Source organism: Cucumis melo, chromosome 3, assembly GCF_025177605.1.
Source record: "Cucumis melo cultivar AY chromosome 3, USDA_Cmelo_AY_1.0, whole genome shotgun sequence".
NCBI classification, from domain to species: Eukaryota; Viridiplantae; Streptophyta; class Magnoliopsida; order Cucurbitales; family Cucurbitaceae; genus Cucumis; species Cucumis melo.
In genome coordinates, this window is record NC_066859.1 from 21,863,269 (window position 1) to 22,007,447 (window position 144,179).

At 32.9% G+C, this 144,179-nt stretch overlaps 8 protein-coding genes across 65 annotated transcripts in view; 2 read left to right on the top strand and 6 right to left on the bottom strand.

Annotated features, from left to right (window-relative positions):
• The first annotated feature begins 1,955 nt into the window (after positions 1-1,955).
• On the top strand, positions 1,956-15,672 carry LOC103496546 (uncharacterized). 22 transcript variants are annotated; one of them, XM_008458440.3, is made up of 11 exons: positions 1,968-2,285; positions 3,568-3,614; positions 3,943-4,056; positions 4,135-5,860; positions 5,938-6,139; positions 7,391-7,614; positions 12,303-12,354; positions 13,093-13,302; positions 14,451-14,506; positions 14,614-15,073; positions 15,155-15,672. In XM_008458440.3, exons 4-9 carry the CDS (start codon positions 4,138-4,140, stop codon positions 14,494-14,496), a joined length of 2,457 nt encoding a protein of 818 aa, XP_008456662.2. In that variant the 5' UTR covers positions 1,968-2,285; positions 3,568-3,614; positions 3,943-4,056; positions 4,135-4,137; the 3' UTR covers positions 14,497-14,506; positions 14,614-15,073; positions 15,155-15,672. The 22 variants fall into 22 exon arrangements, with proteins under 22 accessions (XP_008456659.2, XP_050938908.1, XP_050938910.1 ...); XM_051082944.1 differs by having other exon boundaries at positions 3,943-5,860; XM_008458443.3 differs by lacking the exon at positions 3,568-3,614.
• LOC103496548 (calcium and calcium/calmodulin-dependent serine/threonine-protein kinase-like) lies at positions 13,617-15,365 on the bottom strand. The gene is made up of 4 exons (XM_017046492.2): positions 14,653-15,365; positions 14,460-14,514; positions 14,014-14,138; positions 13,617-13,725 (listed from the first exon to the last, which is right to left on the bottom strand). The coding sequence occupies exons 1-3, from the start codon at positions 15,363-15,365 to the stop codon at positions 14,022-14,024; spliced, it is 885 nt and encodes a 294-aa protein (XP_016901981.2). The 3' UTR covers positions 13,617-13,725; positions 14,014-14,021.
• An 8,290-nt stretch (positions 15,673-23,962) lies between the features above and the next one.
• Positions 23,963-28,441, bottom strand: LOC103496545 (ETHYLENE INSENSITIVE 3-like 1 protein). Of its 7 annotated transcripts, none has more exons than XR_007819233.1 (4): positions 28,255-28,433; positions 27,561-27,656; positions 24,927-27,093; positions 23,963-24,169 (listed from the first exon to the last, which is right to left on the bottom strand). XR_007819233.1 is itself a non-coding variant. In XM_051081836.1 (3 exons), exon 3 carries the CDS (start codon positions 26,881-26,883, stop codon positions 25,036-25,038), a length of 1,848 nt encoding a protein of 615 aa, XP_050937793.1. In that variant the 5' UTR covers positions 26,884-27,093; positions 27,561-27,656; positions 28,255-28,433; the 3' UTR covers positions 24,644-25,035.
• A 14,477-nt stretch (positions 28,442-42,918) lies between these two features.
• LOC103496543 (type I inositol polyphosphate 5-phosphatase 10) lies at positions 42,919-50,008 on the bottom strand. Of its 4 annotated transcripts, none has more exons than XM_008458427.3 (13): positions 49,697-50,008; positions 48,949-49,029; positions 48,673-48,751; positions 48,039-48,126; positions 47,825-47,929; positions 46,864-47,407; positions 46,561-46,754; positions 46,312-46,420; positions 45,927-46,075; positions 45,224-45,441; positions 43,560-45,133; positions 43,287-43,464; positions 42,919-43,185 (listed from the first exon to the last, which is right to left on the bottom strand). In XM_008458427.3, exons 2-10 carry the CDS (start codon positions 48,979-48,981, stop codon positions 45,231-45,233), a joined length of 1,512 nt encoding a protein of 503 aa, XP_008456649.1. In that variant the 5' UTR covers positions 48,982-49,029; positions 49,697-50,008; the 3' UTR covers positions 42,919-43,185; positions 43,287-43,464; positions 43,560-45,133; positions 45,224-45,230. The 4 variants fall into 4 exon arrangements, with proteins under 4 accessions (XP_008456649.1, XP_008456650.1, XP_050938919.1 ...); XM_008458428.3 differs by lacking the exon at positions 49,697-50,008 and adding an exon at positions 49,448-49,465; XM_051082962.1 differs by lacking the exon at positions 43,560-45,133.
• Positions 50,009-55,018: 5,010 nt separating this feature from the next.
• LOC103496542 (SUN domain-containing protein 1) lies at positions 55,019-61,135 on the bottom strand. Its single transcript, XM_008458426.3, has 2 exons — positions 59,760-61,135; positions 55,019-55,644 (listed from the first exon to the last, which is right to left on the bottom strand). The coding sequence occupies exons 1-2, from the start codon at positions 60,864-60,866 to the stop codon at positions 55,339-55,341; spliced, it is 1,413 nt and encodes a 470-aa protein (XP_008456648.2). The 5' UTR covers positions 60,867-61,135; the 3' UTR covers positions 55,019-55,338.
• Positions 61,136-74,207: 13,072 nt separating this feature from the next.
• LOC103496541 (uncharacterized) lies at positions 74,208-78,617 on the top strand. Of its 2 annotated transcripts, none has more exons than XM_008458425.3 (11): positions 74,208-74,436; positions 75,256-75,307; positions 75,507-75,636; positions 75,727-75,860; positions 75,950-76,016; positions 76,210-76,262; positions 76,440-76,494; positions 76,619-76,693; positions 76,966-77,083; positions 78,132-78,178; positions 78,283-78,617. In XM_008458425.3, the coding sequence occupies exons 3-11, from the start codon at positions 75,535-75,537 to the stop codon at positions 78,391-78,393; spliced, it is 762 nt and encodes a 253-aa protein (XP_008456647.1). In that variant the 5' UTR covers positions 74,208-74,436; positions 75,256-75,307; positions 75,507-75,534; the 3' UTR covers positions 78,394-78,617. The 2 variants fall into 2 exon arrangements, with proteins under 2 accessions (XP_008456647.1, XP_050938920.1); XM_051082963.1 differs by having other exon boundaries at positions 75,564-75,636.
• Positions 78,618-82,038: 3,421 nt separating this feature from the next.
• LOC103496540 (uncharacterized) lies at positions 82,039-87,221 on the bottom strand. Of its 23 annotated transcripts, XM_051082964.1 has the most exons (5): positions 85,909-87,204; positions 85,664-85,792; positions 82,787-82,956; positions 82,679-82,715; positions 82,039-82,416 (listed from the first exon to the last, which is right to left on the bottom strand). In XM_051082964.1, the coding sequence occupies exons 1-5, from the start codon at positions 85,909-85,911 to the stop codon at positions 82,201-82,203; spliced, it is 555 nt and encodes a 184-aa protein (XP_050938921.1). In that variant the 5' UTR covers positions 85,912-87,204; the 3' UTR covers positions 82,039-82,200. The 23 variants fall into 23 exon arrangements, 2 of the variants coding, with proteins under 2 accessions (XP_050938921.1, XP_050938922.1); XR_007819763.1 differs by having other exon boundaries at positions 82,039-82,367; positions 82,787-85,557; positions 85,664-87,204; XM_051082965.1 differs by lacking the exon at positions 82,039-82,416 and having other exon boundaries at positions 82,480-82,715.
• A 54,366-nt stretch (positions 87,222-141,587) lies between these two features.
• LOC103496537 (ABSCISIC ACID-INSENSITIVE 5-like protein 2) overlaps positions 141,588-144,179 on the bottom strand; it is a 6,075-nt gene continuing 3,483 nt past the window's right edge. For 3 of the 5 annotated variants that reach the window (XM_008458420.3, XM_008458421.3, XM_008458422.3), the window contains one exon: positions 141,588-141,966. In XM_008458420.3, the coding sequence (XP_008456642.1) occupies positions 141,886-141,966 (81 nt within the window). In that variant the 3' untranslated portion in view covers positions 141,588-141,885. Of the gene's footprint in view, positions 141,986-144,179 lie in introns of all 5 variants that reach the window. The other 2 variants (XM_051082967.1, XM_008458423.3) reach the window with 1 other exon arrangement.

Consider the following 144,179-nt stretch of genomic DNA (forward strand, 5'->3'; position numbering starts at 1 on the left):
GTGGCCCTCAATGCTGAATTTTTGTTGTTGTCCATTGGATTTTGAAGGAGTTGGTTAGGAGTGGAAAATTATTGTGTTCATCCCAGTTAGTTTGGAGTACTGATGAAATAGCTTATTGTGGAAGAATCAGGTGACATTGGTGAGTCTAAATAGCATAACCATAGTGAATGCCTTATATTGTCTTCCTATCAATTAACAACTACTCGATTTTGATTGATTTTTACTTGAAAAGAGAATCACTCTTTTAAGTCCATTCTTGACTTTAATAGTAGTTTGGAAATATGTGACAGGAGAGGTGATATTTGCCGTTGACTTAACATCCAAGTTTTGACATAATAAAGTTTATGGTAGTACTTTATTGGTGAGGATCCACAGTGTTGCTACAATTTCTCAAATTAATCTTGAATAATCAATAACATTCATCGAATTCTAAAGGAAAGTTACTTTGTTAAGATAGAAAAGTTTTATGTGATTCTGTTTGAGTAGTTTAAGCTCGAAGGTCTTACGTAAAAGTTTTTGAAGAGATATAATAGAACATATAAAGTAACGAATGATTATATCCACAATCGTAAAAGCAAAATATTTGTGTCTAAAACACATAACCTAACTAAAGATCTTATATTTCTCTATCTCCCTCTTAGGCAACAATTACTATTCATTGATTCTCAACCTATGGATTCTTTTAAACATGACTAGAGACATCTCATTTGCCCTTGCAAACACATGGAGTTAAAATAGTTTGAGAATTGTATGGGTAAGCATCAAATCTTCTATTCGTTTATTTGTTTGTTGTTAAAGAAGCTTGGGAACACATTATACAATGAAAGCTAGAAATTTATTGGACTCAGAACTCAAAACTAAAATTTGAGGCCAGTTAGAGGACGTAGGATCCAATGAACTTACAAGTTTTATATACTAAATTTGTCATTTAATTTAAAAGAATGGATTTTTTAAAGGAAAAAAATAAATAAAATTAAATAGGTTCAGTCACACAGTGATTATAAATTCTAAGAGGAAAATTTAATGTCTCCTTTTCCTATGAACTTGTCAGATTGTATCAATTTGAATTATGAACTTTACTTTTCATCAAATTAAAATTTAGATAATATTACAATTTTAATTTTAAAATTTTAAAAGTGATAATCTCAATTCAACTCGCACACTTGTAATCTAAATAATAAGCTCTTTAGCTAACGTAACATCAATAAGCTCATATGCCTTTCTAGTTTTTTTTTTTTTGTTATTTTTTAAATTTATAAATTTTGACATATTCAATGATTAGTTTGTAAATTGACTTAGGTTATTTTTGTGTGTAATTTTATTTTATTGAAATCAATGAACTTATTTTTCTCTTATACTATTTTCATCGGGTTAAAATCAGTCATTTAGTGAGTTTGAATGGAGAGTAAAAATTGCAACACTTATTTAAATTTGAGGTCTAATTTGATTAAATTAAAAGTTGAGGGTCTAACTTAATGCATCTAGATAAATACGTTTAGAATTATTTTTATTATTTTCATTTAAACTATCATGAACAATTATAAAAAATACACCTTAACCGAAAATTTTGGTCCATATAGTTTAAAAAAAGTTAGAATTTAATTTCTATATATTATAATTAGAACTTATTATATGGTTTGATCATTTTTTCCTACGAATAGTTCATAAAATAAAGTGGCATTTTTCAGATATAGTAAAATTAATCAAAATATAGATCTTTTGTCGATAGAATTTTATATCTGTTGGTATATATTATTGATATAATTTAAAATTTTGGTTTATCATTGGAAATATTTTGAAATTATTTTTTTTTTCGTTTTACTATATTTATAAATAAGTTAATTATCTTTCTACACATATGAAATATAGCCTAATAAATTATCTATAAAAATTTATCAAACTATAAGAGCATACTTGTAATTTTTAACCTAAAATAATAATAAGAAAGAAAAAGAGTAGGCGAAAGGAGACGATAGGTGTGACTTTGTGAAAAGTTAAACCGGAGCGTTATCTCGTGTTCTTCGGCTTCTACTTCAACCCGGAGAGACTTATCGTCTCATAATTTCCGAAACGGTTCTTTCACCATACCGATTTATCGGCGATATCTGAGCCTCGAGATTTCGGCAGTAAAGTGAGCCATTCTCATTCATCGTTTCATCTTTCACTTCAACTCCATCGATCTGTTTCTGTTCTCCGATGCTTGGCCGGATTCCGCTCCGACTCTGACAATTTCGTCCGATATCTCGGATTTAGTTTTGTTCCGGAGTTCGTTAGCCATCGAGTAGGTGAGTCTGAATTTTGATTTACTTATTCTCCGACATTGTTGAAAGTTGATGTTCTTTGCTGTAGTCTGTTTTTAGGTAGCTGGAAAATGAAGAACAGTGATTTTTCATTTGGGAAATTTTCTTTTGCGAATGTACTTTTGATCTTTGCTTAACTTGGTTTGAACTTAATCGTGCTAGCGTGCTGCTTGTTGTATAGCCATTAGTCTATTTGAATTTCTTCTGCACACGAACGTTCCTTCTCTATTTTTGTTTGTCATTCATTTGGTTATTGATTATGAACTTCTTTTTCCATCTTTTGCTTAATATAATTTTAATTTAGAAGTATGGCGATGCAATGAACACTTGTTTCATTTGTTCTTTTTTGGGAAAACTTGATCATATAGTTAGTATAATTTCAACTTTTAAGCTTATGTTTTATGTTCTTTTGAGTTTGGTTTCTCCTGGGTAAAGCATCAAACTAACAAATTTGCTCAGTTGTTCACTAGGTAACGATTTGGGTTTATTAATATTATTATTTTAGGAAAGCTAAATTTCTTTGTATGGTGAAATCTTACTCGAATTGCTTAATGGGATGAAGCAATTCCACAAGGTGAAGTGAAGTCATAATCCAACACAAGCCCGTAAACTTGTATAAGAAATAATGGCCAAAGGGGCCAACAAATCTTGAACGTAGACTGCTCAAACAAGTAAGCTCAATTTTATAAAAAATAACTTGCGCATTGGAGCCATGCTTCTAACGTACGTTTGCAGACACCTTCAGATATAAATTCAATCTACAAATTGGAATTTGGATGAACAGGATAAAATAATTGATTAAACCATGCAACAATCTGGTCCTATCGCATTATGTGTGCTATGTCATTTGCAATGCTAGAATACATGACACTACGACAGTACCTTTTCTTTTGGGGGGGGGGGGGGGGGGGGCGATGGATCTTGGAAATATACAGATCATGTCATATAATTGAGCTACGCTGTAATGGAGGCAGACATTATAAGAACTCACAAAGAAAACATGTTGAGTTCCTAAGTTTTTGAATTATTATTGTTGCAGTTGAATATGCCAATTCCTGGTTCCACTTTGTATATATTAATTATCCATTGTTTTTTTAGATGGAAATAATGTTGTTGTTTGGTGTAGAATGTCAGCTATATTTTCAGGTTTTTCTTCTTCAATTTGAAAGTAAACGTCTGCAAATATGATAATGGTCATGATAAGATTTAATACAATAAATTGGGAAATAATGGTCTCCTGAAAGCAATTTTTTTTCTTATATTTCAGACTGGTAGAGGATGCTTTCTCTCAATTCTTGGTCATCATCCACACTGGTTACACCAATCTTTTGATTTTTGATTTTTTAAAATATCCCTCTTTATTTGATTATTTTGGACAGGTCTGCTATCTGTAAATAGTTCATCAGGTGGGGGGGCTCTTCATCCCCAGCCCTTAGGCTGTTGGCATTTTGTCCCCTTTTTTCTTCTAATGATTGAATTTATTCCTTTGTTCTATATCTAAAAAAATTAACATCAATCATAGTTGATTCATATTATTTCAAGAATTCAATAAACCACACTAGCTCATTAGTATGATTAGACTTATCTTTTAGTTATTCAATTTAGAACTATTCCTTGCGTTTGATTCATCAAGATAAGTCAGGTTATAAACATCCAGAGGTGGAGTTTGAGGAGCTTCTCACCGATATGAAGTTCAAAGAAAAGCAAGTGTGGGAGCCTGTTTGCACTGGCAGGCACAACATGTTTCACTAAGAAGGTTTTAAAGTTCATTGAGTTTCCTCCAAATAAGAAGTTAGTCACATTACAGTTATGAGTAACTGAACATCTTAAACAGGGAATGGTACCTCCACGAGCTTCTGATCCAGGTTGGGCTCATGGAATTATGGTCAATGGAGGCCGCCAGAAGATTAAATGCAAATACTGTAATAAAGTTATGCTTGGGGGTGGCATATCCAGACTTAAGCAACATCTAGCTGGGGAAAGGGGAAATGTAGCTCCATGTGAGGAAGTTCCAGAAGAAGTTAAGGTGCAGATTCAACAACTTTTAGGTTTTAAAGTTTTGGAGAAGCTGAAACGGCAGAAGAACGGTAGCAAGAATGCAGTATCGTGCTTTCCAAGTAGGGAAGAAATAAATGATGGGACACATGGGGTTCAGAATTCACGACGACACTCTTTGCGGAGAAAGGCAAAGGAGGTACGGGAAGGAGTTACTAAGGAAGCAAAGAGGAAAAAGAAACATCTTCTTCCAACAACTTTTGTTACTCAATCCGTTAACCAGAATACTGCCCAGATAGAAAGCATAGAACAAGCTGATATGGCTGTTGCTAAATTTGTATACCAAGCGGGTATACCAATCACTGTTGTGAACTCACAATATTTCCAACAAATGGCTGATGCAATTGCTGCTGTAGGCCCTGGTTATAAGATGCCTACTTATTATTCTTTGATGGGCAAATTGCTTGACAGAAGTGTCCAGGATGTTGGAGAATATGTTGAAGAGTTGAGAAAATCATGGGAGGTTACTGGGTGCTCAGTCTTGGTTGATAGGTGGGTGGATAGAACTGGTTCTGTGGTCATAAACTTTTTTGTCTATTGTTCCAAGGGTACCATGTTCCTTAAATCTGTTGATTCATCTGAAATTTCAGAATCAGCTGAGGGCCTTCTAAATTTATTTGACACCATTGTTCAAGAAGTTGGACCGAAGAATATAGTCAATTTTGTGACAGATTCTTCTTCCTTGTTTAAAGCTGCAGGTATACTCTTGGTGGAAAAATACAAGACCTTTTTCTCAAGTGTTTGTGCTGCACATTGTGTGGAGTTGATCCTCGAGGAAATTGAGAAAACCGTAGAAGTAAAAGAGATTGTTGGGAAAGCGAAAAGGATAGTTCAGTTCATATACAACAATGTCTGGGTCCTAAACCAAATAAAGAAGAGAAGTGGTGGAAGAGAAATTATTCACCTTGCATCTACAAGATATTTCTCCATCTTCTTGACTCTGCAAAACATTTTGTCCTTGAAAGACCATCTTCATCAGACATTCACTAGTGATGCTTGGATGCAGTCAGATTTGTCACAGTATGGGGCTGGACTTGAGGTGACAAAGATCACTGCTGATCCACAATTCTGGTCGAAGTGTGATCATATTACAATGGGAACAAAACCATTACTTTCTGTGTTGCAATTTCTTGAGTCAGAGGAGAAGCCATCTGCTGGATTTATATTTGATGCATTTGAAAAAATGAAGAGTAGTGTCATGCTTGCTTTCAACCAGAAGGAATCTGTGTACTTGCCATATTTGAAAGCCATTGACCATGTTTTACTGAAGGAATTTCAGAGCTCCCTTCATGTGGCTGCATGCTACCTAAACCCGTCGATATTCTATAGTCCTACATTCTTATCCAGCAAAGTTATTCAAAAGGGTTTACTGGATTGTATCGAAGCCTTAGAGCCAGATATAACATCTCAGGTCATGATTACAAACAATATAAATTTCTATGAGGAAGCTGTTGGAGATTTTGGGCGGCCAGTTGCATTACATGGTCGGGATTCACTGGCCCCAGGTTATTTTCTACCTAATATGCTGTACTGAATTTCACTGTGCTACTAACCATTAATGTCTGTTTGTTTTGTATTTTAGCTACTTGGTGGTCATTGTATGGAACTGATTACCCAGATTTACAACGGTTGGCTGTTAGGATATTGAGTCAGACTTGCAGCGTTGTACAATGTCGTAAAAGATGTAGCATGTTCAATTATCTCTATTTAAAGAAGAACTGGCTGGAAAAGCAGAAGATGAATGACCTTGCATTTGCTCATTATAATTTGCAGCTCCAGGAGAGGTACTTGGACTATGTTTCAATTTAATTTCGATCATTCTCCTTACTAAACGTTGGTGAGAGTTGTGGGATATTTGGGGTAGTGGGTTCCTTAAGTCAGAAGCTCAAAAACAAACTGCAATTTATGAAACTCTGCAATTTCTAAATTTCTAAAGCATTTGGTTAAAGGACTTACAACCTTTTCACTTTTATTCAGATGAGGACTTCAAACGGAAATTTATTATTCTAACCAACTTCGTTTGAGCCAATGCACCCTTTTCTCATGATTGCTGACCATACTCCACAGTAAAAAGCTTGGACCATCAAGTGACCTTATATTACTGACTAATCCTCAAGATTGTAAATTGTAGCTTAGAACTTATCGCATGATCATCTTCTAGTCAGTCAAAAGTTCATAGGATTGGTCATCCATTATCATAACTGATTCGCCACCTAAGTGAGGTCAAAAGTAATTTAGCTGGTTGAAATGTCCCAAGAAAAAAAGGTGGATGAATGCTACCTTGATGCTCACGATATTCCTTCTATCTAATAAATCTCTCTCTCGCTCTCTCTCTCCCTCTTCTTCTCCCTCTCTCCATGTGTTGTTGCGTGTCGTCTTAGTCGTGCTCATCTTCATTTTTGGTGTTCATGCTAGCTTACATGTGCCACAACTAATCTTTTGGTACAGCTGCATGATCTTCCTAGTACTTTGGTTGTCAAAAAAACACCTAAGGTATAAAATCCTAGCCAGGTGACCACCATTTTTTGAATTTATTCCTTCTAAGCCCATTTCTTTTTTATTAGTTCTAATGCCCATTGGGAAGCCATGGTTGTTTCCTATTACCTAATCAATGCTTCTTCTCTTAATCTAGCAAGGACTTTTCCAATTAAAGGAAAACCTTGCTATTTGCTACCGTAAGAACTAGGATTTTTGTATTTTCTGTCAGTTTGATATGTCAATAGGGGAGAATTTTGACCAGCTGATATTACATTCATCTCGTTGAATTTCTCTTACTGCACTGTTGCTCTTCCATTTAAAAATTGGCGATACTGTATAGTATTATGGAGTAGGTGTAGAATCATTCTTCTTTGGATTGTATTGTATTGAAAAATTATAACATTTGCTAATTATATATCGCCATCCTGCTCTAGAACTAATTTATTGGAACCTATAAATTTCGATTTCTACAGAAGAATTAGGTTAAGGATTTATATGCTTTGAAAAAAATATAAGGATGAATTATCTTTATATTCTTCCACCTGTGCCACAAGCAGGAGACCGGAGACTTGTAAAGCAAGGTGCTCAATAGATGCAGTAGATCCTGTTCTTTTGGAAGCCATTGATGCGAACATGGAAGATTGGGTGGATGTGAAGGTCACTAATCAGGAGACCTTGGTCACTACTCAGGAGACCTTGGTGGAACATAAACTGTCAAATAGGGATAGTTGTATTGGCAGCACCGATGAGAGAAGCACTGAGGAGACTAGAGATACAGATGGTAATGATTTGTAGTCTTTGTTTTGTTGTTCAATTGCAGCTGATTACTTCATCTATAATAATGAGTTATTAGTGTTCTAATTCTGTTGTATAAATTGCTAACTGTGCGTTATATCCAATTTCCCTCGGTTATGGAAAGCTGATATGCATTGTACTGCATAAAGGAACTTGATAAGCTATATATGTATTTATTTATGTTCTCTTAGTCATTCTTAGTTGACCAATTTTTAATCATCACTATTTCTCTTGAAAACTTCACGCTCTGATGACAATGCCTAGGTAGTAAAGATCAGATAGTTTACTAGCTGGTAGTGTGGTAATAAAGGGTGTTGGTGATTTACTAGCGTGTTAACACTTGGTCCATAAAAAAGGCATCTTATAGGTCCTGTGCTTATATCTGACGTTTAAAAGCATACAGATGTATAACCTTATATATCTGCATGTTTGAGCGTGGTGTACTAATTAAATTACAAATAACCTATGCTGATTTCTAAATATTCCAAGTATCCTATATGCTTGACTTCCAAATAAAATGACATGGGCAAACTCTCATTTTTTCCCATAAAGAATCTCATCACTCCTCTATTCACCAAATATTGTCAATATAGTGTACAATCTTAGATGCCTTCTTCCGTTAATTTTTCCGCTAGAACTCAAAAGTCGGACTTGTTTAACGAAAATTGTCAGTAGTGAACAAGATAACATAACCATTCTTGAAATTCATGAATAGTTTATTATTTTACAACTTGATGCAAAATCTTGGGCCTTTTGGTGTTTTAATTCACCCCTCCCCTAACAAGAACTATTGTTTTATTTTTCTCACTAAAAAGAAAACTTCCTCTAACAAGAAACGAAACTTTTCATTGAAGAAATGAAAGGAAACTGATGCCACTAAAGAACAGTGGGGTGAGAAAAATAAAGCAATAATTCATAATTATAAAGAAACTATAAAAGAATTTCTATTCAAACCAATCGAGGCAATAAAAGTTCTGGTTTCCAAAGATCCTTTGATTTTGAATCCATAATTCTGAAATTAAGGCTTTGTTATCATTGACCCATAATAAATATGATCTAGACGTCAAAGAAAATCTATTAAGTAGAAGGAAATTGGTCTTGGATTTATTATTATTTAGTCGCTCAGGAATTGAAAAGATCCATAAGAAAAACCATCTTAGAAGGAGGATTCCAACTGAAGTGGCCCTTCTTACAACTGTAGAAGACAAAAAGGTTGCCAAATATTTTTCCCAATTTAGGTTTGGGTGTATGTGGGGAGGTTGACATAAAGAGTCCATGGTTTTCTACTTCCAAGTTCAAATGTTTAACGGAAGCAAATGATGATTATGATCCAATGGGTGGATGCTAGCTCTTCATACTTCTCTTCCCTAAGATTATGCACTGACAGACAGTGAGCACAAGAGTAGTTATCATTGTTGGAAGGGAAGTTGGGTTCTTGGGTCTTTAGAATAAAATGAGTTGCACTTTCAGTATGGGCTGACTAGTGAGGCATCCCTGTAGCATTTGGGTTTCAAATCTTGCCTTCAACATTTTAGTTCATGCAATAGGATGTTTGGTTTTTTTGAAGAGGAAACAAAAGAAAGAAAGAACTTTAAACTCAAATAAACCAAATGCTTTAAAGTTGAAGGAAACTGATGCAATAGGATGTTTGGTCTGAGTTGTATTTGAGTTTAAAGCTCTTTCTTTCTTTTGTTTTTATTTTTGTGAAAGAAACAATTTCATCGATGGTATGAAATTAGAAGAGAAAGGGAAGACCCATAGAGGAGTTACAAAAAACGTTTTCAAAAGACGCAACTCACAAGTGCACAAGCCATACCTTTAAATCAACAGTAATAAGATTAGGATAAATGAAAGAATAAGTTGTAAAGGTAGATTGGGATGAAAGGTCCATAGGAAAAATCTCTCGATTGAGATTGCTTCTAATATGAATGAGAAATGCCCTTGTTGCATGGTGTTGTCGACAAATTAAGAAAAGAAAATCTGGAGCAATCAAACAGAATATTTAGACTGCCTATGGTTAGAGCTCTCATTTAACGCAAGTCTTTAAAAAAAAAGCAATAATGCTTCAACCTGATTTTTCGGTGGCTAATGCTTGGTTGCTGAAACTAAGATTAGGCTCTTTGCCAGAATCTTAATGATTTAGAGACTATTGAGTGGACTTCTTCTTCTTATATTTTATCATTGATCCGCTTGCATCTCATATCTGATTCTTGGTCTTGGACTTTGAATTCTTCTTTGTCCTTCTCTATTAAACCTCTTTTTTTTCAGATGGGTTTAGTTGGGGTGGTTGAGCAACATGTCCAACACCTCTACTCCTTTATCTGGAAAGATTTTTATCCTAAGAAGATTATTCTTTTCCTCCGGGAGCTTAGTCTTGGTGTTGTCAATACTGTAGATCGTTTACAACGTTGTGTGCCATATATCTCTTTCGCTTTTTTGGTGTATTATTTGTCAGTGTGATGGGGAATCTCCAGTTTATCTTTTTTTGGAAGTTTTTGGTTGGTCTTTGACAGATCTAGTTTTATCTTTGATATTTAGCCATCTCTTATGGTGGGTCATCCTTTTGGTGGTGCTAAACGATTGATTTGGTTGGACTGTACACATGTAAATATTTTACTCTCTAGTGCGAGCTCAATGATTGTAATTTCAAGGATTCTTTCTCATCTTTTGATAGATTTCTCATTTCTGGATAGAGTTTTGTCTACTTATTTTTATTGGTGCAAAGGTAGCACCTTTTTTATCATTTCAGTTTATCTTGTGTAGTCCCCAATTGGAAAACTTTCTTGTAATTGCCTATTGGCCTTTGGGATTTCCCAGATTTAATTCAGTGAAATATTTCTTAGCTTTAACAAAAGCTTCAGAATTGGAGGCCTCTGGTTCATTGAGGGAGTAAAAATGGAAACAAATTAATATTTGTCAACAATTATGAAAATTAGACATTATGCACGTTGATTTCTATCATCTCACCTTTCTATGTGTGAAATGAAATCAATTAGCCATACCCACCATTTGCAGCAACATAACCACGATGCAATTACTGCCTTGATTGGCTCATTGTTGCTGACTGAGGTAATCATTTTTATTATCCCTCAATAAAGATAAAAGGAGTCTGTGCCAACATGACCTTAGTTCAATTAGCATAAAGTAAGTACTATCAACCAAAAATCTTTTTGCATTGTATATTGTTGAACCAAAAAAACAAAAAGAAAAAAAAAACAAAGATGAGTGGCTTTTGCAGCTGAATTGAGGTGAGATTGCAGGTTAGCATGTGAAAGGAAATCTAAGGAAGTTGTTGTTATTTGTTTTGGATGATCTGTGAAAAATAAATGATTGAATGGGTTCTCCTAATATGGTGGTAAAATGTGTCATCTTGAGCCAAAGCACTGGCTCATATGGTTATTTTAATGTTTGCTGAACTAAGTTTTTGAATTTACATTGAGGTAAACAAGTTTCTGGAGTTTTTCTGTATATCCAATATCCATAAAGAAAGTCAAAATGATTGAATTTCAGCCAAATAGTTGGACATATAATATTTCTGTTGCCTCTCGTCTCTGATAATATGCTTTCCCCAATGGACAACATAATATAGAAATTAAGTCCAGATCTGTTACTGAAATGTGGATGGTGCGTGACAAAAAGCTTTATTGGCGAAGTGAAGACAGGACAACATCTTGGAGGGAGCTGTCTCTTTGCATGGCAGCTTTGAACTCATCGAAGGTAACCTTTCCATCACTGTTGGAATCCATCAGATCAAATATTTCATCTAATTTCCCGGGTTCTGTGATGTCTACTGGAAGGCAATCATCAGGTAAAGCCTGCTCAAAATTAAGGTCATCATGCTTAAAGAGATAACTGAAAAAGCTTACTACCAGGTGCCAAGAATGGAATTAAAATCAAGGAAGGAGCAATATTATTACGCTAAACATCGATGCCACTTCTTCCTTTGTGATGCACCCGGATCGATCTGTATCATACATCTATCAACCAAATATAAGAAACATTAAAGCTTTTCAATTGCCTTGTGTTTGCAGAGTGATTTATTCAGTAACAATATTTTCCATGTGCAGAACATTCTTAGGAATGACGTCCTTGCTCATTCAGATATTGAATTGCATTGAAAATGGATACTTGAGTAAGGCGCTGAGAAGTAATTGTAAGTAGAGGATAATATATCACTAGAAGAATATATGTTACTGTAGAAGATTTTCTAACTTCATTCAACAAAGTTTTGTGGCCATTTCTTAAGAAAACTGGAGTATTATAATTTAACTGTGATTGAGCCATATTTATCTATTCAATTATTAGTTTCTGGTTTACGGCTTAAAAAAATAGTTTAACTTCTTATGGATCTTGTGTAATATTTAACCTCAAATTGGAGCTTTTTTTCTAGCCACTATGTAATTGATTTCTCAGCTTCTATTTCTACTTATTGGAACACACTTTATTAAGCTTCTGGGGTATCTGATACGTAAGAATTAAGAAATTGTATCCTTCAAATAAACATTTTCATTGTTGAAAGCTTGGGATTGTCTAGGAGGCAAGGATGGATGGTGGTTTTTATTTAGTTTTATTTATTATTATTTTAAATATTTTCCCCTCGTCATGGTAAATTGAGTGAGTGTCGATTTTAGATTCTTTTCAGTTTTTGACGTATCTTTAATGTGACTAGAGCAGTTGAATGTGGTGCTGTAGGGACTCACAAACTCTACGTGATATATTCAGCAAGGTATGAAATAGCTTCATCCCATTTTTCAAGATAAGGAACTACCTTATCATAGTTTTTTGAGAATATCGTCAGTTTGGTCGTTCTTTGGATAAGGGGAAGTTGGCACGTGAGATGTTAGTTAGAAATGTGGAGGGAAATATGGAAAGAGGAAACCATCGTGGTGGGCCCAGTAGTTAGTTGGAAATGGAGAGGGAATTTAGGCCGAGGAGATTGCAGAAGGAGTTGTGCAGAGTTTTTGTGAAGTCAAGAGGACTATCTCACTCCTTGAGAGACAGGAGGAGTAGTATCACTGGTTGCTGTTTGTTTTTCTTGTTATTTTTGTTCTGTCTTTTCATCTTGCTTAGAGATTGTTGCTTGTATCTTTGTTTCAGCTAGGGAAGGATTGAGATCCTTGTAGTGTTGTTTTGTTTTCGGTTTCTATCTTTCATTGTAAATACGTTTGAATATCAATAAAGTAGAATTACCACACTGGTGTTCTATCATAAACATGTTGTTGATATGTTGAGAATCCCACATTAGAAAGACCAAGGGGGACTCACACTCCTTATAAGATAGAGTCTCATACTATCAAACATGTGCCCTTATGAATAATGAATGTGTCTTTCTGGAATTTAGGTTTTCTTTTAGACATAATTCAAAAGAACAGTTAATAAACTAGACTCATTCTATGAATGTTGTTTATGTCTACCTTGGGGTCTCGTGTGTTTTTGTAATTGGAATACTCACCTGAAAACATAGGCGAAGAGCATCATCACCTCGTGAATTTCTAAGGCTGGAAAATCCACAGAGTATCTCACGCATGTCAATTGTTCCATCCCGATTATTGTCAAAGAGGTCAAAAATGCGAGGTGCAAGAGGGATAAGTGAAGACATATTCATTGCTTTCAGCACCTCTTCAAATTCAGGAAGAGTAGCATTGTCGCCTTTTGCACATCTGCATATTACAAGGTATGCAAATTAATCACATTCTTAAATATCAAATAACGGAAGTTAGCTTGTTCACCAAACCATTTCTCATGATTTGTTATCTAATGAGATTATAAGGTTAGTGTGACATTATAATCTCTTTCAGCATCCTTTATTTGTAAGCCATTGCATTTACAGTACTAAGGTTGAGATTTAGGCTATGGTGACGTACATTTTCTTGAAATGGAGTCTGAGATTTTCCACTTCCTCGGGTGTGAGATCATAAGTTCCTAACAAGGATTTCAGCTTTTTTGTCCTCAATAAAATTGTGCTGCTCCATACACTAGCGATTGCTGCAGCTCGAAGTTTCCGTCGGGCATTGAAGCTCTTTAGTCGTGATACAATCTCAGCATCCATTTGATCTTGTTTGGCTGAGTTGCCCATGACCCATGGATGCTCTAGAAGCTGTTTCATAGCATTTGTTAGACTTGAAGGCATTTCAGCAAACTACACTAGAGGAATTCTTTTAGCACCCTTTCTCAAGATTGATGTTAAGTGTGTTAGGGAAGTTTCCTCTATCTTGAACCTGTAGTGGTTTGGTTTTGTACTTCCCTTTTTGAGAAACATTAAGGACTTCATTTTTCACTGGGTGAATGACCAAAGATGGAAGATTCATTGGCTTTGTTTGTTTGGATTGAATGAGATAGTAGGTTGTTGCAAGGCTGTGTGTGTGTGTGTTGGGGGGAGGGTTACCTTTGATTTCATACCTCTTGGGCACTGGGTCTCTCCTGAGGGTTAACTGTCAGCAGACTTGAAATCAGTTGTCTAGCTGAAGAAGAAATGGTCTTCCAAGTTTTCTCATGGAAACTAAAGTCTCCCTGCATTCACACAAAAAGTCACAGAGAGAGAGAAGTTACATTACGGGGGTTGTTTGGCCACCGACTTTGTAAGTTGGTGTTAACCAACTCAACTTCAATAGTAAACACTTTTGAAGCTTACATGTTTATTCAAAAATTTCGTCGTCTTTTTTTTTTTTTTTTTTTTTTTACATTTATCGAAAAACTTTATCGTTCTCCCCCCAAATTCAAACTTCCTAACTCCAACATATTAACTCTAGACTTTACAATTCAACTCAATTCCCCAAACACCCTGTATATGTTTATGGATTCGATTTGACAATATAATTGCAGATCACTTACAGCCATTATCAGTTGCTGCTTTTGGCGATTGGATTGAGCAAGAAAAGGTGGGTACCTATATATGTAAAGAAACTTGTTTGAGTTCACTTTATGTTCCACATCAAGGCTACAGAGTAATGAAACTTAATCTTTCTTTTTGGTATTTTTCTTGCAGGTAATTATTGTACAAAATAAAGGAAACTTCATTACATACCCAGAGAGAAGGATATACAAGATCACACCCAGAGACCACATGTCACTTTTGGAGGTAATCGTTCCTTGGGAAAGAGCTTCTGGTGAGACATAATCAATGGAACCAAACAATCCAACAACTGGGTCAGTGAATTCCTCCACGGAACTTAATCCGAAGTCCATGATTTTCAAGGAAGAATCCTGGCTTTCGTCGAGAAACAAACAGTTTTCAGGTTTCAAGTCCCTATGTATGATATTAGCCTCATGAAGAGCCTTCAAACCACTGGCAATCTGTCTCACAACTTCAGCTGCTTTTGCTTCCGTGTGCCTTGTTTGAGCCACAATCCTATCGAAAAGCTCGCCTCCAGAACAAAGCTCCAACACCAAGTGAACCCCATTCGAATCTTCATACACGTCGTAAAGATCAATCACATTTTCATGAGGTGAGACATTCTCAACTATCTTCCTCATCACCAAAATCTCATTTGTAAGCAAGGCATCAGAAATCATGGATTTTCTTGTAGGAACCATGGAAGAAACGCTCTTGAGGGCATTGCGGTTTGGTGGAAATCCTGAGAAAGTTGATGGCCCAATCCTTCTTAGTGTTTTAATGGCTACTTCTTTTTTCTCCCTCCTTGACTTACTAATACCTTTTCTGACTACTGAGAATCCTCCTCTCCCTAAAACATCCAGTATCTCATACTCCTCAGAGAGTTTTCGAGCTTGCTGTATCATTGTTGTCGGAAAATCGATGAGGAAACTGCCCAGAAAGGGAGAAAGGAAAGGAATCTGAGAATATTTTATGGAAGAGAACAGTTTAGAAAGAAGACAAGAGGAGGTTGAATGATATAAGAAGGGAATTTGTGAAGAAACTTACATCACCTTGTAATTGAGCAGTTGTTGGGTTAGTTGTTTCTCGAATTTGCATTAAAAAAATTGAGTAATTTGAGGGAATAAACAAAGGAGAATAAGAGTTCAGCAAGTAAGACATAGACAAAGTCAATGTTTAAACACATTGTATGGAAGCTCTTTGTTCTCTCTCTCTCTCTCTCTCTCTCTCTCTCTCTCATAGAAACTTTCCATTTCTTCTCCTTTGCTAATACTTTATTGTTTTTGCATTATTGGTTGTGAAGAGGCTTTATTGATTGTGAAGAGGTTTCAGGTTATTTCATATGAAGTTATAAAATCTTCATGAATGAAAATAAAATTGAGATTCGAAATTGGAAGTAGTTGGTGAAGCTTTGAATTGTGTTTCTATTTTTATTTTAACATTCAACCAATTATTCTTTTTTCAGCTTATGCTTTGTTGGTATCCATCCGGGGCAAAACGCACAAGGAATCCATTTTTCCTCGGCTAGTCATGGTTTGAACCTCACCCGAACCAATTTTTTTTTTCTTTCTTTTTTTTTTTTTTTTTTTTGGTAAGGATCCATTTTCTATATTTTATTTCTTTTGTTTTTATTTATTACATACTTTCGATTATTTTTAGGGATTTTTAAAAAAATATAACCTGACAAAATATTTACACTTTATAGAACAATTTTGAAAACGAAAAAACCTCATAGGCCCACCATGGAAAATATAAAAAATATCTCGGTTAAAATGTGATTAATCGATTACATGCGTGCGTGTAATTATTTTTCTAAACGATCATCATATGCAATCGTGCAGGAAATGATACATGGTTGCACATGTGTGTGTAGTTCTTCTAAACGATCGTGTACAAAATCTAAACGATTATTTATCAAGATCTTTTATATCTTGTACCCATATCGTTTAGATTTTGTACACGATCGTGTACCAAGAGCTAAACGATAGTGTATCAAAATCTAAACGATTTTTGTTCAAGATCGTGTACCAAGATATTTTATATTTGGTATAAGATATTGAACCAAGATCGTTTAGATCTGGAAGAGGAAATATATGAGAGATGATGAAGATCGTTTACCAAGTGGAAATTTGAATAAATAAAAAAAAATATAAAATAAAGAATAATAATAATCGCAGAACAATGATCATTATTTAAAAATATATATATATAAAAGAAAAATTACAGAAGGATGAAGATGGAAAAGAAGAAAGAAATTAGAGTCGCATGAAATTCAAAAACGACAAGGGTAAATCTAAAGTTTTTTTTAATGATCGATTTCGTAGACTTTTCAATTTTATTAAATATATTTATATTTATGAAAATTAACCTAATCTTTATTTAATATAGAATTATCTATTTTCAATATTTAGATTATATATTATTTTAATTTTCAATTGGAAGTTTTCAGGAGGAAATTTTTAATATTTGGTTTATGTTTTTCTGAATAATATTTTTGCCAACTTTCCTTTATTTATATATTAGTTTAATACAGAATTATAAATTCATTTTTATATATTAGTTTATTATTTATATATTAGTTTCATTTTTTGTTCAACCTATGAGAATTCCACGATTGTATTAATTCTATAGCATTTAGATTTATATATTATTTTGATTTTCAAATTTTCATTAGGTAAATTTTGATCGTTTTGAAGAGTGGTATAGTTGAGTTAGATGTGAATTGAAATTATTTAAGACAATGACTCGAGTGATGACATAGTTATAAAACAAGCTTTTAATTCCATTTTTCTTTTCAAAAAATCAGAAACAAAAATAATTGTCAAACATAGAGATAGGAAATGGAAAACAAAAAAAAATGATCAAATAGGTCCTTTACAAGCCCGTCCTAGTTTTACCATGTGCATGTTTTCGAAAGAGTAATATATAGGTAGAAAGAGAGAAGGATTTCATCATAAGGTCAAGGCACAAACAAAATATAGCATGTGAAGGTGAAAAACCAGAGAAAAAACACAAATAAAACGCTCCCAGCTTGAGGAGAAATATCTCAAGGCGAAGAGTTCTTATGGGTCGTCTAAAAAAAAACTTAGTCCACTTAGAACAACAAATAGAAAGATCTCGGATTAAATAGACAAATTAATGATCTGGGGTGGATTCACAGTGGCATCATGAACTCTCAAATTGCCCTTATGTCAAATATGGTAAATAATTGCACACCAAGCAATTCTTCAGATATCACGTCTCAATGCTTTCCATATAGCTAAATTGACAAATTCCAAGTAATCTTTGTATCCCAGCTCGAGTTAAAATAAATGGTTTCTCAAATCTTACTTATTTCTTTCTTATTTATTTTCTCCAACATATGTGTGTGTATATATATTTTCTGCTCTTCGTTTTCATGAGGCTCGTCATAGGTCTTCTACTTTTGCTATCACCTTTGATATGGTCCAATAAATTAGTTTTATGATAAAGCTAATTATAGTTGATCATGAAGTAGTAGAGTGAATATAAACTATTTGATGAAATTTAAAGTTCGTTGATTCCCTCAAATGAATTCTCTACCCTTTTGTGGCTAAGAGAATGGGTATTTATTGATGAATTTTGATGGATAGTTACAATCAGTTATATGGGAGTTTGTTACAAGTGGTTAGGTAGTTAGGAGGTTGGGATAACTAATTAGTTACAGCTGATTAGTTTAAGTTATTAACAGTCTAATTAACTATCTTATTACATCATTTCACCCCCAAGATAGAACTCATCCTAAGTGAATCAGTTGCTAGCTTGAAGTCATCTGGTGCATAGTAATGCTTTAGGTCAGCCACATTGAATACTAGATGAATATGTAAGTCAGCTGGTAGTTCAATTTTGTAGGCGTTATCTTCAAACTTCTTTAGGACTCAGAATGGGCCAAATTGTTTTTCTTTGAGTTTGCTGTATGTTCTAGCTGGAAATTGATTTTTTTTAGATGAATCATTACTAAATCTCCTTGAGCAAAGGCAACTTGTCTTCTCTTCTTGTCTGCTGACCTTTTGTAGGATTGAGTTGTTTCTTTCAAATGATCATGGACTTCTTTATGTAGGCTTTCAATTTTCTCTATCATTTTTTCTACTTCTGTGTTGGTGTCCACAGTTATATGGAGTGATGCTAGGTAAAAAATAAGTCATGGTTGCTTAGTATATACAACCTCAAATGGGCTTTTGCCAGTAGATCTATTTTTCATGTTATTGAAAGTGAACTTTGCTTGAGCAAGGGCTAGATTCCATTGTTTCGGTTTAGATCCATTCAGACAATGAATCAAGTTGCCCAATGTTTTGTTGGTGACTTCTGTTTGGCCATCTATTTGGGGATGTGTTGTTGTGTTGTATTTTAAGGTTGTGTCAGACTTCTTCCATATGGTCCTCCAAAAGTGGCTTAAGAATTTCACATCCTGATCAGAAACAATGATTTTGGGCATTCCATGTAATCGAACTATCTCCCTGAAGAAGAGATTAGTTATGTAGATGGTGTCATTTGTCTTGCAGGCTATGAAGTGTGTCACCTTTCTAAACCTGTCTACCACAACCATGACTGAGTCATATTGTCTTTGAGTTTTGGACAGTCCAAGCACGAAATCAAATGACAAATCTTCCCAAATGGAAGTTAGGATAGGTAGTGAGTATAGGCCTGCATTCGTACTTGAGCCTTTAGCTTTTTGACAAATAGGGCTCCTCTTAACAAAGTTGGAGTCTCTTCTTAGTTGAGGCCAGTAGTACCTCTTGCAAATTATTTCAAAAGTCTTATCTTGTTTGAAGTGTCCAGTTAACCCTCTAGAATGAGATTATTTTAATAGCACTTCTCGTAGTGATGTGTGTGGGATGCACAATTGATCTCCCTTGAACAGGAAACCTTCCATTATATGAAAGTCTTCGGCCTTGATGTAGTTGTTGCATTTAAACCATATTTCTGAAAAATCAACATCTTCTTTATATAAGTCAAGGAGGTGTTTGAATGCTTCAATTTTCGTAGATAGGAGAGTGAATAAGGAACTCTTTCTGGATAAGGCATTTGCCACTTTATTTTCTTTTCCACTTTGATGCTTGATGACAAAATCAAATCTTTGTAGAAAAGAGATTCATCGTGCATGCATTCGATTGATGTTCTCTTGGGATTGGAGTACAAATTTCTTACATAGAAGGTAGTGCTCCTATTGTTTGAGTGCTCGAACAAGGACATATAGTTCTTGTTCATATGTGCTCCAGGACTGCCTTGATGAACTTAGCTTCTCACTGAAATACTCAATTGGGTGGCCTTGCTGGGATAATATAGCTCCAATTTCAGTTCTGCATGCATCAACAACCACTTCAAATGGTGATGTGAAATCTGGTAATTGTAGGATAGGACTGGAAGTTAGCCTTTTTTTAATATCTTCAAAACTCTCTTGTTTTGCTTGATCCCATTTGAATTTCCCTTTCTTTAAACAATCGGTTAAAGGGCCACTATTGAGCTGAAGTTTCTAATGAACCTTGTTAAAAGAGGCCAAGCTAAGAAAAGCTTGAACTTCTTTAATGGAGGTTGGTGTTGGCCAAGTATTTATGGCTTCTACCTTCATAGGTTCCATGCTCATCTTCCCTTCTTTGATCAAGAACCCAAGAACGACCATCTCCTTTGTTAGAAATGTACATTTCTTTGGATTAATATACAGCTCTGTTTCTATCAAGACTTGAAATAGTTTTCTTAGGTGCTGAATGTGTTCTTTATTGTTGTTGATGTATACAAGGATATCATCAAAATAAACCACTATGAACCGGTTTAAGAAGGGATGTAATACTTGGTTTATCAATCTCATAAAGGTACTTGGTGCATTGGACAAGCCGAAAGGCATTACCAACCACTCGAACAATCCTTCATTTGTCTTGAAGGTTGTCTTTCATTCATCTCTTGGTCTGATTCTTATTTGATGGTAGTCACTCTTTAGGTCAATTTGGTGCTGAATGTCATGGAGTGGTGGCAATCCTTGTGGCTCTTTCAAATGTGGGAATTCTTCAAATAACCTCTGTAGTTTCTGCTCCATGATTTCATGTTCCTCTTCTTGGGATTTATCAACAATTATAGTCTCAAGAGGTCTTGCTCCCTTACTTTTAATAATTTCTTCCCACTTACAGTAATAAAAAGCTACCCTTTATTCTTTTGCTGCCTTATGCATTCGTTATTTTTCTTTGTCGATAGGAGTAGGATTACTTTCTTTCTCATCAATTGGAATTCATATGTATTTTCTCTCCCCCTATGTAGGATTCGAGTGTCATGTTGTCATGGTCTTCCTAGAAGTAAGTGGCATACATCCATATCCTTATATCCACTTCCAATAGAGAGGGGAATCATGCAAATCTCATTGATTGAAGCCTCTTCTCCTTTCCTTACCCATCATATCTTATATGGATTTGGGTGAGGATCAGTTTTCAAGTTTAGGATGGTTACAAGCTTCCTTGCCACAAAGTTTTCACTGCTTCCACTATCAATTATTACATCACAAACTCTCCCATTGATAGTATATCTCGTCTTGAATAGGTTGTGGCATTGAGGATTTGTTTCTTCTTTAGGAGCAATAAGGATTCTTTGTATAACATAAGAAATTCAATCCCCATCATCAGCTTCTATGAATTCTGCTTCCTCTTGCTCACAGTTGTCCCCCACGACTGGGATTGTTCCTCTCCGGCCAACCATTCAGTTCCCACGACCGAGGCAGTTCTTATACCAATTTGATGTAATTCAAAGTTGAGTAATTTCCTCTTCTTCTTCTTTATCATCTTCACTTATAGAATTACTCTCCTCATCAGCTAATGCTATAGTCTTCCTTTGAGGGAAATTGTTGGACAAGTGGTCAGATTGGCCACATCGAAAACACTTCCCCAAAGATGGGCGAGTGTAGGTGTTTTGATTCTTCCCTTTGCTTATATTTTCTTTCTTATTGGTTGTACCCTAAGTATCAACGTCTTTACCCCTTTTTTGCAATTGGCGTTAATGGTTGTTCATTTATTCTGCTACTGTAAGCCTATTTCATGGTGGAATTTGTTTCCCATGTAGTCTTTTTGTTTGAGTTATTTATTCAAGCAGTCATCATCTCTTCCACTGTCTCTGCAAGGAAAATGGCTTTAAACAAGAAACGAAATGGTTGTCGTTTTACTTTCTCCTTTATATCAAATCAAAGACCACCAATAAACCTTGCTATCTGGTGCTGTTCATTCTCACTTAAGTTTGTTCTTGTGCTCAATCTATGAAATTCTTCAATGTACTCAGCTACTGATCAACTCCCTGGGTGGCAATTTTGGTATTGGTTGTATAATGTTTGCTCGTAGTTTGAAGGTAAGAAATGTGCTCTTAAAATCATTTTCATCTTCTCCCACGAACAAATGGGCGACTTGCCACACCTTTGTCGATTAATTTCCAAATGGTCCCACCATGTTGAAGCTCCTCTTTGTAGCTTCAAAGCCACTAAATGAACTTTTTTTCGATCAGAAGTGTCCATGTAATTGAAGAAGTCCTCTGTGCTTTTAACCCAATCCAAGAAAGACTCAATATTACACTTACCTTTGTAAATTGGAAAGTCAATTTTCATCTTGTAGTCATGATGAATTTGTGTTCGTGTTTCTTGCCTTCTGTAAGCTTGACCCATTCGAATACAATCATTGTTGTTCCAGATGTTTCCTTGCTCATCGCCACTTAAGGAATCGTCTTCTTGCCCATCCTGCCAAACTTCATAGTCTTTTTTAGTATCGTCTTCAGCGTATCGTAGCAGAACATCATTAGGCCTCCTTCATAGTCATTTCTTTGGTTGATCAAGTTTCTATAGTTCCTTCGTGCTCGTCGGCCTCCTCTATTTCCATCGTTCCTATTGTTAATTGTGTTGGCTTTTATTCTTGTCGGTGCCCGTCCATCCAACCTCTGGTTTAGCGTTTCTAAACTTTCCATAATCCTATCGAACTTATCGTGCAAAGCTCCCATAGAGTCTTCAACGGCCAGCAAGCATGTTGTTGATGTCCTTGGATAAACAGCAAGTAGGATAGTGATTGTGTTTTTTTCTACTTCTTTCTGCTCACGGTTGTCCGATTGTTCCTCTTTGACCAACCATTTAGTTCCACAACCGAGGCAGCTTTGATACCACTTTGATGTAATTCAAAGTTGGATAATTTCCTCGAATGAATTTCACTTTGATGTAATTCAAAGTTGGATAATTTCCTCAAATGAATTCTCTGCCTTTTGTGGCTAAGAGAATCAGTATTTATTGATAAATTTTGATGGGTAGTAACAATCAGTTACGGTTTTTTAATATCATATAATTTGTAATATATTATATAATACATCTTTTAATTTAACAAACTGAAAATATGAAATACACAAAAAAAATGTTATTTTCAGTTAACTCTATGGTTTTAGAATTTTTTTCTTTTAGAAAAATAAAATTCATGTATTAAATTAAAATAATAATAATAATAATAATAATAATAATAATAATAATAATAATAATAATAATAATAATAATAATAATAATAATAATAATAATAATAATTTGTTGACACTTGTATGCTGAAGTTCGATTTACTCCAGATATTATAAAAAAAATGAAATACTCTTTTGGACCAAAGAATCCAAAAACAACTTTCAAATGTATAAGATTTGAGAACATAAAACATAATCTAAATTGATTACCAAACATGACGATGACGATAATTTGATAATTTGTTATATGCTCTTGGTAAACGAACATGTAAATCACTATTTAAATACTTCCAACTTCGAGAAAGGTAATATAATATTTAATTTGGATTTTCGGATCCTTTTTTCTTTCCTTAAATAAATAGTGGTTTACTACAAGTTAAAGTAGTAATAATAAGAATCTCAAATGTTAGTTATAAAAGTGCTTAAATAAACCCCAAGATAAAACTAATCATTTGAACATTTAGAAGAATAATACTTTTATCTTATGTACATTATGATTGAAAAATTTAATGAATAAAAAATTTCTGGTCAATTCTGTCTCCTTATTTTATATGAACAATTCTAAAAGAATCTAATTATACGAACAATTCTAAAAGTGCAAGGAGTAGCATTTATTAAATTCAATGTAAAAGCTAAGACAGTACTAAATACTATTATTATCATTAAAAATAATTTAAAAAATATCGAACAGAATATTTATAAATATATAACTTTCATTTCTTTTCAATTAATAGTCAAATGCTATTATTACTATTATTAAAAATTATTTAAAAAATATCAAACAGAATATTTATAAATATTTGCTGAAATTTGGTACTTTAAAATAACTCTATCATATTGCTATTGTTGTTTCATTTAATATTTATACTTTACTTCAACAGTTGGTAGCAGAAATACATGCTCATCATTATATCGAACATACAAATAATTATTATAACCATAATTCAGAATAGTTTATATTACGTGACCACACCGATGGTATTTTTCAATTATTTAGGGACTAAAATTCTAATTGGTACAGAGAATGAAATTTTCAAAACCTAGGTTTAGAGATTTAAATCATTCATATCTCATCCATACATAAACTTTCATGGTACAGAATGAATGTCAAACAATACTAGGGATGATAAATAAAAAACGTTCTAATTATGAAAAAGTTTATATATATAAATAAATGAGAAAGGTGAAAAAGGTCAATCCAACCAACCGTCAAACCATCATTTTCATTCTTCGCAACCTAGATCAATAGATAAAAATACCAATCATATCATAAGCATTGCATTAAATTAAAGCAAGAAGTGAGAGAATCAACCTCAAGAAGATTGATAGTGCAAATACGCATTTGCAACTATATCACTAGTTAATAATAATTCAATCCCCACCACGCAATATTCAATTAAATTTTAAAAAAAAAAAAAAAAGAAGAAGGAAAAAACAAAAGAAGAACCCCACGCTTCATGTCCCATTAAATCCTTGTTCACTCTAGAGGATTGGATTGGCTGTTTCCCAATAAACAAGCACACCTACGAGAGATGCATGAATATGCCAACCAACTTGAAAACATCACAAAGCTCGAATCCCCATCCACACTCACATGTGATGTAGAAACATATAAGAAACTACATACAGCAGAGCTGATCACAGAAAAGCAAATTGGCATCCACAAGTTTTAAGAAATGATCCCACATTCCAAAAAAGCAAAGGCAACAAGTAATTAATATCCTTTTTATCTTTTTAAGTTTCCAGAAATACACTAATAATTGAGAGCTTTAAGAATCCTCAATTAGTGAGACTCACTTTGTTTTTACTTTACTTCACTACTACACTCAGTAGCCCATTATATATCCTACATTATGTAAAAACATCTTAATGTATGTAGCTGCAGAACCATCCTAATTACACAACACACACATTATCATTATATGTATATATTTATGTGTATTTATATATATAGTATACAACTAGGCATTTAGATATTTAGGAAGAAGTTTCACCTTCTTTAGGGCATGAAGATGTTCTTCCTCCCCCTCCCTCTGAAAATATATTTACTTCAGATCATCGGATGGAGCTAGCAATCAATGCCGAAAAGTTGTATTTTTGGGGTCAAAGGTACCACAAGGGTGTATCTTGTTTGGGCAATTGTGTGTCTGCTGCTGCATAATCGATTGATGCCAAGTTAAATGGAGAACCGAATCTGAAGTCGGAGATGTTATCGTTGGGATACATGCCAAATGGAGAATCGAACGCTGCCTTGTATTCGTCAAATGGATGTTTGTTGGAAGAAAAATCAGGGTGCTGCTGAATTGGCATAGTATTTCCCACCATTGTGGCTTGACAATACAAATTATCGTCGACTTGGAGCTGGAATTTTGGCAGTTGTTGCTGTTGGTTGTGATCGTCTTGCATGTCAAGATTACCCGAATTCAAATGTTTGTCCTGTTGGAGGTTAGAATCATAGAAACTCAAGAGGTCAGAAATCATTTTCTGGCCATCTTCGGGAAGTCCAAGTCCTGATACCCTGAAGGGTGGAGTCAGGTTCATCAGCCGAGCAGGTGCCTTAGGATGGTTGAAGGATGGAGGAATGGGAGATGCCGATTTGTCTTCGTTAGATTGAAAGCTTGGCATGCTAAATATATGGGAAGAATCACTCCTAAATGGGCAATTCAACTGGTGGTTGTTTCTTGAATTCCTGTCAAGAAACCCGAGACGAGCACTGTTATAAGGGCATTGAGAATACTCACAAGTATACATCTTTGGGTTCATTATCGTATTTGATTCATCCGTCATCTGCTTCCTCTTCTGATTGAAGTCAGAATTGTTTTCCATGAATTCTTCCTTAATCTGAGGACAGACAGGTGGCATCATAAGTCTCTCCCTAGATCCAGGAGCTCCCATATTAAAGAAGTTGAGATCATGGGGTTTGCTTTCCTCTGCTTCGACATTTGGTTCATCTTCAACTCCTTCGACATCATAATCACTAGTGTCGCTGATCAAAAGAGATCCGCTCCCGCAAATCGACACAGGTGGGCATTTATCAGGATACAATTTCCTAGCCAAAGCTTCTTCCTGGTTTACAATAGCCAACCACGTAGCACTCTCCTTTGCAGTCATTTTGTCTTGCAAACACTTGGACTGGCGAACAAGCTTGCGAATCTTGGCAATATCAGGTGACATATGCTTAATCACAGCAGTGAGAACGCTGACTTTCCAAGCCTTCTTCAAATCATGGGGCTTCTTGTAAGGAGGTGGCCCCTGGTCCTTAGGTAGTCCTAGCTCAGGCCACCACTCCTCATTTCCAGTTGGCCACCACGGCGGGGAAACTCCCTTCTCCAATGGAAAACGCCTCTGAGGTGGATCACAGTGCTGCATCAGAGCTGACAAAAGTGATCCAAGGGTTGTATCTTGAAGCTCTTGTAAGGTGTGAGGAGTGGACGCCACTGTATTGCACTCATCGTTGTTTCCTGGAATTGCGTGGTCTGCCTCATATTTGGCAATTGCTGCAGGGCCATTTCTATCGAATCTAACCTTTTCCTTCCACCATGCACGAAGATTATCAGAAGCTCCACTGACTGGTTTTCCTTTCTCAGGAATAATCCCATAAACGAACCCTTGAGCTTTACAGACCTCCATCATTTTCAACATATACTTCAGGATCCCATCTTGAGCCCGAGACATCTTCTTCCTTCGGGCCTGCTCCTGGGATTGACGCTGCTTTGAACTATCAGCACCTTCCTTCTCTTTGCTCTGTTCTTTGAGTCGCCTCAAAAGCATTCGGTCACGCCACATCCTTCTCTCAAGCTCATCAACATCCAGCTCTTCATCACTATAATCTTCCTCCAAAACAGCTTCAGCTTCATGCTCCTGAGCTGTCTCTTGTTCTCCAGGAGGAGCCGAAAAATATTCAAGATTTCGGCAAAAGCTAATATCCTCAAAGATGCCCATGGTGTTCATCGTTTGAATAATGGCACCACAGTTAGGATACAAAAGCAAATTATTTAAACCCCAGTATCGAAGGCTTGAAACCACTTGCTTGTTGATGAATGGCTTTCTAATCCAAGCACTATTCAAACAAAAATGATAACTTAAAGGATTTTATTTTAGGAGCCACTGAATTTCAAGTTCTGGTGAAACATCCCAAGAAAATTGATCATTCACGATATCCTGTCAAAATATTAACAATCAATAGTTAGTTAAAAACTTAAATGCTACCTCTAGAAGCAGGATTACTTAGAATTAATGGTTATGACTCCAATACAAACCCTTAAAAATAATAAATAAATAAATGAAAAAGTCAAACTCATCAGATAAAATAAACAAAAGCGTAGAAGAAACACTCGGTTATAAGCCAAGCGAATTAAACCTATAAAATATATATATTTCAGCAGGGGAAAGAAAGAAAAACAGCCATACTAGACGAGAAATTGTCATTTAATCACTTAATAAAGAACAAAAGATACAGAAACTATATATTATATAATAGAAAGAAAATCAGAAGATAATATAAAAAAGTTTCAAATTTTAATTATTACAAGATGTAAATTAAACGTCAAAAAAAGGAGGAGAAATCAATATGAATATCAGATTGCAAGTAATTCAAGCGTTCCTAATTATTCGGTTCCAATCCATACCCTCAACACCAAGATTTGAAACTCTGCGTGAAAGAAACGCCACGTTCGATCTGCGTATAATCTTCGCCAAAGAATTTCCAGCAAAATTCTCCGTCTCTAAAGCAAAACTTAAACTAACTTTTATAACCAAAAACAGAGATAAAGGCTTAACACTCTTACATGAATTTATATTCACGCCGACTGAAACTCTCTTCGCTTTACTGACAAAAAGAAGACGACCTCAGCAGCCTTTAGATCGAGAAACTCGGAGTCAATCAAAATCTCATCCCCGAAAAAAATGGAAAGAAACGACGATAATCCACAAGTAACGTAAAGATCAAAGACGTTGAAGAATAAAACAAGTGGCGGAACTTATAAAGAAAGTCAGCAAAATACATAACCAAACGAAACGCCTGTAGTTCTTCAAAACAACATGCCGAAAATACGCATACCTCACTCGATAACAAACAATTCAGAAAAGCGAAAAAGATAACCAAAAACCTCCAACCGCAAACTACGGATTCAATAACTACAGCAAGATGATAAACACAAACGAAATCAATTAAATAAAAAAAAAAAAAAAAAAAAAAAAACAGAGCAAACCACAACCATAACAAGGCTATACTCCTCTCGGAAATTCAAGCTTCATTAATCAAATTCACATAGAAATATTACAAAACTACGGTAAAATCATTTCCAGAAATTGAAATTTTACCTTCCGTAATCCATTTCAAACTCTTCTCGTCCTTCTCCGCTGAAACTCATCAACTGCAGAGAAAAAAGAAAGAGAGAGAGAGAGAGGGAATGAGAGAGAAAGGAAGTGACGGTGCTGAGACTTTTGTTGTTATCCTCTTTCTATGAATGTTAGAGAGAGAAAGAAGAAAATGGGTGGTGGGTCCTGAGATGCAAAAGACAAACAGTAAAATCCCAAGGGAGGAGGAGACTTAACACGATCCCCAGTACTTAACCCTGGTTTGGTTAACTCTTCTAACCGCGGTTAAACCTCTTGGGGGGCTGCCTGCCGTTTGGAATTTTGCATGTCCGGTTCTTTTCCTCTGCTTCGTTTTCATTTTTACAATCCTTGCTCTCTCCTTTCACATTCCGACACGTCTTTTTTCTCATATTTTTTATATTAGAAATTTTTATAAACGTGGGTGACGACTCTTCGTATTTCGAATTATTATTAATTAATCAAAGGCATCCCTTGGTTTCCACTTCCAAACACTAATTAAAATCATTAATTTTTAAGTTTTCATTAATTTCCTTTTTTAAAAATAATAAATAAGTAATATTGGTTTATTTGGAAATTAATTAAATATAAATATATTCTATATTTGATTAGGTTGAATTTGCTTTTGTTTTCTAACTTTTGTTGTAATTTTGTATTCTATTAAAAATAAAAATAAAAAGCAAAAGTAAGAGTAAAAATGTATGGGAAAAAATGAAGGTATGTGTGATGAAAAAAAAAATTGATGCAATATTTAAAAAGAAAAAAAGATAGGTGGATAAAAGATTTTAGCAAAACCAAAAAGAAAAAAATAAACATTTTGAATTGTATGAAAATTTACTATAAATGTTTCTATCTTTTTGGGAAAGATTTTTAGGGGCAATAAATCTTTGTGTGGATATGATTGTGTGTAAATTAATAGATTGCTAAACGTAGAATAATAATAAAATAGATAAACAATTTGTTAAAAATAAAAATAAATGAAAATTATGGGAGATAAACCTCGTTTTAGATTGACTTGAGAAAATAAATTAAGTTATTTCAATAATTTTTTTAAAAAATAATTTATTATTTAAAATTAAAAATTTGAAAAAATATTTCAAATGCATCCTGAATGTCGATGTCGAAAAATAATATTTATATGAAGAAATTAAAGAAATAGAGTAAAACGTTGGAAGTAAAATTATGAGAGTTGTATCATATCAAACACAGCCGATATAAGAAGACTCAAAAAAGCCCTAAGAATAGTGCACAAAGAAATTAGGTCGTTTAGTCCAAATGGCACACCTTAACTTCTTGAAGGGGCAAGGTTGAGGTCAACTCAATTTGCTTTTCATATGGAGCTTGTTTCGATAGGCCTCTTTATCTAAAACATCAATCGTGGTCTAATCTTATCCCTTGATAACCATATTTACACATAGGAGAAAATGTTATAATTTAAATCTTAAAGGATGAAAGCATCGTGTTTAACTCCACTATATAGAGAGTCACGAGGTAATGAGTTCATCTTTTTCACTAGATTAATTGATTTTATCCTTATGCTAAAAAGTAACTTAAGCATTAATGTTTATGTGGTAAGCATCATAGCTAGTATATTATTTTGGTTATTTTGCCAGTAATATTTTTCTCAAACTACAAATTACTAACCACAAAAGAAAACTAACGTAAATCGATCTGAAGATAATTTGTTATGAGGAAAAACTATATATATGTGGTTGGATTGGTTTGAATGATAATATGTTGACATATGTGAAATGAAGAAATGAAAAATATGGATCTCATTTAAGAGTGGCAATTCAAGATGAAGAGAATATATGTACGAAAAGTTTATGAAAATTGTTATTTTCAATACAAAAGGTAAAATGTCACACTAGGATAAAGTTTTAAATGGTCAAATAACTTCTTTAAGAAAACAATGGTAACTTTTTTTTTTTCCTACAAAGCATAACAATGGTGAATTTTTGTTAAATACAAAAACAAAATCAAAATCGTAATAATAATGTTATAATCAAGAAAAACGCAATCGAATCTAATAGAAAATTATTTAAAATGACAAAACTTCATAAAATATATACAAATATATCAAAATATCAATACAATCTATATGTGATACATCACAACAGGTCAATAGTTGTGTCTATCTTGATATAGATAGACCCATATATAATAGACTTTATTTACCTATCACAGTTAATCATAGATAAATTGTGATATTTTGTTATATTTTTACATGTGAATGTTGTATTCTAGAGTAGAGGGGTTGTGAAGAAGGATTTCTGTGAGATGGGAGAAGTTTGAAAACTTTTAAGTGTGAGAATTAGGCATTTTGAAGAATAAGTATATGTGTTAGGACTAGACGAAACGAGAAGATCACAAACGAGATTCAAACGCTAATTACATATTAAAATTATTTTTCTTTAATGGATGTATGTGTTTTTGCAAAGACAAGAATATAACGTTTTTATTTTTTTAGATTGTTGGAATTTTGAAATTCGACAATTAGCATTAGGGTTTGCTTTTGCAAAAATTATTCTTATTTTTTCTTTATTAATCTTACTTTTGGTAATTGTGTAGGGTAAGCCTTCCCCATCATTCTTCGTCAATTTGCAAATCCTCCTTGGCCCTTTCTATCCGTTGCTCAATAGATCCCTAACTTATCCTCGTGCAATTATTAAATTATCGATGTTGATTTCAGTATTCAAATTTCGATTTTAATCTTTAATACTGACAGATTTGTATATTTCTAAGTCACAAAATATAATTTGTAAAAATCTATTTATATCAATAAATAAGTTGTTTATTGATAGTTTTGTTAATAGTATTCTTATCTCTATTAGATTAAATAAGTGACATTTTATGTTTTACGAGTATTATCGATATTTAATATTGACATCGGACTATTCAATTTATGTATACATTAACGAATATATCAAATATATCCAACGTTTAAGTTAATTTCCTAGAAGCAAACAAAATTAATGAATTGGATTTAGTTTGTTACAGGTTTAATCTTTGTTTTTGGCCTTCTAATTTCTTTTTACTCCTAGACTTTGATTTTCACTGTCACTTTTGTTTTGAATTTTCTTCTTCTTTTTTTTTTTTTCCTTCTTCTTTTTTTGTTATTTTAAAATTTAAGATGGGGTTGTTTCCTTTTATTTATATGCTCAAATATACGGTTCATTTTACTTTTTCTATTTTAAATAAATATACAAACAAATATGTCCAATTTAATTCTAAAAAATTAAACTATATTATACCAATGGATTGGTTTGATGTTAAATTCTTTTTCGTTTTCTGTTGTGCAACTTCTTTTCTTTTCTTTTCTTTTCTTTTTTTAAACGATCTAAAAGCAACTATTAGAAAACTAGAAAAAAGAGGTTTGATTAACTTAGAAGTTCATAGGTATCATTGACTAATCTTGTAGTAGAGGTGATTTTGCAATTTCTTTTTCATAACCATATTCTTATTTAATTGCAAATTTATAATAAAGTACTCATAATGAATAATAATTTTATGAATAATAATTAAATGTATAATAATATTTTAAATAAATTACAAATACAGCAAATTCTATCAGTGATACTCTTATGGTTTACTTATGATATATTAATATTTGCAATATATTTTATCGGTAAAAGGTTTCTCTTACTCTGAAAAGTTTTACTATATTTATAATTTTTTAAAATGTTATTATATACTTAATAATTTTGGATCCTATTTGCTAATTAAGTTTTCAAAAACTTTAGATTGAGTATATATATTTGATAAAATCTTTGTAAGATTTTATAAAATCAGGTAAACTAAAATTTAACTTTTAAAATCACATCAAAATAAGAAAAAAAATAACTTAACAATATCTTTTAATCAATAATAAACTTAACTATGAAGCTTCTATTTTATATCTATTCGATTTTTTGGGATGTTTTAAAAAATAGAAAGAATTGGTAAATTATTTACATTTCATAAAACAAAATCACTAAAAGACAAAAATTATTATACATAATTTTTTTGTGAGGGGTAAATATTTTGTCAAATGTTTTTGTTTTTGACAATTTCTTTCGTTTTTTATTTGATTTTTGTTTTTCTTTAAATCATGTCTTTAAATGTTAATTTTACCTCTATTTTTTTCTTTATAATCTATTTACTATCAATATTTTCAAAACACAGAAATTAATACATGGAGATGGTTATAACAAATTCAATTAATTGAGAAAATAAAATTAATTTTATAAAGTAAAAGACTAAATAGTTATCAAATACTATCGTCGAGTAAACAAAAAAAAAAAGATGTATAATTATTATAGTTAATTTCAAATATAGCAAAATGAATCAAAATATATCAAAATATCATAATTTATCTATGATGGATCGTGATAAACTAAGATTGTCATGGTCTATCATATATAGTAGTTCATCTTAGTCTATCATGTTCTATCACATATATAGATCGTGATATGTTGTCATATTTGTAAAGATCTGTTTATCTACAATAGATATCAAGATAGACTACTATCATGACCTACGACCATCATGATCTATGAAGCACAAACACAGATACGATATATGAATTCAATAAGATACGACGATATGTCAATTTCTAAAAAAACTAAGATATTGATACACTTGAAAATACATATTTTTTTCTTTAAGAAAATCTAGAATAAAGGTAGATTTAACATAAAAATACTAAATGCACTTCACTAAATCAAAAAAAAATCATAAAATGTTAAATTAATGATAATGGTAAAATATACGACATAAACTCTAAGTGCAATAGAAAAAAACAATATAAAATCATGTGTTAGATAAATCAAATTGTTAAAAGAAAGGATGAAAATTAGAGGAAAAGTAGGATGGTAATTTAAATCGTTGAAGATATTCAAGAGAGTTATATTTTACAAGACTTTATGGGGATTCAAACATGACGATGATAAGATGGTTCTAAAATTTTGTCTTTATTCTTTTTTTTTTTTTTTTTTTTTTTTTTTAGTTTTGGACATTTTAAATAGATTGTTTAATTTTGAGTTGAAAAATATTAATTGAATTATTTTTATTTTTTTTCTTTGGATATGTTGTGTGTCAGATACGAGAGCATAAAACATATACAGCAAATCACATATGAAATACATGTCTAAGAAGTATATTAAAATACATATCTTTTGGGTCATATAAAATATTTGTATTTTATAGATGATAATAGACATATATATATATATATAATCAATCGAGTATCTCACTCACTCCATCTAGTTGTTAACAAATGGATTTTGATATTTTAATATATTTTAAATTTATATATAAAAAAGAATACAAAATAAGGATATATGAAACGAAATAGGTTAAATAGTGGGACCCGCACTGTGTTTTGACGCTGAGAATACAAAGCGACGCCCCAACTAACTAAATTAATTCTTTTTGAGAAAAGGAAAGGAAAAACTAATTTCCTTCTTTTCTTTTCTTTTCTTTTCTTTTTTTGGCTTTTCGTATATATATTTTAAATCTAAATTCTTATTGCTTTATTTTAAATTTCAGGTAAAAAGAAAATACACATCGAAAGGATTATCCTTTCTCGTACTTAGGTTTCTCCTTGAGACTTTATTATTTCTACTCCTACTCCTCTACCAATCTTTTCTTCTCACTTTCCAACTCTCACCTCAAACAATTGTTCCTATCAACCATACAACCCTCTAATTATTCATTTCATACTTTTTTTTTTAATATTTTTCAATACTATTTTTTTCCGGTGACGTTTAAGTATGGATTTATTTTCTTCTTGAAAGGCTATTTAAAAAACATTTTCTTGTATGCTAACTTCTTGATTTTCCAAATCATGTGCTACTTACATGTCAAGAACATTCAAGTGAGATTCCAATCGTCCTATTTGATCTTAAGTTTTAAGGTCTGTGTTTGGGATTTTAGTGACTGAGAATTAAGGGTTTTCATAAGTGGCGTATCCAAAAATTTTGTATAGGGGACATTATATAATAAACACACTAAAAAATGTAAAAAAAAAAAAATATCAATAGCTTTAAAGATTAATTAATTTAATACGTATTACAATTGTCATCTACGAGTTTTCATGTTTTGAAATCGATCTATAATAAGTTTATTATCTAACTTATCCAATAAATCTTTCTCAATATAAGCTATAAGATAATCATTCATCCATTGATCTCTCATTCGATTGCGCAGTCGAGTCTTCACAATATTCATAGCAGAAAATGTTATCTCTACAATAGCTGTTACAACCGATAAAATCAACGCTAATGTGAGCAACCGATAAACTAATGGGTAGACCTTATCTCTTTTCGTAACGACCATTTTCACTGCAAGATCACCAATGCTTTTTAGTTCAACAAACCCTGAACGCATATCAATAATTTTGAAGTTGATCCTCAAGCATAGAGAGTTCAATAGCTGAAGGGTCTATTAGATAAAATTGAGCAAGTCGGCTAAGTTTTTGTCTATCAAAAGCAACAAATGAATTATTCGGATTCAAATAAGTCATATAGAGAAGCAATTCAGTACTTGATACAGTAAAACGATTATTCAACTCTTGAAGCTGCATATCAATGACAATATAAAAGACTTCAACACGATAATGATGCAAATTTGTAATTGGTTGAGATTTTCGACTTTTTCATCCTCGAACTAAAAACATAGCATCCATTTTAAGAACTTAAATTCATGACCATTGCAGAAATAAGCAGAAATAAGAAATTCTTTCCAATAATGAATTCCAACCAGATTCTATCATTGGTTGCAGTCTACCTTTACAAATGTTGACTAAATTCATTGAAATCACAATATCTTATGATTTATAATTATTAAACAATATAAGTATTATGATTTATCACATAGATTGAAAAAGTATTAAAACTAAAAATAGTAAAAAGAATTTGAACTTACTGGTGAATTGATATGGTACGTATATTCTAACGATGAACGGAAAAAAATTATCTTCTAGCCTTTAATTCTGAAATAAAATAAAATAAATATATACATAAGTAATGTAAATATGAACTTATAAATTACATAAAAAAAAGAAAATAAAAAAGAAAGAATATTATATTTTTCATGGAATATTGTTGAGAGAGTGAAAGTTTAGATCATCGAATTTGTTGTATTTTTTTCTAAATATTTGTTAGACAACAAATGACAGCGACTAAAAAATAAGCTATACTTTTATCTTAGTTAGGTTTTTTTCCTTTTATTAATATTGACATTTTGAGAAATAAAATTATTGAGAATTGGAAAGATATTTGATATTTAGGGAAAGAAAATTAATGATGTTTGGAATAAAATATATTTTGTGACAATTTAGGAAAAATTTTGATATTTGGAAAATAAAATTATTCAACTTTGGAAAGATATTTGATATTCGGGAAAAGAAAATTAACGATATTTGGAATAAAATATATTTTGTGCAACTTAGGAACAAATTTGATATTTGGAATAAAAATGATTACAATTCATAGGATTTGAATCTCTAATTTAGAGGTTAGAAAATGAGAACACAACCACTGCACCCAAACCAAAATTTTAAGAAAATAAAGCATTATTTAATATATATTATAGTATGATACTTCAAAATTAATATTAAAATACAAAAGTCAATAATGTAAAGGGAGACATGTGCCTCTGCTGGCCCTTTAATAAATCCGTCCCTGGTTTTCATCCAAAAAAATTTTTAATTTCAAATCATTGGAGTTTTTGTATCATATACACTTTTGACAATGATATGTTACTCTTATTACCACGCTAAACAACCATATAGAGCACAAGCACGTTTCAGAGTTTGTCTTTACTGATCTTATCGATACGTGTAAAACACTTTAAACAGAGAGTGATTTATACTAAATTATAAATTTTCTTTTTAGGATTTCTTTCACACACAACTAGTTTTAAATTATGATTTTAATGTAAAGAGTTAAGGACAACATACTCTTTATATATCTTTACGGTATTATGATATTATCTATTTTGAACAAAAACTCTCGTAGGGTCTTAAATTTTTATTTTTATTTTAGTTTCACTTAAAACATAGTACCAAATGAAAATAATCACTCATTCCTATATTATAGTTCTCTCCCTTCCCTAGCGAGTAATGATGTGAAACTATATATGCATTGAATATGTGTAACTCGATGATTAGACCATCTAACAAGTCGTCTTCCACGGAGTGGATTCAAAAAATTTGTCAACGATTTTTTTAATAAACTAAAAATAATGTAAAAAAAAATGTTGGGCTTTAGAAGACTAATTTACCACTCGATCAACTATATATATATCTAAAATAAAATGCATATGTTACAATAATGAGTAAATTGACAAAATAAATAATGCATAAAAGTTGGAACTTGGAAGACAAATGAAACAACGTTCAAAACAAGTAATTTCTGATATGATTTTAAGTTAACAATATATTTTAGATGAAATAAACGATAACAAAAATCTTACTTTTCTAAAATAATATATTGAATGGTTTTTAATTTTTAACCACATGCTACAACGTCAAATTTCTTATTTTATTTCTTTAAAAAGATTATATTTTGTACCAATTTCCAAAAGCAATTCAAAGGTAAAAAAACGGGAAAGTAGAGTAAAAAGAAATAAAAATATACTTTTTCAACTTCAAATTAAAAATGAAGAAAATATAAACCATATAATTACAAACTTTTATACAACTTATCTTTATCACAAAGTTTATTTAATGGGATAATATAATTTAAACAAAATTTATTCTTTAATCATCCTTGTATAAATAAAACTAAATTACTATTAATTCACTCAACAAATAACTTACTTCATCTATGCTTAAAAAACTTTAGAAATAATTAGAAGAATCAACGTGAATGACTTGTAGCATAAAAAATGTGTCGTTGAATTTCACTTAATTCAGGATTATTATATGATTTTACAATTTTTTTTTTCTATTTTGTATATTTTGAACTGATCATGGGGTATAATTTGTGTTGATATTAAATTATGGAGCTAAAATGTGTGAAAACGAAGTCAAGATGCATCAAACTAGAGTCGAGTGCGAGGCCAAATAAGCCTATGCCTTGCAAAGCCACAATGCCTCAAGGTGCTACATGTTACACGCCGTAAGGTATAGTAGGTGCTTTTGTGGCGCACAACACATAGAGTCGTGACACTCCAAAGCCCATACGTATGCATATGTTCGTGGACACAACTATGCTCTTACGATTTCTTAAATAAGAAGTTTGCTGCCTATGGCATTTCATGAGGAGTTCCAACAACTTTAAGATCGATTTTTCTCTTTATTTTTTTAATGAGTTATTTAGTCTTTTTTTTTTTTTTAATGAGGTCAGACTTCTCCTCATCATTCAACATGTGGATGAGAAACCAAGGTACTTATTCTAGTTTGGGTTGTTTAAGAGATTTTTTTCTATTTTGATGTATGTGATTTTCGAACTAGATTATTTCTGGGTAGTTAATTCAATTATGTTTTAAATGAATATATATCATGTTATCAAACACTTGGAGATTGCTTGACATCATGTTAGCAATAGGTTAAGGTTGCTTGCTAATTTAATTAAATGAGCATTAATCGATCTAAGCTAGGATTGAATTGCATGAATATTTAGTTAGGCGCTTGAAAACTAAATATTTGACCTAACTAGCCCTAGATCTTAATGCAACTGATATGAGTTTGAATATGTAAGTTTCTCATCGATTAAATGGTGCCAATTAGTTACTTAGGACAAATCTAGGCTTTTTTTAATATTGAATTTACTAAAATTTACTTCTATTGCAATTTACTATTTCTCGCAATTGAAACCAATTACAAACTTTCCCATCAATTACCTTCGGGTTGGATAAGCTATTTACTCGATAAATATGCTCCTTGTGTTCATCCGATCTTACAAATAAGACTAATTCTTGGCAAGTGATTCAGTTTAATTATTTGGTTCGAATTTGGATAACAAAATATGAGACACCATCATTGACGATAAAATAAAATTTAATAATAATGGATGATAGATATTGTTATATTCTAATTTGTTTTATTGTATTTGAAAATGTAGCATATAATTAAAGAATAGGTGGCGACGTAAGAAAAAGGAGGGTTAGAAAGGTTTAATTAATTAATAAATTAAACTAATATAATAAAGAAATTCATGTGAAGGGTGTGGTTTACTTACTTACTTTAACAAAAGCTAAAACCCATCACATCGCCGAAAATAAAACTCAATTTCACAGTTTTGTCACGTGATTTTTATTTTTCTTTAAAAACCTTTTGTTTTTCACATTTTCCGTTTTCGTCCCCCCACCCGTCCCGTTTTGGAACAAGGCCCCACGTCATCAAATTAAATTAAATTAATTTAAAAGCGTCTCACTATCCACCGACGTTATCTGCTCCGTCCCCACCCTTAAATTTAATAAATCAAATAGTAAAAAAAAAAAAAAAAGAAAGAAAAGAGAAAGTTACAACTCACCTTCTCCAATTGTCCTTTTCCTGAATAACATCCAACTTTTACTTTTTAAATTTTAATCAAACTTCTTCTTTTTTAATATAACTCAACCCCTACTCTTTGAATAAAATGGGAAACATTCAAATATTGGTGAGTTATGTTAAAATTGGTGTCATATTTATTTATATCTTCAATTGCTTATTTCTAGATTTAAAGTTTGATGATGTATTTACTAATGTATACAACAACTATACAAGTATTTAAAATTCTACTGAAATTAATTTTGATTTTACTAGTTTATTTTCTAATTGATCATTCAAAATAATTTTAAATATTTTAAAGACGTATTAATTAACCATTTGTTTGTAGTAAACAGTTTATACGGTGTGTATATATTTTGGGTTTTCTTTTTCTTTTTCTGAAATTACTAGGAAAAAGAACACTACAAAAAGATAAAAGTGGATTTAATTGTGAGAGAAAAGAGTCCGCAGCCGCCGCATTGACAAAAGACGGGGGGGGGGGGGGGGGGCCCACAGCCCACGTGTGGATCCTTTCGCACTAATTGTCTGAAGGCGCCACGTGTTACAGTGGGCCCCCATGGGCCCATATTGAAGGCGATGGAAAGTCTCCATAAAAGTTGGTCAATGGTCAAGCACTTGTCCATGGCCGATGTGATCCATGAAAGAGGACCCCATGGGCCCATATTATCTGACACCCCCCACCACATACATCTTCCTATCCTTAACTAGCATTTTTCCACTGGTATATACTACTAGGCTTGGTTCTAGCAAGACCCGACGTCTATAAATTAGTTCGAGATTGATGAAGTTTTGAACCAACTAACTAGTCTTAAATATATATCAATTGAAAAATAACTGAGTTGTGTTCGATTACATGCCCTGCAACTTCGAGCACCATAAACTACATTGATATTAAAAGAATTGCAAATTCTCCCATACGAGACGATATTATAAATAATGTCATTTAACGATAATATTCAATAGAGAGTTTTGTCCTTACTCATTGTGTACTAATACAAACTCTATGTTCATTGTACTAACTTGACCATTGGAGTATGGTGTAGACAACATCACACTAGTATGAAAATCTCTTACAATGCAAGTCAACTTAAAAAATGATAAAAACCAAAATAAGTAAGATGGAGACCAAGCTTATAGGAGACTACAAAGACAATGAAAATATGTGGAATTTGAGTGCCAACAATATATACACACATTTTCGGTGGGATCAATTTAATGGAGAATTAATTGTTTGGTTTGATTTTGATTGATTTCCTTTCATGACAACTTGTTTGCAATTGTATGCTATTAGCTATCTAATTGAATTTGGTTAATTTGACAATACCTTTTATGCGATAATAGTATGTCACGTAATCTCATTGTTGCCACGTTGAAGAGTGTCAATGCATTTTCTTCAATTTAAAGTTATTCCAAGAATTGGTTTTTACTTTTTATTTTTTCCCTAAACTGATAGGTTTGTTCAATATATGATGTTGATTTTTGTTGAAATAGAGTTTACCATTAACATATTCATATTGTTTTTAACTCTGATACTTTTTCTTTTAGAATCTTTAGAGACATTTTTAAATATGTTAAAATAAACCAAACTATTTAAAAAATATATTAAAATTACAGATTATATCAATGTCTATCATTATCGATCATTGATAGAATCTGAAATTTTGTTATATTTTGTAAATATTTTTATTAGTATTCTCATTTAATTTTTTTTTTTTAAAAAACTTTGTTAGTAATTTTCAATTGGTTATTTAATAGAAACCCAATAATGATTTAAAAATCCATTGCCAATCCTACCACTAAAGATTTAAGAATGGTTTTTTTTTTTCAATTCAAATTTTGAATAAAATAAAAGATCTAAAATAACAAAAATGAAATTGAAAGCTTAGGCCTAAATGGAAATTAAATATTTATTTTATACATTTATAACACATGCTAAATCAAGTAATATTTCTAAAAAGAAATAATAACAGGATACAAATAAATAATTAAAAATAGTAAATTAATATTTAGAGAATAATGAAAAAAAAAAGAAAAAAAAATTTATATTCCTGCTTTAATTAGTTTGTTGTTTCTTAAATTACACCTTTTGTTCCTATTCTATTATTATTATTATTAGTAACTCAAAATAAATAAATAAAATAAAATACCATAAATGAACTAAAAAAAAAAAAAAAAACATTATTCTACCCAAATATTTAAACATATTTTTTCATCTAACTTCTCCCTATATACATTTTTCCTTGATTTTTCTGTCCAAATATTTTTATTGTCCTAAAAAAAAGTAATAACCAAATTCTAAAGGTTGGTGAATTTAATTTTCGATTTACTTCTTATCCTTGTTCAAATTGTATTCAAAATTATTTGACCTCATTTTAGAATTGTATTATTTATAAAATCTTAGATATAAATACTTTATCTACTTTTGGAATAAATAAAATAAAAGCTGAAACCAATAGAAATTAATTTAAAAAATGATTCTTTTAAAGAAATTGTAAGAATTCAAATGTTTGTTAATAAATATAAGAAACACACTAGAGAAAATTTGAGAGCAAAGATAATATCTAAGAACATAAAACAAAAAATGAAGGCATTGTTTAATAATTATTTGTTCTTTTTCTTTTCTCTTTTTTCTTTTTTTTTTTTTAATTTTGTTTATTTAAGTAAACTCCTGAACTCTTAACCAAATCCTAATAAGAAAACAAAGTCTTTCTTTTTTTCTTTTTTAGTTTTTTCAAAAGATAGAAAAATTGATAATTTATTTATTCACTAAAAGACAAAATTCATTCAAATTCATTGCACTTATTTTTTATAAGATGTAAATATTTTGTTAATTTTTCTATTTTTAAAATTTTTCCTCTTTTTTAAATAAAAAATAACATTTGGCTTAATTTTAAAAAACACTTCTAAATGTAAATTTTAAAAAATAATGTAATGTTGGTAGACTTAATTTTGAAAAACAAAAAACTAAGACCCTGCAGATACTTAATCCACCTTTAATTTTTTTTTTTTTTGCTTTGTTATCTACTTTTCATCGACGTTTCTAAAAAACCAAGCCAAAATTTAAAAACTAAGATCCTATTTGATAATCTTTAAAAATTAAGAATATTTCTCTTCATTTCTTACTACAATCTATATCTTTATTAAGTACAGTGGTTGAATTGATCTTAACAAAATTCAAAAACAAAAACAAATATTTAAAAGCAATTTCTTTTTAGTTTTTAAAATTGGACTTGGTTTTTTAAATCATTGGTAAAATGTAAATAACAAGAGGTGAAAAGAGTATCCGTAACTTCGTTTTCAAAAGTTAAAACTAAAAAACAAAATTGTTACCGAGTGGATCTAAGTAATTTTCCAAAATACTCTTTTCTTTTTTCTTTTTTAAAATTTCATTAAGTAATCATTTCACTTAAAAAGATGCAAACCATACATAAGTCAAAATAAAATAAATTTAACTTTAAAAAATGAAAAGATTACCAAACAAAACCATAAATGATTATCGAACAACACTTGCAAGACAAAGACATGTCTTTAAGAATTATTAATGTTAGACAACTTTATAAGATCCAAACACTCTAGCCCAATCCTTTAAGGTTTGGGCCCTCCACACACTATTTGGATTAGATTTTAAGCCATTCCTCCTCCATAAGATTTAGGATTCCATTTATCTCTCTCATATCTTTCATTTCTTTCCCTATTCCTTTTATCATTTTCCCTTTACTACTCTTCATATAGAATGCACTTTGGATCAATAAGAACCCTATTCTTTTTTCTTTGTTGTTGTTGAATAGTCACTAAAATGGACCTACTTGATTGTTTCTCTCATCCTTGTGGATAATAACTTATCAACCTTCTTGTTGAGGCTCAACAACTTCTCATTTTTCATTACAAACGGAAGAAAATTAAAATTCAATTCATTCAATTCTAAATATATTCCTTATAGTTTGAAAAAAATTAGAACTGAGTTCATTTGGTTTTATAAAATCTTCGTAAATAGTCTTTACAATATGTACTACCTATGAGAATTTTATCAAAGTGTAACCAGATTCATCGGTTGAAAATTTAAGACGAACGATAATGGATTGAGTTGGGGTTGTTGAACTCAAATGATAGAAAAAATCAAATTTCGAGTAAGTTTGGCATTAAACTCGAAAAACCGAGTAGATTCCAAGAAAGACATCAATATCGTAGAAGTTTATTAACATTGAAAAATCTACACATACACAAGAAGTTGTTTAAAGAAACAACGTTCTAATCAAACCATGTATGTAACAGTGAGTTTTCTAATGTATTTCTATTGCTATGAATTTTTTTCCTTAGTATAAAAAAAAAAAAAGAAGAAAAGAAAAGAAAAAACTAGAATACTGATTGGCTTTGAGATTCCTTTGAACATCTGTTTCTTTGATCCCTTTAAGATTTAGCTTCTCAACTTGGGCTTCATTCTGTTTTCAAAACCAAAATAAGAGACGGACAGAGAGAACTCCATGAGTTAAAACTTTAACATTAACAAAACAAAAAACCAACTAGGATTCAAAATCATTACCTGTTCTGTGTGGGATTGGGGCCACTACGAGGTATTCGGCGAAGGCTTGTGGAAGTAGACGATGAGGTTTCGCCGAGCTTCCGAGCAGCAGAAGGAAGATGATGAAGAAGAAAATCAACTTGATACGACGGCGGCGATGATAACGATAACGGTAACGACGTAAAAGCAACATGAGAACCTGGGAAAGGGAAGAGCATTCTTGCAGCTTGAGTAGGAGTGTGAAGATGGAAAGAAAAGATCAGAAGTAGAAAAGTGTGGAGAATTGGAACTAACAATGATTTGGAGATCAAAGGTTTCATGTTTTTTTGTGAAGCTCTGAGAGAATCAATGTCTTGTTTGTCTTTCAACTCTAACAACTTGGACTGCCTCTTTATATAAGTTTTAACAAATTTTCAACTTTTGTCTTCAACTGCCTCATTTGTTTCTGTTTGGAGCAATATTCTACTCAAATCTCTGATTGCTCCCATATTCTATACTCCTAGATACAATCTGTAGGGTCTTTTCTAAAATAGGGTATTTGCATATTACACTCCTATATTTTCTATATTTTGCAAATGTGCCCTTATGTTGAAAAGTTTCAACTCATACCCTTTTATGAGTTAGCTTTGACAAAAACAACACCAAACAAGACCCGTATGTATCAACTGTGTGGAAATTATCATTGACAGGGTGTTTAGCTTTGAGCCCACTAACTTTGTAAATTGGTGTTAAATAACTCATGTCCACTCATTTGTCCGTTTATAGAATAATTTCATCTTTGCAACTTTGTACTCAAAACACAGATTTTCTAGGTTGTCATTAGGCCATGCCTTACGGTGTTGGGTTGAGTTGCACAATGAACGCAACAATCATGTTTAGTTGTCAATTGTTGATCGAGGTTGGAACCCAACAAATTGTCGTTGACAAGTTGAAGATACTCCAACATATTAATTTCATATTTCATCACTTAACTCAACGATCCAAACGCTTTTTAGCTAATAGTACACAATGTAACAAAGTTGAGGTATTTTAAAGTCACTTTCAAAATACCAAGGTGAGATATGCAAAGTAAATAACTCCCAAGGGAGTGATTAGCAATTAATCTTAAAAATTTTCCAAATATCAATGGCCTGTATTATTCATTAAAGATCAAACACAGTTTTCAATACAGATCCATTGGGTGAGTGAGTGTGAGGCATGTGATGTAAACAACATGTATACTTTGACTTGTGGAACTTCCCATTTCCAAAGCAAAAAAAAAAAAAAAAAAAAAAAAAAAAAGAGTAGAAAAAACTTGAAAGTATTTGTTAAGTATAAAAATAATTTGTTCACCTGCCATCACGTGACCATGCACGTGATCAAAATAGCACAAACTTTTTCTTTTCTTGGTTGTCAAACTTTGGATTCTACTCTCCAACAAAAAAAAGAATTTCTATTACTATATATTTCATCAGATAATCAAATCAAATGTTACTTCTGCAATCTGCTCAGTGCTTAAAAGACAAAAGTTTCTATCTTAAAAAAACTTGAAAAACTTTATCACTTTCTTCTCTCTAGTTTGACTGAGGAGCTACACTAAAAAAAAAAAAAAAACTTTCTTTTCTGTTTTTCTACTTTTTTTTAAGTTAACCATTGGCTGCAATCTGATGTGATGCATCTGCAAGCAGCAATCTGCATCCATGGCTGCTGCTGATGATGACCACATCCCTTCCTTGACTTGAAAATCTACTAATAAAATTCGACTTGCAGGTTTCGTTACATCTACACTATCCTACTAGTATTGGCGTCGGAAAAAACTTCGACGAGTCATCGTTCTTGTCATGAATGGTAATGAATTGTTGGACTAAGCTACTGAGCCATATTAAGACCTGATGTGGCGAAAGGCAAAGTAAGGAAGAGAATGCCATGTGCATAAAAAGGAGATTCCATAACTTTGAACTAATTGACACTACTCTTACCACTAATTTAGGGGTAATATCTACTGTTTGTTGGTAGCAATTCTTCAGCCCCAACTTTCATATCAGAGATAGGCATTTTCTTCTTCAGCCCTCCCTCGACAACCATGACATCGACTAGGAATGTTGAACAAACAGGGCGATGATCGGAAAAACGAGACTCCCCACGGATGTAAAAAAGTTGTCGTATGCCATCACCATGCCATAAAATTCTGTCACACCTGCATTGTTCCAAGAAGTTCAGCACATTTCACGTTTAGAAGCATATGCACTTTAGTTTGGCTAGCATGTCCATGCCCAACACGTGCTAGTGGAATAGATGTGTTAGACACTAGTTGTACATGGTCATAATAGAACCAATCTGTTTGACATGCATCATATACTTGTTACAAGTATACTACGTACTAAGTGGACACATATAGGACAAAAACAATCAATTATAAGAGCGAAATGCATCATGAATTTTAAGGATGTATATGCACAAGCTCATTGGTTTTTTAATTTCCTTGTTTAAAAACGGTATATATTATAATAAGCATACCCTTGCAAGGTCCATGCCCTAAATTTAAAAATTAAATGACTTGTAGCCGTGCCTGTGTCCTGTCTTATCGTTATCAGAGTCTCTTATTTGAATCTGTGATTTTTAGGTGTTATGTGGGTTGACTAGAACAAGAGTTTGTATGCTGTTCTATGCCAAACTTCTTACCAAGCTGGAGTTCTTCTTTTTTTTTTCGATTTTTTCAAGTCTCCAGCGTATGTGTCTGAATTGTAGTAGTATTTATATGTGGGTGCAAAGTAAATCTTTCCCTCTTTCCATCCAGAAAACACTCGCCCTGCATCCCTTTCGATCTTCAACTACAACACCAAGCAAAAAATAAGAACTAGGATGAAATATAATCGATCTAAGAACACAATCCCAAACTTCAACCAGCTTTTATCCATAGCAGTAATTTTGTGGCAAAAAATAATTTCATCACAAGTTTCGAAAAGTGAAAGCAAAGGGAAAAGAAGCAAGTTGCCCCTATTAAAAGTGACTACGAATTTTTTCTAAGAGAATGAATGCTGCTTCAGTGATTAGGTATTGCCGTTACCTGATCTTTGTTGAGAAGTGCATCCCAGCGATTCTCTTCCATGAGTCTTCGAGTTTCCGAGTAGCTCAAAGCTATCCGGTAATTCAAGTCTCCTAACCATATTATTCGTCTTGAGCCATTTCATCAACACGAATGAGAAACTCAGTAACCAGAATATACACATGTCATATGGAATGAATTACCAAACTGCGTTGTTCTTATTTATATGTATATGTTTTTCTTTCAAATCAAACAATTTAAGATGCTCACTCGTGTCCGAGGATTTTCTCCGGCATCCGACTGTAAGGTGGCCTGCATATTTTTGGAAATTGAGTGTTCTTAAGGATTTCAATAACATCCAAATTTCTTCTAAGCTCATCTCCTTCTTTCTCTCCAGAAGCTAAGTGGCTGCAGATGAAGCAAAAGCTTGTCTGGTGAAATAACATGCTCACTGAAATGCACCCCTGGAAGACAAGAACCGACCCTCACGATTTCAAAATGAAAATATGATGGATATTTTGCAGAATTATCCCATAGAGGAAGACAAGTGAACTAAAAATATAAAAGCATCACCTTGTTCCCAAGGCAGCCCATGATCCCACGACCAGTACTCGATATTCTTAAGTGGCTAACATGTGGAACAAGCTCCTGCCTCATCCAAATTGTGACAAAAATGCCAACCATTTGTTTACTTGCAATCAAACCGTACTTTGTCTCGTTACTGCTTTCAGGAATGGAAATATCTGAAATATCAAAGATGCTTGGATCCTCCTCGTCATCATCTTCTTCTGAAGAAATTCCACTTTGACTCACATTCGATGGTTGGCACCGAAACCAGAAATCCTTACTGCGTTTCCTTTCGAGTTCCAGTGGAGTACAATTGCAACTTTTTAGCTTCCTTCTACTCACAGTCCTGAAAGTTTTACTGATGCTTTTAAGAGAAGGCTTCGGAAAGAATTTCGATCCTCCAAGACTGGTGTTAGATTTCGGTCCTCTCGAGCAGCCATTTGTTGGGTTGTTCAATGATTGATTAATTAAGGAAAGCCATCTTGCAGCAGGTTCATTGTCTTCAATAACTAGAACATTTCCAGCATTTAGAGGCACAATTTCCTGAAAACTGATAATAGGAGTTTAAATAACACATCAATCTGCTAGTATGCTTGGAAATACAAGGAACCAAATGACTTTAGTTCAAAGGGTATAGCGGTCAGTGACTACTATCCAGAGTGCCGGTGGAAGAAAAAGAACATCAGAAACTTCTTTTAAAAAATATGAAATGGAAAATAGTGGTGAACAAAGTAAGCATTGTTGTCTAATGCCAATAAATGAACTGCTACATTTTGATGGGAAGCTTAGATTGGAAAAGAGAACTCTCAAAGCACAGCAAGATGAATAAACTCTATTCCTAACAACCACAAACCACCAAATTTAAAAGAAAGTGGAAGGAAAAAGAGAGGTGGATTCCATGTTCTGACAACCACCAAATGTTTTAGAAAAATGGAAGTGAAGATGGAGAGGGGGGCAGAAATCATACCCAAATATGTAAATATCAGCACAGTTGTCGTTCTTAAGAAAATCATTCAAATTGAGGTTGGTAGGGGGAGATTTTCCTCCAACATTCCACGTTGCAACAAAAACACTGAATCAAATCCCATTAGGCAAAAGAAATGTTAATGTACAAAAGAGTACAGGCTCGTCATTAGGTTAAAATGAAAAGAAGAGATCAAGGAGATCATGCCACCAAGTACCGGAAGGATTGAACTTCTTGACCAGGAGCCATTAGAGAGTCTGTGCTACCCAAGAATGTACTGTCTAGCTGTAGGTCGGAATTTGGATCTACATATAGATTAAAAAGGAACAAAAATTGAAAGAGACTTAAACACCAAGCAAATATCCATTGATCATGTTCTTAAAAATTGTTGACTAACGCCTCTTTCTGATAATCAAACCAAAACAAAATCATTTCTTGTCAAATTCTATAGTTTTAACCAACTGACTGAAAAATATTCTGAAGTAGCTCAGGGAAAGGGACAATATCAAGAGGGAGAGAGAGAATATACCAAGCTTGCTTCATTTCTCACACTAGTTTAAAGATCATATTGAATATATTCTCCATTTAGATCTAGTTGACATGATTCTCTTCGTATCGCTATCGTTTTAGATTTTTAATCTTCATAAGGAAGCACAAACATGCTCAAATCTCTTCTAATTCAAAGATGCTAAGTCACGATATGCTTAGAAAGGTACTTCAAACTTATCGTCAATGACTATTTACTTATCTGAATAATAAAACTTTGCTTTTTATGGTGAGATTTCTTTCTTTATCATAAAATAAAGATAAGATGATAATTTATCAAAAAGCATTTCCCTTTTGTAACTCACCAGTGGACTCAACAAATGAACCTTTGAACTCCTTCTTTCCGTTTCTTTCTCCCATCGCAAACATTTTTCTAATGAAGGACTGAAAGCAGAGGAGAAAAAGGAAGATATTTAATGATATTAACTTCAAAAAGTAGCAAAAGTTAGTCCCACTTTTTTGTAAGATAAAAAGATGGGAACAAATTCAAGAGAACAAACAACCAAATAACACTTTAGGATTCAGAAAAAAAAAAAAAAAAGGGAAGAGAGAGAAAGAAAGAGCATTGAAGATTCTTTTACCTTCTTCCTTGAGTCTTGTTTTCTGAGAGTCATTGCTGATATTGCAATTTCTCATCAATGCCACTGACCCAAATCAAAGATCTACAGTCAAAAAGAGAAAAAAAAAATCGAAGTAAATATAAATGGAAGTGATATTATGACAAACAATTCATGTCGCTCTCAAGAATGTCAAGAAAATCAATTCACTTGCCATCCAAAATGAACAGAACAGAACAACAATGATCTAATGAAACAAAAAAAACTCAAAAAATCCAAAGAAACACGAACATTACCACAAAACGAAGCAAAAACCCAGAATTAAGATTTGTTCTAAGAGAAACAGATTTGATCAAATTTAAAAAGAAAAGAGTGGAAACCCACGACAATGTTGACAAGTGGGGGCTTATTCATATTCACGAGAAAGTCAACTGTCCAAGCAATGTCTATTATACATACATAAGAAGAATCAAAACAAAATGAACTTGAAACATTTTCCCAGCATAGAAAATTGGAAAAGAACCTGAAATTGAATGTTAGAGATTCTAGAAGAAATGAACAAAACGTCTTATATATTCAATGGAATAGTCCGAGAAACTTGCTGTTCCAATCCAAAACGCATTGAAATTGACAAAAAGAGGGCACAGTCATAGATAGATGAACAGAAAAAGGGGAAAAAATCAAAACAAAAATCGATAATCGATTTTCGGTTCAAAGAAGGAAAATGGTTGAATTTTCTCGGGAAAATAAAGCGAGAAACGGTCAAAAACACCTTTGAAGAAACGCTAAGTTGAGAAGTTGGGAGTTAGTTTCTTCCATTGCCAGCAGTTTGTAGAGGTTTTTTTGATCAAATTTCTTCAAATGCTCATAGTAAAATGGCAAAGGAACAAATCTTTTGATTGAAAACTCAAATGGGTATCAACAAAATGATGATTTTGTGCAGACAATCATCATCAAAAGAGGAAACTGATCTGTTTCATGAGACTAACACAGAAGAATGAATGAGAAAATTGCAAAGTTTTTTGTGAATCTCAACTAAAATGGACTACTTTTTTTTTTTTTTTTTCCTGCCCTTATATAGAATTTTGTTGAAGGAGCAATTCAGATTCTTTAATTTGGCCAATACTTTCATGGACTTTTTCTTTCTTTATTTGTTGTGGTCTGTTTTGGGTTTTTGTTCATGTTTTCACTTTTTATTTTTCCCCTTATATGAGAGTAAATGGAACCATGACTTGGTCTATTTTTTCTATTGCTTATACTTTTAATATTTTTTATGTTAAATATCAAAGTTATACCTTTACAATTTATAAAGTTACAAACTAAGTTTAATTAAAATTTAAAAGTAAAATATCAATTTACCTCGAAATGACGAATTTGAGCCTTCACTTTTACTTAACTAATATTCGATTAATAATTAGATGTATTTTATTTTATAAGTTTAGGGTTTAAAATATTCTTTTCTTTTTTCTTTTTCTTATTTAAAGGTGAGTAACGACATAGATACTAATTTCAAATCTAATGATTAAAAATATATTTTGTTTTAATATCAATTTATACAGTTCAACACTTTTTTAACCTAAAATAAGTTACAAAATCAATCAAATTCTTCTTTCTTTCTTACAAAGTTTTACAAAATGTTGCCTATTTCTTTTTAAATAACAGAAAAAATAGAGGAACACAAACCATTGAAAATACCACAAATTTCTCTTTAATTTTACATTGATATAAAAGTTGTTTATTAACGATTTAAAATATAATTTTATTGGAGAGTTTAAATTGATATGTACATTAAAATTTAAAATTTTAATTACTAATTTTTTGTTTTAATGCATATACAATACTCGAACCTTTTAGGGACAAAATATTTTAATTAGTTGATTTTTCAATTCAAAAATTTTAAATGTTTGTTCTCATTTCTTTAACTTTCAAATTTATTATATTTTAATTCATTAAACTTTGAAGAGTATATTTATCTTATATTTGGATACCTATGATAAAACAAAGTGAGTTTAAAAAGATGAAACAACGGATAATTTCAACATAGAATACCATTCCTTAGTATTAAAAACATGAAATACAAAACATCAATTTTAAAAATTAACTTTAAACGTGAAAATGAACTTGACTCAACGATATTGGTATTTGCTTCTTCTTTGGAGGTTGAAAATTTAAACCTCCACAACATGTAATTGTTGCACTTAGAAAGAAAGTATATATTCACTGAATAGATTTATGGTTATATAAAAGATAGAGATAGGCTATTATTTGTATATATATTGATAACTAGTAGTATAGGATAGTATAGTTGATTTTGAGAAAGAATGAGAAAGGAAAAAGTAAAAGTAAGAAGAAAGAAGAAAGAAGTTGGGATTGGTGGATGCACATGGAGAAGTGTATGATGACCAAGCACTACAATGTCCAATTTTGGGCATCAAAGCTTAAAGAGATTTGTACTTACAAAACACACTCTTGCTTTTGGTTATTTTTATTTCTTTATTTATTAGGATTAAAATTTAAAAAGAGAATGGAAAAGGATGGAAGAGAATGAATGAATGAAGCAGCAGCAGCAGCAGCAGCAGCACTATACAAAGTGTGTGCATGCAGCAATTCAATAAAGAAAAATCTTGGAATAGTTTTATATGGAAATTCACTCTTTTCAAAACACCAAACACACAAACTTTCTTTGTATTTTTCTTTTTGGATCATTATCATTCTTTTCTTTTGCACCCAATTGGACATTTTTTTCATGAATTTTCTTTTTTCAATTTTGAATTCTAAATTCTCTATTAATATAACAAAATTTTGAATTCTAAATTCTCTATTAATTATGGACAAAATCAATCCTTTAAATTAATATTAACAAGAAGGAAGAAATTTTGGGGATTTGTAGTATTTGCAACGCAAAAATAACAACCTTATATTGTTTATTATTATTATTACTTTCTATTATTATGATCATGTTTCTAATGTTTATCCTTTGCCATTTATTTTATTGGTATATATTGGTTTGTTTTTATGAATGTTTTTTTAATACAATATGTGGAATATACGAACTATAATTTATAGTATAATTAGTTCTTCTAGAAAAGCTTTTCTTTTATATATATATATATATAGAGAGAGAGAGAGAGTATGGTTCTCAAAAATAGCTTTTTTAAGTACAATATTTAATGACTTCTCTTTAGCTTTAGAATAGTTAATAACTTTCAACTTACACAAATTACTCAACACATTTTTTAAAAATTAATTTGCAAATAGAACAAAGAAATTTATTTAACAAAGGGTTATTGGATTGCCTTTTTTTCATTTTCATTTAAGAGGGAAATTTTGATTTAAATAACCAAACCTATAGCAAATTTTTACTTCTTATCGATGATAGACTGTGATAGACCCAGATATATAAACATCTATTAGTGTCTATAGTCATCGATGGAAAGTAAAATTTTGTTCTGCTTATAACTAATTTGACTCATTTTGTTGCATTTGAAAACATCATTTTAATAGTAGTATAAACCCTAAACTCTAAAATAAATAGATTTTCAAAATTCATCTTTGTTTTGAAAATGTAGTTAAGAGTTCAATATTTACCTAAAAAAGATGAATGGAAAGAAAACAGTGAAAAAACAAACACAATATTGAAATGTCAAATGAGACCCAATTATACTGACCCTACAACATTTCTTAAATACATAGAATAAGAAAAACATAAAACTAAAAATAAGAAACATCATTCAACACATAACCTCTTTTGTACTGTAAGAACTAAATAAATCAAATCAAATCAAACCATATACATATATATATATATATTAGTTGGCAAACACATTCTCAACAAAGAAATTGGAAGCCAACAAAGGATTAAAAAGAAAACATATTTATCTCATAGAACCTTGAAATTCTATATATAGTTTAGGTATAAAAAAATGTTCTTATTCTTGTCTTGTTTAGTGTTTTTTTATTGCTTTTTTTTTTAGTGGAAAAGTTGGCAAACCCCATTATTTTCTCACTGTAAATTATAAAACAAAACTAACCCTTTTTTCCTATACAATTTTTATTCTTATTCAAAAGATATGGAAAATATATATATATATATCCCATCTACCCATTTCATCATCCTCCTTTATAAATTATTCTACAACAAATTAAAGTGAAAAATGGGAAATAATATTCTTAATTTAAAAAGAGAAATAAATAAAAATGAAAAAGAAAGTTAGTATAAATAATATACTTTTTTAAATATATAATAAAATGAGTAAACTTATTTACAAATATAATAATAATATTATAATAACAAATAGAAATAGACACTAATAGATATCTACTATAGTCTACTATCGCTGCCTATAGACGTCTTTCACTCGAGGTGACGTTTTACTACATTTTAATCGTTTAAAACAATTATGTTAATATATAAAATAGGCCCAAGACAAAAAAAAAAATTAATTATATAATAATTGAGAAGCATAAAACATGAGGGGAACAAAATGTTGGGTTAATGTTTGCCTCATTCACAAGCTAAGGAGAGAAAAAAAAACATTGAGAGATCCTTAAATAAAGGAAACCATTATGATTTTCTTAAAAAAGAAAATAGAGTCTTTAAAAAAAAATTAAAAATCTTTATTTGTTCTTTACTTAGAAGAAACCATTCTCTCTCACATTTTCTTATTCATTATTCTATTCATCAAAGAAAGAATGTGGCCCTCAACTATTTATAAGAATGTTTCAAAACAGTATAATAAGTTCCTTTTGATGGGTTTCATATTAAAATAAAAAAGCTTATATATATATATATATAATGGCAAACAAACCAAAGAAGGAGATTCTTTGGTATAAGAGAATGCCTTTTTTGGGGCAAGTTTGCAGCAAGTGTAACCTAAAGTCGATGATGCCTTCAACTTACACCAAAATTAGTTGATTACAAATGTGTTTTTTTAATGTATATTTGTTTTAAATTTTAGTTGTTTACATAACTGTTTGATGTATAATGTTTGTTTAAAATAAGAATTTGTTTGACTTAATCTCATACTGAGAGATTCTCAAGTACTTCACTTAAACACCATTTCTAATTCTAATTTGGTTTTTAGTCAATTTGGTTGGATTCATATAAAAGATTTTTAGAAGTATTCGAGTAAGTGAGAAATATGTAAAAACTTCAATATTATTTACTATTGAAATTGGGTTGTTTAATATTTCATTTAAAAAATGAATGAATGAATAATGGTTAAATTAATGTTCATATTTGAAATAAAATGAAAATTGTACACAAGAATCGATACGTAACAATTAGAAAACATACATAACATTAGTTATGACATCATTCACCTTAATTAATGTTGCAAGCACTGTGTGATACTTTTAAAATAAAGTATCCGAAAGAAATGGTCCAACAATTATAAACGTGACGTGTCCTAATTTTTCACATTAATTTTCATATAAACATTTCGGATTAAAGGATATTTTGGAACAAATTTTAGAGTTTCAATAGTAAAAATTATGATTGAAAGTTCCAAAACTTAGGGATATTTTGTGGAATTTAACCTAAAACATTGTAAGTAATCATTAACTTTGTATACTAAACCATTTTGTAAGTAAAAAAATGATTGGATTGTTCCTAGAATGGGTTATATCAAGGCTTCACAAAATTCATAATAGGCATCAATTTTTCATTTTTATTCAAACACTTTTCAAAAGTAAGGTTGTTCATCAAAAACTTCTTTATTTGGGGCTACTACTCTTTAAAAGATTTTGGAACTTTTATGCATAGATATAGCAATTATAATTAATAACTCCAATATACTTTAGAAAAACAAGTTATTTCAAGGGCTTAACCATAATCATTTCCAACAACACATAACAATACACAATAACAAAGTTTAGGAGTGCAAGCAAAAAATTTATAAACTTCGATAAAAAAGAATTTACTTTCATGAAAATGATAGCAACACATATCATTGTAATAAATGAGACGAATTATGCCATATTTTTAAAAACCAAAGCAAAAAACAAAACGATTAACAAACATGACTCTAATTTTGTCTAATTATTAATGGTCAAGAGAGAGAATTTCACAAAGACTCCTTCAAAGAACCAAGAGTTGGAAAAAAAATTAGAGCTCACCTTTGAGTAAAAGACTCTGAGAAGCTCTAAGAGCCAACAAGCCTGCACTGCACAGTCAAAAAAAATTCGCAACCCCACGAAGTTAATCTGTTTACAAATGCCTTAAGAGGAAAAACAAAAGAAGATGAAGTTAAAAGTAAAGGAAACAACACCTGTGCCCACTAACCAAAAACATTCTCTAAGTGTGAGGGCTATGGGGGTTCTAAATAAAGAATAAGAAGAACAGGGAATGTAACAATTACAAGGATAGTACAAACATGGCGCCCAATACAAAGCTGGTTGCAGCCCATCCCATCATCATGACTGTATCGCCATCATAGAAACCGAATGCGGTTCGTGACCGTGAACTCTAACGCGATAAATGCAAGTATAGGATGGACCTCCATGGTTGGATGAGAAATCTAATCGGATCATGTCAACGAGACCAGAGCCTGTTGTATCTGCCACGTCGAATGTCTGGGCATTGCTCTTCTCAAGGTCATATGTAAACTTGGCCAACAGGAACATCTTCTCAGCATTGATGGCTGAATTTGGATCGTCCCCTTGAAACCATCCAGATACCCTGCAATCCTTCGGCGCACTTGATCTATCAAATGCTACACTCTGTTCCAGAAAAGTCAATTGTGAAGGAAATATTAGTGAAAAAATCGGTCAGGTAAACCAAATCTAAGATGGAAAAGAGCAAGAAATTGCACGGTGGTAAGATGTACGAAAATAATAATACATGTAACTAAAATCCCAGACCCATCCTTTACACGGAATACGAATTTAATCAGGCAAAGAAGAAACTCGCAAAATAAACATCAATCCAAATATCAACAAACTACAGAACACTATTTAACCACTTTTAAAACTTGAGCAGCTATCTCCCCCAACATTTGCACCATTGATGTTTTAAATTTTCATTTCAGGTCACCTTCCGAGGCACACTTAACTTCATAAGCCATTTGACCTAATCTTTACACCATTTTCTTCTTTCTATTGCCAATACTCTCAACATGCACCTCCTTTTGTATAGATAAGTCTGGGGCAGGACAGGGGCGAAAATTGAGACAGTTTACCACCATTACTAAGAACAACTAAACTTTGATACAATTAATAGGAACCGCCTTGAAAAGCTCAAATGTACTTATACTTGAAGGATCAGAAATGTATCTAGCCTGTTTTTTTCTCTCTTTTTTTTTTGTATTTTAATGAAAACAACTTTCATTGAGAAAAAGAAAAAAAAAAACAAAAAGCCCGGGGAGCACCCTTTTCATAAAGGGAGCTCCATGTAGCCTGCTTTCTTGCTCCTACTCCTCCCAATAATTTTCCTCCTTCTTGGTTGCCAGAAATTCTCCAACCCCCTACCTGTTTACTTCATTTCTTATATCTCAAGTGATATTACAGACTATTAAAGCACTAGGATTCATGCTCGTGGGAGTGGGAGTGCAGAGGATTTACTCACCGTCTATAGTTTTGATATTTAAAGAGAAAAAAAACCAAAAATAATAATAATAAATAAATAAAAAGAGAGAGAGAACGAAAAAAAAGAGAATAAAAAATAAAGTATATCAATATATTTGATATGGAAGTAGGTGAAGTGCACTGGACAAAAGGTGACCCATTTGTAGACAGAGTAATGAGTCTTCAAAATTCCATTTCCACTCACAAGACACAATACAACAATGAAACGACTTAGACTCAGTTCACCGGCCAACTCAACCAAAAAATTATTGAACTGGTACTCAATTAATTTCGACAAAAGTAGATTATTTTTAAATTATACATACTGACTTGCAAGTCCCTGGGAGAGAAACATTTTGTTCAATTACATAATATTAAATTTACCTTATCTATCAGTTTAAGCTTTTGGGCCAATCGATGATTTAACATTGTATCGCAACCCATTGATGCACAAAGTAGACAATATTATACCATTGTGTAGATTGTAGATATTTGGAGGGTTGTTGTCCCCAATACTCCTAACTTAGCCTTGTTGATAGAAAACTCGAAAGAAATTAATTCCTCTAGTGACAAACAAAGAAATTAACAAGCCTCAAATTCAATGATGTAGTCATAGTGCATCCATGGTGGAGCTCTAGAACCGGCGATATCCTCTGGTGAGGAGTTAGCTTGGTTAAAAGTAATATGTTCAAGTGTAATTCGGAGAGATGACTATTTGAAAGGAGATTCGAGGTGGTACTTTGTTCAAGAGGAGGTTTGTTGAGAATGCAACCAAACTTCCACATTACCTAGATAAGAGGATGATCATGGGTATATGCGTAAGGACAAGCATCTCCAATGGTATGAATAAGGGCATTAGTCATCTTCATGGTATGCCTGCTTTACCATGATAGATGATGTGATGTTAGCAGTTCCACAAGTATACACACGGACATTGATTGGGTGGTTATGCAAGGTGCGAGTGGATAAATAGAGAACCCAGGTTTCGAAGATCTTTGATCCCATGCAAACTCCACTGAACTAGAATCTTATGAACTGGATTTCTCTCTCCTTAATTAGTTTCCATAAAGTACATCATTTGAAAGAAACAAAGCTAACTTGTTGAAACCAGATAGACCTTCTTAAGTGGATAAAATTTTTCTTTGAAAGTTGGATATATAGGGCATTTTCTCAGTGAAGTTGGTTTTGATATCCCTTCAACAGAAAGAAGGATTCTGAATAAATTTCTTTATGCGGACGGCATCCCTTGGAAGTATCAACTCTGTGAGCAAAATTCAGAAAACCCAGGTTTGTGTACAGTGTGGTAGAAGTGAGAATATCTCTCCTACCTCCTGCATTGTGAGTTTGTAGCTTGTTGAACCATTTTGGCAAGCTGTTTGGTCTTAGGGGTTGTAAACTGAAGCAGGTGGGGAATTGGACGGCAGAACCTTCGTTTGAATGTTGGTTCAAAGAAAAAGCTAAAGTGCTTTGGATTAATCTATCAAGGGCCATCCTCCTTGCTGAAACGAAAGGAAATAAATTCAAGAGTCTTCTTAGATATGAATACTTCTCTAGCCTATTTTTGTAATCATTTACCGCCTCTAATTGGAGTGCCCAACATTTTTTGTTTTCCTTCTGTAATTACTCCCACTATCCTCGAGTAAAAGGGATGTCTTATCCCTTTGCCCCTTGGTTGTTTTGACTTTTGTTCAGCTAATTAATTTTTGAATGGAAGTCTATTCTGCTTCTCAAAATAGGAATACAAAAAACAAAACAAAGACAACTTAATTAAAACTAATCTAACAGATATTAACTACAATCACACTCGAGCACTATCGAGGCAGCTCAACGAGTGGAAAATATTAAACCATGAAAAGAGCAATACTCCTGAATTCTGATCACATTAAAAAAGCGAATCCCAAGCACACCCTCGTCTACCAATCATGAGGCAAATGTATAAAGATTAAAGAATGAAAAGTAACTGGGGCCAAGAATCTCTCTCGGTATGTAACTTCTCCAAGCAATTTGGAGGGAGGTATCTTTAGCCTTTAAACTATTACTGGTGCAATCAACATACTTGACACAGTAATTTGTTTCAATTGCTTTTTTGTCACACATTGAGGGATGAGTGAAAGTCTCTTAAACAAATGTATTATGCCAAGACTTGGGGATTATAAATTCAGAGGAGACAAATAATGTTTTCAAATTCTCCTTGAAAAACTCTAGAGGTCTATGGCACCGTTGGAGTTCTAGTCGAGGACATTTTGTAGTGTTTTCCATTTTTTAGACACACCACATACCATTGAAGAGTATTATAAAATTAGAAGAAAGAAGATAGCCTACCTTCAATCTTCACCCCATCTCCTCTTTTAAAATAGGTAGGTGTCTAAAAGCATGTCCCAGACTCTCGTATACTGAACATAAAAAGAGAAGGTACCTTTGTACAACATTCTAAAATAACACGTAGCCCTCTCCAAATCAAAATAATTTAAAACCTTCTCTACCTCTAATCCCAAAATGACTAATAAAAGTCAAGCTACTGCCCCCAAGGTCAATCCTTTCCAATATACATCTCACTAAGATTAGTATAAGAACATGCAACCTGTCTTGTCGCATAAGGCAATGGTGTGCGGATACCGAATACAAATTTCACAAACTTGAACAAAACATGTCTCCTAAGTTAAGAAAATCTATCTCTCATCCCCATCCTAGAAAATATGTCTCATAAGTCCCATGCATGAATAAAACATATCTGATGACTAAATTCGACCCTCATTTAAACTATGCGGTCTGTACCATAGAACTTGTTTTAGTAAAGAAAAAGGGAACGGAAATGGAAGGGAATGAGCAGGCAAATATATCTATCAGAAAAAAAATATACAAAATTCCATAGGCAGAGACACTCATGAAGAAGCGGGAAATTACATAACAGTATCACACTGCAACACTCATCCAATCAAGGTGTATATAAATCTTTAAATCCTTTCTCCTTCCTAAGTTTCCCACTAAAACAGAACCACCCACAAGCCCCAACATAACTAAGTATAGAAGGTACAGATGTTTCACTTGTAACCCCAAGAATACCCATGGTTCTTCCCTTCACAACTCATGGTATACAATCCAATTAGTCAAATATAAATATTTAATCAAAGCCCGAGTAGCACCCACTAACAGACGCTCATACATACTTCGGCAATTGTCAAATATAAATATTTACTGTAAAAGAGCACGTATTTGGACATCAAAACAAAACTTTGCACAGCAAACAATTCTAAGAAGAATAAAAATATCACCTTAGCAACATGCTCCAAAGTAATAGCTTCTGGAACAATTGCTGCCCGCAGCTTAATTTGAACAAACCCACTACTTCCTTTCAAGGCGAAGCACTGCCCGGGCTCCCCAAAGCTAGGTTTTAGCAACTTATCTGCATCACTGTGAACACCATTCCTAACATTTTTCGAAAACCAATTACTTGTCCTTCCTCTATATGGATCCGAATGCTTTACAACCATCGCCCCACCAGAAGCAACAGCATAATCCACCCTACCAAGCCCATCAGCAGCATGCTTCTGAATCTCCCTCTCAATCATCTCCCTTGCAGATGCCCTAATTTCATCCAAATTCGCAAATCGCTCATCAAATTCACCATTTTTAGCCTTCTTCAATTCCTCATAAATTTTATCAAATTCTTGCTTGGACAACCAATCCCCAGCCTTCAACTCGCTCAAAGACCTTTCCAATTCTTCCCCCTTGTTCTCCAGCTTCTTCAAGCCGCTATCAAGATCAGCAGTTTTCTCCTCAATCTTCTTGTTAACTTCCCTTCTCAGTCCCCCAACCTCATTCTCAATCTTCCGATCAACAACCTCCACCTGCACCTGAAGCATCTTACTCGTGGTCTTCAAAAGTGCTTCAACTTCCGCAATCCGTCCCTCGACTTCCGAAAATCCCATCTGATTTCCCACCTCTCCTTCACCAGATTTTAGGGCTAGTTTTCTAACCATTTGAGCCAACCCCAAAAGAACCAACAAGAGAACACCATTCTTCGTAAGAACGCTAACAATAGTTACCCATCGAGGCTTCTCCGGCTTCATAACTACCTTTCTACTCCGCCGCGGGGAAATGGTAGAATTAGCAACAGCTTTCTTGATCTGAATTGGATCCCTAGAAGACCGCTCAAGAACAACCTCACCCCTAATCGAATGATGACTCATATCCCTACCATTTCCACCGGCAACTTTGTCGTCGGCGGCACCACCAGTCCCAAGAGTAGCAGTATTCGAAAGAGGGTTAACCCCATCAGTGGCCAACAATTCAAAACTTGCCCCTTTCTTCTCCGAGGCTAAAACCGGCCTCCTCCGCGTCGCCGGATTCGCCGTTATGGAGACGGTCGAAGCCGACATTTCGTCAAAATTCGGTACCAGAAACGCAAGAAAGAAGAAGCCCTAACAACAGTGAAGATGAAATTTGAAGAAAATAAGAAGGATTGAAGGAAAGACGGATGTTTGTGTATAGTGAGAATTTGAAATTTCTGAGAAGAAACAAAGAAAGAAATTTGGGAGGGAGAAATGGATTGAAAGTACGGTGGCAGAAGGAATTTTGATTTTTCCGAATTGAGAAAAAACAACAAACAAAAATTGTTAAAATTGAATGCATAGAAAACTGAATTAAATTAACCGACGCATCGGGGAAAAGAATGCAAACCCCGACCCCTTTTGAATGAATCTCTACGACAAATATTTGGACCGGTCCGGTTGGGTTTGGGCTTCGATTCCTTTCGGCCCATTATCATCGACAAATTTCGTAAATACCCTTCTCTCTTTGTTGACAAGACATGATGCCCATTATGAGTTAACTCCGATTAATATGCCAAAATTAATTGCTAATTGATGTGGTGTTGTATTATCAATAATATCTCAAATTTTGAAAAAGACAAATTATTTATAAAACATAGTAAACAAATTTTAAATAGCCAAATAGTTTTATTTTTTTTTTATTTTCAAAAATACTCCTTTTTAATTTTATGTATTTGATATATTTCGTATTTAGAAAAAAAAATAATAATAATAATAACTTGTTAGACATAAAAATTCTAAAATTAAAATAATAATTAGTTTGCACAACTTCACTTGAATTTTTGAAATTATTCCTGGCTTATAAAAAAAGAAAATAGAGATAAAAGAATGATATGTTTATAGTCGAGGTTAAAAATCTAAAACTAAAACCTCAATTTTGTAGTCAAATTTTTATTGTAAGGTTTGATTTTTGAAAGTTAAGTATATTTTAAAAATAAAAACAAATCAATCCAAGCTAAGATATAAAAACAACTATTTTTTTTTTTAAAAAAAAGTTAATTTTCAAATTTTGACTTGATTTTAAAAACAATTCTCAAATGTAACCAGACAATAAATGAAAGTCTAAATTAAAATCATTTTGAAAAGCCAAATTAATTGTCAAATGGGTCAAGTGATTATTAAAACAATCTCAAAAATTTTGGTCCAATAAATTTACAAACACTAAACAACGTTCAATAAACTTAAACTTAATTACTTATTAGATGTGAAATCATTTTCTTTTTTCATTTTGGCAAAAAACTGAACTTATTCTCTGAGATTTAATTTTAGTTATATTTATTCATTTTTTAGTAGGAATGAAAAATCCATCATTTGATTTTGACCTATGTTAATTTTAGTTTATTTTATTTCTTTATATTAAATTCTTAACTTTTCGAAAGTAACATGTTTGATCATTAAGTTTTATTTATTTTTTAATTGGTATTTCAAATTTAAAATTAGCTTAACTTAGTGCAGTCCTTGGATATAAAAAAAAATGAAGAATATGAGAGAACTTTCCAACTCATTTTACAAAAGAATATTATTAAAATAATTACATTACATCAACTAAAAATTCTCTAAAAAACATATTGAAAAAACCACATACAAACTTTAATTGAAAACGAATTAATTAAACACATCACTCTATGAATCTTATTTTTATTATTAATTAGCTTTCATATGCTTAATATTAAAATTAAATTTTAAAATATAAAAAATAAACCAAAATATTTATAAAATATATTAAAATATCAAAAGTCTATCTACAATAATAAATTAAGATAGACTATCGTAGTAGACACAAATAATTGTTTATCTTAATCTATCACATATAATTGTGATATTTTGCTATATGTAAATATTTTTAAAAGATCTTTTTTTTTATTTAAAGTAATTTTCCTTTATATTTCACAACAAATATTGTATTTTGGCATTTTTATAATTTAGTATAATCAATAATATTAAATAAAAAAATTATAAAATTATATCGATAATACTTAATAGAAATTGTTAATATTAAAATGGGTTTGCTACAATTGATATGATCTTGTTTCTCCCCGATCATTATCACAATTATTGTACTAAATAAATATTAATAAAAAAAACAATTTTTATTAAAAAAAAAAGAAAGAAGTCACTTTAAATTTCAATTATATTAGGTTGACTAAGAGTTTTTTTTTTTCATTTATTTCTTTCAACTATGGTAAAGAATATTATATTTTATAATTATGATACATTGTGCTCGTCATCTAATTTCATTCCACGAAACATCGGTCAAATTATTAAAAATAGGATTATTTTTAAGGGTATAAAGAGTTTTTAAATGGGTTTTTCAAAAAGATGATTTTTAGGACAAATAAGTTGGAAAAAATCTATATTATCCTTCGGTTAAAAAAAAACCCTAAAAATAAATTTTATGTAATCCGTCTCCTTCTCCTTCTTCTTTTCCTTCTCCCCCACTTTCTTTTCTTGTGTGTTGTGGTTGGCTGCGCACAGACTATGGGATAGAGTTTGTGACTTTGACACTAGTGACAACGGTTTCGACGATTTGGGCGCAACTAGTTCATTCCTTTATTTTGACTTTAGGAGAAAATTTCTAGGGAAGAAGAAGAACTAAGAAGCCATACTGAGGAGAACGATGCATAGTTTGGAAAATTGAAGGAAATCGGACAGAGGCGGCACAATGTGACGAGGGAGTTCGAACAACGGGGGTAAGGTGACTTTCTTTTGGTTACTGTACTTTTTAGTATTTGATAAATTTTTAGTTGGTATGAAAATATTGTTTATTTATTTTTGCTTCATTGTTGTCTAAATCTAAGAGACTTACTTAAGCATACATATATAGAAACACTCTAAATCGTTTAGGAGGGGTAGCAATTTAATTTCGAAATGCATAGTGAAAGTTTGGAATGTGCGAGATGTGTGCGATATAAAATATACGGTCTTAAGAGACTTACTAAACATGCATAAAAACACTCCATAGTAAAAGTTTGGAATGTGCAATATGCGTACGAGATAAAACATAAGTGCATAAGAGACTTACTAAATTGAATTGCTTGCACTCCTAACCATATATTGTAACACCTTGAAAAATTTCCATGCATATATAAACGTCGCATTTTTCTTTAAAGTATGTACGCAAAATTTGAAGGAAATAAATGCTTTGAGGTTGTCTTTATATAAAGCAGGCTAGAGTGCTGATTTCAAAGTCATTTTCTTATGGAAATCTATATGAATAATCATGTATATTCTTCAAACATAGTAATAATATTGAACATAAAAGAATTTTTCTCACTCAAACATATACTAAGAACTTGTAATAAAGTTTTCCTACCAACATCTGCTTGAGAAGCTCTAAAATGATGTAGTGACACGTGATGATGAGGCAATTCAGGCAAATGCTAAATCACATAGAGTCCAAACTACAACTTCACTTCTTCCACCTTTACTAAAGAAATTGATCCTATTCAATGCTACCTAATTTCAATAAAGCTCGCTCCAACCCAATGGTAGAGAGTTTTCAAGCAGACTAAGAAACACCCAACAACTATCATAAATTTATATCAATTTATATATATATATAAAAAGTACATACAAGAGGAAATCACCTATCGAGTATTGGCGAAGAAAAAGCCGCAAAGAGGTTTCGACTGCCACAAGAAAGCTCTGACGTCCCAACGAAAATTGAAGATGATCAATTTTCGACTACCACAAAGAGAGGTTCCAACTGCCACAAAATTGATTTTTGGGTCCCAACGAAAACTGCAAACGGAGAGGCGACATTCATCGAAGGAGAGGACAAACGACACCGGAGGAGAAGAAATCGAAGTGGAAGCGGGAAAGTTCAAAAAAGAAATTCACTGCAGGAGGAGGAAAAAAATGGGTTTGAAGAAAAATTAATGAAGGGCAATTTAAACATTTTACTACCAATTTGTCCTAAAACTCAATTTTTTCAAAATCAATCCAAAAATCTTTTATCCTCCAAATTTAGCGTATTATTTTTGGCAATTTTTCAAGAATCTTTATTTTTAGGGTTTTTTTAACCAAAGGAATTAATAGACTTTTCTCGACATATTTATCCTAGAAATCATCTTTTGGAAAAATCCCTTTCAAAACTTTCTATATCCTTGAAAGTAATCCTATTTTTTGTAATTTCACATGATGTTTCATGGAATAGAATTAGATGATTATGTATTTCGACTAAGAGTTTTTTCTTTCAACTATGGTAAAGAAATATTTTATAATTATGCTCATCATCTAATTCTATTCAATGAATTGATTATTCATTGTAACCCAAAAAATTATACTATTGAAAATCGTTGACCGATGAAAAGTTGATGAAAACGAAATAATAAAATAATAATATGAGATTATGACCTCATTGTCTACTGTTACAATTACAATAATCAATTTATATCCTTTAATGGACATACTTTTTGTATTTTTCTTTTTTATTATTATTATTTTGCTAATTAAAGGTGAAAAGTTAATTTAAAATAACTCTTGAAAGGGTGAGAACTAAAAAGTGATTCTTCAAACAATTTCAAAGTTTGTATAATGGCACTCATAAAGGTTTGATATATATATATATATATATTTTAAATAATATTTTATTTGTTCCATAAGTTCTTTATGAAAAGAGTGTTAGTTAATTGCTTCTCCAAAAGACATTATCTCTTTTATTATTGTTTTTATTTAGACTTATTCACATCAAAGTAATCCTAAACTTTGGTATTTTTTATTTTTTAACAATTAAGACTTAGTTCAGAGATTAGGATGGTTTTAAATCTTTTAATACTTATATTATAAATATTTATTTCACCTTTAATTTTTTTTTACTTTCTTATTAACGTATTAACATCACAAAGTTGTCGTTAACAACTCCACAAACTCCAACGTTATTCACTATTCAAGTTTACACATTAATTGATGAACTATATATTTTCCAATATCTATTCCTTTATTGTTTCCAATGATTCCACTAGAAATATAACTTAAAACAAAAACAAAGTAGGACATCTGACTTTATGCAACTACCACTTTGACATAGATGATAATAGACAAGAGATTGAGGAATACATGTATTGATAAAGAATAGGGTTTATATGGAAGAATAAAGAGAGAAACTAAAGGATTAGAGGAATTTTTTTAAATGATGTAATTTTAAAAATTAATGTCAAAAATAGGGTTGTACAAATACTATTGTCAAAATTAGAGTAGCGAAGTCGTGTACCGGGTACACAATTTCTACATAGTCCTTCCACATCGGACGGTCAAATGGTCCAAGTGGTGATGTGGAAGTCGTATACGGCTTCGAAAAATTCAAAATTCACCATATTTTTTACAATAGTTTGCCTAACTACTTTATTTTTGCCATTTCTTTTCAACCTACTCTATTTTTGTCAATAATTTTAAAAATCACTCTGTATTAGAGGAAGGTTGGTTGTTGAATATATTAGAAAAGTGAGCAAATTAAATCGGACTTAAACTCACTAGTCACTTTGATTCTGTATATATATTGACGTCTAAATCTAACTCTATAATAAAATAGGAAATCATAAAAATGAAAGAAAGAATAATATGTTTTATTTTGAATTTTTAAGTTTGGTTTTCAAGTGATTTTAGGTTTCTAAATACAACGCTTCTATTTTTCAATTTTGTTTAATTTTTATTTGATCCATAAATTTCAAGAACTCGAAAAGAAAATCTTAACAATTAAGTTGAGATATTTATGATTTATGATTTTTTAACTACAAAACTATTGAAATCAAATTCAATTTTTTTAAAATGAAGTTATATAATCATGAAGAGATGAAAATATAACTTAATACAACTACCGCGGTCAACTTCATCTAACCATCGAAACGATAAATTATCTCTAACAACCAATTCAACGTATCATATACTCAAAAGCAAAATACTTAATTAATTAGTGTTTTGCTTGGAAAAAATTAAAGAAAAGATTGATTTGATTTGGGATGCGTGATTCAATTAGGGGTATTTTAGGTTCTGAGAATGATTATATTTGGAATGTGAATTTTTTTACTAAACTAGGAATACTTAAAACAATTTTGTAGCTATATTTTTGTCCACTTTTCGATTTTATCAATAAACCTTTTACCATTTGTCCAAAATAAATCTCCAAATTTGCTATTTTTGTGGTCACCCAAAAAGAAATCATTAGACAGTGAATTGAATGCGTAAAATTGATAATTGATTCAAACATCTAGGGTCTGTTTGGGGTTAAGGTTGGGACTGTGGGCTTAGGTTAGCCCAACCCTAACCCCCGTTTGGGCCCAATGTTAAGGAAACCCTAGTTTTAGGGTTTCCTTAACACGTTTTTGTTTGCCCCTTCCAACGGCGATTCGCGTGTTCCTCCGTTTTCGTGAATCCGGTTTCGTCGTTCCCCTCAATCCGTGTTCCATTTCCTCCTTCAAACCGATTTCAATCTTCTCCTCAACCCTTCTTCATCGAAATTTTTTTCGTTTTTCTCTTCTTTCTGTCATCTCCCTCAACGAATCGATGTTTCGTTTCGTCTTCTCCCTCAACGAATGGATGTTTCGTTTCGTCTTCTCCCTCAACGAATCTAGGGTTTGTGTTGGTTCTGTGTTGTCTGGTCGATTTGGTTTTTTTCGTCTTCATCCTTTAATCCATTCCTTCCTTTTGTATCGTTTTGTCCATTTGTTTCATCTCCCTCAACAAATCGAGAGATAGTTGTTTTCTTTCGTCTTTTCCCTCAACTAATCTAGGATTTCGTCTTCATCCTTTAATCCATTCTGCCGTTGCGTTTTCGCGATGAAACCGAATTTCGTTACGCCGAATCTCTCTCTACATCTCTCTCATCCGTCTCTCTCACTCCCGAAAGGACTTCTGTGTTTGTTGATGCCGACGATTTCGTTGGCTCCGAACACGATTTCCTTTTTGGAATCGTGGGTTTTGGCTCCTTCTTTACTCCTTGCCGCTCGTGGTTCGATTATGCTGTCCAGTCTTTTGCTTGGCAATAAGACAAATACTTCACTCTGCCATTGGAGCTTGGTAGGGAGGTATTGGAGTTTTCAATCCACTTTTTTTTAAAGCCGATGATGAGTTCGAATTTGTGTAAAACTGAATTCTTTTGTAATGTATGTAGTTGTGTTCTGTATTATTCCGGCCATGTCGTTGCTTTACCTATGTGTTCTGTATTCTTGCACCTATGTGTTCTGTGTTATTGGTTAAATTTATCCGGCCATGTGTTCTGTATTCTTGCACTTATGTGTTCTGTGTTATTGGTTAAATATATCCGGCCATGTGTTCTGTATTCTTGCACCTATGTGTTCTGTGTTATTGGTTAAATTTCTCCGGCCATGTTACAATTCTGTTACAATTGTGTTATGTCTTATCTGTATTCTTACCAATTTTGTTACAATTGTTGTATTTTTTTACAATTCTTCTATTCTTAGCTCTCTATACAATTGTTGTATGTCTTCTCTGTATTCTTTTGTTACATATTATTTCCTTAAAAAATTTGTTACATTTTTTTACAATTCTTCTATTCTTCTATGTATTCTTTTGTTACATATTATTTCCTTAAAAAATTTGTTATATTTCTTCTATTCTTATCTCTCTGTATTGTTAGATTGTTCTATTATTTTCATAGTGTATTCTTATCTCTCTATATTGTTGTCATGTCTTTATTGCTTTAACCTTCCAGTGTTGTCTCTTCCATCTGTTTTTATTGTATGGTTTTGACTTCACATTTGCTTACAAAATTTATTACAATCCTTCTATTCTTATCTCTCTGTATTGTTACATTGTTCATTTACTTTCAATTGGTCTTGGTTTCTGTCCAGTGTTGTCTCTTCCATGTCTTTTTAGTGTATGATTTTGGTATAGGTTTCAGTATATAGCCTTTGACTCTTTGGACTTTGCTATGCTTTATGTCAGTTGTAGCAGAGAGATTCTCTGTCTTTTATTGATAGATATGTTGCAGTCCATTACTTTGGTCTTTATATTTTGGTTTACCTCCCTTCAAGTCCTCTCAACTTGCCCCATCTTTTCCCTATATATTACCACGTTTCCTCTTTTGATTCACTGCATTCTTGCCCCTCTTTGTATCCTCTCTGTGGTTCTAACTTATCTTTTGTAAGTTCTCTTTTTCTTTTTCATTACTGTTAGCATGTATGTTGTAATTTCCCTTTTAGGTTGCTGTCCTTTTCTGTTATGTTTTTGTGATATGTTTTGTATACCTTTCTGTCCTTTATTTTTTTCTATAACTATGATGGAATTCCATTCATTATTTTGAATGGAATCAAAACTCTGAGGCTACTAAATTAAAAATAAACTTATTCTTTCAGTTTCCCGATTCAATCTTCATTTGAAGTAACATTTTTCGTCATAAAAGGTATGTATATGTATTTTTTTTTCATACGTTTTATATTGTGTGTTATCTACAAATAATAATCATCTTCTTGTCTTATGTAGGACGTTGCGACGAACGAGTTGGAAAATATTTGAAGAGGTACTCTTGTAATGGCCATTTGTAGGCTTTCGATAATGTATTTTATTTTTATTTATTTTTTTCGGTTTTGTATAATTTTATAATTAACATTTTGTTTCGGTTTATAATATGTATATAGAACATTCGGTTTAATTTTGTTACATATTGTATCCTATTAATTTTCTGTTTTCTAACAATTTTTTTTTCTATATAGTAATAACAATTTTTTTTCTATTGGGTTTAATTTTTTTCTATATAGTAATAACAATTTTTTTTTCTATTAGGTTTAATTTTTTTTAACACACAATCCAAATACAAATTATATTTTATCCAAAAACTTATTAAGATGTTTTAGCCAACCATAGATAACAATAATTTTTTAAAAAAATGTTTCTTAAAGAAAAATGTATATCGGAAAAGAAAGAGGATTCATATTAATTTTCTGTTTTTTAACAATTTTTTTTCTATATAGTAATAACAATTTTTTTTTCTATTGGGTTTAATTTTTTTCTATATAGTAATTACAATTTTTTTTTTCTATTAGGTTTAATTTTTTTCAACACACAATCCAAATACAAATTATATTTTACCCAAAAACTTATTAAGATGTTTTAGCAAACCATAGATAACAATAATTTTTTAAAAAAAAGTTTCTTAAAGAAAAATGTATATCGGAAGAGAAAGAGGATTGATACTCTTAATTAGTTGCATATATTTCTTTGAACTCCACTCAATTATATATTATTAAATCAAAATGATATCAATTTTCTTCGGTTTTTTTTAAAAAAAACTTCTTCACTAAATACTTGTTCAAACTTATTCAAACTTCTTCATAAACTTCTTCATAAACTTTATTTTTCTTTTTTCTTATATTTTTCTTTTCTTTTAACCTTTTCTATGTTTTATTTAAATTCTTTTTTTATTTTCAACCAATTTTATTTCTATTTTTAAAATACTTATTTTATAACTAAAATACATTGTAAAATTTGTTGAAAATAAAATAAAATTATAAGTCAAAATTCCAAATTACAAATTCCAAACTATTGTTCGGTTTTAAAAAAAATAGTCTTAAAAATTAGGGGTGTTTTAAGAAAAAAAAAACACAAAGGAAAATTAGTTAAAAGGAATTGAGTTGAAAAATATTAGGAAAATAGGATAAACTTCCATTTGCAACTTATTTAAATTTATGTATAATTTTCAATGTTCTCGTCACTCATAATCTATTTTTTTTGTTCTATGTTTATGGTTTTACTAAATACGGATATTACTAAGTTTACAGATCTTTTCACAATATATCGATATTGTACTAATTTAATTAGTACATGTTTTTTAGGAACTTTACATACATTGTAATGGATGAACAAACACTTATTAGAGTCCTAATTGCATTCACGTTGGCCCAACGTCAGATTTTACTAACGTTGGAGCTATTAATGAACAACAATAAGCGTCTCCCACATACACCGCCCGATACACGCCATAGAATTAGGGAGCTTGCTTACTTTCGCATGATACACGAGTCAGATCTTGTGTGTCGGCAAAGCACGCGGATGGATAGGCGAACATTTGCAATTCTATGCCATTTACTTAGAAATATGGCTGGTCTTTCTTCAACTGAAATTGTCGATGTTGAGGAAATGGTAGCAATGTTCTTGCACGTCCTCGCTCATGACGTGAAGAACCGCGTCATCCAACGGGAATTTGTACGGTCCGGTGAGACAGTATCTTGACATTTCAACATCGTATTGTTGGCTGTTCTTCGACTGTACGAGGAGTTGATAAAGAGACTTGTTTTGATAACAAGTAACTGCAATGATCAACGTTGGAAGTGTTTCGAGGTGGGCATCATAGAAGTTGACTATAATTGACCTTTACGTACATCGCACTTAATTCAACGTGTTTGTTTCAACCTGCATAACTGCCTTGGCGCATTAGACGGGACGTACATAAAGGTCAACGTCCCTGCAGGAGATCGATCTACTTTCAGAACGTATAAGGGGGAAATTGCCACAAACGTTCTGGGCGTCTGTGACACGAAAGGGGATTTCGTTTATGTCCTCGCCGGTTGGGAAGGATCCGCAGCAGACTCGCGGATCCTACGTGATGCGATTTCACGAGAAAATGGACTACAAGTGCCAAAGGGTATATCTTCTTTATAATAAAACATCGTCGTTTCCTACTTATCTATTTAAAGTTCATAAACAAACCATTTAATAACAGGATATTATTATCTGTGCGATGCGGGATATCCAAACGCGGAGGGGTTTCTCGCCCCGTACAGAGGCCAGCGGTACCATTTGCAAGAGTGGTGTGGTGCTGCAAATGCGCCAACAAATGCAAAGGAGTACTTCAACATGAAGCACTCCTCCGCAAGGAATGTTATTGAGCGCGCGTTCGGTGTTCTAAAGGGTCGTTGGGCCATTCTTCGTGGAAAGTCGTACTATCCCCTGCAAGTCCAGTGTCGCACCATTCTAGCATGTGCCTTGCTTCACAATTTGATCAACAGGAAAATGACATATTGCGACGACGTTGAGGACGAGGACGAGGGGGACTCCACGTACGCGACAACCACCGCTTCAGAAGACATTCAGTACATTGAGACAACAAACGAGTGGTCTCAGTGGCGCGACGACCTAGCCGAATCAATGTTCACCGAATGACAGTTGCGTAACGCTTAGCTAAGACCAATTTACATAACAAGTTTTCGATGACTTCGTCGCAGTTCTATCGTGTCTAACATGTATTGTAAAAACTAATATGGGCTGTTGCATATGAATTGTACGCGTGCCATAATTTGTATCATGCCTATTTTATTTTGGAGCTTAATGGTGAAATTACTTACGTACTCCATGTATTTTTTCTAATTTCTCATTCTCAGTATGTCAACCTCAAATCGTGCCCCGAGACATGTTTGGACGAAGGAGGAGGAGGGGACTCTTGTGGAATGTTTAATGGAGCTAGTGTCAATGGGGGGATGGAAATCAGATAATGGTACGTTCCGCCCAGGATACCTTGCGCAGTTGGTACGCATGATGGCGGAGAAACTACCTGGATGTCAGGTACGAGCAACAACTGTAATTGATTGTAGGATCAAGACACTGAAGCGAACGTTCCAGGCCATTGCCGAAATGCGGGGCCCAGCCTGCAGTGGCTTTGGGTGGAACGATGAAGAGAAATGTATCGTTGCGGAGAAGGAATTATTTGATAATTGGGTTAGGGTATGGAATATAATTTATACGTGACACAACGTTCACAATGTACATTTAGTTAACAATTTTTCAATTAGTACTCATACGTGATTTTTTTTTGTGCCCGCAGTCGCATCCTGTAGTGAAGGGACTCCTGAACAAACCATTCCCGTATTACGATGAACTTACATATGTATTCGGTCGCGATAGGGCGACCGGTCGGTTCGCTGAGACATTCGCGGACGTGGGGTCTAACGAGCCTGGTGGCGGATATGATAGATTTGATATGAGGGATGGAAACGAGGACTTCCCGCCCGTGTACAGCCAGGGAATTGACATCTCGCAGGACGATGTACGTGCATCCCGACCTTCTCGCGCTTCAGAGGGTAGGACCGGATCAAGTGGATCGAAGAGGAAGAGGGGAAGTCAGCGAGACTTCGAGCTTGAAGCGATACATCTGGCGCTCGACCAAACAAACGAGCAACTCAAGTAGATTGCGGAGTGGCCAGCACGCAACCTTGCAAATGACAATCACGTGAGCACGGAATTTTTCCGCATATTGCGTGAGATGCCAGAACTTACGAGTTTGGATAGGGCGTTATTGCAAAGGCATCTTTTGTCTCGTATGGATGACCTTCGGGGTTTCGTACTCATGCCTGAGGATGAGAGGGAGGAATTCTGTAGAGTCCTCCTACGAGACATAGAGAGATAGTTTATGTTTTTACTGACCTGGGTTGCTTATTATTTCCTTACGTTTTTTTCTGTATGATGTTGACTATTTATGCATTTTCTATTGTCAAAAACTTATTTTCCTTAATTTAGAACTTATTTTAAATTAAGGAAAATAGTCACAATTTTCCAAAAGCGTTATAACGACTATTTATATAGGTTTAAAATTGGATGACTTCGCTATCGCCGATTAGAAATATTGAATAATTTTTTTTATCTTTCTAAAAAATTAATTGTAATAAATTTCTCACAATATGTTCACCAATTTATTTTAATTTGGACAACTGTATGTATTAATTTAATAACATTACACATACAACAAATAAAATAGGAGAATAAGACGGATTTGAGGGTTTTGTAAAAAAGTATGCAATAATTTTTTATGATATTTACAATTTAATTTAAAAATATTATACCACATAAAAAAATTAATTAACTCAACCCATTTAACAATTTCCCCAAATAAAATTTATCACAACATCCACATAAACCTACTCAACTAACCCTTCCCCCAAACACATTTTATCATAAAATCCCCATTAAACTACCCACCTAACCCTTTCCCCAAACACATTAAAATCTCCATTAAACTACCCACCTAACCCTTCCCCCAAACACATATTATCATAAAATCTCCATTAATCCTCCCCACCTAACCCTTCCCCCAAACACATTTTATCATAAAATCCCTATTAACTCTTCCCACCTAACCGTTCCCCCAAACACATATTATCATAAAATTACCTTTTTAAACCCTTCCCCCAAACAAGGGTTATGATAAAACTAGGTTTAACTTAACACTAACCCTTCCCTGAATCAACCCTTCCCCAAACGCACCCTAATGTTTTTAATATTAAGACTCTATCCACTATTTATAACTTGACACGTGCACTTCATGCTGGTTGCTGGAGTTGGACCGAATCGAACTAAACCGAAAATTTTTACTTGCTTCAATTTTAAATATGAACCAAATGTAAACCGAACCAGACCGTTATAATATATTGTTCGGTTTCACAATTGTCTTAGGTTTGCTTTTGCCGCCCCGATTTGCCTTTGCCACCTCACTCGTCTTTTCTCTTCTCCTCAACGTCCTCATCTCCGGCCACCGTCGACTCCTCCTCAGTGTTCTCATTGGTCGCCAGTCGAGTTACTCCATCATCCAGTCACCGTTCGTCACTGTTTCGGAGCCGCATCGCCTTTAGCCTTGCTCTTTTCTGACCATTACACCTCCAATCTTAGATTAGGGGTAAGTTTCATTGTTTTAGTTGTTTTTTTTTAAGATTTTCGAGTAACCATTAAGTTTTGGCTTGAATTAAACATTACCCATAATGTTTTGATGCTAGATTTGAGTTATTGGAAGGATTTAACTACTGTCTAGCCGAGAAGGCGTAAAATTTTGGGTATTCGACACGAATTTTGATAAGATTTCAAGCTTTATGGTTTGGGTCTTGATTACCCGTTTAATTCTAGTGTTACCATGATGGTGGATGCTTGTTTTCGAAGTAAAAGGTCGTTGGGGTGTTGTCCATTAGGATTAAGGCTGCTTTTATAAGTGTTTAGCAAGATTTTTGGTGATTTTAGTTAGTTTTGTGAATACCCATTTTGTCGACATGAAATTCCCATTACCATGTTGTTGATTGGAAGAATTGAGACTTTAGAGAGCTAGGAAGTATTGTTCACTGCACTCAAGATCGTTTAGGACAAGTGTGGGTAAGTTCTTAAGTTGTTGACTCATTAGTTGATGATGAGTTTGTTAAATGATCTAGATCTCTCGAATTATTGATATTGCGAATAAGAGCATGTTAATACAAAAAACCCATTGAAGTTGCACCAAGTTTGGATGCCCATTTTGTTAAAGAGTTTAATGTGAAGTTTAGGGGTCCAAAGGTGACATTTTTTTAGCATAGACTAAAGCATGTAGGGAAACATTCAATTTAAGGCTTGGAAAAGAGAAATTAGAGTCTTTGGAATCTAAAACTGTTTGAGTTGACCTTATGGTGTGTTTTGGAAGTATTTGTGATATCGACATGTGAAGATAACTAAGAGACTTTGATCGTTGTTTCAGGCCAAATTGAAGTGGGGAAAGCGTATAATCCCAGGGGATTGAGTCATTAATAGTGAGTGACTCATTTTCAAGCTTTCTTTATACTTATACATGTTATCTTATGATATCGCTTGGAAACTACCATGACCTGAACTTTTTATAACTATGTTTTCATTTATGTTTAAATGATGCGTTTACTATATTAAGAATGTGTATGGCTTGAATTTATGATTGGTTTATAACTTAGAATTTGCATAATATCAATGATATAGATCCAATATTATCAATCTTCGGATTGGAATGAAGAAATACAGTAGTTCTGTTCCCAGCTCTGGCAAACAAATCATGGAGGAAGAAAGTGAAGATCTTGAATCTTCTTCCTCAGATGAATCTCTTGACTCGGTATTTTTTATTAGTTAAATTATATGCTTGTGTTACATTTTTCAAAAGGAATTCTTTTATTTGTAAGTTGATGTTCACTGTATTGTATAGGAAGAGGAGAATATAGAGCGTGAACTTGCAGATGTAACTTTTGAAGAGTTACAAAGAGCACGGTCTGATGGATCACATTCCATGTACCAAAAGACCAAACAAGAGAAGAAAGGTGGGCGGGCGAACAAGAACAGGTAGCTTGTGGGTACTATTTTTTGTTTTTTGATTTATCTTTTACAACTTGGAAGTTGATGAAGTGCATGATTGTAATTTCTCTGTGAAGGCCAATGGAGGTTAGCAGCAGGAAACCAGTTAGTAGGTTTAGGGAGGTCATTCAGGCTCCAAAACATGTGAGTTGGTTATTTCCTTTATTGTTTGTTCATTATCCAAAATTATGGTGTTTGCATTGATATTGTATGAAGCTAAACGATAGTAAAAGACAGATCTCACTTTGATGGAGTTCTAGTGCAAGCTAAGAAATAGTTAAATCTCTCTCTCAACACTAACTGGAATTTGTTTCATTGGTTATTTTTCGGTTTTCAGATGGTACGTGATCCACGTTTTGAATCTTTATCTGGTACTCTTGATGTTGATGGGTGAGTTTTCTTGATATAAGGTTTGAATGGTTTGAATAACTTTTTGACATGTTGAAAGGAATGCTGTCATCTAACGTAAAAAAATATCGTCTTAAATTTTTATACTGGCTATTTACTTTATAATCATCTTACTTCTTTTTTCGAAATTGTAATGGTATGTTTCTTTGAATCTTACAGATTTAAGAAGAGATATAGTTTCATATACGAGAAAAATCTTCCGGCTGAAAAAGAGGTCAATACTTTTCCTTTTCCTTGATATATCCCTCTAGTGATATCATTTTTAATTTTATATTCTAAACCTAAATTCAACTAACCTGGATGCATTTTGCGTATTGAAACTTTTACTGGCACAACAGGAACTGAAAAAGCAGTTAAGGAAAACAAATGATCCAAATGTTGCTGAAGAACTAAAAAAGCAATTATCTTGGATTGTAAGTATTAATTCTTTTGATTCATATGTAATGAGTCCCATGTTCTCTAATGTAATGCCATAAAAAGAGATGTTTTATGGTCTGGAAGAAAAATTAGAATGAAGTTTGTACTTGGCGAGAATTAGGAAAAGAAAAAGCTCAAACTTATTTCATGGGTTAAAGACAAAAGCTTCTTACTTCATCATTACCATGTTTTGTTTGATCATAATCTTATTATTTGTGTTCACAGGTTTGCTGTATGTTGATTTTTGATTGTTTTAATGTATTTTCAGGACAAGCAATTCAAATCCGATTCCACAAAACGTGTTGATGCTGCAATTCTGGCCAAACATAAGAAGAAAGAGAGAGAAGCAGCCAAACATGGGAAGAAGCCCTTCTATCTTAAGAAATGTAAAATTTCTCTTCCCCTCTTTTTGAATGACTTTTTCCCTCAAACGTTTGTGCTTAGGGTATGGTCTTCTGCTTGAAACTTTTAAACCGTAGGTGATCTATGGTAATTATTTTCCATTGGTAGTTATGCAAGCGGGGGGCTTTTGAACATTGGACTTATGTGCTTGTGATTAGCATAAGACACTAGTATTTTAATTGGGATTTAATTTGATTACTCCGAGTTGCAGAACATTGGTCTCACGCTGGTATTAATTTGCTCTTTAGGAAAAAGAGAGAAAAAACCAGGCCTGAACATCAAGGGCAAGGGAAGTTTCTATATTTGATATCTGATAACACACTCTAAACATGAACACATGATTTAGGTGAACATACAAAATCCAGGCCTGGATCTCTAGGGAAAAAGTATAATCACATTTCAAACATGAACACGTGATTGACATGGCTCTTGGTTGTCATTGATCATGCTAATCAAGGCGATTCATTAAAAGAGTCGTATTTGGTTTCTTGTTAGATTTTATGTTTCTATTTGAGCTTTGACGTAGGGAAGGGCAGGAGAGACAGTGATGTAAATATGCCTGGGCTGAGGACCATAGGTGGGGGATCTCGTTAGCTGTATTTTTTAGTGACTATTGGATTTGAGTAGTTGTACATCCAGAGAGGAGAGAGTATCTTTTTGGTATTTCCTGAATTTTGTACCTCCTGTTGAGCATTGTGGAGAGGAGAGAGCTGTCAGGACTCAGAACTCATCGATTTCTATGAAATTACCTCCATGTCTTATTTTATTAGATTGGAGCTTCTTTTCATAGTTTGAGTCTCTTTTAGTCTTCTATTGGCCTTACGCACTAGTATTCTTTCATTTTATACCACAAAAATTCAATTATTCATTGAAGAAAAGTACCAATTTCTTAAAAGAATTAATTTGATCAATGGGAAAGCCCGTTATATGTTAACAATTATGAGTGTTTTTATCTTCAGCCCTTTTAAGATGTTTCACTTGGTAGTTTTGCCTTTGTATAGCTGGTGACACTGTCTTTGGTATTTTTTTCAGCTGAAATTCGAAAGCAAAGGCTTGTCGAAAAATACACCAATCTTAAGGTATGAATCTGCCATTTCTGTCAACATAATTATATTTCAACATGGTCAGTTTAATGCTATTTATGCTTCTGAATTCGCAATTAACCATTCTGGAGTTTGAACAGTCCACTGGGAAGCTTGATGCTTATGTGGAAAGAAAGAGGAGGAAAAATGCTGCAAAAGATCGTAGATACATACCATATCAAAGGTCTAGTAAGCTTGATGAGCAAGATTGAAGGTTAAAACAGGTATTTTCATGCTTGCTTTAAGGAGATTCATGTTCCATATTTTTTTTTTAAATTTAGCCTCACCCAAGATTTTACTTGTCATTTCTTGGGTTATTGCAGAAGCAGGATAGAGATAAGTTTTAATTTGTTATAACGTCATGTATTGCTTGATATGTAAATCTGATGCTAGATTCCCAAAATTTGAAAGAACTTCTTGCCTTCTTTTAGTTTCATTCTTCTTATTCATGTGCATGTTATCATGATACCAACTTTTTTATTAAAATAATCAAACCATCATGGGTTGGCCTAATGGTAAAAAGAGAGACATAGTTTTCTTGACACTCGAATGTTGTAGGCCCGGATATTTAAAAAAAAAGGAGGAAAACCTTTACCCAGTGCTTATTTTTCTCGATGAACAGAATTTTTTCTATACAATGTACAACTATGTCTTTGAGTTCTAATTTACTTCTCCTGTTTGTTCGAAAATTGGACATCGTGAAACTAGCCTGACAACAAATTTCTTTTGTTTGGGGTGAAACCATCTTTTATTTATCCTTGGATAGCAAACACATCAGATGTTCTAAAAGTTTACTCAAAAGTTGTGGCCTCGAAGCAATTTCATTTTATGTACATAGAATTCCTTAATGATGTAGTTATTCTCGAATCATTTACCGAGAAATTAACAGTGTCAATAACTTCTAATTCTGGACGATGGACAGTCAAAAAGTAGCCAATTGTCCATCTTTTCAGTTGAATGGCCAAACAATTCTTCTAATATGTAGATTTTTAATATCAGTAATCCTAATTGTGGACGGAGTCATAAAATAGCCTATCGACTGTTTGTAGATTTTTCGATTGAATGCTCAAATAAAGTTGTCTTCTAACACGTAAATTTAAGATAATTAGTTATAGAACACTTTTATTCGCTAAATTTTAATAGTCCCTAACCATTTAATTTTATGGTTCCACTTGAACTTTGGTTCCTTCAAACTTGTAATAATCTACTACTCAACATGAACAAAATTTATAAAATTTTGATGTTGATTTTTGCTATTTTGTTATGCAAACATTGTATTTTACAAAATTATTGGTTCTCTAGTCACTTTATGGTAAGAAATCAAATTTGAGGATTAAATCGAAAAATTTAGGGACTAAATTATTATTAACCAAAATTTAAAGATTAAAATATTACTTGTACGAATATTTAGAGTCTAAAAGTGATTTTCAACCTAAATAAAATTATTCACATTCCTCAATTAACTTGAGAGTTGTGAGCTTTCAAGCAGTTACTACACAAATTTAACATTACCAAATTTAATTTCAAGTTGAATTCCTCACAAAATATTACGTATACAATCACATAGTGAGATTAGAAATAAGTAACACTAACCATAAAGTACCAAACGTGAACGTAATAATAATAATAATACTAATAGAGACCAAGTCTATGTTCATCAAATACGAAAATGGTAAGAGAAAATAAAACTAGAAGTTATTTGATTAGTGGGTTTTGGATCCTCTGAGTGTGTGACACAAAGAATGATTATTTAATTAGGATATTAATCCTACAAAGAAGACAAATATGAAGTTTGTAACCAAGATCAAGATTTTATAAATTTTAAATAAATGTTGAATTAAAATTGAAATCGTTTAATTGGGAAACATACGTATAGAGATGTATGAAACAAATAATTTTCTATCATTACAAGTGTTTCTTCTGCATTTAACAAAATTGTCAGATATGTATTGACTATGCAATATCCTTGTCAACTAAACTCCTACGATGATATATATATTGATTAAAAGAACGTGATACTATTGAAGTCTTTTTTTTACAATATTGTAATGTAAATATTTGATCTTGTCAAATTGAGCATATATAGTAATTCATCTAGTTTAGATGTATATATATTCAAACCAAATAAATTTCTTCAACCTCGAATCGGTGAAAAACAACATAATATAATGTTGATGAGGTTTAGATTTTGGTAGAAATATATAAACCCAATTTAATTCTAATTTTAGATATATATCACCCACATAATCACCAAATTCTTCAAGGTTGGATGACTAATAATGGACCAAAAGATGAGATAATGGTGAAAATAGCAAAATTTTAGATAGCAACTCGAAAAATGACAAAGTGAAAAAAATAAGAAAAATAGTGAAAGAGCTGCACGTCCCATTTTTTATAATTATATTAAACTCGAATCTACCCTTGGTTATAGGACAATTCAGATTCCAAGTGGAGTGTATTTAAATGGCTCTAAGAAAGACAGTGTATTTTACAAATGGCCTTCAAATTTAGTAAATTCTAACTAAATATGCTATTTTGTTGGTGGACATAATTACAACAACATCCCCTTTACCTTTAATAATAACAAATATATCTACAAGATTCTTGGGTTTGTTATATTTTAAACAATTTATTAATAATATCGGTAATTATTATTACATAATACATAATATTAACTCTTAATAACAATTTGAAATTACTTCATTTTTAGAAAAAAAAAAGCTACTGTGTTTGTTGCAGCAGGTGTGATCATAAGAGGTCATAGTTGTAGGTCTTGTAGAGAACCCATACAATGTTAAGCACCCGTTTTAGCATTTCCCTTAGTTCTTAGTTATCATTTTTAAGTACTGGACTTTGTTATGAAATTGTTAATTCTTCATTCCGTTATTAATTGGATTTGCTTGGTTGTATGAAAAAAATTTGTGCTGATGTTCATTGAAATATAATGTATTTCATATATTTTACAGCCACATAAGGATATTGACCTTGTAATTATACTTATTCGTATTAAATTTAAGTATAGTTCTTTTCAAATTAGATACATTTAGGTTGTCATAATCGAAAATTCATGTCATATATTATCTTTTAGGATCAAAATACATTATGTATAGTTTATAACCATCACTACTAGAAAAATGGCTTACAATGACAGTTAAACTCTTGTCATATTTAAAATTCTTGACAGTTATATTCAGTCATAGTTCAAACAGTCATGGAAAATCTATTATGACAGTTTGAAAAAACTGTCATAATAAGTGTTTTTCATGACAAAAAATAAATGTCATATATCTCTTATTGTTGATAAATAATAAATGTGATCATTTATATTTTATAACAGAAAATAAATGTTACATATTCAGTATTATTGACAGATAATAAATGTCATTATTTATATTTTATGACAATGACTAACTGTCATCATTTCGCCTAGCATGACTTTAATTGACAATGACTAAATGTCACATATTCAGTATTATTGACAAGAAGGTTTTACCTTTTGTAATGCCAACACAAGGTACCAATTCCAGTGCTAGTTACAAGGAGAGATAAATCGAATCTACTTCACCTAATTATTAGTCCATAATTTATCTCAATTTATCCCCCACCCCTAAATATAACTTTTAAGTCATTTAAACTAATATCAAGAAATTTAACCACTTCTAACCACTGTATGAAACTGTTTTTCCATTCAACAACACAATTTCAAAGTGGCCTCAAATTCTATAAACTAAACCTTAGTTTCTTCACACATTCTAAGCAAAAACATATTGTTTGAAATGTAAACCACTGAATCAGTCATCAAGGCAATTCATTTATGTCTACAAGAAATCCCAACATCACGTAATTTTAAAAAGAAATAGGCAAAGATAAATGGAAGATATGAAGTTTTAATTCTTAACAAGCAGTTCGTGGAGAAGAATCCTAATTTCACAATTCTATTTTTACCAAAAAGAAAGAACAAGGACAACCTCCTATTTGATATAATGAAAGAAAAAAAAAGAGGAAGCTCCCAAAGAAGATTAAGAAAAAAAACGCAAAAAAAAAATAAAAAAAAAATCAACCCAATCCATGTATTTTGCTCCAAGAATTGCATTGATATACGAAAAATCACAAAAATTAAACAGCAAACACATTTCTTCCCGGAGTGAATACATACGTTTGTGAGTTCTAGGCCACAATTCAGCTCCTAACCAACAAGAACAAGTTTCCAACATAAACATCATACTAACATATAGCTGCAAAAGAATTGCATAACCCAACATCATAACGTATTTATAACAAACCAAAATACATAACAGTTTTTAGTAGTATAAAAATAAAATTCTATATATAAAAGAAACTTGGTAGTATAAAAATCAAATTCTATATATAAATGAAACATGACAGCAGACTTCACAAGAACTAGTTACTACACTTTTTGAAGCGCTGCTAAGTTATTCTAAACAAGATTCCTAAAATTTAACTTGAAACCTTAATTGAAATGAATCGATCTCTTACCAATGTCAACCTTAAACTTGAATCGTGCAGCTTGAATCTATATACAAAAGAGTCCCAATGATTAGAACCAAATTCAATACACTCAAGTAAACATGAACAGAGACTTACGACTCTCTATTTTTCATAGCTTTCCATTCCTCATTCAAGATCGAATTCTCGCACCGCTCCATGGGCTCATTCTTCCCGGCTGAGCACCTTTCCTTCCTTTTCTCTTGAGAGCAGTTTTTTCCTCTTCGGGATAGGCTTACGAAAGATATAATTCCCTTGATGATGATGAACTTCATAAACAGAAACTTATAGTGAAACAAACTGTTATTGGTTGCCAGATATGTAACGCCCCACAGTAGTAATTTTTTAGTTTAAGTATTCAAAGTTTAATTTTGAAAATTTGTAATTTTGGGTGTTGTTTGGTTAATTGGTTGAATTATTTGATTTGTTATTTGGAAGAAATTTGGTTAATTATACAAATGATTATATAATTAATTGATTTTGAAGTTGGATTAATGATATATTTTGTAAGGAGAAATATTTATTTTGGGAAAGATAAAAGTGAATTGATTGGAGAGAGGGAGAATATTTGATTTTAAAAGGGGGGATTTGTTGGGTTTTAGATGAGACGAGAGAAGATTTTTGATTGGTTTTAATTGGGGAAAGAAGGAAAAGAAAAAGGATAGTTAAAAATATAATAATAATAATAATAATATTAATATTTTTGTTTAAATGTGGTATGGGGAGTTGTGCCATCTTCTCCATTGGAAAAAAAAAAGAAGAAAGAAAAGAGAGAGGAAAAACCTTAACCCTAACTTCCAAGTTCGCCGCCGTCGTCACCTCCTCCACCTCCGTCCACCGCTCTCCTCTGTCGTCAGCTGCTGCTCTACCCGAACCCGCACGCAAGATTCGTGCAATGCAGCCACAACCCGAGTCGTTTCTCTGTCTTCGATTGTCTCCTGTTGCACCGTTTCACCTAGCAGCCATCGACAAGCCTCATAGGTCGTCGATTGTCGACCAAGTCGAACACCCGAGCGCCATAAGTCGATCCGTCAGCCGTCGCATCGCTTCCGTCAGCCGTCGCCTCTTTCCGTCAGCCGAGTGTCGTTGACCATCGGAAACCGTCGCGAGCCGTCTCTGTCAGTGCGAGTCGTTGCCGTTAGCAATCCGGGCACGTGAAGTCCGAGCCGCGCGCACGCTTGTGCGAAGCCACCGAGCCGTCCGTGTGAGCCGAGCTAGCGTCCGATCTGCACGCAACCCCAGTCAAGCTACCTCTACGCGTGTGAGCCGCCTACTCGAGCCGATTCTCTCAACCCTAACCGATCCGGTCTCTGTCTTCCAAGCCGTTTTTGAGCCACCTAGCTTATTCTTTGGTTTTTTCACCTATTTTGGTAAGTCTCGATTGGGTTTTGGATTAGTGTCCGACAAATATTGAATTTGGACTCTAGTTAATGAAATTTTGATTGTGGATTAAATTGATTAGATTTAACTTGAAACTAAGCTGGGAATTTGTACAACTAAGTGTAAATCGAATTCGGCCTCGATTTTTGGGTAAGTTAAACCAACTGGATTTTTGGATCCTTAATCATCTGCGAGTTAATTATTAAACTTAGTATTTTTCCCTTACTGTTTAGGATTATTCCTTGGAAGCTTGACCTTGCTGTTAAGATTACCTTCAGTTTTAACTAATCTCCAGGTAAGAGATTCTACTACTAGACCCTCAAAATGAATTTAAGCGACTGCAAGTACTTATGGTTATACATTAGTGATAGCTAAAATGTATAACTGGATGCTATTAATAATGACTGTCATTGTATGAGTGATTGATGATGATAGCTGTTAACATGTTTATTACTGGTAGTATAATGATGATGACGACTGTGTCATGTCTTTAATGACAATGTTTGATTAGAAATGTTATGATCGATACTTATGCCATGTTTATGATGATGTATGTTATGTATGCTATGGTTAGATTGTATTGTTAACTTTAGCTATTAGAGTCGTACCCGCATGGTTGTCCTTCGGGATCATTACCTTTTATGACTGTGTAGTCCAACGGGACCACCAGTCCAGTATGACATAGACATAGACATGATTATGAGTGATTCGACGGGGTCACTCACAGCTCGATTGTCTTAGTGTTTCCTTTGGGTACACTAAAGACCAGTTGTCCTAGGTGTTTCTTTGGGTTCACCGAAGACCAAATATGTTCCTACGGGATCACAGATTGCACGTATTCGGGAACGTACCAGTTTAGGGGTACCACTTTACAGGACTTTAACAGGAAGTTAACAGGCACCTAGCGGGACTAGTAGTGAGTCTCTTACTGAGTATATATATTTTTATACTCACTCTTTCTTGTTTAATTTTTTTCAAGCAGAGGTAGAAGTAAGGGCAGAGGGAAGCTGACGATTGTCAAGAAGTGACCGTGGCGAGCCATAGGGACCTCTTTTTGCTTTCGCTTTATGTCATTTGATCTGATGCATTTTCTATTATTTTTTTTCTTAAAACTAGATAGAGCCCGAGTTAGGATTTTATTTAATATTATCTTTACAAACACTTGTTTATGATTTTAAATGAGTATTTGAGGTTTTTTTTTATTTTATATTTTTAAATTTAAGAAATTTACTTATCTTTCAAATTAGTAATGACTTTGACTTAGTATAAGAAGTTGGATCGTTACATGAAACCTAGTAAGAGAGGTTTAATTTCTCATGAGAGAAGATAGCAACTTACAGCTTGCATTAACCCACTAATTTCAGAATCCTCAAGATTAGCACCCACTCTTTCCAAACCAAAATAAAGATTTTTCATTGTCAACAGAACATAAAACAAAATTAGAATTCCTGGCTCTACGTCCTACCATTAGTACGAATACCTACAAAGCTCTAGCACAAAAATTTGGAAAAAAAAAAACAACATAAAATTCAAGGCACATCTCGCAAACGAACACAAGAATTGAAAAATGTGATGAAAATTCATAAAAAGAAGTACCTGCTGATGAGTAATATAATCAGCCTTGATCGAATTAATTGACTGCAGAAGCTTTAGAAGGCACATAAGTTTGGCAACCTTGCGTACGACAGATTCCTTTGCTTCGACACCGAGATCCTCAACCATCATCTTGCATTAAACAGAAATTGGAAACACAAAAGAGACTTGAAAATTGAGGAGATAGTCAATGTAATTTCCTCTTCGAAAAGGCTTTCTGCAATAAAGAACCAGAATACAAGTCTTACCATATAGAAACATCAGACATTAATTTCCATCTTAAAAAGGCCAAGAGCTTCCTTAACATTTGATGTTTCATTCGTGCAATGAACTTGATTTTGAAAATCTCAAGCAGAAGCGCAAGAGTTCATTTCAATGAGAATCTGATGGTACCTAATGTAATATGAGGTATTTTTTTATTCCAGAAATTTCAAATTAGTCTATTGTCTGTTAAGCTTAATCAAAGTCAGCAAATTATCCACAAATAAAAAAAAGCCCATATTTTGATTAAACCTCCTAAACTTAATCAAATGCACTTACAAGTTAGAAGTAGAACAGTTATGGTCGTAATAAGCAATACTCACCATTTTGAAATTTTTCTAAGTTCAACCACATGTGAGATGAAAAGATTAGAACCACTAACATCTTGGTCGAGGGCATATGACTTGTATGTCATTAGTTCAGAACGGTAACTACCATGGTTGGCACTACATAATAACACATTGAAACACTTGACATTTCTTATGAGAATAATGAATAATGCAATTAAATTAGAATAATGTTCTACGGGCATTCATGAGGAGGAATTACATGCTAAGTTAAGAAACCTTAAGCCAACCTAGTTTATGGAATGGAAAAATGTTTGGTAAAATAAGAATATGAAGTAAAAAAGTAATTGCCATAACATACCAAACAAGTAGTGAAGGCTTCACTTAGAGTTAGCACAAAATATTTTTAATATATAGCTAGCAGAACTCAGTTCAATTTCACCATCATAATCAATGCAATAGAATCATTAAACATAATCAAAGTTTTCAAAGATCAAAAGCTTATATTGATTCCAAAAAAGATAATATTATTTCCAAATTTAATCAAGAATGCAAGTAGAAATTAGAACCAGAATGACCCTCTCATATTTGTGGAACCCATAGCTATACTAAGACCGATGAACTTACTATAAAATGAACATATAGAACCCTAATAAAACAGAAGAAAGTTTAGAACTTCCCAAAGCCATCAATCAATCTTCTACTCCTCTGTCTATCGATTTTCTTGAAAAAAGATCAGAAAAGGGATTTCAATTTCAAATCCCACTTAAGCCTCTCTCTTTCTAATTATAGCCCATATACGTTTGGGAAAAATAGAGCGAGAAGAAGGTGAAGCCTGAATAATGGCAGATTAGAGCAAGAAATTCAAAGAAATGGCGATTACAAGTGGAGAAGATAGAGAGAGATTGCGGCGTGAGGAGAGGTCGGAGAGAGAAATTTCGAGAAGTGGGGCGCTCTGCAAGGCTTTAACGAAGAAGACTCCAATTACCCCTCCATTTTTTCTCTTTCTTCCCTTTCATTTAATTTAAAATAAATACTTATAATAGAAAAACTTTCCTAATAGAAATATTTACGGACGTATAACAAAGTCTATAAAGTTAGTCATTTTTTAAATATTTCAGGTTTGCCCTTCATCTTTTTCTCCTCTCTGCGATTTTTTTATCGTCTTCATCTGTACTATTGTTTTTTAGCTGTGATTTCTTCCATCTTTCTATTTTTTTGTTTAACCAAATCTATTTCTTTCTATCGTTTTTCTCTCTTTTTAGATGCGTGTTTGTCTTTCTTCCTCTTTTTTTTTTTCATTCACTGCATGCACTTTCTTCTTTTCTTTTTTACGTTTAGATTAGGTAATCAAATCTGATGGTGTATAAGAATTTTGAAAAAATTGGTTAGACATTTAAATTAGGGTAACCAAAACTAAAAGATTGTGTATAAAAAATATTGAAAAAATCGTTTATACCAAATTTTGAAAAAAAAAAAAAAATCGGTAGCCAAATCTAAACGATCGTGTAACCCAATTAATTAAACGATAGAATTGAAAAAACAAATCTAAACGATCGTGTACCAAATCGCGTTACCAAATATATTACGCGCATTGTTGACTGGACATTTTTTGGTATTTTACACGGTGGACCTCTAATCTTTTTCAATTTTTGAAAATTGTTCTATACAGCGTAAATACTTTGCCGCTTTTTTTTTTATATTTTTGAAAAAGCGCCTAATTTTATTATTTATATTTAATGACATTTAAAAATTATCATAGATTTATGACACTTAAAAATTGTCATAAGTTCTTTAAACCCGAAAAATTTCACCTGTTTCCGTAAAAAATGCACTTTTTTAGCATTTATGACATTTTTTTTCAACCCTCCAACCTCAATTTTGCTATACCAAACTGTCATTGAAAGTCATATTTCTGGTACGTGTAATTGCTTTACGGAGGATTTGTCTTTTTTGTATTTGTGCGTTCAATTATTGTAAATTTAACATATTGGTTATTTCGAACGTGAAGATTATACGTTGGTACCTAAGCATTGTGTTGGAATTTAACGCTATTTAATACATCCTCATTATCTGGAATAAGTTGGGACATGCTCTTGATTAGTGTAGTTCATATAGTAAAAATACAATGTAGTTCCGAGAACGACTTGTCATGAGCATGGTTTAATTATATTAATTATGACGTTGCCCCTTATTATAGGATAATTTGTAGATTCAAAGTACAATATATTTTAATGACTTCAACATGAGACAGGATATCACAGATTTCACAAATACAGTGTATTTCACAAACAATCTTCAACTTTAGTAAATTCATATCCTAATTAAATCTAGAATTTTGTTGCTGCATGAGATTGCAACAACCTATCCCTATAATAACGACAAGATTCTCGTTTTGTTATATTTCAAACCATTTATTAACAATATTGGTAATTATAATTAAATAATACATAATATATATTTTTAATAACAATTTGAAATTATATTTTAAGTAAATACACAAGACCTATTTTAGATTAGATTTCGAAAATTCAGTGCAAATTTGGTTTGCAGAATGCGTTCATTAATATTATTTATTTATTTATTTATTTTAGAAGGTATATTTTGATGGTAGTTACATCTATTTAAAATAAAAATAAAAAATATATTAAAATGTCTATGCAAAATTATGATCGACCCCCTTTATCACAAAATAGTCTTAAAAACGAGTTTGAATTCTCTTTTAGGATGCATTTAATATCTCAGACCATTTATTTTTGTTTGTGTTTGGTTAGTAGGTAAAATTATGTTTTATAACTATGAAAAAGGAAATTTATGGTTAAAAGTATTGGAAATGACTTATTGGGCTTGGCCCAAATAGCAAAATTATCAAACTTTGTCCCACATGGATAAATCTTCAAGTGGGGTGAGGAAATATAAACTCCTACCATTGAAGGGGACTACAAACCAAGTTAGTGGTGAGAGATAAATCTTGAAGTGGATAAATCTTGAAGTGGGGCGAGCTTGGGCAACCGCGCTTGTGTGAAAGATAGAAATATAATTTTATTTTTTATGGCAGATAGAAATACAGTGGTTCGTCACGGCACAACAATAAATCTGATCCCAACTACCAAGTCAACATCCTCTGATCTACGAGGCCTCCTACTGTCGCTGTCACTGATCAAGTAAAGAAGGATAACAAGGCCGTTCTAGGACACCTGTTAAACCATATCAGACCCGATGTTTGACCTCTTCGTAGTCCAAAAATATGCTAAGGACATCGGAGCACCTTGGAATCACGGTATGGAGGAGATGATGTTGGACGGAAAAAATATGTGGTTGGAAAATGGCCCAGTCGTGGAACAAATACATGAGTACGAGAACTTGGTGGCAAACGTCCTGACGACAAACCAGTCGTAGAAAAAATACATGAGTACGAGAACTTGGTGGCAAACGTCATGTCTGAAGGCATGAAGATGTGCGAAATACTTCAAGCAAATGTCCTGTTGGAAAAATTTCTTCCATCCTGGAATGACTACCGTAATCATCTCAAGCACAAGAAGAAGGATCTAAAGCTCCAGGAACTCATCAGTCATATGCGCACGGAAGAAGCCAACAGACTGAAAGATAAGTTAGCCTCACAAAATTTAAATTCAGTTAATGCTAACTTAGTCGAATCATCCTTTGTAAACAGAGACATAACGAAGTAGGAAAAAGGGCATAAAGGGAAAAACTCAGAGAAGAGACAGTTCAAGACTACTGAGGGACAAATTAAGAAGAAAAAGCTGGTCAGCTACGTGTGCGGAAAGGAAGGGCACAAATCATACCAATGCAACCAGAGGAAAGGGAGGCCAAGTCAGAAACCAACACCTCAAGCCAATCTAGCAGAACAAGACAGTGAGATCATAGCAGCCATAGTAGAGGCCAATATGATAGAAAACAAGACGGACTGGATTCTCGACACTGGAGCCTCGAGACACTTCTGCACCAGTCGTGAACTTCTCCATGACTACGAAGACACTGCCGATGGAGAATGCGTGTTCATGGGAAACTCAGCCACTGCAGGAGTAATCGGGAAAGGGAAGGTTATTTTAAAGTTAACTTCTGGCAAAACTTTATCTTTAAGTAATGTTCTATATGTCCCTTCTCTACGTAGGAACCTGGTGTCTGGGAGTCTGTTGAATCGGGTCGGGCTTAAAATTGTGCTAGAAGGTGACAAAGTTGTCCTCACCAAAAATGGAGATTTTGTCGGTAAGGGGTATCTGTCTAATGGTCTATTTGTGTTAAACACGATTTCTATGAATGCAAATGCTTCCAGTTCTGCTTACTTGATTGAATCTGCTAACTTATGGCATGGTAGACTAGGACATGTGAACTTTGCATCAATTAGAAAACTTAAAGACTTGAGACTCATTAATACTTCTGAGTCGCATGAAACTGGTAAATGCACCATTTGTGTAGAAAGTAAATTCCATAAGAAGCCTTTCAAACGAGTTGAATATAGAACTACTGAGCTGTTAGAATTAATTCACTCAGATTTAGCCGACTTTAGAACCACTACCAGTAGAGGTGGTAAAAACTACTATGTATCCTTTGTTGATGATTACTCTAGATTCATTAAGATATACCTGATAAAAACAAAAAAATGAAGCTGTCAGTATGTTCTTAAAATTCAAGGCAAAACCTGAGAATCAGTTAGGAAAAAGGATAAAAAGATTAAGATCAGATAGAGGTGGTGAGTATTCCGATAAAACGCTTAAAGAATTTTGTGAATCAAATGGTATCATCCATGAATTTACTGCTCCTTACTCACCACAACAAAATGGCATAGCAGAACGAAAAAATAGAACTCTTAAAGAAATGATGAATGCCATGTTATCAAGCTCCGACCTATCTGATAATATGTGGGGGGAAGCCGTGTTGTCTGCATGTTTTATTCTTAACAGGATTCCCCACAAAAGGCTAGACAAAACTCCATACGAACTCTGGAAAGGACATGCACCAAATCTTTCCTACCTAAAGGTTTGGGGATGCTTGGCTAAGGTACCATTTCCTGCATTGAAGAAAACTACGGTAGGATCTAAAACCTTTGACTGCATTTTTATCGAGTATGCTCAAAATAGTGCTGCATATAGGTTTATGTGTTTAAATGACAAAACTATAAACGAATCTAGAGATGCAGAATTCTTTGAGCAGGTTTTTCCGTTAAAACAATCATTGTATGCTCCTAGCCTATCTAACAGAATGCATGATCCTGAAATCGTTAGTGAAACACCTGGTTCTGAAACTGTTGATACTCCAAACCTAAGTTGTGAATTAGAACTTAGGAGAAGTAAAAGACAGAGAACTGAGAAAAGTTTCGGTCCAGATTTCCTAAGCACCTTCATAGTGGAAAAGCGTGATGAAATTGACTGTAACTTCATAAGATGAGGATCCTAAAACTTACCAAGAAGCGCTAAACTCTGTAGATTCAAGTATGTGGAAAGAGGCCATTAAAAGTGAATTGGACTCACTGGTCATGAATCATACATGGGAACTGGTGGATCTTCTTATAGGAAACAAGCCAATTAGATGTAAGTGGATCTTTAAAAGAAAAACAAAACCAAATGGATCAATAGAAAGATACAAGGCTAGATTAGTGGTAGTAGGATATACCCAGAAACAAGGTGTTGACTATTTTGACACATATTCCCCTGTAACTAAGATAACCACAATTAGGGCCTTGATTACTTTGGCCGCAATACATAACCTTCTTATTCACCAAATGGACGTAAAAACAGCCTTTTTAAATAGTGACTTAGAAGAAGAAATTTATATGATACAACCAGAAGGCTTTAAAATCTTTGGGCAAGAAAACAAAGTGTGTAAACTGAGAAAGTCCCTATACGGTCTCAAGCAAGCTCCCAAACAGTGGTACGAAAAATTTAATAATACGTTGATAACCAATGGATTTAAAATAAATTCCTCTGACACGTGTGTCTATTCAAAGATGGTTGGAGCTGATTGCATATTAATATGTCTATATGTTGACGACATGTTAATCTTTGGAACAAACATGGAGTTAATAACTGATACTAATTTTTTCCTCTCGTCACACTTTGAAATGAAAGACCTTGGAGAAGCAGACGTAATCCTAGGTGTTAAAATCAGGAAAAACAAAACCAGTTTGTCTCTATGTCAATCTCATTACGTAGAGAAAATACTAAAGAAGTTTGAATCCTTTGATGTTTCTCCTGTGAGAACTCCCTTTGACGCTAGTAAACATCTTAAGAAGAATAAAGGAGATAGTGTGTCTCAACCCGAATATGCAAAGATCATTGGTAATGTGATGTATTTAATGAATTACACTAGACCAAATATTGCATATGCTGTCAGTAGATTAAGTAGATATACACACAATCCTATTAGATACCACTGGGATGCCTTACGCCATTTGTTGAGATATCTTAAAGGGATGATAGATTACTGTCTACACTTCAACAAATTTCCTGCCGTACTAGAAGGATATTGTGATGCAAACTGGGTCACAGATAATGATGAGGTTAATTCTACTAGTGGGCATGTATTTTTACTCGGAGGTGGAGCTATATCTTGGAAGTCTACAAAACAGACTTGTATAGCCAGATCCGTAATGGAATCCGAGTTCATAGCACTAGAGTTGACAGGACAGGAGGCTGAGTGGATCAAAAATCTACTAGGAGATGTACCATTGTAGGGGACATCTGTACCGGTGTCCATACAGTGTGATTCGCAAGCTGCGATATGTACTGCCAAGAACAGTGTTTATAATGGTAAAAGTAGACACATACGTCTTAGGCATGCAGTAGTAAAACAACTGCTAAAGGAAGGAACTATCTCCTTGGAATTTGTTCGATCTGAGAAGAACTTGGCTGATCCTTTAACCAAAGGACTAACAAGGAAAATGGTATTAGATTCCTCTGTGAACATGGGCCTGAAGCCCTTCGGAGATCCATAGCACTTGATAAATGGGTGGTCTATTGCGATAGACTTGATGGTCCATAGCCCATCGTGTGGACAGTCCTTAAATGGACTAGATGGATGATCCAAAACCTGTGAGTTCATTATCGGTATGGACAATGAAGTCTCCATAGCTCTTTTGAGTGGTTTGACTTGACAAACTTGATGGAGCATATAACGTGACAGTGAAGGTGGGGCCGCCTTCTATGAAATAGTTTAAAGGTCTCTTTCTAGAGTTCTCACGACAACCTGAGGTTTGGTTTATGTGCATGGCCAAAAAGGCACAAGTTTATGTTGCAGAAACAAAGGCTTTTCCCTAGAGATAGAGCGTGTCGTAAGGGTCTCAACCAAGTGTTACAAGGAGTTCAAGATATAATTCACTCCCTCTAAACAAGGTTGTTGCCTTACTTCACTACACATCAATTCAAATCTTCGGATATTGGTGCCTAAGCTTAATATCTCCTCTATGCTTAGAACAAATCTCATTCTTTTTCACTTACCCAAAAACTTTGCTATAGCAGTCATTTGTGGGGAATTATTGGAAATAACTTATTGGGCTTGGCCCAAATAGCAAAACTATCAAACTTTGTCCCACATGGATAAATCTTGAAGTGAGGTGAGGAAATATAAACTCCTACCATTGAAGGGGACTACAAACCAAGTTAGTGGTGATAGTATAACCCTGTCCCACACGCGCGCCGCTGCCGTTCGTTCGGGCGGGCTTCGGCAACCGCGCTTGGGCTTGAGCTTGGACAACCGCGCTTGCGCGAAAGATAGGAATATAATTTTATTTTTTATGGCAATTAGGACATGTGTAACCTTTTTAGACAGTCAAGGCGTCGACGTACGTGGCACGTTCGTGAAACGTGTCCTACGTTCTCTCTGCCCTTTGTTTCTATTTCCTGTACTTACGAGTGCACGTTCGTACCGAGGAAGCTGTGTTAACCTTGGGGAGCAAACGGCATAACGATTAGCACCACGGTCAGCCGAAATTGCTTTCAGAGCAGTGGTTCGTCACGACACAACAATAAATCTGATCGACCTTACCTTCTAACAAAAAGGTTTTTGTCGAGTCAATTCTAGGTAATTAAATTTAATAACTTGTTTCAAACCAATCGGTAGTTCTTAGATCTTCCGTGTATCTCTAACACACTTAATCATTGGATTTATTTGATGGTTAAGTATCTTTGGACTATAAGCAAGGATCTAGGATAGTCAAACCATCATAAAATCTCAAACAAATAAGTGTTGTAAAACAATAAAAGAGATTTGTATTTTTCAATGAAAAATAAAGTTTGTAATTTCTATCTTATATGGTTGAATTATTCTATTATTGCACGTGGTTTTTACCTTAATATGTTTAGAGTTTTCCACCTAAAATCACTGCATTATTCTCCCCCCCTTTTTTTACCATTACTAGTCTCAATCTACTTTGGTTGCAATCATAATCTATTCAATCGTGATTCTTTTTTTGAAAAACTATACATCTATAAGTTTTGTATGTGCGTTCAACTATTTCAATCACGCCCTTAAATACTAGAAAAATAAATTGAATCAAACCAAAAGTATCTTTACCATCAATAATTATTTCTTTTATGAAAATCTATAGTGTTGTATTATAAAACTACCTTTGAACTTTCAAAACTTTTAAAAAATAATTTGATTAAAATGTGAGCCTAAATGGATAACATTTGTTTAAAATATATTTTTGAACTTTAAAAAGTTGCATTCATACTCTTAGTTTTAAAAATGAAATTTTTTTATGATCCATATCTTGATCAAATGGTTTGAAATTTAAGTCCTAGAAAATCCAATTTTAAAACAAATTATACTTTTTTTATGTAGACAATCTCATCGATTAATATTTGGAGGTTAGAAAGCAGTTGATTATATGTTTAGAAAGCAACCAGAGGTTAGAGAGGAGGATGACAGTTCAGATCTACAAACTCTACTGAGAAATAAAGAATACAGGTTCCTAAAGTATGTCAAGTTGAAATTCTGTGTTTTTCTAGCTGCTAGTGTATACGTTGCTAATAATTCTTGTTCTTCTGCCGGCAGTTGAGAAAGTTCTTGTTGAGAATATCATAAAAGAAATGGCACTTGAAGAGTACTGTATAGTTGAAAGTTCTATGAGGTTTCCATCATCTTTCTTAGTTATTATTTTAATTATTCTTTTTAGACGTTATTTCCATTTATAATTAGTTATCTTTACTTAGAATTTCTATTAAATCACACTTACCTATTATTAGCTCATTTTTCTGTAATAAGAGAAAATGTAGTTTTTCTCAAATAACAAAAAATGATTATTTCTATGTTAAGAGGAACACAACCAACTACCATGTTGAAAATATTATCTTTGCCTATTGAAAGTCTTAGGTTCTTGGTCAACTTTGAATGCAAATTTTTCTTAGTTGATTAATAAATATTTAAACTTATCTATCAGGTTAAAAAGATCTTATATTATTGTAATGTTGTTTTGCTTCACTTGCATCATACACTAAAACACAAGATTAAAAAAAAAATTATATTTAGACTTTTGTATTGTAAATTAGGTATTCTTTTTGAATTTTGGTTGTGATTGACTTTCTAATTATGATATGATTTTGGGACCATTTGGATTCTGTTCTTCAAACCGTCTCTCTTCGATTGAAGCTTATTATATTTTATCGTTATTAGTACTTTTTTTTTCCTTTTTTTCCCTTCTAATATTTTTATTTGATGCATAATGGTGTGCATAAAATAGAAAACAATTGATGTGTTTTACATTGTTGTGTTGTGCAGAGTTGGTGCAGTAGGTTCAAATATTTAAGATTTTGTGAAGCACTTGAATATTCTAATTTCAAACCTCTAATCTGTAAGATAATTTACTTTCTAAGAATCACATTTTTTTTGAAATAGGAAATGATCTTCTTCATTAAGAAAATGAATAGACAATTCAAAATATAATACAAAGAAGCCCTACAGATTAGCTAGTGCACTCGGACATCTCATCTAGGTTGACACCCACTTAGCATTCTCACCATATCAGGACATAGACCAAAAGACTAAACCAACAACAAGGTCTAGAATAGGTCATACAAACTGCACAAAAACTACACAACATAGATTTAAGACCACTAGAAATCCAAGAGAAATAAAATAAGAGTAAAGTAGTTGACTAAAAATTAAAAATGAAAGCTTGCCAATTATGACTTATATCTCGTATAGAGAAATCTTCAAAGTCTTTTGAAAGAGAGCATCAGGTAGAAGCATTGATTCTAGCCATTTCAACTTGAGTTGACCAAGAGCAAGCTTTATTTTGAAATGTTTGCTGATTATGTTCAAACCAAAATTTTGATAAAATGGCCTTCACTGCATTTAACCAAATCAACTTTGATTTCTTCTTGAGAATGGGAAATGAAATAAGTTGGACAACATTCTCCTAAATCTATAGTCGAAAACCCAATTCAAATGAAGATAGCCAAATAAGTGAAATCGACACTTCTTTGCATGTAAGCAGGATAAGAAAATATGATGTAAATTTTCTAAAGCATGTAAACACAAGGGAAAAACATAAGGAGATAAAGTGTAAGGGGGAAGTTTCATTTGAAAAACTTTTGCACAGTTAGTAGTCCATTTCGCTTTTTTCAAAGCGTGATATTCACTCTTCTAGGGCTTTTTGTCTTCCAAATTGTTGAGTATAAATGTTTTTCAATTGTGAAGGCAATAGAGAGATGGTTGACTAATGAATGAACCTAAAACTTCCCATTTGAGTCTGATTTCTAGGTTCTTTTATTTTGGGAGGTTGAGATTCTCCTTTCAGATATAAGACCAATGAGAGCTTGAAATTCATCTATCTTCAACTTTTAGAAGTCTGCTGAAATTTAGAGCCCATGAAGTAGTAGAAGAGTCCCAGAGGCCAGAACTTTTTTACATCTCCATTATTAGAGTTTAAAGACAATCTAAACGGTCATGCAAAAGAAACTTTTAAAGAAACAACATTTGCCCAAGAATCATTTCGAAATGTTGTTCTTCAACCATCACCAAGCTTGAACAATGTCTAGGAATCCAATTGAAGCTAGCATCTCGAAATACTAATCCAAGGAATAGCAAGTGACAATTACTTTAGTATGCCATCCAAATTAACTTTCTCCATGGATACTCTTCACCACTTTAGCCCAAAGGGAATTCTTTTCATTTATAAATCTCCATCCCCATTTAGCAATCCATCCTTGTATTTGCAAAATATCAAAGTATCATCAGTGAATTGTAATATATGAACATGAATTTTATCTCTTCTCACCAGCAATCCTTCGAACTTTTCTTTCTTATAAAGTTTGTTTAATAAGGCATAAGCTCACCGATTATTAAAAAAAGAAATGGGGACAACAAATCCTCTTGTTTAATGCCCCTTGAAGCTTTTATCCTCCCCATGGCCTTCCATTTATAAATATTAAAAATTTTGGGCTAGACACATAACCCAATATTCATGAAATCTATTTCGAGTCAAAGCCTTTCTTAGTAAGGATTATTTCAAGAAGCTCCCAATCTACTTGATCGAATGCCTTTTCCAAATCCAATTTTAGAACCCATCCTTTCTTCTTTTTAGATCGATATTCCACCACAACTTCACTTGCAATAAGTATTGGGTCCATAATTTTCCTTCCCTCATGAAAGCACTTTGCGTGGGGGAAATAATACTCGACATTACTCTTTTAATGCATTAGGCTAACATCTTTGCAATCTGTGATGAAATTTTCTAAAGATTTGCTTCCTTCAATGGGATTTGGAAGGGAGAATGATGAAATTGAGCATTTGAAGAGGAAGGGGATGAACTACCTGACTTGTTACAAGTGAATCCGAGAGTAAGAATCTTCACACAACTTTCTTCCAAAGGATTTAAATTTGCCAAGGCTGTCCAAGCATTGCGAAAGGATGTGCGTCCTTTTCTAAAGAATTTTGGGAAGGCCTTGAATCGTTGAGGATTTTTCTTGATTGATGTTGGAAAAGATTTGTTGGTTGGGGTACTTTTTTTGGTACTAATTGACGTTCTTTGGTTGAGGAAATAATCAAAACAAGGATTTTCGAACTAATCAACTATGGGGAGACCTTTTCTAACTCTTCATTTATCCCAAATGCATACCAAAATCCAAGGGTTTTCGCAATAAATGAATTACTGTATGTGACCAGACACTTGACCATTTTTGAGGACTTTAGGAACATCCTGATTGAGCCAAAGCAAACTAACTGTTGGGTCAGAATCATTTTTGTAGAATTAAATTTTGGAATTTATGTTTTAAAACTCGTAGTTTGTAATCATATTCTATTCAATAAAGTCGTTATTGAAAAATTGAATACTATAATCTTAAATTCAATAAACTAAGATCCCAAGGCTATTTTGAGTAAACGTGAACTTTATGTAGAGACATAAATATGGATTAAGTTCGAGTAAATAGCTTAAATAGTCTATAGTATATAAATAAAGGTTGGACAACTTATTCGGAGATACTATGGATGCGGCCCGCTTTATAGTTAATATGAACGATGTAATTCTGAATTTGTCATGTAGAATCGTTCATGTAGAGACATGGAAGTGGGGGCATCCTATGTAAAAGGTTTACATAAGAAAGAACTATGAAATAGTCACTTTTACGTTATAACGCTGTTTATTATTTAAAATTGATTATCTCGATTATTGATGACCTAGGTAACTTAATCTTAATCCTAAGCTAACTATGAACTCCTGTTCACACGAGATTATCCTTAGATTTGCATGGGTGAGGGCAACTCATTAGCGTTGATCCAATAAGCCTCCCATTTCAGGAGTAAGATCGGGTGGATAGTTGGAAACATAGGGTGCAAGACGGAATTCACTCCTACCCGCTTTAGGGTTAGTTGATAGGTTGGTCCCTTAAGGATTGAATCCAAGTCTTGAACATAGGGGCCCTACCCTCTCATTGGCCCGAGAGGGATTCGGTTTATAGGTTGATCCTTAAAACCAATTGTTCAATAGTGGATTAGTGGAACTTGAGGAGAAAGATGTAGTTTTGGAGATAAAACGGTACTTTTCGACCCAGCCAAGCTTATGAAGAACCTGTGAAGGATTAACTTACTAATCATGGTTATATCAAATGGACAAATATATCCATAGTGAGGGGAGTGCAACTATGGGACTTCAGTGGAATGTTAAAGAATGTTGATTAGCTCGATATAAAAGAGTTTAGCCAGTTAATCTCGGATCGTTGAAGCCCATGATCTATAGGTCCATTAAGTTCCCCTGCTAGCTCATATGGAATAAACTTAGAACAACATGATGGAATGAGTCGAATTATTCAATTTTGGAGAGAAGAGAGAAACCAATAAGTATATGTGATATAACCGTCGATTTTTAGATTATTAATATAGCTTTATGCTTAAATGAGATTTAAATATTAAAGATAAGCATGCAAATTTATACTCGGAAGCTTGAAAAAGATGGAAATAATAAAAGATGGAAATAATCAAAGTTGTAAAAGTCAAAATGTTGACTTTTGACTTTGAAAAGTCAAACTTTGACTGGAAATATATTCAAATGTGATTTGAATCTTGAGAAAATAAATGCGGATTCATGCTCGAAAAGTCAAAATTAGTCAAGACAGATAAAATTGTAAAAAGTCAAAATGTTGACTTTTTGGTTTGAAAAGCAAAGTTTAACTTTGACCAAATGACAATTTTACCCTTTGACCAAAGTTAGTGGGAAAATCCAACATTATGTTGGATAAACCTACTAACTATGGTGGGTTAGGTGTTAGCAAACTATGGAGACATTAAGCTCACTAATGGTTAGTGGGTTATGTGTTGTTGGCCTATGTGTTTGCATGCACATGCAACCTTGCACGTAAAAGTCTCTATAAATTGGGCTCTTAGGACCTCAAGGAAAAGGTTGACATTTTTTTCTTAAAAACAAAATTGGGCTGCTATTTTTATAAAACAAAAAGCCTAACCCTTTTTCCATATTTATTTTCCATCTTTTTTCTCTCTCTCCCGGTTTCTTTCATCTAACGAGTCCTACAATCCGGTTTTGAGTCTGGAGGATAGTAGGTTAACCCTAGTGATGGTTCAAGCATAAATCGAAGCTTCGAATGTAAGTTTTTCTAAAAAAACCTATATTTAATCTTTTTTCGGTTTAGGGTTTATTGTTAATTAATTGCAATTAGGGTAGAATTCTGGTCTTTCTTTCGCCCTGCTCATTTAATCTCTATCATTAAAGTCATGTCTGCCTATATTCTTTCAGTTCAAATTCCCGAATAAATGATCACCTAGAGAAATCTCTTGGGATTTCTCATGAGCACTAGCTGTAAAAAAGGAATCATTCCAACTCTTCATTTGCCTTAACTTTCTAGAGAACCTCTCGTGGATTTGAATTTTTTCGGCCACCTAGATCCTGATTCTAGTGCATGATTTCTGATTGTCACAAAATCCCAAATTGAGGAAGAGATGTTAATCTTAACATATTCATCAAAGCCACTGATTGTAATATACAAATATCGATAGGATTAGAAAAGTCACTAAAAAAGATATCTTTTTTGGCAATATCAGAATTATCAATTCAATGTTGCCAAAATTAAGGATGAAGTTGCTCCTGCTCTAATTCTTCAACTCTGTTGTAACCGATAAGAAACCATAGAGATTTTTCCAAATTTAAAATCTAGCTTCCGAATAGTTAATAAGATTGAGAATATCTAGAGCAATACTTTCCAAACCTCTAAAATGTGCACCAGTTACTTCTAAAACATCTCTTATCCATAGATATGGGGGAAGGTCTTTGATGGATAGCCACCCTCCAAAGCCTTTGATGAGATCCGACCTTTTGTGTTGATCCATCTCCCTTCTTTCAAACAGAAGATATACTTTCCATAATCAAACCATTTCTTTGGGGTCATAATCAAATCTTCTACGTTGCCTTGATTAATTTTTACAATTGCTTTATCCATGAATAAAGTGTTAATAATGATTTTCACCTAAAATAAATCTTGCAAGAACATAGAAGTATGCTTCCAATCATCATAGGTGAATAACCTGCTAATAATCCATAAATCATTAAAAACTTTTCTAATAACCTCATCACATTTTTGAACCCATTGTTTTTGTGTGCTCTATAATTCTGAAAGAGGAAGAGAAAAGAAGTTCTTTTTCTGTAAACTTTTCGAGCACTTTAGCTTGGACCTCATTGTTGAAAGCTTGCTAAGTAAGGTTAGAAAATTTTACGTAAGAGATTTGAGGTAAAGCTTGCTCGCCTAATAAAACACCATAAATATTTCCTAAGTAAGGTTTCATAATGAGAGACTGAATGTTGAACAAAAAAGTTAAATTCAAAGTTGCATGGTTAATATCATTGAAGTTATTCTTGCGAGGAACAAGAGGAATAAAACTTTAAAACGGAGAAAGCAAATGCAAGCGACAAGTAAAAACAAAACACAAGAATCGAGGAAAGTATGTACTTCACAGATTGAAATAAGCAGTTAAACATACAAGCACAAAAGAGAAAAATAAAAAAAAATACAAAAGATAATAAGTAAAATAGTTAGAGGACACCCCTAAATTTATGTTTCTTGGCAAGGATCAGGGGCGCTGAGATTTCCTTGCATTGGTGGTGTTAGGGGATCCTCTATGTTTGGTGGGATGACTGGAGCAAGTGTGCCGTTGCATGGAGATCGCATGGGTATAATCCATCAAGGTTTTGAACTAAAACATGTTTCCTAAATTGTTATTCTCTATGCTCAGCTTTAACGTATAAATCATTGTAACCACAACATAGTAAATCTTTAAAAGCATTTTAGAAATTCCTTAATCATTCAGAGATACATTAAGGTATCATATACCACCTATTGGCTTTAAACATCCATAATTTAAAATAGATTAGTATATCTGAACCTTCCGCCATAAACATTATGGCCTTCACCAATGCAATTGTCCCCTCTATAAAGCCTTCGCCTCAGTAGTTAAGAATCATTATGTGCACATTTAGAGGTAGTTTGGTATAGCACTGACATAACTTAATGAAAACATTTAAATACAAGTTTGCTCATGAAACTTGAAATGCAACTTAGAAATCTTAAGCATCATTTAAGTAAATCACTTTAATGCATAAATCACTCACATGCTATTGCATGTGCAAATTGAAATAATGCTTCACAAATAACCTTTAAAATAAGTTTTGTTCACAAACTTGAAGCTTTTATTCTTAGCTTGAGAAAATTCACCTAACTTCCCTTGTCTTGATAATGGGGTATTTATACTCTATTTAATCCCTAATTTTCATAAAATACCCAATCTCCAAGCAAAAATTACTAGAACACCCAAAAATGTAAAAAAAAATGTCATGTGGGTTGGTTGGTGAGTAGGACATGTGCAACAGGCTACACGTGCAGTGCAGGCTCATAGGCCTAGCCATGTGCTTACCTTGCATGCTCTGGCACGCTGTGCAACTTGCAGTTGACTTCCTTGTTTGCATGCACATGACACCCTCCATGGCCTAGGCATGTGCCTCACGCTGCCTGGCCATACAGTGGAGATGCTTCTCACATGACCCAAAGCCTAAATAACATCTTACCTCATGTTGCCCACTTGTACTCCATCTCACCCTGTCATCCTAGCACTCAGCCCACCATTGGCTTTGCTTAGAAACATGATTTTTCGACCAGAAACTTAATTCGACTTTAAAGATTAATAACTTAAATTCTAGAAATTAAATCAAGAAGGTTTCTTCTACAAACTTGCTCAAAAATGTCGTAACTAGATTACCTCAAAATATCATTAACAAATTTCAAATATTGAGTTATGTAGCTCCAAAATATTCAACATTGTTTAGTTTTCATTAAAAAATGACCATTTGAGTCTTTCTGCACTTTAACACCTTTCTTCTTGGTGTCCTTTCTTCTTGGAAGCCTTTCTCCTAATACTAGACTTAGTTTATGAGACCTTTCAAGTGGAATTGCTTAATTGGCACGAGTGGATTGTGAACACCATTCATCCAAAGTTGGAAATGGTGATCCTTGCATGCTCCTCAATTAATACCTTTCTTCTCGCCTCTTACCCCCATACCTGTCGCTTTCCACCTTATGCTGCTTACCTCTCCTACTTGGCAAAAATTTGGTGTCTTGCATATTGTCCACTTGTACTCCACCTTACATCTTACCTCATATTGCTTAGGTCATCTTTGGACGCCTATCCCTTTTTTCATGAGGATTCTTTAGTAAATTCTTGCTGCCAAGAACACCTAAAACTTCCTTCTTGCTCGCCTAACCTCCTAAACATCTCTCAATACCTTCAATGTCTTCCTCTTCGAAAATATGTGTATAACAGTGTATGGATGGGAGGAACGCGCTACAGGTCTTTCTCAAGGTTGAGGAATTCTTTTTCGCAAACAATGCTCTTTTGATCAGGTAAGGGCTTGCTAAGGTCAGGTGTCGAGGTGGAGGATGTTGGTATGATTGGTAAGGGGGTTGGGTTTTTGGATAAGGAGGAGGTGACGATGGGAGAGTTAGGGGTAAGATGGTTAGAGGTTTAGGGTTTATGGTCGCATCTAGCTTCCATCTCTTTTCCTTTTTCTGTGAGCTAGATGCGTTATTATGGGTCTTTTTCCTCTTGAGCGGTGGCGGCGGTGGAGGCAGAGAGGCTTCTTCTTCTTCTCCCTTAACTTTATTAAGGGTTTTAAGGTGTCTCTCTTCTTCTTTATTTTGATGGAGCGTTATGGTTTGGTTGAGAGATGCTTGAGAGCTTACACTGCCAAAAATAGGTGCTTGCGAAAAAGCTAAAAGCTCAGGAACCGCTTTCAGACAAAGAGCTTCAATGGTAGAGGGGAAGGGCATAATGCGTTGAGGTGCTTTCGTCCAAGAAAGGATGGAGTTTCTGATTATGGCACCAAGGTTGACTACCATCTTCTTTTTAATGTAGTAAATCATCATCGTGTATTCAAGTGGGATGGTGTTGTCGTGACGCGTTGGTATTATCTTCTTTGTCATGAAAAAAGCCACACTCTCGCCTCAATGGTCAGATGGTGTGGATACAATAGGTACTTTCCTGTTGGAGTGATATCATATTCTACCCCGAGCCACGCGATAGTTTCCAAGGCTTCCATGGCCTGCCTTTTCAAAGTTGCAGTGATTAACACATCGTCTGGTGTCTCAGCATCAAAGGGAAAATTGTACAATTTTTTAATGGCCTCAATGTTGAACTAGGCACTTTTCTCATCCATTATTGCATAGTATTCGGCTTGGTTGTGATCTGATGCGTAGAATTTTCTGACAACCTCCAACCGAATCTTAGAAGTCCCCTTGAAGAACTTCCTCCATCCAAACACCTTAATTGAGGCGTCAAAAAACTCTTGGAAGGAAAGAGGTCCTTCTCCACTTCACTTCCTTGGCAATACTCAACTTTGGGGCCTTGCCTCCCTCATCGCCTTGTTGGCATCCTTCAGGTGTGGAAGTGTCGACCTTGCTTCTCTTTCTCTTCTCATGTTTGATGGCAGCTTTCTTCCTCGTCTTCTTAGGTGAGACCCTTTTGTCATCATCTTTTGGCTCATCGCCTCTACTTCACGCTTGAGCTCTTCAGCCAGCTCAATATCTTCCCTTCTTATTTTCGTTTGCTTGTAAGATGACATCATAACTTGCTCGCTTATCCTTGTGAATTTTAAAAGATAATCTAAACACACCTAAGTTTGTTGAACTTATACATTTGGTTTACATGTTGGGCCTTGAAGTGATTTTTTCATACATTTTTGAAATTTTGGTGAGTTGTGAATTATGAACTTACACTTAAGCATTGTTTGGTTGTTTTGAAAATTCATATTTACACACGTTTTGAATACTTTTTAGGTTTGTTTGAGTTTGTTGCACCTACACACTTGGTTGCCATTTTTGGGTCTAGAAGTGTTTTTTTCGACATTTCAGAATTTTTTGGTAGGTTATGAGTTACATACCTATACTTAAGTTTTTTAGGTCGTTTTGAAAATTAAAGTGATACTTAGCACGTTTTGAACTCTTTTTAGGTTGGTTTGAAACTACGTTTGTTAAACTTACGCACACTTGATTGCCATTTTGGGTCTTAAAGTGCTTTTTTCACAATTTTTTGACTTTTTGGTAGGTTATGAGTTACCAACTTACATTTAAGATTTGTTAGGTCATTTTGAAAGTTCAAATGATACTTAGACACATTTTGAACTCTTTTTAGGTTGGTTTGAAACTAAGTTTGTTGAACTTATGCACTTGGTTGCCATTTTTGGATTTAAAGTGTGCTTTTTTCACCTTTGTTTTTAATTTTTTTGATAGGTTATAAGTTACCAACTTACACTTAAGCTTTGTTAGGTCGTTTTGAAAGTTTAAGTGATACTTAGACACGTCTTGATCATTTTTTAGGTTGGTTTGGAACTAATTTTGTTACACTTGTGCACTTTGTTGCCATTTTGGGTCTTGAAGTGTTTTTTCCGTACTTTTTGAACTTTTTGGTAGGTTATGAATGCCGAACTTACAATTAAATATTGTTAGGTTGTTCTAAAAGTTCAAGTGATACTTTAACATAGTTTGAAAACTTTTCAGGTTTGTTTAAGACTAAATTTGTTTCACTTGCATACTTGGTTGTCATTTTGGGTCTTAAAGTGCATTTTCCACTCATTTTGAACTTTTTGGTAGTTTATGAGTTACAAACTTACACTTCATTGTTAGGTCGTTTTAAACACTTTTTATGTTGGTTCGAAACTAAGTTTGTTGCACTTACACGTTTGGTTGACATGTTGGGTCTTTGATGTGCTTTTTTCACATTTTTTGAAAATTTTGGTAGGTTGTAAGTTACAAACTTACACTTAAGCATTGTTTGTTCATTTTGAAAGCTTACACACGTTCTAAACTCTTTTTAGAATGGTTTGAAACTAAGTTTGTTGCACTTACACACTTGGTTGTCATTTTCGATCTTGAAGTGCTTTTTTCTCACTTTTTGAACTTTTTGGCAGGTTATCAGTTACAAACTTACATTTAAGCTTTGTTAGTTTGTTGTAAAAGTTCACGTGATACTTAGACACCACATTTTAGGTTGGTTTGAGACTAAGTTTGTTGCACTTACACATTTTGTTTCCATTTTGGGTCTTGAAGTGCTTTTTCTACACTTTTTGAATTTTTTGGTAGGTTATGAGTTACGAAATAGCACTTAAGCATTGTGAGGTTGTTTTTAAAGTTAGAGTGATGCTTAGACATGTTTTGAACACCTTTTAGATTGTTTCAAACTAAGTTTTTTGCACATACATACATGGTTGTTGTTTTGGGTCTTGAAGGACCTTTTTCAAACTTTTTGAACTTTTTGGTAAGTTATGAGTTATGAACTTACACTTAAGTGTTATTAGGTTGTTTGATAGTTTAAACCCGTTTTGAATACTTGTTAGGTTTGTATAAAACTAAGTTTGTTGCACTTACACACTTGATATTTTGGGTCTTGATGTGCTTTTTTCAACATTTTTTTAAAACTTTTTGGTAAGTTCAGAGTTACGAACTTACGATGAAGATTTGTTAGGTCGTTTTGATAATTCAAGTGATACTTAAATTCTACACATTTTTTTTAAAATTTTTAGTTTAACCTCTTTAATGAAATCTGATAGAAATTCTTGTTTTCATTTTATAGGAATAAAGGGAAATGAAGTATAACCAAACTTAGAACCTTTACAAACAAGCTTCCATGAAGAACTAGATTAAAAGGGGAGGTTTTCTGTTCCCCTTCTTTTTTTTGCTATCTTTTTTTTTTTAGAAATTCTTACTTAAAATGTTTTGAGAAAAAAAAAACAGATTTTTAAGTGAGAGTGAGGTTGTAGCCATGTTCCATGTGCTTTGGGAAAAACTCATTTTGCCAAAAATTCCCAAATTTAATTTTTTTTCAAATGCTATATTCTTAGAATAAATACCATGTCTACTTTGATTGCTAGCATAGAAAAGCATGTCTGCCTAATCCTTGAGCACGGAGCTTAGGTTTGTGATTCTGTTTGTTATTTTAATATATTAAATATGTCTATTTTCAGAGCTTGTGTGGGGAACTCTTCACTTTTGGCCTAAGCGAAATTAGACATTCCTAGTTCTTAGAGTTAAGTTGGTTAGGTCAAGTAGAATGTGTTGGGTTCGCTCAATATCAAATTTGGAGTAGGATGGGGCGAAGAACCTACGGTTGAGTATTCAAAAGAGGTGACAGAGGATTCTTTTCTTTGCTTTCTTTGTATGTAATTTAATAGTCTTTCTTTGTATTTCAGATGCTATCTACAATGGAACTTATAGATCACAGGTCAAAGGGGAAGATCCAAAAGAAGATAGCTGGGAACAATCTCTTGAGATCCCCTACTAAAAGATCTAATACTGCTACCACTGCATCTTAGCTCTCGAGCTAGAAGGATTCAAAAACTCACTCAAGAATTGAGCAATTTCTAGAGCGAGGAATTAAGCACTGAACCCAATTTCAACAGCAAAGTAAGACTAAGAAAGGCCCTTACTACTCACCCACACTCTTGCAGTATACCCGAAGGGAAATACTCATGCAAAGTAGCTGAGCGTCTAAGATTACTATATTCGCGCGATATCGAAGGTTTCAGAATGAAGTTACGATCCTTGTTTTCTTTTCTCCTTTTCTTTTCATGCTCCGGGACAAGACAAAAATCAACTCATTTTACGTTGGGGTCTAAACGAAGGGTGTTCTTTCGAAATTAGAATGACAAAAGCATCCCACGGAGCAGGCAATGGCTCATTACCTCCCGAAGCTAGTTAGAAAAGAGATATTCAAACCTATCCTCTCTGGTCTCTACCTTGTCAAGCTGCAAAAGGGTAAAGCTACTTTTCGAGGGTATGAAATATGCGAGAATAGAGACGAGATGGAATTGAGGAGGAGTAGAGAGAAAGAGGAAGACCAATGAAATTTTCAAAGGATCCGGGAAGAATCCTTCATTGCCCGCCAAAGTCATAATCAAAATAGTCATTTTTCCTTTGGCCCACCAAGGAAATCCTTAAGCCACCCTTTTTGAACATACTTATCAGAAGTCTTTTCTGTGTACTTGATGAGTCGTAGACAAAGAGCTATCTTCTCTTTATGGGCCGATGGAAGACTAGATTGGTGGCTATCTAATAACGCATTAGGTACTTTTATTGCAATTCCTCGATGGTCTATTCTTTGGAGAACAGGATCAAGGGTTATTGTAGAGGTTGAAGGGAGGGAAGGAGTGACCCCCAGGGCGAGGTCCAACCGTCTTGAGCCTTCAGATCAGTCTTAGTTGGTGGCGTCCCCGTTGGTCTTTGGAAGTCGCTTTGATTTCATCCAAATCTTTCAATCCCTTCGTCACCGAAGTCCAGTCCAAGAAGATTAGTAGAAAGAATAATGGGAATGCCAACAAAAAAAGTTAGAGGTTGGATACCAAATTTCTGTAAAGTTAAAGAACGGTAGCAATGAGGGTTAGCGAAGGCTTCTTAGTGAGCACGGTTGAATATGAATGCCACTACGTGGAAGACAAAGGGGGCAACGAGCTCTTTCAGGAATGCATTGGATTTTCATGAGGAAGAAAGCAGAATTCCGTTCCCTCTTTCCGAAGCTAGGGTATATAAAGATCTCGAGTTTACGACTCATTTGTAGGAGAGGAGTCGTCAGAAGGAGATCTTTGGGTTCCCATCTCTGGTACCCGCTCCGTGGGCAATCCCTTCGCTTCTTTCTCTCGCACTCCTATTATTTGAGTGGTCTGAAGTCCTCAAATTAGTGGAATTCATGAGTCCTTTGGATCCTTTAAAAGGACTGGTCTCTTCTTTTTTAACTGAGTTTCGGGTTTTTCAGGTTTTTCATTTTCAAGTCAATTATAAAAAAGGATCCAACTTTTTTTTCACCGACCAGATAGGGAATTTCCCATTGATTTAGTTGCACTGGAGGACCGGACGAGATATTTGCTTTGGTCTTCTGTAGGTTATATTCATACTGACTCAATCCGATCTTTTTAGTTCTTATACAAGACTATATATAAAAAAGAATACATAAAGAAGAAGATTATCCCGCTGCACCAAGAAAAGCATCACGTGTTAGGACAAAAGCGAGGGCTACATAAACGTTTACTGGTTCCACTAATGGGGGGACAACCCTGCTTAATCATGAAATCAAGACTTTCGAGTTAGTCTTATCCCCGAAAATTTTAGTGACTGAGGAACTTGTCCATGAAGGGACATGACCGATAACTGCCTCAATGAACAAGGGGGCCAAGAGACTTTTCATTATTGTTAATAGAGTTTGAATGTCTAAAATAGGTGGTGATTTGACATGATTCCATTCTGCATAGGCATCAATTGTGCATTCTCTCTTCCATTTAGCATTAATCGAAATCATCCCATGTCTGAAATAAGAGAGCTGGAGGCATAATAATATTTGTTCATAGGATTTCCTCATCGAATTTAGAGTCCATGCTTCAATGAACAAGGTTATGGATTTTAGTGGAATTTCATGAGTGCTTCGGATTGTTATGAAAGTTCTCTGCCTATTCAACTGATCCATCATCAGACTTTTTTCTCCCTACTTTCTTTCTTCCTATCATATCTCTACTTCTTTTGATCCAATACGGTCTTGGCATAACCTCTCCGAGCCCATTATTTGCCCTGACCTGCGATCGGTTTGTTGTATGTAATTTTGTCTTACGTGTTCTCCCGTTGAAACTCAATTTACCAATGGTTTACAAACCCTTAGATTGGGAATACCTAGAATTATTACAAACGAAAGCTATCAGTGTTGATGACTAGATATTACTTTTTGTTTTTTTAAAAAAGAACTAAAGGTTGCGGGGTCAATGGACATGCATGAACATCTCGACTAGGTTGACAACTTCTTATCACACTTATCACACCTCGGTTCAAAATGCATTGGTATAAGAAAAAAAATACAAAGACACAAGAGATAAAAGATCGACAATAAAATGGAGAGGCTTTTAACACAGTGTATATGTATTACTTTTGACATTCTCCCAAGAACAATAATTTCCAGATAATGAGCTAGTTAACAAACAACAATTAACTTGAAATGAGAACAAAACACACGCAAAATATCTTGCTCGCATGACTAGAAGAAAGAGAATAAGATTCAACTAAATAGAAAATGGAACGTGAAAGCAGGAAATAACTTCATGGAGATACTATTTGTTTGGGAAAAAGTGCTATATTTTCACAGATCATAAGAGCCTGAAGTATATTTTTGATCAGAAAGAGCTAAATCTGAGACAAAGGCGATGACTAGAACTGATTAAAGATTATGATTGTACTATAGAGTATCATCTAGGTAAGGCTAACGTAGTAGCGGATGCATTAAGTAGGAAGTCAAGACTTTCGAAGAGTGCCTTGTGTGGTATTCGAGTAGCTTTGTTAAATGAGTTAAGAGGTTCCAAGGAAGTAGTAACTACAGAGGATTCACGAAGTCTCTTAGCTCAATTTCAGGTTCGGTCTTCTCTAGTAACTGAGATTGTAAGAAGACAGTCAGAGGTCAGTAATTTACAGAAGAAGCTTGGAAAATCCAAGAAAGGCTTAGAGGTGGAGTTTGAGCTGAGAACAGATGGAGCCATTGTTAAACATGGAAGATTATGTGTTCTGAATATCAGTGAGCTTAAGAATGCTATTATAGAAGAAGCTCATAGTTCAGCTTACACTATGCATCCAGGTAGCACCAAGATGTACAAAATTTTAAAGAAGACTTATTGGTGGCCTGGAATGAAGCAAGAGATAGCTGAATATGTTGATAGATGTTTGATTTATCAACAGGTTAAACTAGTAAGATAGAGGCCAGGAGGATTTCTTAATCCTTTGCCAGTGCCAGAGTGGAAATTGGAGCATATTACTATAGATTTTCTGTTTGGATTACCTCGTACATCCAGTGGACATGATGGTATATGGGTAATAGTAGACATACTCACCAAGACGACATGATTTATATCGGTTAAAGCGATATCTACGTTAGACCAGCTAGCTAGATTATATGTCGATAAGATTGTGAGTCAGTATGGAGTACCAGTGTCCATAGTTTCAGATAGGGATCAAAGGTTTACTTCTAAATTTTGGCCTAGTTTACAGAAAGTAATGGGAACAAGGCTAAAGTTTAGTACATCATTTCATCCCCAAACAGATGGTTAGTCCGAGAGGACCATCCAAACTTTAGAGGACATGTTGAGAGCATGTTTCCTTCAACTTAAAGGAATTTGGGATACCCACTTGCCACTTATGAAGTTTGCTTATAATAATAGCTATCAATCTAGTATTGGTATGGCACCATATGAGGCCTTATACGGGAGACCATGCAGAACTCTTGTGTGCTGGAATGAAGTAAGAGAGCGAAAGTTAGTAGGTCTTGAGTTGGTTCAGATTACGACAAAAATATTAAGTTGATCAGAGAAAATCTGAGGATAGCCCAAGATCGGCAGAAAAGTTATGCGGATAAGCAACGAAGAAACCTAGAATTCCAAGTTGGAGATCAAGTTTTCTTAAATTTATCTCCATGGCGAGGTGTTATTCATTTCGGAGGAAAAGGTAAGTTAAGTCCTAGATATATTGGGCCATATCAGATAACGGAACGAGTGGGACCAGCAGTGTATAGACTTGAGTTGCCAATAGAACTTGCACGAATACATGATGTTTTCCATGTATCCATGTTAAGAAAATATATACTAGATCCATCACATGTGTTGCAAGAGCAACCAGTAGAATTAAAAGAAGATTTGAGTTATGTTGAAGAACCAGTTCAGATTCTCAATAGAAAGGAACAAGTTTTAAGAAACAAAACGATTCCACTCATAAAGGTTTTGTGGAGACATCATGGATTGGAGGAGGCAACTTGGGAACTGGAAGATCAGATGAAGAAGAGATACCTGATACTTTTCAGTTAAGGACATTCTAAATTTCGAGGACAAAATTTTCTAAGGGGAAGGTAAGTTGTAAACCCGATATTTTCTTGGTTTAATTTCTTTAAATGTGGAAAAAAAAAAAGAAAATGAAAATTAAGTGTAAATATATATATATATATATTTATATATTTAATGGTTTTATTAAATAAAATAAAGAAAAGAAAGAAAAGAAAGGATAAAAGGAAAAAAAAAAGAAAATTTCATTTTTTTCTTTTCTTCTTCTTCTCTTCCCTTCACCGCCAAACTTTTTGAAGAAAAAGTTCTCATCCATCTTCCATTTTTCCTTCTTCAATTTACAGAGAACATTTAAGAGAGAGTTTGGAAGGAAGAAGAAGAAGAATTTTACTAGAATTTTGAGGTTGAAGAAGAGAAGGAGAAGTCAAGCAAAGTGTATCCATGGCTGAATCTTGGTTCATTCTACACATCACTGGTTTTTAATTTGGTTTGAACTCTTCAAAAGGAATTAAGAGGTGAGGTTTAAATTTACTGAAAGTTAACTCATTTTCAAACAAATTTTATGAAGAAAGTTGGAGCAAATTCTAATATTCATTGGGTGCTTTTTGATGAAGAAAACAATGCAGTTGGTTTTCACCCGAAATTAGGAGGTCTCTGGTTTTTCTTGTATTTCAGAGTGTACTGGTGGAGTTAGGATCTCTATTTAGTATGGTTGGAAAGCTTATTTAATTCTCTACAACGTTTATGAAGTAATTGTGAATCAAAAATGACTAAAAATAAGTTAAATTGTAGGGACAAGTTAAAGAGGTTTTGTGCACGCGATTCTTGAAGTTGTTCTATTTCGAGGGTTATCTGAGTTTATTCACAGGGAATCAGATTTATATGTCTTCAGATAAGTTTTAGAGGACCTCAAAAGGAAGATTTTGATATAAATAATACTAATTTTGGTTAAGTATTGAGGAAGTTATAGTCATTTGAAATTTATGTTAGAAATCTGGAAATTTCAGAGAGTTGTTGAAATAGGATTTTATTTCTTAAGTTTTGTTTTCGTAAGCGTCATCTTTAGTGCGACATGTTATGTATATCTTTAGAAAACAAGAATGTTTAGAGTTCTAATACTCGATCGGGTTGTTGGCAGGCCGAGAAGAATTAAATCGAGCTTATAAACCAAGGATCTAGCCCAAGACTGTGAGTGACAAAACCAATTTTGAAATATTTTCCATAACTGTTATTTATGATTGAATGCGATGAATGTTTATTTTCGAAGCCATGAAAGGTATTTGAATTTCATGACTATTTTCAAGTATACGTTTGGAAACTAGATTTCTTAATGAAATTTATGCTAGCACGTGGATATTAAATGTTTGAAAAGTTTTTAAACCACCATGTTTTAAGCAAAGCATGAATTAGTAAGAAGTTTTGTTTTAAGAACTACAGTTTTCCACGAAAGAGCAGAGTAAAGTTTGAGCTCTGTGTAAGATTTATAAGCAGGCATGTTTTAATATTTTTATATGATTTATGAAATTTTCATTAACTACATGACTGAGATCTTGAGCCTGAGACTAAAGATTACCGTGTGCACACTAGTTAGATGCCGTTGTTGATGTTGAGTGTACTCCGTAACAACGATGCTGTCGTGAGTGCTGGACGGGCCCCACTATGACAAAGACGATGGGAGTGCTGGACGGGCTCCACTACATCGTAAAGCTTGTAAACGTTGTTGTACTGGGTGTACCCTACACAACGTAGAATTGTCATGTTAGTTAAAATGCTTCGATATACTTGATATGCCTTGTTAGATTTCAATGACGAACATGCTGAGTATTTGAGAAAGCTATTCTTACTACTACACGTTTACATTTATGACTTGTATAAACAGATTTATATGTGTAAAGTTTTCATGTGCTCTTATCTTTAAATTTATAGTTTTAAACTGAGTCACTCACTGAGCTTTATAGCTCACCCTTTCCAAAATGTTTTACCCATTTTCCAGGTAGAGATCGAGTTCCCAGTGTCTGATAGACTGCCTTAGTCTGCTGAAGCTCCATTATCGATTGCCAGTACGTGTTTTGAGTTGGGCATAGAGTATGCTGTGTTATGATGTATATACACCCTTGTATGTTATAGATACTCCACAGTTTGTATAAGCTTTAGGAGCTGCAGTTGTGTAAATTTTGTTAGTTATATTTTGATTAAGGTGTCTTTAGGTTTACTCGTGAAATCAGTTAATTCTGAGGTACACTTCATGTATGTGTTTGACTAGCCTAGGATCTGCTGTGTTTTATTGCATGTATAATAGTTTATATACTAGATTGGCAAGTTCATCACATTAAAGTTTTAAGCAGAGTCGACAGATACAGGTAAATAAAAGCGTTGTTCGTCAGCTTCATGCCATCTTTCGGTCTAAGCTAGCAGGTAGTCCGGGAGAGGGTGTGACAGCATAACTCATAAACATTTCTCTATCAACGTTAACCATGCCTCTGCTTCAGTAGGATCTACAGTCCAATTAAACGGAATGACACTTAGAGCTTTCATCCTCTCAATGTCATAATTCTTCTTAGGATCTGCTTAAGCTAGAGCTTTCATCCTCTCAATGTCATAATTCTTCTTAGGATCTGCTTAAGCTAACCCAACGCTGTCAGCCAACCTCTGAGCTATCCTATTAAATATACACTCTTCCATATTTCTTGATCCAATAATATTACCAAACAATTATTATGCAGTTTAAATATACTTCGCGCTAAATGCATGATCTCATTTCCCTAACAGAACAACCTATGCTCTGATACCAAACTGTCACACCTTCTCCCAGACCATCTCTGAACTTAGAAGAAGATGTGAAGATATCAAGCATCACCCCATGGTAACACTCAACATCCAAACATAACACAACAACTTAAACCAATATTTAGCAAAACAACATGAAATAACATTCAACATTAGAGTACTACTGCAATCCTGCGACAAAGTTCTATCTCAAGCAACAATACACACACATACACACACAAACAAGATCACGTAATCCTTAAACAGAAAGAACATTCAACTACCTCTCTCTCTCAAAACTATACAAGTTACAACAACCTAAGGAGGTGAGCTATTTACAACAATATCGAAGTCATGATTCTTTATGCACACCCAAGTCACACAAGTTATACGTTTGGAACAACTCGGCCACCTGAAAAGAAAGAAAACAATGAAAAATAGTGAGTTAATAGGCCCAGTGAGTGACAGTTTTCGAAAACAACTTCGAAAATTCATTCCAAGTTCATGGTCAAACTGAGGTATATAACCTTTTTTTACTTTTTTTCAAACTTTTATTTGAATGTTCAAGATCGTATAGTAAATATAAAAGATCTTGAAAAAAATTGTTAAGCCAAATCTAAACGGTCATGTAGTCAAATTTAATCGATTGTGTACCAAAGAATCTTAAAAAAAAAATCGTTTAGATTTGGACCAAATTAAACGACCGTGTACAGGGAATCTTGAAAAACATCGTTTAGATTTAGACGATCAAATCTATTTTTAGTATTTTTCGTTATGAGTCTGTGAGCCTTTTCCATTTTTTAAATTGTTCTATACAGTGTAAATATTTTGCCGCTTTGTTATATTTTTTAAAAGGCGCTTAATAACTAATTGTAGAAAACATAAAATATTAATCAATTAAATTTGGAATAATTGTTAAATTTATGGCTTACCATAAAAAGAGTTTGTAAATTCATTAAATTCGTTATTTGTTAGAGTTTTTTAGATAATTATTCTTTGCAATTAATTTCTTCAGTATTTTATTTAATTGATTGTTATAATTAAATAACATAAATATTGATTAAATTGATATTACTTTTAAATTAAAAATTTTAAATAATGGATTGATTAAATACTTTCTTATTTTGATTAATTAATGATTTCTTTTTAAAAGATAAATTCTTATAGATAGCGATATATTTTGATTGTCTGTTATATTTATGAAAATTTTCCTTAAAACAACTTTCATTGATATATTAGTAAAATTAAAATTTTGATACCAATATCAACAACAATTTTTTTTACCCCTTTTAGATGCCTTTTATGAGGTCTTTTTTCTTTTAAATAAATAATTAAAAAGAAAAGAAAAGAAAAAGTAAATCCCCTCTCTAACCTAATTGCCTTCCACAGCTTCTCAACACAGGAGGGAAAAAGAAAAGTTCCCACCCAAAGATTAGATATCTTTATCACACAATCATAGTTTATGGTACCGCCAATTTGGATAGCAACGACGGCGATGGTGGCGTAACCCATCAGTGTCTAATTGTTCTGACGGTCTAGGTTTCACCACCACCATGATGTTTGTTTCAACTCTGTAAGGCTTTAAATAAACCCACCTATATTTCATCTCATCAAAATACACATTTATAGAAATATCCTTCACCGAAACAACCACCGCACCATCGCTTCTAAGAACACGGTTAACAATCAGGTTTCGATATGTCCTAATGTAAATCCAAGATTCTCTTTGGATTCTTTGTTATTGTCATATAATATAAGAAGTTGAATTTGAGTTGTTGAATAAAAAAATGACAAGGATTTTGGTTCAAGTTGTGTTAATCAATTTGGAATAAAAGAAATCAAACGAAAGAAAAGGAAAAAGAAAACAAAGGTGGAATTATATATATATTTGTTTTTAAAAAATGGAATAAAGAAAAGACAAAGGAAAAGTGAGAGAGAAGAGAAGTTCATTTGTTTTTTTTTTTTTTTCTCATTCTTCTTCTCCACCGTCAAACACTTCTTCCCCATTTTATCAACTCATTTGGGTCCTTGAACTTCACAAAGATGTTGAGGTAAAATCTCAAAAAGAAGAAGAAGAGGAAAGGTTTGTGATATAGGGTGAAAGAGATGAAGAAAATCATGAAGGGAAAGACAGCCATGGCAGAAGCTTGGTGCTCACAGACATCTTCTAGTTTTTGCATAGGTTTGGACTTCTAAAAAAGAATTAAAAGGTGAGATTTTTTTTGAAAAGCTCACTCAATATCTTTTAAGTTTTGTGAAGGAAGCATGAGAAAATTCTAATTTTAGATTGATGTTTTTCGAAGAGGCATTCAGGTCATAAATTTTTAGTGAAAATTCATGAATGCTCTAGTGTTTCAAGTTTTCCAGATCTTACAGAGGTAGTTAGAAGCTCTATTAGGTATGTTTGAAAAGCTTATGAAATTTCCTACAACTTTTATGAAGAAATTGTGGGCTAAATATGATTGAAAGTAAGCTTAATTTCAGGAGCAAGTCAGGGAATAGCAGAAGAATCAATTTTTGAACTCTATCTGTTTTAGGCTATTTCTGTAGCTATCTATTGAGAATCGTGCCCTCTTTTATTCAAGTACGTTGTAGAGGAGGGAAAAACAAAGAGTTTAATTTAAAGTACATTAATTTTGGTCAAGTATGGAGAAAGTTATGAATATTTGAAGTTAGGCTATTAAATCTGGAAAATTATAGGGAAATAGGAGAAATACTCTTTTATGTCTAAGTTTGGAATTGAGTAATGTCATGTTTTGTGCATCATCTTAAGTTATTATAAAGATACAATACTATATAAGGTTTTGACGCTTAGTTTTGGTTTGTTTGATAGAAAAAGAGGAAATAAGTTGAGTCTACACACCAGGGAACAAATCTAAGGCCGTGAGTGACAAAACAGATTTCTAAACTTTTATCTATGATTATATTTCTATGAATAGTACATGATTTCTATGAATGGTTTCAAGCATAAATTCAAGCTTAAGTTTTATGATGAAATTTATATGTGAGCACGTTATTATTGACTTTCTAAAAAGTAGTTCAAACCATATCATTTTAAGCAAGTATTATTTTTAGATTTTTGGTTTTCCACGAACAATCTGAGTAAGTTTAAGTTTTACGAAAGATAAAGATAGCATACACGTTTTAATGATTTTATGGTGTTTCTTTTAACTACATGATTGAGATGTTGAGCCCAAGGCTATATGGTATCGTGTGCACATAGGTTAGATTCTATAGTTGACGTGAGTGCTTCGTAACAACGATGCTGTCATGAGTGCTAGGCGAGCCCCACTACGACAAAAACGATGGGAGTGCTGAGCGGATCCCACTACATCATATAGTTTGTAAACATTGGTTGTACTGGGTGTGCCCTACATAACATAGATTTGTCATGTTAGTTGAAATGTTTTGATATACTTAAAATGTCATGTTAGATTTAAATGATGTACATGTGGAGTATTTGAGAAAGTTGTTATTACTATTATTACACGTTTATATTTATGGCTTAATTAAACAGATTTATATGTGTAAAGTTTTTAAGTTCTATGATCTTTAAATTTACAGTTTTAAACTGATTCACGCTTTATAGCTTATCCTTCCCAAATATTTCTCACTTTTCAGGTAGATATCGAGCTCCCGATGTCTAATAGACTGCCTTAGTCTGCTGAAACTCCAATATTGATTGTCAGTACGTGGTTGAAGTTGTACATAAAATTTGTTTTGTTATGTTGTATATGTCTTTGTACGATATAGATACTCTACAGTTTGTGTAAGCTCTAGGTATTGCAGTTGTGTAAACCTTTGTTGATTATGTTTTTGGTTAAGGTGTCTCCATCAAATTTACTTGATAAATCAGTTATTTTAGGGCTACACTTCATGTATCTTTATGATCAGTCTAGGTTCCGTTGTGTTGTGTTGCATCTATAATAATTTATATACTAGATTAGCAAGTTTATCAGGTTCAAGAGTTTAGTAAAGTCGACAGATATCATTAGAGGAGAGCAACATCGGTCGACTTCATGCCATTTTTTAGACTAAGCTAGCAGGTAGTCTAAGAGGGGGTGTGACACCTACTGTGAACACGATATCAAACGATTCATTCTCAAATAATCCCCCCAAAAAAACTTGTTCTCTATTACTACATTGGCTCTCATTCTTCTCAAATAATATGCATAATCATTTGGAGCATCAGTGTTTAAATACGTCGATTTTGGAATGAACACAAGGCTTATTTTATCCTTTGTGAGAATTTCGGCAGTTTCCAACTCATCGATTAATTCATGGAATTCTTGTTTGGTTATGAAGTTAGGGTTTTTGGAATCGAATGAGATGAATTTTCCTTGTTCGTTGAATACTGGGGTAATGTAAGGAATCAAGAGGAGAATCACACCGAAGAACAGTGATTGAGCAATTACTCTTGCGATTCTTGATTGATGAGCTGATAAAACAAGCACGTTTTGGTTTAATCTTCTTCCATTTGAGTTTCTTCTTCATTTTTCACTTTGAGTTTGATTAGAATCCATGGATGGTTTGAGTTGAAGCTTCCTCCTTTGAGACTTTATAAATGAACACAACTTTTATTGGACGGAAGCTTGAACTTGAAGTTGGAATCACACCGTGAAACTAAAGAGTAGTGTAAGACCTTAATAAAAAAAAGTTATATGTTTTTAGTTTAACTTTTTTCAAAAGGTTTATTTTATATTATTGTTGAATAAGAAATTTTGGAACAAATCACAAATTGCCACGTCATTTACTAAAATAATTGCATTTGGGATTAACTAAAAATTGGCATATGTCTCAAATTAAATTTAAAGACAAATTGGACAATTCTAATGATGTCACATGTTTTTATTATGACAATTCAATCAAATTAATTGTTTTGGTTCAATTAAATATTATTTACTTGGGCTAAAATTCAATTGAGCCCAAAAATAAGCTTAATTTAGCCCAAAGATTAAATATGACCAAAATCCATGTGATTGAACCAATGGGTCTGGTCCATGGACCAACTAGGCCCAAGTCCATAAAAGCCCACTAGGAAACTCTATAAATAGAGGACTTCTCTTCATTTTTAGGGGTTGAAAATTTTTTACTCTAGAAGGTTTAAACAAAATTCTCCCAAGAGCAAGAAGACTCCTCAACTCCTAAAGTCGACCGTCCTTGAAGATTGAAGCTCCTTTGTAGATACAAGCTTTCTTGTAAGACTTCAACTTCAAGAACATCACGTGCTCCGCTTTCTCAAATCAAGCGTAAGCATCCAATCGAGAGAGAATCAGAGAATCAAATTCTAGAGATCGAACTACATTGCATTAAATCAACACAAGCACAACATTAACACAAGTTCAACTCCAAGAATCAAATTTCTCTAGAAAACTCGTGTAAACAAATTGGCACATCTAGTGGGACCTCTCTACCTCTCATCTCTCTCTCGTCATCAAAAACTACAAGAAAATCAATTGCATCAAAGAAGGTTGCATCCAAATCTTCTATTACAATCGACGCTTGCACAAGACCTGTCACCCGCAGTCGTTCTAAAGGAATCATCCAAGAGCAAGATCTAGGTTCTATCATCGCGTAGAGCATTCTTAAGCAATTGGTGGAGTAAAGCTAGAATTTTCATTAAGGAAAATCTTTTGTATGATAACTTTGACTCTACCTTTAGCAAGTCAAAGAAGGAAGCACACCCTGACATGATATCTGTCATAATGGTTGATGTAACGGTCGAGGCAACCATGGCAAAGATGGAGAGGAAAATTAATTTCCTAATGAAGGTTGTTGAGGAACGAGACCATGAAATTGCAGCTTTGAGAGAGTAGATGCAGACTTGTGAATCTGCTGAGTCGAGTCAAACTCCTGTTGTCAAAGCTAGTGGTAAAGGGAAGAAGATTGTGCAAGAAAACCAACCACAACAACAATCAGCCTTTATTGTTTCTCTCTCAGTTCAGCAACTACAAGATATAATCGCGAATTACATTAGAGCTCAGTATGGAGGATCACCGCAAACGTTTTTCATGTACTTTAAGTCATACACCAAGAGATTTGACAACTTAAGAATGATGCTAGGGTACCAACCTCCAAAATTCTAGCAGTTCGATGAAAAGGCAACCTAAAGCAGCACATCGTCCACTTCGTCGAAACATGCAAAAATCTAGGATCAAAAGGAGACTAGCTTGTCAGGTAGTTCGTTCGAAGCTTGAAAGGAAATGCTTTTAAGTGGTACACTGATATGGAGCCGGAGGTCATTAATAGTTGGAAACAGCTAGAAAAGAAGTTCCTCAACTACTTCTCTAGCACCAAACGCACCGTATGCATGATGGAACTTACAAACACCAAACAATGAAAGGTAAAGCCAGTCGTCGACTAGATCAATTGATGGAGGGCTCTAAGTCTTGACTGCAAAGATCGACTCACCGAACTATCGGCTGTAGAAATGTGCATCCAAGGCATGCATTAGGGACTCCTATACATTCTACAAGGAATAAAACCCCGCACGTTTGAAGAGTTAGCAACTCGCGCTCATGATATGGAGTTAAGCATCACCAGCAAAGGAACTAAGGATTTTCCTATTCATGAAGTAAGAAAAGATAAAAAAAAAAAAGACAAAGGGTGCTTAAAAGGTAGTGAAGAGCACCGTGAAAGAATATATGGTCGTAAACATAACCCCACTAAAGTTCTCCAAAAGAAAATAAGTAAGAGTTGAAAAGAAGGATGATGGAAGCGAGAGACGGTGTCTGACTTTAAAAGAAAGACAAGAAAAAGTTTAACCATTTCCTGATTCAGATATTGTAGACATGCTAAAGCAACTACTGAAGAAGCAATTGATCTAGCTACCAAAATGTAAGCGACCTGAGCAAGCAGGAAAGGTTGATGATCCCAACTACTTCAAGTATCATCGGGTCATCAATCACTCAGTAGAGAAATGTTTTATGTTGTAAGAGCTAATTCTAAGGTTAGTTCGTGAGAAAAAGATCGAGCTAGACTTGTAGGAGGTAGCTCAAAAAAACCATGCTGCAGTGACGATAATGTTAGAAGCTCATCCGTTAAGATTGATTTTTTAGCAAAGGGAAAGCTTGATCTAGTTAAGGACCTTTGAGCCTATTGTTGTCCAATTCAATCAAGAAGTTACACCTGAGGATTCTCAAAGAACAGAAAGACCAGTAGAAGAAGATGATGAAGTCTGGATCGTTGTGACCCACCGAAAGAAAAGAAAGTCGACTCCAACCCAAAAAGAGTCCCGCTTCTACAAAAATTATAGAAGAAGAAATAAGGCTCAAAACAATAAGAAAAAGAAGAAAACCCAAAAGCCAAAGCTCGTGCACGAGGAAGACAAGGATTTCCCTTGACCTCAGCACGTAGTAACCTTGGCAGACTTCTTTCCAACAAAATTCCTTTGTGATCATCAGGATGAAAGCTCGAAAGTAGTTGCATGTCATGATATCAACTCAATGGAGGAAGAAAGCACCTCTCTAAGATCACTAGAGGATGAGGGAGTGTCAAAAGCCCTATCAAGGTTCAATATGGATGATTTTTTATCACTTCATTAAGAAACTAAATCATCTTTATTGATGCATTGTTAAACTCAGGAGCATCAAGTTTGAGTGCTCCAATTGCGACATACAAGAGTACTTCCTATTGCATGTCTATAGACTTTTCAGATGAGGATTTGCAGTTGGGTTTTAAACTTCATAATAGACCCTTGTATGTTTCTGAATAAGTTTTAGAACAGAAAGTCGATCAGATTCTTATCGATAATGGATCAGCTGTTAACATAATATCAAAGTCGATTATGAGGCAATTAGGCATCTTGATTGGCGAACTCTCAAATAGTAAGTTGGTGATCTGAGGTTTCAACCAGAGCAACCAAAGAGTAATAGGTATGATATGCTTAGAACTCACAATTGGTGACCTAAAGGTTAGTGCATTGTTTCATGTTATAGACTTAAGAACCACTTATAAGTTGTTACTCGGTCGTCCTTGGATTCATGGAAATGGAGTAGTAAGTTCGACACTATATCAATGCTTTAAATTTAATCAAGATGGCGTAAAGAAGGTTGAAGCCGACTCTAACCCATTCTCAGAGGTTGAGTCTCACTTTGCAGATGCAAAGTTTTATTTGAAGAATGATGACATCCCAGAAGTCGTGCCTGCAAAAATTTCTCTTGTAAAAAGAGAAGATAATTTATAGCTGAAATCACTTGCAAGCAGGGAACCACATAAAAATGCATGAACCTTTAACACTAGAAAGGGTGAGGCATCCATGGGCACCACAAAAAGAATGATCTTTATGGATGAAAAGACTTCAAACCCACCGATTTTGTGCTATGTTCCTCTTTTAAGACGTAAGAAAGGCGAGTCACCATTTGTAGAGTCTTCAAAAGGCTTGAAGGTTGGTACAACAAAGTCGTAAAAGAAAGCTTCACTACATCGTTTACCAAAATAACTAAGTAAGAAATAAAGATAGACCTGACGGAAGCAAGCTTGCCTCAAAGGCGGACAAAAGACGGATTCGACCCTAAGGCTTATAAATTGATGGTGAAAGCAGGTTATGACTTCACAGCTCACACACTGTTCAAAAGCTTGAAAATTCATGAACAACCTGAGCTCTCCTTAACCTAAAAGATGTTGTTACGGGAAGGACATACTATACCCGTGTCAATAAAAGGACTCAGATACAAGTCACCAGAGCCAATATGTATAACTAGAAAGGGGAAGGAAAGAGTGGTTGACAACAATCACATAACTATAGAGGAGGTTAATAGTATGGAAGAAATAGAAGGTGACAGTCAAAGAACCTTAGCATTTGACCAAACTAGCCTGCATGTTTCATGCGCCCCAGTATTTGAAAGACTAAGCATGATGGAGACAGAAAGAGAAGGTCACCAGTAAACATCTAACCTTGACTGACGTTTAGTCTTTCAAAGGCTAACTACGACCTCTAGAAAAGAGAAAAGCACATGTCAGGCCTCGACAACTATAAGACCATCAGCCTTTGAAAGGCTAGGTGTGGCTAAAAAAATGTACAAATACCTCGTGTTCCAATTTCTAATCGACTTGGGGATGGAGGCCCGAATGTCAAGACTGGTTCCAGTATATATACAAAGAAGAAAGAATCAACATCTCGTGCATTTAAGTTTGACACCGAATTAAGCATACAGACGTCGAGAATTGCCATGGTAAGGAGTTTTCTTGTGAGGCAAAGGGAGAGGGAGAAGTTCATAGCAATGTTCCTTCTCGAATGAAAAGAAAAACCTTTGTTACTCTCAATACAAGTCAAGGTTCGTTGAAGGTGAAAAGGCATGATGTTATACTAACTAATCCTAAAAAGGAAGTCTCAGAACAAGGAGAAGGTGAAACCTGATGTTATCACATCACCATTATTGAGAATCAGAGATTGAAACTCCTGAAGAAGATGCAGAAGATGTCCTACAAAGTTTAAAGGATGATGGCTAATCTACTGCAGATGAGATAAAAGAGGTGAACCTTGGTACAATAGAGGAACCATGCCCAAATTTCATTAGTGCATCTCTTTTTAATGAAGAGGAAGGTAAGTACATGAGTTTGCGCATCGAGTACAAGGACATCTTTGCTTGATCGTACAAGGAGATGCCAAGACTTGATCCAAAAGTAGCAGTCCATCATCTCACAATCAAACCAAAGTCTTAGCCGATTAAGCAAGTGCAACAATGTTTTCGACCAGAGCTTATTTCTCAAGTCGAGGTTGAAGTTAACAAGTTGATTGAAGAAGGATTCATTTGCGAGGTCAAATATCCAACATGGATATCAAACATTGTCCCAATCAGAAAAAAACGGGCAGCTTCGCGTTTGTATAGACTTTCGTGACCTAAATAATGCATGCCCTAAAGATGATTTTTCTTTGCCCATCACAAAAATCATGATTGATGCAACTACTAGACATGAGGTGCTGTCCTTTATGGATGAGTCATCTGGATATAATCAAATACGAATAACCCTCTCAAATGAAGAAATGATAACCTTCAGGACTTGAACGGGAATATATTGTTACAAGGTAATGCCCTTTGGATTGAAAATGCCGGTTCTACTTATCAACGTGTTATGCTAAAAGTGTTTGATGATATGCTACATAAGTATGTCGAGTGCTATGTTGATGACCTTGTGGTCAAATCCAAGAGACGACAAGACCATTTAAAGGATCTAAAAGTTGTGTTCGATCGCTTGCGAAAATATGATTAACTGAGGATGAACTCTCTCAAGTGCGTGTTCGGTGTGACTTTAGGAAAGTTTCTTGGCTTCATTATAAGGCACCGAGGGATTAAGATAGATCAGTCTAAGATTGATGTCATTTAGAAGATTTCAAGGTCAAAGAGTTTGCATGACCTAAGAAGTCTTCAGGGACGATTGGCTTACATTCGAAGGTTAATCTCCAACCTAGCCGGTCGATGTCAACCTTTTCAAAAGTTGATGAGAAAAGGAGAAAAATTTGTGTGGGATGAGGGTTGTCAGAATGCTTTTGATAGCATAAAGAAATACTTGCTTAATCCCTTAGTATTAGGAGCTCCAGTACCTAGCAAGCCATTAATATTGTACATTGTTGCACAAGAAAGGCCTCTAGGCGCATTATTGGCGCAAGAGGAGGAGAAGAGAAAGAAACGTGCTCTCTACTATCTAAGCAAAACCTTAGTTGTGGCTAAAGTTAACTACTCTCCCATTGAGAAAATGTGCCTTGCACTTTTCTTTGCTATCAATAAGTTGAGGCATTATATGCAGGAATTCACGGTTCATCTAGTAGCAAAGGTGGACCTTATAAAGTATGTTCTGTCTAGGCCAATTATCTTTGAAAGCTTAGCCAAATGGGCAGTTCTACTCCAACAATATGACATTGTCTATATTTTCCAAAAGGTGATAAAAGGACAAGCATTGGCAGACTTGCTGGCAAACCACCCAATTCCTTCATATTAGAAGTTATGTAAAGACTTGTCAAGCGATAAAGTTTTTTTCACTAAAGTTATGGAACCTTGGACTATGTTTTCTGAGGGTGCAGTGCGAAGAAGTGGTACGAGGGCAGGCATCGTCCTCATTTCTCCTGAAAAATATATGTTGCCTTATAGTTTTGTGCTCGTTGAACTGTGCTCGAATAATGTGGGTGAATATCAGGCTTTGATAATTAGCCTTCAAATGACATTGGAGATCAGAGTATCATTTATAGAAATTTATGGCAATTTTAAGTTGATAATCAATCAACTCTCGCTTTAGTATAATGTGAAACAAGAGGAATTGTTTATGCTCAACAATTGATGGAAATGTTTGACAGTGAGAGGTTGGAGCATGTCCATATAACAGAAAACAAGAGAACATACGAATTAGAAAATCTGGCCACTACCTTGATCATGCCGAAGGATATAACTCTGAATATACCACTTTGTCAACGATGGATTGTGCCTTAAATTTTGTTTGAATGTCAAGAAGCGAATGTAACGACATCCCATTTAATTGATAAAGAAGATTAGTGTCAACCTATCATAGAGTATCTTGAACATGGAAAGCTTCCAAAGGATTCTCGTCATAAAACTGAGGTACGAAGAAGGGATGCACATTTCATTTATTATAAGGAACCTTATATCATCATTCTCTTGAAGGGTTCTTCCTTCGATGTCTTGGAAAGGAAAAGTCGATAAAAGCTCTAAAGGAGGCGCATGCAGGCATCTGTAGACCACATCAATCGGGACCAAAGCTTCAACTTCAATTGAGAAGAATGGGCTATTACTGCCTAAGATAGTCCAACATTCAATGGACTATGCAAAGAAGTGAGATACTTGCCAATACCATGTAAACTTCATACATCAACCTCTAGAACTTTTACATCCAACTGTGTCTTCCTAACCGTTCGAGGTTTGGGGACTTGATCTGGTTGGTCCTATTACACGAAAATCATCAGCAGGGCATTCTTATATTCTTACAGCAATAGATTATTTCTCACAGTGGGTTGAGGTCATTCCCTTGAGAGAGGCAAACAAAAAGAACATAGCGGACTTTATTCATACCCACATCATCTATCGATACGGTATTCCTCACCGAATCGTGACGAATAAAGGAATGCAATTTTCCAATAGCATGATGGATAAATTATGTGAAAAAATCAAGTTCAAGCAATACAAGTCATCCATGTACAACATAGCTGCGAATGGCCTAGCAGAAGCATTCAACAAAACATTGTGCAATCTTCTGAAGAAAATTATCTCCAAGTCGAAGAGGGATTGGCAAGAAAAGATTGGTGAAGCATTGTGGGCTTATCAAACCACTCATTGCACTTCTATAGGGGTTACACCATATTCGCTTGTTTACGGTGTAGAAGTTGTCCTTCCCTTTGAAAGAGAAATCTCGTCACTAAGAATGGCAGTGCAAGAGGGGTTGACTACTGAAGACAATGTCAAGTTACGTCTTCAAGAGTTAGAATCACTTGATGAAAAGCGATTAGAAGCTCAACAAGCATTGGAATGTTACCAAGCAAAAATGTCCAAAGCTTTTGATCGTCAAACCCACTCCTTTCAGGTTGGTGATCTAGTACTTGCTATAAAAAGACTGAGCATCACAACGAGGCATACACGAAATAAGTTCACACCTAAATGGGATGAACCCTCATCATCAAAGAAGTTTACACAAATGGCGCATACAAGATTGTTGATCGAGATGGATTAAAAACTGGCTCAATCAACAGCAAGTTTCTCAAGAAATTTAATTCTTAACATCATTATTGTAAACTCGAAATTCTCTTTGGATTTTTTTTTATATATGGAATAAAAGAAAAATGGAAATTAATTAATTATATATATATATATATATATATATATATATATATATCGTAGATACCATATTTTTGCCATTTATTTTTACATTTACTTTACTTTATTTTATTACTTTATTTTATTTATTTATTTTTATTAAATTAAGTTGATTTGAATTTGAATTTATTTGTAAAAAAAAAAGAAAAAGGAAAAGATAGCAGTAATTAAATTCCATATCTTTTGTCTGTTTTATCTCAACCACTTCCAGTCCTACGATTTTCCCCCTCTCCACGATTCTTCCTCTCCACGTTCCCCTCTCCACGATCCTCCCTCTCCATGATCCTCCCTCTCCACGATTCTTTCCACTATCACAAACATGATCTTCATGATCTGGCAATCTTAAAAAAAAAGTTACCATCTCAGTGCCCTATAAAAAAACAGAGAAAAAAGAGAGAAAGGGGATTTCTTGATTACTAAAAAGAGAGATCAGTTAAAAGGGAAAAGTAAAAAAAAAATTATTCAGCCAAGGTAAGTCTTTTTTATTGTTCTTCCATTCTTTAGATTTAATTGGTTTTAATTCGTTTTGATTTTATTCCTTCGTCTAATTTTTTAATTTTTTTTCAGGTTTAGGGTTAGGGTATTTTAATTTTGTTAGGTTTAGACCAATTGAGTCTATATCGTTGTTTTGTATTCTAATTTTGTTGGGTTAAACTTGCATCAAATTTTGCCTAGGTTGTACTGTGTTTAATTTTTTTTAGGTTTAGGGTGTTTAATTTTGTTAGGTTTAGACCAATTGAGTCTATTTCTCGTTAGCCTCTATTTTCTATTCTAATTTTGTTGGGTTAAACCAATTGGATATTATTGTATCAAATGTTGCCTAGGTTGTACTGTGTTCAATTTTTTAAAAAATTATGGCTCTTTAGGTTAAACCAATTGAATATCAATAGAATAGTGTTACATCAAATTTGCCATTGTGTTTAATTTTGTTAGGGATACTATCACATCAAATCTGCTCGTGCTACATCAAATTCCCTATGCTTTAAATTTGATTTAAAGTAAGCAATTTGATTAAAGTTTATTAAATGTAGGGTTTAATTTGATTGTTTTACTGTTTATTAAGTATGTTTGATATTGATTGATTAGATTGGTTGAATGGCAGAGTATTTATTTCAGCACTGTATATTATTTACTTTCCAAATATTATTTCTCAAACATTATATATTTCTAATATAGTATATTATTTCCAATATTTTATTTTTGAATATGTAGATATTATCTCCAACATTTATTATCATATTTGCCAACTATTTTATACCGTATTATTTGTCATATTTGCCAACTATTTTATACCGTATTATTTATGAGAAAGAGTAATGTTCATTTATGGTTAAAATTCCATAAATACATGAAATTTCTCAATTTTTAAAAGTTAATACAATTATTTTTAAACAAAGTATATCTAACAATTTTATATTTTAGAATGGGACTGAGTAGTGTTTTCTTTAGAATTCATTAATTCTTTAGATACATGAAATTTTCCATTAAAGGCCTATGATGGAGATCAAAATATCAAAGTTTGATATTTTAATATTCTTGAGGTAAATAAAAAAATATTTTTAAATAAAAATTAAATTCTATTTTTCTAATGGCTCTCATGCCACCCATATAATCATCAATTCAGACTTAGTTTTTTTAGTTATGAATTGATAACCATGGGACATTTAAAAAATATCAAACAAAAAACTTTGTTTTGTGAACCTCATTAATTTAGTTTAAAAGATAAATTTTGGTAATCATTTTTATGGGTGTTGTAGGGTGCTAATACCTTCCCTACACACAACTTGACTCCCGAACCTTAAATCTGAATTTACGTAGATCAATTTTTTTTTGGTGACCAATCACACCTTAATATGATTGGTGGCGACTCCAAATCTTTTAAATATTAAAGATTAAATGATGGGGGGATGTCGGTCGCTCCGCGTCGCGATCACGTCGCGACATATATAATTAAAGGTTTTATTTTTAAAAAAAATAAAAGAAAAGAAAAGAAAAGAAAAGATAAAAGGAAAGAAAGAGGAAAGTGGGAGAGGAGAAAAGTTAATTGGTTTTCTTTCTCATTCTTCTTCTCCACCGCAAAACACATCTTTCCCATTTTCTTATTTCCTTTGGGTCCTTAAACTTGAGATAGATGTTGAGGTAGAATCTGAGGAAGAAGAAGAAGAGGAAAGGGCTGAGAATTAAGATGAAGAGATAAAGAAAATCATGAAGGGATAGATAGCCATGGCAGAAGCTTCGTGTTTACAGACATCTTCTGGTTGTTTGCGTCGATTTGAACACCACAAAAAGAATTAAGAGGTAAGGGTTACATTTACTAAAAGATACTTCATTTCAAACAAATTTTAAGAAGAAATTTTAAGCAAATTCGGATGTTCATTGGGTGATTTTTAATGAAGAAAACAGGGTAGCTGGTTTTCAAGCGAATCTAGGAGGTCTCTAGTTTTTCTTATATTTTCGAGAGTACCGGTAGAGTTAGGATCTTTATTTGGTATTGTTGGAAAGCTTATTCAATTTACTACAACTTTTATGAAGAAATTGTGAGCTAAATATGATTGAAAGTAAGCTTAATTTCAGAAAAAAGTCAGGGGATAGCAGAAGACTCCATTTTTGAACTCTCTCTGTTTCATGTCATTTTTGTAGCAATCTGTTGGGAATCATATTTTCTTTCCTTCAAATAAATTATAGAGGACATCAAAATGAAGATTTTAACAAAAAGAAAACTCATTTTGATTAATTATTAAGGAAGTTATAGTCATTTGAAATTTATGTCTTTAGAAAACCAGAATGTTTAGAGTTCTAATACTCGGTTGGGTTGTTGACAAGTCAAGAAGAATTAAAACGAGCTTATAGATCAAGGATCTAGTCCAAGACTGTGAGTGACAAAACCAATTTTGAAATATTTTCCATAACTGTTCTTTATGATTAAATGCGATAAATGTTTATTTACGAAGTCATGAAAGGTATTTGAATTTCACGACTATTTTCAAGTATACGTTTGGAAACTAGATAAGTAATTATACTTTTCGTGGTAATAATCATTCAGATTTCAAGAAAACCACAAATGATTATTATAGAGGGAAGACTCCACAAAATAAGAATTTAAAAGTGGTGAAAATCAATGCTTACGTTGTGGTATGAATGGTCATTGGCTCGTACTTGTTGTATATCCAAGCACTTAGTCGACCTCTATCAAACCTCATTGGAGGAAAAATGCAAGAATTGGGAAGTAAATTTTCCTAACAAGATGATGTATTTAACCCTTCCAACATGACTCATTTGGATGTTGCTGACTTCTTTGAGTCTCCCAAAGAGAAAACCGATGTTAATGAAGAAGTATTAAATACTTCCTTTAATTATGATAATGTCCAAAACTAATATTTGCATTATGTTTTAGTGTTTTCTCTATTAAACATTTACCAATTCATTTACATTATTTACATTTCAAGGTTAGTTTTGTTTTTTTTTAACCGAGACTTATTGTAATCATTTTTTGACTGACTCAAAGATGACTGACTCAAAGATGAATAATGAAGACTTATGTTTGGCAGATAGTGCAACTATGCACACAATACTTAAAGGTAAAAAATATTTTTCTACGTTGACAATGCTTGAAGCAAATGTCAATACAATATCATGTTCTACAAACTTGATTGAAGGTTTTGGTAAAGTAAACCTTATTTTGCCTAGAGGGACAAAATTCACAATTAGTAATGCTTTGTTCTCTAGTAAATCAAAAAGAAACTTATTGAGTTTCAAAGATATATATCAAAATGGTTATCATGTTGAAACTAACAATAAAAATAATATAGAATATCTTTATATTACATTTATTGTTTTATATGAAAAGTGTATATTGGAAACACTGTCTGCTTTTTCTTCTAGATTATATTATACAAGTAATTGAAACATATGCAATCATGAACCAGAAGTTCATGAATTTAAATATGTTTACTGTTTGGCATGATCGATTGGGTCATCTTGGGTCAATAATGATGAGAAGAATTATTGAAAATTCTCATGGGCATCCACTAAAGAACCAAAAGATTCTTTAATCCAATAAATTATCATGTGTTGCTTGCTCTCAAGAAAAATTGATTATTAGGCCATCACCAGCCAAAGTGAGAGTTGAGTCACCTACATTTTTTAAATGAATTCATGGTGACATATGTGGACCCATTAATCCACAAAGTGGACCATTTAGATACTTCATGCTTTTAATTGACGCATCAAGTAGATGGTCGCATATGTGTTTATTATCAAGTTGAAACCTTGCATTTGCAAGATTACTTGCTCAAATAATCAAATTAAGAGCACAATTTCCTGATTATACAATAATAAACATTCGACTTGATAATACTGGTGAATTTACATCCCAATAATATAATAATTATTGCATATCAATTGGGATAAATATTGAACATCCTATAGCTCATGTTCATACACAAAATGGTTTGGCATAATTATTTACCAAACGTTTACAATTAATTGCCAGACCATTACTTATGAGAGTAAAACTTCCATTATCTATATGGGGTCATGTTATTCTACATGCAGCATCACTTATATACATAAGACTGACATCTTATCATAAATACTCCTCGGTACAATTAGCTTATGGCCATGAGTAAAATATTTCTCATTAGAGAATTTTTTGCTGTGCAGTATATGTTCCAATTTTTCTACCACAACGTACTAAAATAAGACCTAAAAAAAGATTAAGAATATATGTTGGATTTGAATCCCCATCAATTATCAGATATCTTGAACCACTGGCAGGGGATGTCTTTACTGCACGATTTTCTTATTGTCATTTTAATGAGACAACTTTTCTAACATTAGGGGGAGAAATTAAGAAGTTGAAAAATAAAATTGTCCATAATGTATCATTATTGTCTAATTTAGATTCTCATATAAAGCAATGTGAACTAGAAGTTCAAAAGATAATTCATTTACAAAGTGTAGCAAACCAAATACCATATGCATTTACAAATACTAAGAAAGTGATCAAGTCATATATTCCAGCTACAAATGCTCCATCTAAAATTGAAATCCCAACTCAGCAAGTTGATACAATGACTGAATCAGCATTGCGCCAAAAGTGTGGTAGACCAATAGGTTCAAAGGCTAAAAATCCTCGAAAAAGAAAAGTGATCAATAGTCGAAATGACTTAATTGACAATAGAAACATTAAAGAAAAAGTCCTGGACACAACTAATGGTAAAAATGTTGAAGAGACTCAAGTATATGAAAATAACAATGAGATCTCGATAAATTATACCATGACAGGAAAAAGATGAAATAGAATTGATGTAATTGTGGACAACATTTTTGCGAATAATGTTGCACATAATATCATTCATGAAAATAAAGATTATGAACCTAAATCTATTTACGAATGTCGTAATAAAAAGGATTAATCCAAGTGGAAAGAAGTCATCCAAGTAGAATTGAACTCACTTACGAAACGTGAAGTTTTTTTACCTGTAGTTCATATACCTAAAGGTGTAAAACCTGTGAGATTTAAATGGGTATTTTTGCTTAAAAGAAATGAAAATAATGAGGTCACTAGATATAAAGCACGACTTGTTGCATAAGAATCTTCTGAAAGACCGAGCATTGATTATGAGAAAACATATTCTTCTATGGTGGATGTAGTTATAGCATACCTGTATGGGTCTTTGGAAAATGAAATCTATATGAAAATCCCTGAAAGATTTAAGTTACCTGAATCATATAATTCAAATTCTAGACAATTATGTTCAATCAAATTACAAAGATCACTATATGGATTGAAACAATTAGAAAGAATATGATACAATCACTTAAGTGAATATTTATTGAAAGAAGGTTATCAAAATAATCCAATTTGTCCATGTGTTTTTATTAATTAAGAAATCACAGTCAGGATTTGCGATTATAGATGTATACGTTGATGATTTAAATATAATTGAAACTCCTGAACAACTTTCAAAGGCAATAGAATATCTCAAAAAATAATTTGAGACGAAAGATCTTGGCAAAAAAAAAATTTTGCCTTGGTTTGCAAATCGAGCATTTAGCCGATAGAATTTCTATTCATCAATCGACATATACATAAAAGATTTAAAAAGATTCTACATGGACAAAGCACACCTATTGAACATTCCAATGGTAGTTCGATCACTAGATTTGAAGAATGATATCTTTCGACCTCGAGAAGATAATGAAGAATTACTTGGTCCTAAAGTACCATACCTTAGTGCAATAGATGCACTGATGTATCTTGCTAATAACACGAGACCAGATATAGTATTTTCAGTAAATTTATTAACAAGATATAGTTCTTCTCCAACAAAACGATATTAGAAGGGAGTTAAGCCAGTGCTTCGTTATCTTCAAGGGATGATTAATATGGGTTTGTTTTATTCAAACAAATTAGACTTTAATCTAGTTAGTTATGCATATGCTGGATATTTAACTGACCCACGCAAAGCAAGATCTCAAATAGGTTATCTATTTATGTATGGAGGAATTGTTATATCTTAGCGATCTATAAAGCAATCCATTACGGCCACTTCATCGAATCATGCAGAAATTCTTGCAATTCATTAAGCTAGTAGAGAATGTGTATGGTTGAGGTCAATGACTCATCATACTCAAGAAACATGTGGTTTGTCTTTCAGTAAAAATTTACCAACAATATTATTTGAAGATAATACCGCATGTATAGCACAAATCAGAGGGTATATAAAATGAGATAAAACAAAGCATATCTCACCAAAACTCTTCTATATACATGACCTTGAAGAAAATGGTGATATCGGTGTTTAACAAATTTCTTCAAAAGACAACTTGGCGGACTTATTCACAAAGGCATTACCCACATCAATATTCGAAAAGCTGGAGCACAACATTGGAATGCGACGACTCAAGAAACTCAAGTGATATATTCATAAGGAGGAGTAGAAATATTTCTTTTAAGGAATAGAAATATTACACTCTTTTTTCCTTGACTATGGTTTTTATTGGGTTTTCCTAGCAAGATTTTTAATAAGGCAGTTACTAATGTATAAAAATGATGTACACTCTTCCCTTCACTAAGATTTTTTTCCCATTTGATTTTTTTTAGTAAGATTTTAACAAGACATTTATTTTTATATAATATAGATATCTAAGGGGGAGTATTGTAAATATAATTATAGACATCCATAACTTATACACAGGTTACCAATTTTCATATAACTCTCATTTCATTCTATGTTAACATTCATCCCACTGAATTCCATAATGTCATATACTATGATATGTCTTATAAATAGATGTGTGTGGTGCCTTTGTAAGATACACCACAATCGAGTTCAATTGTTGTCTTCTTCGTCTCTTCTCTCTTCTTCTCTTTGGTTGTTTCATTGTTCTTATTTAGCTTCTTTGTTCTTTATTTTATAACAAAAATTTAATTATCTTATGTTATTTTATTTTAGAGTAAAATCTCATATTTCACTTTTAAGATATTTAAACATTTTTTATTTTTTTATTTTTTTAAAATAAAATTCAATTATCTTATGTTATTTTTTTTTAAATAAAATCTCGGATTTCACCTTTGAGATATTTAAATATATTTTATTTTTTTAATAAAATTAAAATACAATTATCTTATGTTATTTTATTGGGGTCTTTTTACAAATAGAACAAAATGGCAAAATATTTACACTGTGTAGAACAATTTCAAAAACGGAAAAAGCTCACAGGCCCACCGTGTAAAAAACCAAAAATGCCACGTCAACAACACACGCATAACATATTTGGTACACGATCGTTTAGATTTGGTCATTTAATTTGACAATTATTTTTTTAATTCTATCGTTTAATTTGGTTACACGATCGTTTAATTTGGTTACGTATAAAATTGGTTATACGATCATTTAAATTTGATCGTTTAGATTTGAATAGGCAAAACATTTTTCTTTTGGTACACGATCGTTTAGATTTGGCTAAACGATTTTTTTAAAAAAAATTGTACTTGATCGTTTACTTTTTTTTACATGATCGTTTAGATTATTTTTTTACACGATTAGATTTGTCTACACGATCATTTATTTTTTCCAGATTCTTTAGAACACGATCGTTTAGATTTAGATTAATGATTTTTTTAATTATTTTAGTACTCGATCGTTCAGATTTATCTACACAATGATTTGTTTTTTTACACGATCGTTTACTTTTTTTACACAATCGTTTATATTTGTCTACTTCAATCTAAATGATTTTTTTCAAGATTCTTTATACATGATCTTTTAGATTCTACTATTTTTTGTACATGATAGTTTAGATTTGGTTATCCAAATTTAAACGACGTAAAAAAGAAGAAGAAGAAAAAGAAGAAAGACGATGGAAAGAAATAGCAAAGGAAAAAAAAGAAGAGGAAAAGAAGAAAGATGATGGAAAGAAATCGCAATGGAAAAAAAGAAGAAAGAAGATGAAAAGAAATCGCAGCAGAAAAAAAAAAAAAAAAGAGAAGAAAGACGAAACGAAGAAAGAAATTGCAGCGAGGAGGAGAAGAAAGACGAAAGGGCAAACCTGGAATATTTAAAAAATGACTAATTTTATGGTTTTTGTTACACGGGCCATAAATAGTTTGGTGTTTTGTTACCTTCATAAAAATTTTCCTATTTTATTTTAGAATCATAAAATCTCGAATTCCACTTTTTTAGATAATTAAGCATATTTAAATATTTCAAAATTTAGATTTTACCCCCAAATTAAAATTTAAAATTAGATTTTACCTTCATTTTATCTCAAATTTAAATTCGAGCCATAAATATAACTTTATTCCAAGGTTGAGGTCTTCTATTTATCTCAAAATTAAAATTGGTTATTTTATCTCAAAATTAAAATTGGTCATTCCAAATTCTTGTGCATCCTCAAGACAAATTAGGATATTGTAGAAACTTCATCCTTATCTCAAATTAAAATTTGGTTCCAAATTTTATAAAAAAAAATCATCAAATTTAAATTTTTATCCTTAAATCAAAGTAAGGATAAAACCTTGAACTTTTCTCAAATTAAGGATAGCTTAATTAATTTAAATCAAACGCATGTCCTAAATTCATAGTTTAATTAATTTGATATGTCAGATTGAGCAAAAAAAAAATGCTCATATTTAGACTTCAAATTTATCTTTTTCAAGATTCACCCACCCATACACGTGCATAAATTTTGAAAAGTGGCATTTGTTGAATAAGAAATTTTGGAATCAATCACAAATTTCCACGTCATTTACTAAAATAATTGTATTTGGGATTAACTAAAAATTAGTGTGTTCCAAAAATTTAAAGACAAATCGGTCAATTCTAATAATATCACATGTCTTTATTATGACAATTCGATCAAATTAATTATTTTAGTTTAATTAAATATTATTTACTTGAGCTTAAATTCAATTGAGCCCAAGAAAAAACTTAATTTAGCTCAAACGTTAAATAGGACCCAAATCCATGTGATTAAGTCCATGAGTCTAGTCCATTGACTAACTAGGCCCAAGTCCATAAAAGTCCACCAAGGAACCCTATAAATAGAATAGTTCTTATCCAACTCCTGAAGTCGACTGTCCTCGAAAATTGAAGCTCCTTTGAAGATACAAGCTCTCTTTCAAGACTCGCGTGCTCTGTTTCCTCAAATCAAGCGTAGGCATAGAGAGAGAATCATAGGATGAAATTCTAGAGATCGAACCACATCACCTCAAATCAACACAAACACAAGTTCAACTCCACGAATCAAATTTATCCAAAAATCTCGTGTGAATAATTATCTAGAAATCTTTTATCATATCTATAAGGGAAAGGTCATGTGTAACGAAAAAATGATATTATTTATAAAATATAGCAAAATTTTCATATGAACTATACAAACATGATGAATGTTGCTATATTTTGTAAATAGTTTCAATATTTTTCTATTTCTAAAAATGTTCCATCTTTTTATAGCTATAATTTTCTAAAAAACAAAATATTAAAAAAAATTATTTTCGAATATATCAAAATAAATTAAAATAAGTAAAATATCACATGTAAATATTTTTTTAAAAAGATTGTGATATTTTACTATATATAAATATTTAAAAAAAAATAGTTAAAGTAACGTTCCTTTAAATTTTATAGCAAAGATCATATTTTAGCATTTTTTTAAGTTTAGTGTTGTCAACAAATATTTTTTATTTTATAAAATTGTATCTATAATACTTAACTGTTAACATCAAAATAAGTTTAGTTTAATCATAATTGATAATTGATATGATCTTTTCTATCCAATATTTGTTCGTTATAGTTGTTATAATTGATAAGATTAATAAAAAGCAACTTTCACTAAAAGAGGAAAAAGTCACTTTAAATTCCATTATTTAATGTCCACGGTCGACAATACTTCTTTCAAATATGGTGAAGAATATTATTATATTTCATAATTATTAAATACATTGTGCTCATCATCTAATTCCATTTCATGAAACAGCATATTTATTATTGAATATAACCCAAAAAAAAAAACTATATAATAAAGTAATAATATGATATTATAATCTTATAAAAGAAATAGTAACTATATATGTAGTCTACTAATCCAATAATCCAATATTTTTTCTGTTTATATTATTATTATTATTATTATTATTATTATTATTATAATTATTATTTTAATATTTTGCTAATTATAAGTGAAACGTTAATTTAAAATAACTCTTGAAAGATTGAGAACTGAAAAGTGATTCTTCAAAATAATTTCAAAGTTTGTATAGGGTTTGTTATTTCTTTTTTGAAAATAATACTATTTATTTCATAAGTACTTTATGAAAAAAGTGTTAGTTAATTGCTTTCTCTAAAAAGTATTAACTCTTTTTTTATTGTTATTATTTAGACTTATTCATATCAAAGTATTTCTAAATTTGGGATTTTTGAATTTTTAAAGGCTTGATTTAGAATGGTTTTAATTCTTTTAATAATCAAACTATAAATACTCATTTCACCTCTAATTTTTTTACTTTGTTATCAACCTACTAACATCACAAGTTGTCGTTAATAACTCCACAAATTTCAATGTTGTTCACTATTGAAGTTTACACATTAATTATGAACTACATATTTTTCTATTTCTATCCCTCTATTGTTTCTCACGTTTCCGCAAAAAATATAGCTTAAAATCAAAACAAAACATGACCTCTGACTTTATGCAACTACCACTTTGACATAGATAAGAATAGACAAAGAGATTGAAGAATATATGTATCGATAGAGATTAGGGTTTATAGAAGAATGAAGAGAGAAACAAAAGGACTAGAAAAAGTTTGGTTGTTGAAGGTATTAGGGAAGTGAGCAAATTAAATTGGACTTAAACTCACTACCCACCTTGATTATGTATATTTATTGGGCGTCTAAATCTAACTTAATTGTAGAAACGAGGAAAAAATAATATGTTTTTTCTTTTAATTTTTAAGGTTGGTTTTCCAATGATTTTAAGTTTCAAAATATTACACTTCTGCTTTTAAATTTTTGTTAAATTTTTATTTGGTTCAAAAATTTCAAGAATCCGAAAAGAAAATTTTAAATGATTAAATTGAAATATTTATGATTTAATAATTTTTTAACTCCAAAAATTATTGAAATGGAATTTAATTTTTTTTAATGAAGTTATATGATCTTAGATAGAGAAAAGTATAACTTAAAATAAAAACAAGATATGACTTCTAACATTATACAACTACCACATATAACGATCAACTTCATTATCTAACCATCAAAACTATCGATTATCTTTAACAACCAACTCAATATATCACATACTCAAAACCAAAAATACTTGATTAGTGAGAATGTTTTGGAAAGAAGAATGAAATTATTACTTCTTGGTGATTAATAGTCAATCCTATATAATCATATACCCTCTTAAATTTACTTTTGGTATCACAAAAAATGGCTGATATGGTTAATGATAGTTGTTATTTCTAGCATTGGCCGGTCCACTAGGGGCCAACCGGGCACATGCTCCCAACTTGTCGGCTTTTCTATTTTAAATATTATAAGTTTGTGAATGAAATTTTAAGGCTGTGCAATGGTAACTGGTAAGGGGCACACTTCCATCATTTTTATTCTTTTTTCTTCTTAGAAAACAAAAAATTAGGATACCTAAAAGGAATTGAGCTTTTTTAAAAAAATATATCATATTTTTAAATGTAAGTCATAAATAATTATACTTAAATACTTTTTTTAGAATGACTTTATACTGATATGTGAGATATTTTAAAAGAATAAGATCATAGGGGACTATTTATTTAAGAAAAAAAACACACACACATTCTAAAAATGTCTAATAGATATATATATATATATATATAAAAACTTTTAATTTAGTATCTAAATATCTCAAAAATTATCTTTGTTTTCAATTGAACCTTAAATTTTCAGATTTGAATAGGCAATAATTGTTTTTTTTTTTTTTTTTTTTTTGTTTCGATCGGTTAATTTTGGTGAAATTTTATGGTTTCAATATAGATAAAATTATATTTACATGTACTTGTACGGCGCTTAGATAGAATGTTGTGAATCAAGCTACTGCTCCCTAATCTCTTATATACTCATGCATCTCTTTTATCTAGCTAATTAATATAAGGCTTTAATCACATCCTTCACATCAAGTGTTGGAAAAACAGCTCACTTTTATGGCCGGAATAAACAGAAAAGTAGCAAATAAACTAAAAGAAGAAAAATGCATCAACTTTAAACTAGACAAAAAGCCAAGGACAACCAAAATTATACAATGTCAAAAATAATTACAAACCCAGACGAAAATTAATTTCTCATGATTCTAGTTACAAGAGCATTTTATCATAGTTTGTATGGTATTTACACCATTTAATTTCAATTCACTAGAGTTAATACACCAAAGATTAAGGCTAAGTATTTCCAATTAGGATAATTTGAAAGAAAAAAGGATATATTTTTTCATAGTGCTTTTGAAATCATGACTTTAAACTCGGTGAAATAACTACACTTCTTATATATTTTTTTTTTTTTTGCCAAAACTTAATACCAATAATATAAAAACCTCTAACCTACAATTTGTAGTAAAGTACGATAGAGAAAAAAACCCTAAACTTATTGATGGCCAACTCTCTTTTAGGGCTTACCATACAATACCCATACATTCCACTAATGTTAAAACCAAACCTAGTATTATGTTACATCTAAGTATAATTGTTACTAAATAAGAATCGTAAAAGTTTAAAATAAAAATCTTAAAATACGTTTAAAATGACAAAAAAAAAAATACAAAAATAACTAGAAGAATATTCATCTTTTATATATTAGAAAAAAAAAAGACTAAATAAATAAGATTTAGATTTCCAAACTCCACAAACATGTTAACAAGTCAACGTCCCAATAAACTCCTTACTTAAAAGATAAAAAAAATAATAATAAAAAACTATGATGAAAAAAGATTTTGAGAAAATAAATTTACAAAATTGTTATGAATTGACACTTTCATAATTTAAATGCTACACTTTTCATAATTTGTAACAATTTAATTTCAACATGCACGATATTCTCAAGATTTAATAAATTTTCTTACAAGTATATTAATAAAGTACTCCAAAATTCCAAATAAGGTATTCAAGATCAGATCTTTCTAAGAAAAAATAAATTTATAAACTATATATAAAGACTTGATTGTTAAGAAATATGTTTTTTAAAAGTTGTTGCCTAGGAGAAAAAGAATATTGTGATACAAATTTTAAAATACAGGACTAACTTCGAAATCGTTAAATATTCGAAGTAAAACTAAATCATCAAAAGTTGGCCAAAAAGTCTTAATCTAACAAATACATTGGATAGAAAATTTCTATATTCAAGAAAAAAAGCTGCTTTTAAGTGTAATAATAAGATAGGAAATAAGGCAGCAATCAAAATTCTACTTCCTACACATTCCAAACTCCAATGGCAGAGAGTACAGAAACGAAACGACAATTACCATATATAATTTTTTTTTTTCTTATGAAACTCTGAAAATTTACATTCAACCATTTCTTTTTGTTTGTTTTGAAGCTCAACTAGAAACTTTATATGACAAATCATAGAGACATTCAAAGTTACAACAGTCCAATTAGAATCTCTCTACCACTGATTAATATAACAGAGCCACTAATAAGTACAAACAAAACTTGATGATAGTTAGAAACAAACTATCAACAAGAAGAACCAATACTTTATGAGTGTGTGTGAGGGTGAGGGCGAGCGAAAGAGAGAGAGAAAGCTGATGTTCTAGTTAGAACGGCGCTGATGATGTTCTTCGAAGCTGATACTTTGGCTCAGGTGAGGGAGCTAACGGTAGCATCTTTTCCAGCTCCTACATGTAAGAGAAACTCCTTGAAGCAAAAACCAAAACAATTAAGTAGATACAGCCTCAAATGTTTAAGACACCCTCAATGGAAAGATTACAGTATATTAGTAGTTCTTGTTTGTATTGCCAAGATACCCAAAGTGGATGACATTTTCCGAACGAGTAATCTAACAGAAAGGCAAAGTCCAGTTTAAACAAGAAATGAATTGTATAGAGAGGTTCTAACTCTAGAGTAAAATGAATCCTATGATCGTATCCGTGAATGAGTCTCCGTGTTCGCAAGGAACTCATAATTTTGGAAGGAAGAACAAGCCAAGAGGATTATCTAAACATATTTTCTTTAGTTTGATGTTAAAAAGAAGGTTTTAGATTCGATTGCAGATCTTTCCTAAAGATTGCAAGTGCTCGCACAGCAAGCTTTTCAAATTCAATCTGGATGAGCATTTAGTAGACTTCCACTATCCTAAAGGAACTGTTTGACCCTTCAACATGTGCAGTTAAAAAAGGTAAATCAAGAGTTCTTAACCTCGGAAATATCAACTATCAGCTCTCCTCACAATGGTTTCTCTAGAGCTATTTCTTGATCAAGATTCAAAACAGCACAAGAAAAACAATGTAATAAAAAAGAAACAATAAAGCAGAATCATCCACGTGTCTTCAGCAGTATAAAAAAATAAAGGTAAACAAACTATTGAACTACATAATATAAAAACAATTCCATAACATTCAATTGGATCCACAACCGATAACAGAAAGGACACCAACGCACAGGATTTACAATGACAATCACTTTAAAGGCAAACAGATTCTTTTAGAATGATATTCTGTAACAAGAAAGCAATATCGGCTCTACCATTGATTGAATGAGTCAAATGGATCATAAATAACCAACTTGGTTGGATCTAGTTGAACTTGAACATTTTAAAAACGATTGTACTCACTGAAGTATACTGTTTTTAGTTTAAGTTTTTTGGCTCATAAAGTTGGAAGTGTTATTTGCTAACATAGTGGACTACTAAAAGTCCAAACGAAAGGCTACTAGTATCCATAAAGACTCTAGAAAGGAGTTGAAAGTTTCAAGCCTTGAAACGACCTTACTTGAACAAGGTTTTTTCTATAAGTTGTACTACTGTCCTTGAGTTCTAAAAAGTTTCAAGCTTTGAAGTTTTTGCAATCATAAAGGACCAACAAGCCCCATCTCAGTTTCATTAATTGAATAATTGGTTGTTTTTTAGATAAGAAACAGGGAGAAAAACCATTCAGAAAAGTCAAAGGAAAAACAAAACAACTAAAAGACAAAGGGACAAGATAACACTTTTCCTGAATGAGGGATCAAACAGAAGGATTCCAACTGTATCATTGCCAATAGGCAACAAAATCCTATCAGATATGACTCTTGCAATATTTAACTGAATCATCCTTTTCTTATTGAGACTGACTGAATTATTTTAATGGCGTCCGGTGTTTGGTAGTTAGGTGGTTTTTTGTTTTTTAGCTCTTATTGAGACTTTCCCTTTTTGGCATAGTCCTTTTGTATTCTTTCATTCTTTTTCTTGAATTAAAGTTGGCTTTTTAATAAAAACATATATACAAATGATATTTTGGCTTCAGGAACTACCCATGACATGACTATTGAGAATTTCAGACCACAACAATCTTTAAAAAAGCAGATTGGGTCATAGACATGATTTGAATGCCGTGTGCTAAAAAAGTTAAAAGGTTCAAGTGCAGTCTTATAGTAGTGGAGATTGGGTCCATTCGCTATATGAAAACAGGCAGAAAACCAAAATTAAATATATTGAAATCAGAAAGGTGCTTCAAATAGAACATGTACAAAAGGTATTTTTGAACCAGTACGCAATGAATAGTATTGCTTGTGTCTTATATGTAGAAAGGGTGTTGTGGGACCCACATAAAAGGGCAAGAATGTGCAAATAAAACGATATTCCCTACCCTTCGTAGGAGAACCATAACAGAAATGGATCCTAACTAGTACAGAAGGTGAAAAAAAAAAAGGAAACATAATTTTTGTTCAAAAAGAGGATCCCAAATTTAACAAGAGGAATGATTCTCTCTGCCCATTCCCACTCTCACTCTTGATATAATGTACAAGTGGCCTCATGTAGAGAGAATTGAACTAGAATAGGAAATCTTAAATTTCATAAGGCCCTCGGCCCTCGGGTTTATGAAACGTTCAATTTAAGCGGATGAAGAAAAAG

Excerpts from the sequence above, each read along its gene's own strand:
- LOC103496541 (XM_008458425.3), top strand. The coding sequence starts at position 75,535 with ATGAAGAAATACAGTAGTTCTGTTCCCAGCTCTGGCAAACAAATCATG. Across the intron at positions 75,861-75,949 it reads GGGCGGGCGAACAAGAACAG|GCCAATGGAGGTTAGCAGCA; the intron begins GTAGCTTGTGGG and ends TTCTCTGTGAAG. Across the intron at positions 76,263-76,439 it reads GGTACTCTTGATGTTGATGG|ATTTAAGAAGAGATATAGTT; the intron begins GTGAGTTTTCTT and ends TGAATCTTACAG.
- LOC103496546 (XM_008458437.3), top strand. The coding sequence starts at position 4,138 with ATGGTACCTCCACGAGCTTCTGATCCAGGTTGGGCTCATGGAATTATG. Across the intron at positions 6,140-7,390 it reads AATTTGCAGCTCCAGGAGAG|GAGACCGGAGACTTGTAAAG; the intron begins GTACTTGGACTA and ends TGCCACAAGCAG. Across the intron at positions 12,355-13,092 it reads TACGTGATATATTCAGCAAG|GCGAAGAGCATCATCACCTC; the intron begins GTATGAAATAGC and ends CTGAAAACATAG.
- LOC103496540 (XM_051082964.1), bottom strand. Across the intron at positions 82,957-85,663 it reads ATTATATTACTCATCAGCAG|TTCATCATCATCAAGGGAAT; the intron begins GTACTTCTTTTT and ends CTGTTTATGAAG. Across the intron at positions 82,417-82,678 it reads CAAGTTTAAGGTTGACATTG|CTATATGTTAGTATGATGTT; the intron begins GTAAGAGATCGA and ends ATTCTTTTGCAG.
- LOC103496542 (XM_008458426.3), bottom strand. The coding sequence starts at position 60,866 with ATGTCGGCTTCGACCGTCTCCATAACGGCGAATCCGGCGACGCGGAGG. Across the intron at positions 55,645-59,759 it reads CTTTGGAGCATGTTGCTAAG|AGTGTAGCATTTGATAGATC; the intron begins GTGATATTTTTA and ends TTTCTGGAACAG.
- LOC103496545 (XM_051081836.1), bottom strand. The coding sequence starts at position 26,883 with ATGAACACCATGGGCATCTTTGAGGATATTAGCTTTTGCCGAAATCTT.
- LOC103496543 (XM_051082962.1), bottom strand. The coding sequence starts at position 48,981 with ATGACTCTCAGAAAACAAGACTCAAGGAAGAAG. Across the intron at positions 46,755-46,863 it reads TGGGCTGCCTTGGGAACAAG|GGGTGCATTTCAGTGAGCAT; the intron begins GTGATGCTTTTA and ends CTTGTCTTCCAG. Across the intron at positions 45,442-45,926 it reads AAAAGAAGAACTCCAGCTTG|GTGTGACAGAATTTTATGGC; the intron begins GTAAGAAGTTTG and ends GGAACAATGCAG.
- LOC103496548 (XM_017046492.2), bottom strand. The coding sequence starts at position 15,365 with ATGATACAGCAAGCTCGAAAACTCTCTGAGGAGTATGAGATACTGGAT. Across the intron at positions 14,515-14,652 it reads TTGTATATCCTTCTCTCTGG|GTACCCACCTTTTCTTGCTC; the intron begins GTATGTAATGAA and ends TTACATATATAG. Across the intron at positions 14,139-14,459 it reads AGCAGCAACTGATAATGGCT|GGAGACTTTAGTTTCCATGA; the intron begins GTAAGTGATCTG and ends GTGTGAATGCAG.